Consider the following 134,141-nt stretch of genomic DNA (forward strand, 5'->3'; position numbering starts at 1 on the left):
CAGACATGACAACCTGACAGCCCTCTAAGATACTTTTGGTCCGAGGTCTAATCAGCCAGATTAACTGAAAATACCTGCGTGGGAGTTTAGGGCCTTTAAATCTTCTTTTTCCCCCACTTTTGTGTTTTGAAGACTCTCAGTGTTTCATATTCTAGCTTGTGAAGAATACCAAAGAGAAGTTCTATTCACAACACTGCTTTATAATAGTTGGAAAGGTAATTAGAAGTACTTTTCCCCCTCCCAAATAGCCTAACTGTTACTGCTTGTACCATTAGTGTCTTGAGAGCACTTAAAAAAAAAAAAAGAAAAACTTTCATAGCCATTATGGGATTGTTTTGAATAACTAATCTTAAAGCTGCACTAATCAATATTACATTAAAAATAACTCAATGATTTGTAAAGTGAAAGGTGACAAAGAACTAATTCTGCAGTTCGTCCACCTTAACGGAGCATTTTAGTATCTTTCAGCTCATTATTTTGGTTTTACGGATTGCAACTACTGTTTTGGTCACTGGTCTCATGAGTATGGTGGCCGACAGGGGCAAACGCACTGCAACTTTATGAAACACAAGAAAATAGACAAAACACAAGCAAATTAAGAAACTATGCAAAAAGAAAAGCACACAATCCCCGAAAACAAATGCAACAAATTCATCCAGAATACACAACGGAAGTTCTCCAGGCCCACAGAGAGAGAGAGAGAGAGAGAGAGAGAGAGAGAGAGAGAGAGAGAGGGAGAGAGAGAGAGAGAGGAGAGAGAGAGAGAGAGGGAGAGAGAGAGAGTGAGACGGGGCACGTTCAATCTCAGAACGGTGTGCAACAGTGTGCAATCATAGACTGTAAATATTAAGTCTATTTTTAAGATAGGCCTATGTTTTCTCTCGTTTTGTGGGTGTGTCTCTAGTTTATTGGCTCAGGTCACAGGTGATCAGTGACTCAATCAGCAGAGACGTGTCTGTAAACTCGTGGTAATAAAAAGGCAGAGCGCTCTCTCCCTGTGGGGCATTTTTTTTGTTGTATTTCTTTTCAGGGATTGTGTGCTTGTCTTTTGCATCGTTTCTGTTTTTTGGGTTGTGTGCTTTTCTTTCTGCATCGTTTCTGTATTTACAGCGCGTTTGTGTATTTGGTTGTGTTGTGTGTATTTGCAGCAGGTATGTTAAATGCTGCGCATGTGTTGTCAAATTAGTGAAGATGTTCTCTTAATTTGCTTGTGTTTTGTCTATGTGCGTGTGTTTCACTAAGTTGCAGTGCGTTTTCCCCTGTCGGCCACTATGCACGAGTCTTGTCTCAAGACGTACAGTAGCAGGCAGATGTTTTTAGAAAAAAAAGCTCTGATGAACCCATGGCACGCTAGTAGCCTAGCACCAGACAAGTTAGCGACAGGCTGGTGAACATAGTGGAGCATTTAGCAGCTTAACGCCGCCTTCCCACTGGCACTTGAAATCAGCTCTGATACAGCTGCGAAACGACCGGAAGTCATTCATTTCCTATGGAGATTCGCAGACCCCATGCAAATGGGGTCCGAACGAGTGCTGTGCGAAAGAAATCGTGTCAGTTGGTCATCCAGATGCGTTCAAAAAATGTAACTCTTGCGACAGGTGGTTCCTATCCGACAATTTCAGCGGAAGTTAGCGTTGCTATGGTACTGATAAACAAACCTGCTAATACTAATTGGTTAGCTAGCAACAGCCATCTAACTATTGACATCATACCGCTCTATATATATATATATATATATATATATCACATTTAACCGACCTGACATGTCAACGTCCTGGGCAACTTTTCTCCACGCAGTAGCCTTTCTATTTATATCTCTATAACCCTCATCAGAGAGGTCATAGAGAATTGTACACTCAGACACTTATCAGTCGTTCTAGTCTCTCCGCCATTTTTGTGAGTCGCTTCCAACGCTTTTCAACGGTGTAGTAAGACATCCGCTGGGGGCGTACTGTGTATTACGGAGCTGATTTCAAGTGCCAGTGGGAAGGCGGCATAAGAGCCAGATATTTAACTCAGGGGTTGACTGGAGGAGACCAAAAACAGAGCTAAAAGGAGAGTCAATATTGGACTAACATTTACCAGGTGGCCAAAACATTACTCCAAATGTCTGATAATGTGTCTATGGGCCCTATCTTGCACCCAGCGCAATTGACTTTGTACACCGATGCATGTATCATTCCTATTTTGCACCCGACGCACAGAGGACTTTTCCCTCCGCAGACTCATGTCGGTAAATTAGGGAATGGGGCGGTTCAGCAAAAAAAGAGGAGGCGTGTTCCGGCGCAAACGTTCCCTGGTGCTATTTTGCAGTTTGCAGAAAACAATTCTGCCACAGACCAGGAAAAACCTAGTCTGAAGTCAGTGGCGCGTTATTCAGATGCTATTTTAAGGGTGCATGCTTGGCCGTAATGTAGAGTGTGCACACCGTGCATACACTTTTCTTCTCTCATCTCACGGACCCAGCAGTTTCCATTTTTGCAAACCATACATAAATACAAGGAAAAATATGACCTTGTTTTACACAACATTTCCATGAATCATGGATGTGTTGGATGACATAAATGAGGAAATATTAGAGGACTTAAGGAGATGTGATGTTGAACTGCATGTGCCGATGCCACTTAACCCAAATGCCCCAGCAGCAGCACGGGAAAGGAGAGACAGAAGAGCTGCATCGTCTATAGTGAGGTTATCTCGGTCTAATGTTAGACTACATTGCAACCTCGTGATTCAGTGAGAGTGAGCCCAAAACATCGGAAAGTATGTTTTTGTGACATTTCTTTATTTACATTTTGTAATCTAAATCCTCTTCTCATCTGCCAATTATATTTTAACATATTCACTCTCTATTAAAGACACACTCATCAGCTTTCACCAACGACACAGCTTTCACAGTTCATTTCAGCTCTGTTGAAGCTTAACAATTCCCAACAGGACTCAGTACGTTCATCTTCACGGGAAATGCAACAGGAGTTGAGGCACGAAGTGCGATTGTGAATGAGGTTACAAATATTTCATCATGCAAAAACCCTTTTCTTTATAGTTTCAACTTGAATGATTCCACATGTTGCAATGCAGGAAGCAGATCAGTTTTCAGTCTCGTCACTCCACAGTCTGACTCCTTCATTAACACTATTAATCGAACCACTCAAATACACAGAATTGTTATATTTAACCCTGTAGCATTCCACCCCCCTTTTTTTAGAGGGGTAGAGATGGGGGACAGGAGATGTGAGGTACGAAAGTAGATTCCACAGAGAAGTGGTATATAGCATTTGAACGCTGGGAACCTGAGGATTAATTTGACATGCGGCGCACGTTTTTCTAGTCATATGTCAGTGTTCTCACCTAAAGTGAACCAAACTCTAATGCAATTGGAATCAAACCGAGATCCCTGTTTTTAAGCGGACCAGCGTTCGAGTGAGCTTTCACACCAGTCCAAACAAATCAGACTACCTGACGAAACGCTGGTTCAGTTAAAACGGGTGTAGTCTATGTCCACAACGTTCCACTTCCAGGATTGCTCCGTTGCCGCCAGAAATTTCGCCGTATGTCCTTCTTTTTGGCCGGATTTCCGTTACCTTCCGCTTTCTTTGTGTTGTAATTTTAAACTCCGGTCGATTTATGAGGAGCGACTTTGAGTCCATGAAAAGCGCTATATAAATTCAATTTATTATTATTATTATTACTATGGTTAACTGCACCTCAGATCGCTGCAGGGTAAATCCAGACAGCTAGCTAGACTCTAGCCAGAATCTGTCCAATCTGAGTTTTCTGTTGCACGACTAAAACAACCTTCGAACATATACGTTCCACCGCAACAAGTTCCTTCCCAAGGCTATTTTGCAGCGGTACCATGGCTCCGTCCGGCGCTTAGCACCTCCCAAGACAACTGGGATGGTTTCAAGAAATGCCAATAAACCAGAGTACCAGAGCATTTTTCTTCCATCCCGGAATGCTGTGTGGACTAGCCAGACCCTCCTCCGCAGCGCTGTGGAGGAAGGTCTGGCAATGCAAGACCAAAACGGATGAAACTGCATGGTCATTGCCCACACTCCATGGGATTAGCATATAGTAGGCATGCATGTCAAGGGGAGACTCGTCAGTACCCATACAACCCATTTTAATTCAGATATAATTAGGTGAGAGGTCAAGGAACCCCTTTAAAAATGGCCATGCTAGTTTTTCCTTTGCCAAAATTTATCCTAATTTTGTAGCATTATTAAGCCACCTTCCTGACAAGCTGGCATGACATGGTTGGTACCATGTGTTGAATACAGATGCTCTGCTGCATAACAAAAAATGAAGCATATTTTTGTGGTATTAGTATTATAACAATAAAGCAGTCCTATGTGGCAAAAGAGTGCTGCAGGAATCAGAAATATACCCGACACCAGGTTTAAAATGCATTTAAACTAATCACAATGTATTGATGACAACTTAAAAGGATGTATTTGCATAGGTTTACATGATGCTGTCACTAATACTGTACAGCACAATCCTCTGCAGGGATTTGTGCAGGGTGTTTTTCAACCTGTGTTGACATATTGTAAGTCATCTAACTTTTATTTTCCCTCTTGTTATGAGCCTGTTTAATCTAAACTGCGTACCTACAGCATGCTCACATTCACAGCCACTGTGTGATTGCTTGATACCGAAGCAAATAAAAGGGATTAGGGAGACAGCTAGATAGTTTAGGGGCCCAAATATATTTAATTTCCCTTTCCTGAACTCATTTCATGACTTGCTGTGAAGTGGGATGAGAGTCACAGTAGGGGGTGTGTCAGCAACTATCTTTGATGTTAAGAATTTGCACTTGTGTTGCCTGCTCCGACCATGCAACGTATCTGCCTTCTGTGCTATTTTTTGTGGGTATTAAAAACAGCTAATTTGACATTGATGTTTTTCTTGGGACGGTACAATGTTTTTTATTCTAGCAATCTATCCCCAGCACATGGTTGCCGTGTGAATGACATTCAACATACTGAATGACTGCCAGCATGCATCTTGACACATGAGGATGCATCCTATAGAGCAACGGCTGGTAATTACCAGCCAAACAGCATCTATGATTCACTGCCAGTTTCTGTTTGGTTCTTAGCTTATTACAGTATCACTGAACCAACTCTTACTTTTCTGATCATGGCGACTCCCTGGGTCTTCTCTGTAGGAGAAACTTTTATGGCAGAACCAGACTTTAGGCAAGTTATATTTGTGCAAATGGAAATCTTTGACTGCCAAAATAATAGGGATGGAGTGCTGTTCTTCAAGTAATGATTCAAGAGATGTATTAGCAGCACTAACTGCAAAACTTGACTAGGTAGTACACTTTTCAAAACCTTTCAGAATGATGCAGACGAAAGAGTGGAAGCGCTGCTGGATATTTCTTGTATTCAACCACAGGTGCTCTTTGGATATTGCGGGTGCATTGTGTTTATCCGTCATGTGAAGGGCTCACTGCATGAGTGGAAATGGATCTCAATTCCAATGCCTTTATTTTACATGGCAATATATTCAAAATGACCAACGCAGTTCGACTCACATATACATCAGGGTCATTGTCTGCATTGACTTACACACCTGTACTGTACTTCATTAATAACTTATTCTTTTAGAATGATAAATATAAACATTATCTTTATTAGCTAGCTAGCTTAAGCAGATAAAATCTGCCTGATTCAACTGACAAAATTGTCACGATGCCTGCGTTTGTTTACCTCTTTTTGTAATCAATAACCCATTGCTCCCGAATTTACTACAAAGTTTGAGTGTTAAATCTGCCCCAGTCATCATTGTAAACTGCATATAAGCTGTGTAATGGAAAGCTTAAGGGATAGCATGTTACTAAGGGGCTTACCAAACCGTAAAGTGCGACAATTGTATATCATATTGACTTAAATATACAACAATATTAATTAATGTATATGTAGTATATTGTCAATGTTCATTCTTACTCATTGTTATTAAACAAGGTCAACCACGTGTAAGCATTACATTGACAGCACAGAATATATCCCCAATAGAAATTAAAAGGAGCCCTCATGTTTATGTAAAGGTACACAACTGGTTTGGGCTGCACTGTCATGTCTTTAGTGTCATTTAAAAAATTTTTTTTCCAGATAGGTAATTTTCTAGGAACATTGACTTGTGTCAAAACACACTGTTCATGTCTTTAAAAGCCTAGATTCTTACTGTTAGCGTGTCATGGTAATTAGTTTCCCATCTTCAGCACTGGCACTAGAATAAAATTGTTTGTGATTCCAGTAGAATGATGGAGCTGAGCTTATTAAGAGCAAAATGAGGTTTGAAATTAGCAGGTAGCAACGCAGAAAATCACACAATACAGAGTGGGAAAAGCTTTTCTCTAACTGTTGAAAAAGGTGACATCATACTGAAGTTCCTTTGATGCTGTAATTTCTTGTCTTGAACTTTCAGTTCATAGCAGCAAACTCTCAAATCTGTGATTCTCTGCGACACATTTTCATTAGAGTTCTTCTGTTGATTTGACTTTTTAACTCCTTTATTGGGAACACCAAGTAACATATATGTAATGTGTGGTGTGAATACATTTTGCTTGGGAGACAAACCCATCTTTATTTTCCATTACAATAGTTTATTGTCTAACTACTAATTCAAGCTGAAAGAAATTTGCTGAAACATTTCCCCCAAACCACATCAATACAGCTGTAATGGTGATACTAAAAGGCTGTAAATGTTTTTATTTTTATTACTTTTCATATACATTTACAATATCTAGGGGCACTACCACTTAATGATATTGTTGCGGACTATACTGACTAACTCAAAAAATTAAAACCAAAGATCAATGGCAGTCATGCAGGTGGTGCATCCACTCAGTTATATAAAGGAACGTAGAGTGAAGGAAAGAAGTGTGAAATGGCACCCATCCTGAGTGAATGCCATCGTTGGCCAACATAAAACTGTTGGTGCACGTTACTACGTGCAGAAAACATTGTATCAAGGTGCCCCTGACTTCTACTGTATGTGAACTGTTTGGGAGGCCACTTCTGTTGGACCAGTGCCTGTGGACATGACATTAACAACAAATCTAGACAATATCAGCTAATATATGAACTGATACACTCACATTGTCTGGGCTTTTCTGGCGTAGACCCCATCGGAAAGAATGTTGCAGTATTCCCTACAGTATAAAGCATGAATACTGTGATAAAGTAATGACTTTAAGGACTTTGTGCCATTCTCTATCTCCATATTAACTCTCAACAGTCATTAATTTGGATTTCATTTTCATAATGACACTCATTTCTACTTAGCTGCCAAACTGACTGAAAATGATTACTTTTAAAAAAATAATGTAGAGCTGCATTTATCCACATGATGGATTTCCATGAATGTTCTCCCCTGTGATTTTCTTGGTAGAGAGTTAAACCGAGACATTGCTCGGTTTCTTTCACCTATTACAGTACAACATGTAACGTATTAGCATTAGATGTGTCAAAGAAAAATAAAATCACAAACGCTGACTACAAATGTTATAAAATAGTTTATTCGAGTTAACCTCTACAATCAGTGTGTGAACCAATATCGGGCACATCAGCACATAAAAAAGAGAATAATGACTTTCGCAATTTTTTAACTACACAGGAATAATTTGACATTTTGGAAAATGCATTTATTTCGCTTTCTTGTCAAGAGTTAGATGAGAAGATCAATAAGACTGTCATATCTGTTGTTAACCATGAAGCTAGTCAACTGGAGATTATCTTAGCGTAGCATAAAGACTGGAAACAGGCAAAGCGCACTAATTAACACGTTACATATTGTTTGTTTAAAGGTAATACTTGAAATACTGAAAAAGGGTCGCTCATTCAAGTCCCTGTATGGACCACGTTTGGAGTGTGTACTGGTTGCTGGAGAGGTCCCAGTTCACCCCATGTGCACTGCTGAGGTGCCACTGAGCAAGTCCATGGGCAGCACCCTGGCTCTGACATCTCTCCATTTATGCAGAGCTACTGTTTGCATGTGTGTATTTCGGGCCTGTGTAAACTATATAATAACAGAGTGAGAAAATTAAATTGTATAGTATTATAGTAGAATTCTTCATCTTTACCGAGATATAACACTAACCAAAAAGTGCTGTTGTTACGGTGAGAGGCCAGCTAATCAGTAACCCAACTTATTTTTAACAAATGAAACAATAAACATGTTTAGCGTACAGACATGACAGTATTGATCTTCTTAACCCCCAGGAAACAGCATTTTCTCCCTGTTGAGCTCAGGAAGAACGTACGGGACACAACAGGCCAGCACCGAGAGACTCAGGCCACTAGGATCCTAAACGAGGACACCCCCCTCCTACTTTTCATGCACAAGTTGAAGGAGCTGATGGGATTACATTTCACTGGAATTGTACTTTGTACGATTTTCATGTGACTGATAAAAGTTGATTGATTTGATTCTTGTTTAACTCGTGGAAAAAAAGCAAATATGTGTGTTTTCCCAAATGTCAAACTATTCCTTCCTTTACTATTCCCAAATCTTTCAGTGGGTGACAGTGCACTATTTTAGCACACAAGAGACAAATGTAATTGTTGTACTGCCAAATTCAGTTTTGAAAATTCACAGGCAGCAAAAATGTCCTCGAAGGATACTTACATTTTTGTTTTTGTTTGTGAGAATTCCTTGAACCATCACCTACAAATGTAAGCTTTTTATCAGCTGTGAGCAGCTCCATTGCGCATCGTACTGTTCCCTGTATGAAAATGGCCCTTTCAAGTATACTTTGTTGTGTATACTTTGTTGTGTAATGGTTTCTATGTGAAGGTCTTACGTTCTGATCTTGTTGGTAAAAAAAGAGAGTGGGAGAAAAAAAAATGAAGCAAAAAAAATAAAAAGTAAAAATAAAAAGGAAAGTTAGGTATAAATCATGGGAGACAGTGGAGAGCTATGTGGCTTTTGGTTGGAATGTGTGTGAGACAGTGTATCGAGATGGTAAAATAAAGTGTACCTTGGGGCAAAATGTGGGAGTAGGCAAGAATATGTAAGGATATAACTGAGCAGGAAAAAAAAATGACCACAGCCCCTTTCATTAACAAAATCCTCCCAGACATTTCTGATGTTCAGCTGTTTTATCAAATCCCTGTCATGAAGAGTATCTAGACCTTACCTGCTCCTGTGGCCTGGGGGCAGGACTGAGGCAGGTTTAAAGCAATGTCCCTGAGACTGTCTCTCTCCTCTATGATCTCCTGTAAGTCCTGTTCAATGAGGGACATCCGGCTGTGCTGTTCCTTAGCGGCTGAATGCAACTTCTGGATCTTCGTGCCCAGCGTCGGGCTCTCAACGCTCCCGCGGAGCATGCTAAGGCGGCGCGCTGTCTCATCTAAGATCCGGTCAAAGCGCTCCAGCGGCATGTTCTCATCTGGTCGGACATGCAAGAGGGAGGACAGAGGGAGAAAGGTAAAAACCACAGACGGAGGCGTCAGAAGTTTTGTAGATCGTGGTTTGTACATGGCAGTCTGACATCAGTGATTCAAGTGGTGGATAAGCCATGAAGACCTAACTACAGTGATTTGGTCATTATTCTCTCAAGCATGTGAACATATTCACCACAAACTGCAAGATCCCTGCCTTTCTAGTTCATTCTACAAATTGTACAATACATTATACAGGAAATTGGTTTGAATGAATAGGTCAGATAATCCTAGGTCAGAAATACACAGCTGAATTATTTTAACACACTGAAATTTACCCACAAAGAAAATGCTGCTGGGCCCCATGAACATCAATTATTCTTACTTTACCATGGGGATAAAAATCTGGGAAATATGTCCATGTTCAGTGAGGCAGTAAAAAGCACAGAGCTCTTTAGTCTGACATTTAAGGTATAATGAGGATTTATGAGTTTTATAGATATGGAAGACTAAAAAGGAGCCACACCGTACATTATCTATAAGAGAGTGACTTACCAATCTTGCTGATTAGCTCAGTTAGTGTAACAGAATAGGCCTTTAACTGAAGCTTGGCTGCTTCCATGTCTTCCTTAACACTGGTCAGGGACACCGCAGGCTGGAAATGAGAAGACATATTTTAGAAAGTAGTAGTAGTAGTAGTAGTTTCTTTCAAGCTGCAAACAGGAAGCACAGATCAATATGCATAGATTGTGCTGTTCAAAGGTGTATATGTCTGTGTTAAGTACCTCGGAAGTGATCTGGGAGTTGGCTGTGTCAGTTTGCATCTCCTGCTCAGCCAGCTGTTGTAAAGCAGAGTCTATATGGGAGCTAAGGTGAGCGGATGCAGTCCTGGTATGCTTGGCTTGGGTCAGAATGGCTTTGGATTCCTGCAAACAAAAAAAGGAGAAAAAAAATGGAGCGGAGGAAAGACAAAAGATAACTAGACTACTTAGGGCTGCACGATTTGAGAAAAATATCTAATTGTGATTATTGACTTTTTTTAGTATTTTTTGACTATATTACGATTGCGATATGATCCACGATATTAGAGGGAATTTTATTTTGTATCACTTATTTTCCTAGAAAAATATTAAAATATATATATTTTTTAAATGATTATAATGTGATTTTTTCCCCCAAGGATCTGTAAAAAACAAAGATTTCTTTCTTTAGTCTGTAGGATACAATTTGTAGGCTGGAGCACCACAATACTTAATTCAAAAGTGTTTGACACATGCTTTTGTACCTCGCGATTTGGATATTGCAGTAGTCCATATTGCGATTTCGATAAAATTGCGATTAATTGTGCAGCCCTAAGACTACTACCAAAGATATTTTGATTATTTACAGACTACAGCCATGCCAGCGGCTCCGTGAGGCTGTTTTTAGGCATAGTGGTGCTTTGAGCTAAATGCTAACATACTGTGGCACATACCTTTGCCACAGCATGTGCTGTTTGTTCTGCCTCCTTCGTGGTGTTGCTGGAGAGGCTGGAGTTTTCCAGAGCTGGTTTTAGCATCTTCCCAATCTGTGAGACTCTTTTCCTGACATCAGCGAGAACCTTTTCCTCCAAGGGTCTTTCCTTCTTCATTGCAGCCTTGGTCCGGGCCTGCTGACGGGGCCACTCCCTCACCATGTCTGAATGGAGGTTGGGAAGAAGGCAGGTAGAAGGATTAAAGGTCCTGAGAAGTTGGTTTTAAATGCCAGGTATTTTTCTATCAAATTAAATAGTCATGAATAAATATGCACATTTAAAGTTAGGGTGAAATGTTGCTAATTCCTGCATTGATTTATATGACATCACATATTTAAAACAGAGCCCCGCCCACTTCAACCCAGGTAGAAGAGCTCCGAGAACATCAGAAAAACAAAAACTTATCATGTTCATACCCTGTTTTTTCCCACTTTCTATTCTATATTTTATTCTGTATATACTCTGGACATTAATCTGCACTTGACTACTTTTTGCACTTCTGGTTAGATGCTAAACTGAACTATACTCTGTGCAATGACAATACAGTTGAATTTAATGCATCCATCATTCATCGTAAGAAAATAGGTTTTCAGGGCCTTTAAGTCGGATTTAAGGTTGTATTGAATTATAAAAACTTTTACTCAAATAGATCATTGTCTACTGGCTGAATTTTTTATCATCCTATAATTATTCATCCTCTGTTTATTCTGTGCTACTTTCAATGAAAGTCTGATAAGACAAAATCACTTAAGATTCTCTTCACATACCGCAAACAGCCAACATTTCATTCCTGAAGTTGACGCCGCAGAACGAAATTCTCAAAACATTCCACTTGATTCCATTTTCCACATAAGCCGCTGCCGCATTCAATACATTTGCAATTAAGTCAAAACGTTACAATGGTGATGTTTATAATAGTAATACTTCAATCTGTAGCTCTAATGTTTGTTTTCAGTCTCTGCACTTGACATTTCAATTTGGACGTTCAACAAAAACAACAATGCAAGACAGAGAGTGAGGGGAGTGAAAAAGAGAAGATAGATAGAAAGATAGAGAGAAAGATACTCACATTCTAGTTCCCTGTGCAGGGCGATGGCGTCAGATTCCACCTCTTTCCCTGTCACCACGGACGACAGAGCCATGACCTTTGCCCCTTGAGCGTGAGCATGCAGCTTGAAAAAGAGACACGTAAGAGGAAACATGACCTCGCTGGAGCCAAGTGTATTTAAAGCTTGCAACAACCGATATCAAGGCAAACTGGTGGGAGGACAGCATTAAAGTAGTCTACAGCCATTCTAGCAGCTCTGGGATGCCATACAGCGGTGCTCTGAACTAAATGCTTACATCAGAGTGCTAACATGCTCACAATGTTATTGCTCTTGAAATCCAATTCTAATGTTCAGCAGGTTTAATGTTTACCATGTTCACTATCTTACAGTAGTTTGCATGCTAACATTTGCTAATTAGCAATAAACAATAAGGAACTGCTGAAGCTGATGAGAATGTCATCAGTTTCGCAGGTATTTGGTTATAATGCAAAGTATTGCAAACATTTAAATTCTAGACTGATGACGAAGCTACATGAAAAGTTCAAAGTCTCACCACAGTTATTGCATGGTGGTGCTAGAGGAAAGGTCAGAATTCATCCTCTGGGTACATAGAATGTCTATACAAAATGCCATGTAATATCCATCTGACAGTTATTGAGATATTTCAGTATGGACCAAAGTGGTGGACCATTAGACTGACTGAGCCATCTATAGAGCTGCTAGCATAGCTAAAAAAAACAAAAAAAACAACAACTTTACATTAAGCTTTAAACAATCAAAGTATCTAGACAGTAAAATGTAGTCACCTCACTGATGTCATCAATCATCTCCAGTTTCTTATTGGCAGTCAGTTTTAGAGGCTCCATTTCCTCTCTGATCTTACTGATGAGATTGTCTTTGGTCTGAATTTGCCGGTCCAGCTCTTCTGTCTGTTTTAGAAGGTCCTCGCCCCACTGAACAGGAAGCAGAAATACACAACTTTAATGCTTTCATTAAAACAATCCCATTTTGCATCCGCAATCACTTTCGCGAAAAAAACATTCTGCCTTTAATCAGCCATTTACACGGGGCACATTAGCCTATTTCTGTGTCATTTTACACTCAAAGATGCTGCAGTGGTTAATAACCCTCCTCTGGAACAACATGTACCCCCATGAGCAGCAAATCTTGCCAGAAACCTCTCTCCTGTCCTCCTCTGCTTGCCAAATGTTAAATCAAGAAGAAAGAAAAATGATGTGGAGTTAACTGCCCACTCATCAAAATATGAGAAATACTTGTGTCTTTTATATGAGCCTCGTTAAATGTCCCAGAATGGTTTCTTATACAATATGTGCAGCTATCAAACCGGCTCTAATTAGACTAAATGATTCACTCATGGGTCTATAATGTAACATAATCAGTGTTGGGAGTAACGGCGTTTAAGTATAACGGCATTATTTTTTCAGTAACGGAGTAATCTAATGAATTACTTTTCCCATGGTTGCAACGCCGTTATCGTTACTGAGAATGTAAAGTGGCGCGTTACTACAATTTGGTTGAATGAAGCGCGAGGTGACATCAGCTGCCTGGAGAGAGCAGGGGTGGGGATGATGACACCGTTGCATATGACTGCACGCTCTGACTACTACTGAACACAAGACAGCGACGAGCCAGGGAAATTCAAAAGGTAGCGTTCTCGAACTGGAAGTACCGGCACTACTTCTCGCTCATTGAAATTAAAGTCAAGACCTGCACGCTATGCCCAGGAAAAAAGACTTTATCCACGTCTGCCTCAAGCAACTCGAATCTTATGAAGCCCCTCACATCAACACGTGCTAACACGACACTTGTTGCTGCTGCTAACCCAAGCCCAAGCCCAAATGCAGTTAGTGTGAGCTCCAGCGAAGGAGACGGAGCCGCTCTGTTAAAACAAGCAACGCTCCATTTTTCGGGTCAGCAACAGGTGACCAAGGCCGAGCTGAACACATCAGTTAATATAAACATCTTTGACGTTAAAGATGTTATAGAACGTAATAGCGTTATAGAACATAAAAAATAACGTCACAGTTACTTTGCTGAGTAACTAATTACTTTTACAATGTGGTAACTGAGTTACTAACTCAATTACTTTTTGGGAGAAGTAATTTGTAACTGTAACTAATTACTTTTTTAAAGTAAGATGACCAACACTGAACATAATAAAGCTTCAAATTCCATTTGTACCCTGCAGGTGCTGTCCAAACTGACCTTTGTTGTATGCTTGGTTGGATGTGTTTGGTTGAGCTGTGTTTGGTCAGGCTCTGGTGATGGGCTGGCATCTGTCAGAGCCAGCTGATGTAAGGATGATGTGATATTACCCAGGGCAAGCTTTAAACCAGCAACTTCCCCCTTCAGGGCCAGCTGTTTGGCTACAGTTTCATTCACCTGCGCTGTCAGGTTCTCCTTCTGCTGCTGCATTTGTGTTATTCTGAGATAAAAGAAGTAGAGAAAGACAGCAGAGAAAAAATGTAGTAAACTATAATATACTGCAATAGCCACTATTAAATACCAGGATGTCTTCTGTTCATTTGATTTATTATTGTTCAGATGATGAAAAGACATACTGCGCTGCAGATTTATTAGAGCCTCACATATTTTTTCACATGATTTGTTTCAAGAAATTTAAAAAGCATCATGTTGTGCCATATACAAATCAATATAAATCTGGGAACAAGAAAATGCCGCTTGTTATAACTGAGTAAAGAGGATTCAAAAGATAAGGCGACATTGTGCAAAGAAAGCATGATGAATTCATGAAAGGTGTTAGGCTCAGTGCAGTAGATGTTAAAGTGCTGTTTTTATAACCTACACAGCTGTAATGAAATCCAATCTGTTTTGCCTCAACAAAGCAGACACAAAAACATTCAATGTGTCACTTCAGCTTTTTTTCAAATCTCCTGTTTAGCAAGAAGCACGGCAGTAGTTAGAAAAAAAAGATTAATTTTTGCAATGAATTAACATGTTTGGTAGAACACTGGGATGCTGAGGTTATTTGAAAGTTCTTTCAAAACAACCCGTATGGCAAAAGTCGGTCAAAGTAAAAGTATCAATACAACAATGTTAAAATACTCCATTACAAGTAAAATAAGTATTAAACGAATGTACTTGAAGTATCAAAAGTAAAAGTGCTCGTTCTGCAGACAAATGGCACCTGTGACTAATATATTATTTTATACTATATTTATAGATTGTTAAGACTAATGCATCTATGCATAAGTAATATTTTATTGGTGTAGCTGGTCAAGGTAGAGCTAGTTTTAACTACTTTATATACAGTTAGGTAATTTAATCCAGATGTTCTCTGCCTAGGGGTCCAGCCCCACTTAAAGGGTCACACATTAAATTTGCAGGTTGGTGAGATAAATAATGGCGTGGAGAAGAAGAAAAAAACAGTTCTGCTACACTTCTTAATGTTTTCTTTTTGTTGGCGTTTCTTTTAGGATATTTTTTACCTCTTTAGGATTCGATCAGAGTTTAACAACATTGGCAGCTCAGACGAAATTGTTTACTGCCGTTAGCCATGTAGTTACATGCAACAATGTTAACACCGCAGTGGCTTAAAAAAATAAATAAAACACTCCAGTCTTGCCTGCTTGGAGCAGATGACCAATCACAGAAGTTCGGCTTAGAGTTGTGTAAGACTCAGCCGAGAGTAAAAAAAAACTGTTGAAACCGGAGCATTCAGAACAGTTGGAAATCTGAACATTTTAGCTCACAGGGATTTGTATTTGTATTATACAAATTATTTGTATTATAACATTGTAGATATGACAGAAAAACGGAAAAGCATAATGTCACCTTTAAGAACAGTACTTGAATAAAAATGCTAAGTTACTTTGGCTAATGTCTACATCTGCTGCTAATAAAAAAGGCTGAGGTTGATTGTAAAATTGTAACTACTGTTAAAGATAGTGTCATTATCTGAAGCCTTGTGATACTGGCCTAGTGTTAGTGTCTGGTTGAATACTTTTGTCATTTATCTCATAGATTGATAGCTGTCCTGCCTATAAAATGCATCTGAACTGCTTAAGTAAAAGCAATTGTATCCTGCCAATCTGTGCATTAAGTGCTCAATTCAGTAAAGTCACACACACACACACACACACACACACACACACACACACAACACACACACACACACACACACACACACACACACACACACACACACACACACACACACACACACACACACACACACACACACACACACACACACACAGCAGTGCCTCAAAGATTAACAGATCTCTCCTGAACCCTGCTGACTAGTTTTAGGGGGGGGGTAATCAATTTTGAGTTCCTCGCCTCTTACTCTCATCATGGCCACCCGAGGGCTTATTGCATCATTCTGTCTAGCATTCAGGATAATCCTCAGAACAATCACACGCTGGGAGATGCAGCCAGCATGCGGCAAATCCAAGAAAGCAATATGCTTACAGTGGAGAGAAGCTGTCCCCCTGTGGCTAAATGTCTTACTTTTAAACTCCAAAGTGCTTTGAAAGGCCGCTGGGAAGAAGAGGACCTTGAGCTGTAATACTGGGATAGGTGCACTTTGTTAGAAATATAGTGCAAAAGCAATAATGCAGGGATACGTGTTGGGACTTGTTGGGATTATGCAAAAGGTTTGTATGTGAATGGATCGTTGGTTTCCATGATGGCGCTACTCCTTTGTGGAGTTGTTCGTGACATAAAATCCAGCAGGATGGCATGGGCGACTATGAGTGCAAAAGAGGATGACAAGGAATATTAGTGAAAGTAACATAGAATAACAGACTATTACAACTGCCTGAGGAGAGATGAAATGGATTTCAGCACTCCCCACAAGAAGAGCATGCCGATAAACGGCCTAACACAGTGGACAGGCAAACGTGAGAAGGGACTGTGAGACATTGATCATCACTGTTGGGTCCTGAAATATGTTGGAACATGACAAGAGTTACCGACGGAAAGAAGATCGTGAGAGGAGACAGAGGGTAAAAGCTAAACTTGATATCGAAATTTTCAACTTGTGATAATATATCTGATAATTACACTAGAGCTGAGTGGATCTTCTCATGGGTTAAACCTAAAAATGGTGGTCTGAGGAATTAACGAAATAATGAACAATACATTTAAAAAAGTATTGCGAGTTCGCAAATAATGACGAATTCATATCTAATAAAACACTAAAAATAAAAAAGGAAAAAAAAAAAAAAAAAAAAAAAAAAAACCCTAAGTTTTTTTCCTGATAAATGTAATGTGTATACAGTCGAATGCAGAATCCTTCCCCGAGTGACATTTAATTTGAGAAGATGCAAATAAAAATGAGAAAACTGAATCCACAATTGACACTTTTTTTCCTTCATTTTGGGTGGCTGCTCTGCTTATTAATATGGAATTAAATTGCTGCCGCTTCAGGCTTACCCAAGTGATAAGGGCTACGGAGGTACACACAGACACACAATAAGAAATAGAGAGTTATATATTGGCAAAACAAGCCCTCTCTCATCTCCCAGAACCTAAATAACATGGCAGCAGTGTCCAAAATACATTCCTGCAAAGCATCGTGGTTAGACGGTGAAAAGTTGTTAATTTTAGCATCCATCAAACGTTCTTTGGATTTTCCTTTGAAGGCAGGAATTTGCCAGGCAGAGGGAGGAGGGTGGTGGAGGTGTGAGTGGTGGGTGAGAATATTGTTTTGCTTTGGGGGATCTTTGTGGATCTATCCAGAGGAGCTCCACCAAGAGTAAACAGCAGCAGCCCATAATAAGGACAAAAAAAATCAATCGTGTTACATGCAATATCAGCATGCCTGTGAACTGGGTGAACATTTACATTATAGCTACCCGGAGCATTTTATACAGTGAAATACCTGGAATATATACTTACTATATGGACCAATAAAACACCTACCATGTTGTCCAGGTCCAGTGTTGCCTGCTTTAGCTGTTTCTGAGACGCTTTGACCATGAACATAGTCTCTGTGAAGGTTTGACACACACCCCTGCTCCCTTCATCCTTCCTCCTATCCTTCCCCTCTTCCCCCGTCATGCTGATGCTGCAGTTCAAAGTAGATGTAATGCCATGCAGCTGGGCTAAGAGTGTGCCTGTGGAAGTTTCTAGCGAGGAAAATTGTTTTATGAAGGCCTCCCGTGCTTCTGAAAGAACAAAGAGCACAAAGCAAATAAAACCACATTAAGCCCTCCACAGATTATTTCGTCAAGAATATAATTCTTCCAACTCTTTGTTGCTAGAACTGCATATTTTAACACATCTCTCTCAGTTATTGTGTGACATCAGACTCTCGTCCTTCCTGTTTACTGTACTTGTAATCAGAAAAACCCAAACCAAAGGGAATTCTGTCCAGATGTTAACCCTTTTGTCACTCTCACTTTGTACTCAGTGGTGTTTGTAGTCTAACTGGCTGCCTAGTCTGTCTGGAGCTGAGTACAATCTGTCTGGATGTTTTGTTACTTCATTTTGTGATATACTTTGCTTGCTTCTTTGACTTTGTGTCATATAAAATGAGAGATAACAAGTGTGTGTTTTAGCCCCAGTGTGTGTCTGTTTGGCCTCTGTGTGCCCGCACAGTGAGCCTGTCGCTCCCACATACTCATTAAATCATTATTGGGCCACCCAGTGTCATAAAGAGCCTGGCTAGTAACTATATGTGTATGTGTGTGTAAGTATGTGGGTGTTGGGAGGGGGGTTGTTAGACCACTGAACTGTTATCATGATTGCAACTATAATCATAATAAATAAGGGATTAGAGATGCACCGCCTGTCATATAAATAGGGATTAAGTTGGTCACACGGCATCTTGTTCCATATTGTTATGATTTGTCTCCATTTGGCCTGTGCAGCTGAGCCTGTAAGCCCTTTCCTTTCCAAAGATAATGAGGATACATCAGCATTGTGTTAAAGTAATTGGGAGAGGTTTGTATTGTTTCCTGCTTTCTGATTTAATCGCTTTGTTGTATCGGTAACAGTGTCACACTGAGGAGACACACACAGAGCAACAGACCGTTTGCACAACGCTGTGGGCGGTTTCATGTCAAATTTCTCAGCCGTGCTTGCTGGTCTTGTATGTACTGATATGGCATGTTATCATCTCACAGCCAAAATGTGACACAATAGTTACAATGGCACACAAGCAAGCTTCTCAATTCACAAAGCAAAGGCTGCCAAGTGTCTCTTGCGTGACCACATAGGAAACATTAAAAGGAGTGACAGGCCAAGTGGAATGATCTTGGCTTCTGGCTGCAGTTACCTTGGAAGGCCAGAAAATCCTCCAGAGCATTCGGTAGGGTATCCTCCCTCTGGTGCTCATGCTCATAAAGCCTGGCCATGTGATACTTCAGCAGGTGGCGCTGCTCCCCAAATCTACCGCGGCAATCAAAGGGAGCCAGCAGCTTCTCCAAATCCTGCAGGCCAGTCCTCAGCTTTTCTGCCTGTAATAGCACAGAGATTTATCACTCACGGTGTAAATGAGAATACAGATTTTGCACAAACAAAAAAATTAAAACAAAATAAAACCCCGGGCTGGGACAACTACCACAACAAAATATATATCCAACCAGATCTGTATTTATTTATTCAGACACAGAGATTGAGATAGGACTTTGATTCTTGGTACACCATGACATCTAAATGTAGTATTTCAACGAAAGCAATGAATAAATGAATATAAACAACAGGATAAGGATAGAACATGGTTTTCATATCCGCATCCACTTACACTACTATAGCATGTGGCCAAAGAAAAGCATTTTAGGAGTTAACTGGATTAGACTTCTTAGAGAATGGAAGTCCAGGTCTGAAAATTGAATAAAGGTGCTGTGATTGGCAGCAATTTGCTGAACTCGGAAGCGAAATGGTCCGGACATATAAAAAGAGCCTGTAGATCTCGCTGTGGTCATACCTCTTTTTCACACCAGGAGGCATGTTGCACGTGTTGCACTTGCATGTGGTTAGGAATGCTGAGTGGATGTTCTCTGGTTGCAGAAATATCTGTGTTTGCTAATTGTTTTAGTTAGCAACCAACGTGTTTAAGATCAGCCATTTTAACACCAGGTACAACATATGCCTTCTAATACTGTGCTCATCTGCCTTTGAACAATAACCGTGTATCTTTTTCATTATTTAATTCCATTCTTTTTTGCTGTCATCTACTGTCTTTGTCATAGCTTTCTTGATCACAGATCACCCCTCTCTGTCTTTTCCAACCGTCCCTGTCTTTGCGCTTGTTAGTCTTCTCATTCCTGTGTGTAAAGCCAGAAGAAAATGTGAGCAGCAAGATAAAGGATGGGAGAGGCGGAGAAGGGAGAGCTGGGGGAGACTGAGGAGTAATTGCAAGTGTTCAGAGCAGACAAGGCTTGGGATGTTCACTGAGTTGCTAACACTGTGGAGATCCCAGCATGCATTCACACAGGTACAAGCTGGACACAGCCACTTTAGCTCGAACAAGAATATGTAAAGAGAAAAGACCACGTCAGTGGTATTGGATTGGCTTCAGGAAGTGAATCCAGGGACGCAGTACCTCAGCATACAGACGTGGGTTGCAACAAATCTATAGGGACAGCGAGAGGCTGCACAGGAGATCATTAGGGCAAATGTCTCCTTCTGTTTCACTGCACATCCACTGTTTACTTTACTACAAATACAAAGGAGCCATATGGCTGTCATGAGTGTCTAGAAGCAGGATGTGCTGGGGGGGGACTGTGCTATTTAAAGAACAAATTGCACCTCATAATAGCGAGAGCCAAGACAGCGTGCTAAATGTTTATATAATATGTGCAGCAAACACACATTAATAAATGTGAAAAGGAATAATGGAGAAATATGATCCAAATAAGGATTCAAGCAGGGGCATAAGTACATTTACTCGAGTAGTAGAGGTACTGACACTTAACTTGAATGTAGTATTTTGTAAAATGCTGCTTTACGCTTCCCATTACACCGCCACATTTTCTTTTAATTTTTATTTTTTTTAGTTGTAGCTACTTTGTTTGCATTCAAGACTTACATTATTACTAAACAAATAAATTTGATCAACAGAAAATGTATTGACAATTTAGCCAATGGATTGAACTTTAAAGCCATGTATCAAAACACACCAAACAATCACTTGTTCTGCCTTCTTTGATAGGAGGATTTGCTGCTTCTACCCCAGTTTCATATCATTTTGAACCTTCAGCTCTGGAGACTTGTGATGGGCATTTTTCAGTTCATGGCATTTTATAGGCTGTATGTTTATCAAATTTAGAAAATACTGAATAATCACTTTGTTTGTTGCAATACTAAAACATACCATAAGCTTAGAATATGATTAGGTGATAAGGTGGCTGTCACTGTATGCTAAAGACTTTTGAAACGCTGCTGTGGTCAGTCACCGAATAGTCTATATCCACGACGTTCCACTTTTGGGATTGCTCCTTTGCCGACGGAAATTTTGCCGGATTTCACTCTTTTCAGCCGGATGTCCGTTACCTTTCGTTTGTGTTGGAATTTTAAACTCTGGTGGATTTATGAGGACTATGGTCAACTGATCCTCACATCTCTGCAGGGTAAGTCCAGACAGCTAGCTAGACTATCTGTCCAATCTGAGTTTTCTGTTGCACGACTAAAACAACCTTTAAACATACACGTTCCACCAAAACAAGTTCCTTCCTGAGGCTATTTTGCAGCGGCACCGCGGCTTTTCCCAGTGCTTAGCGCCGCCCAAGACAATTGTGATTGTTTTAAAGAAATGACAATAAACCAGAGCACGTTTTTCTCCCATCCCGGAATGCTATGTGGACTAGCCAGACCCTCCTCCGCAGCGCTGCGGAGGAGGGTCTGGCAAAGCGAGACTAGTCACCGAAGAACCTCCAAACTGTGGACTTGTTAAAACACAATGTCTCCTTTTTAAAACTGTACACGTTAAAAACAAGATATGATTTGTGGAGGCTTTAAATTTCTTAAAGGCACCTTTGAAGAAGCTGAGCTGAGTACAGAGTAATGTAACAAGTAATGTAACTAATAATGTAACTAACTATTTTTGTTGTTGTGTAATTACTTAGTAACTTGCTGCTGTCCACATCTGCTCAATGTATAAATAGGCAATAGTTTTGTTTGGCGTATCAACTTAAATGGTATATTGATATGTAAATGCTGTATTCACAGCTTGTTTCTGTTGACCCATGTCCAGAAAAACAGTAATTGCAGGTTTAAAGCCACTATGGGTTGAATATGAAAATTCCTCCAAATGGTGGTTTTCACACAAACACGCAGAAAGAATCACAAACAACCATAAACTCACCTGTTTCTTGATAAGACCGTAGCAGACTGGGCATTCCTCGCACTGATGTGTGGCTCTGTTGTGGAAATAGTTCAACTCACATTTGTCACACTTATAACCCACGAAGCCCTGGCGACAGTGGCAGGTGCCGTTACTGTGACACTGCATGGAAATGGAGCCCATTGGGTCACAGTTACAGGCTGGGAGAGGACAGCAGGATGGGAGCACAAGAAGACAGGGGAGCAGAGGTGAACATTTGTAGAGTTGGAAATGCTTTCATGTGTGATCTGTGTTAGCACATGTATTAGAGGATTAGAGGATGGCACACAGTGCAGTTGTGCTGCCTGAAGTAAAGTCCTGTACCTCTGCAACCTCGTGACGAGAATCCAAAGAAGCCCACGCGGCAAGAATCACACAGTCTCCCCTCCACTCCTGCACGACACAGACACTGCCCTGTGATTGGATGACACGCGATGGACGATGAGCCAATCGGGTTACACTTGCACCTAAGGAAGGCAGGAAAATGTCTTATTAATAGATTCCGTTTGTAAGCTCTGTTAATATGTGTATTCCAAAAATCCACTTAGAATTGCACAGGTGATCTCTATACCTTTCACATCCTGCACCTGGTTGGAGGTTGAAGAAGCCTACTTCACAATAACTGCAATCCCGTCCGGTCACTTGAGCGAGGCACTGACAATTTCCTGTCTGAGGGTGGCATTCATTTACATGGCCAGAGGTTCCGCCAGGATTGCAGCTGCACGCTAGAGGAAACAAATAAAACAGTTTCATTTTTAAAACAAGGATAATATTACATTGTTAACTGCTGGTATTTTGGCAATGTATCACCTCAGCATGGTGGACTTTTTATTGATTTGATTCCAGAGCGCTTTAAGGAGAAATGGAAGAAAGTGACAGACAGCACCAGGGAGACTCGGGGATCTCTTTTTGACATTGTTTGGTAAAAAAAAAGTTCAAGTCTGGGCATCCAGGTAGAACTGAATTATTATAAGGAAATCAGAAGATGAACACATGACAGCTATTATTCTTTGGGTGTCTGTCTACTGTTGTAGCTTTTTTTTCAATGTTTCATTCAATTAGACCTTTTTGAAATTCTCCCAAACCAAAGACTCTTCAACCCCTTTGTTAAAGGAATCTTTTTGATTCACCATTTGTCCACCCCCCCTTTCAGATTTTGCCTTTCATGATTCAAGGATTCAAACTTCTGAATTGATTAGTGAAATCCATTTGAATGCATCACATTCTGCATTCCTTCAAAAACACGAAGGCCATGTAGTCTTTAATGGAATTTGTCTATTTGACTATTACTTGACTCCACCAATTCTGTGGTGAACCGAACAGTCCGAATCCTAAAAGGCATATTGATGGCATGTCATGCGTGTCTTGAGTGAGGACTCAAGGATTTGTAAAGATCCCCTCAAAAAATGTTTCAAGATTAAAAAAAGAATAACAAATACTGTTTTCCCCTCCATAATAGTTCAGTTAGAATGTAGAAAATTCTTAAAATTACATTTTACATTACATATTTCTTTTCCCTCATTGTAAAATTGTGAATATGCAAACATTGTCCATACTCCGGGTCTGGGTAAGTGTACTGGTGGCTTCAAGCTTCCACATCACACTTGTAAGTTGCACATTGGACCGTGATTGGCTTCCAAACTAATTGTAATGTCACATAGTCATGCTTCATGAACATGTTTAAAGTCAGACTGAAGGTGAGTGCAAATAAACTTCCCCTTTAGCAGATGGATGTGTAAACAGCCTTCTAGTGTCAAACTTTGCACATACATCATTCGGACAGTGAATATCAAACATGCAGGTGAAGTAAGCACATTTGTTGAGAGGATGGGGACATATTCTTACAGGAATACAATATATCTCTTTCTCCATCTTTCTCAACAAATAATGAATTCATTGAGAAATGTTCCATTGCACTCCCTTCTCAGTTACTCACGCTTGCACTTCTGGCCTGCTGTCTGGTTCAGGGCATCGCCGTAGAAACCTCGCTGGCAGCGTTGGCAGTGCTCGCCCTCTGTGTGTCTCAGGCACTTCAAACATCGCCCAGTGATGTGGTCACATATTCCCAACGCGTTGAAGTCCACGTTGCCATTGCAGTCGCATCTCACACACGGTCGAGCTGCCCCAGATTGTCCCAGGGGGTCACCATAGTAACCATCTTCACACATCTGACAGCGCATCCCTACACGGGGGCAAAGGTGAAAGTAGTGGGGAGGAATAAGATAGATGACTGATAGCTAGAACACTGTTGGAGGTCATCCCCACGTCACCTCTCGACTCTGTTATAACTACATTTAAAAACTCATTTCGGATGTACTTGAATCACAGGTGGCATTGTTGAATGGCAGTCCCTGCAGATGAGCTGCTTCAAAGCCACAGTCTTTTCAGTATCAAGCTGCGTGGCGGAAATGTCCTCATTTTGTTCTTGACATAAAGCCCATTATTAACTGCGTGGTGCCAGAAACAAATATTTTACATTATTGTTGGTTCATCTCACCCGTCTGTCGCGTAGGGCAGTTGGTACAGACCACCTGTCCCGTCTCCGCAATTTCTGCACAGCTGGTACGGTCCGGGCAAGGGCAAGGCTGACAATCACCACGGGTGCCAATCAAAGCGTTGCCATAGTAACCATCCAGGCAGTGCTCACAGGTCATCCCAGTGGTGAAGTCTGAGCACTCACACACACCTGAAACAGAAAGAGGAGTGTGACATGTACGCACTCCTACTACACACACGCACACCTGATTATACGCGTCATTGTTTTTGCACACTTTGGATTCGACAACAACTAGACAGAGGGGGATGTTTTCTTCATCGTCAGCAGAGTGCGCTGTGTCTCTGACCATAACTGCAACCAGTCCATACGAACACTCCACTCCACAGACCAATCCGGTAGAAAAACATTCCCCACAGCCCACCATGGAGAGCGGAAGACAACTAAATTCACCCTGACTATAATTGCTTTGGGAAATATAAGAGCCAAATTCAGTCCGAAAGACCTTCAAGAAGTAAAGCAATTCCCCCACCAAGTGGGAGAGATTACCAATTGTATGACGTCCTTAAAAACAAACTGTTCTTTCGAAAGCCATACAAAAACATCTCGCAGCTTGAAATCACTTTCAAGGATTTGTTCAAGTGCAACACATGTCGATATACACGTACAGTATATGCACCAAATCTTTGGTTACTTCTCTTCAGTTTATCAAGCAGATTTTCAGCCGAAGAGCTGAATGATATAATATAATAACCAGAGAAAATATCCAAAGTAGTGAATAAACTGACATACATGTCTCAGCGGACTGTATGACTGTAAAATAACTAAAGGATTCAGATTAAAACAACCCAGTCTCCTGCAGTTCTAACGTCACAGACTAAAATGATAGGACCCACATACACCCTCAAAACCCTGAATTTGTGCAACAGCTACTTCTGGAAATGAAACAGTGAAAATTTGACATAATACAATGTGGCATTCTAATTTAATAACTGACTGACTAAAGCTTACAGAGGATCCCAAAGTAATAAGTGTAAAACCACAAAGAAAAAAGCAACTGCTAAGATGCTTACAGAGTTTAATTTATCATAAGATCACAACGCGCAGACATTCATTACATTTTAATCCACATCTTTGCAGTTTAAAATGTAACAATTTTTTTTTTGCTGCAAGAAGATACTTAGCATTCCTGCTGCACTGCATGGTGTTAGGCTTTTAGAATTCACTGGGCGTCTGTATATCAGAGAGCTTACAATAATTTGAATCATTTTTTAAATTTCAAAGTAAATTCTCAAACGAAATCAGCATGGGTTGACAACAATTACTGCGCTGATCTTCTAGAGAACACCAATAACATCTCGATGCATAGCAAATAATCCACTGGCATTGCGGTTTTACAGTCCTCATTAAAATTTCCCATCCCTCCCTCATAGCCTACGGTGTGATTCAGTGAGGAGCTCTCCGCTGTTTCACAACACTGAATATTGGAGTAAAGAAATTCTTGCCTCTAGTTATGGGGTCACTGCAACCAATGTCTGCCATCACAAAATAAAGCCCTGTTTAACTTTAGACCTGTAAGACAAGTATATGAGATAGAAAAACAGCTAAATTGATCACACTGCCATTTGGGGGGAACAATTATCCCGTTGTCCGGTGAAGTGTAGACTTCTGGGTAGAGCGTGGATAATACACGACTTCCAACGTCATTTAAACAGAGTATTTAGTAATAATGATTGTTCCTAGCATTAAGAAGTGAATCTTTTGTGAATTTCACAAGGCATTACAATGACACTGATAGTGTTCAGTGTCAATCCCCAATGAGCCATAGTCAATTTAATGGCAGCAGAAATGTGCTGACTTTACTGCGTGTGAAGATGACTGAGCGTGATATGAGGCAGTAGAGCCACCGAGGGCCTCCTCGACACTATTATCATGCCATCGCCGCCTCGGAAAAGCTAACGGTATGCATCACAAACTGTCGCTGAATAGCAGGCTCGCTCTTCACGTGATATTCCTCATCGTCATGCTAATCATCATTACTTTACAACATCCCCGCAGAATCGTTTTTATCAATGAGCGAAATGATTTGGGATTTCAGTAAAGCTCCTTGTGGAGCTGCACACTTTGAATCCTTTGACAAATCCACACAATCCCGCTATTCTGCTCTCGCCCTCTCGTACTCCTCCCCTTTCAGCTATGGAGCACTGCACTTCAGCTCTGCTCTCCGCCTAAAGTCTGCCTGTCTGTTCTGTGATGGCAAAGCAATATTTCTGTATAGGAAACAAGCAGTCTGGAGTTTCTATATATTTTTTTTTTTTCAAGAGGAGCCCTCCATCACACACACACACACACATTACTCTTCAAATAGCTCCTTTCTACCAGTGCTCATTCTACCTGTACCTCATCCCTCCACCCTACTCATCATTGTACTCTCCACACACACACACACACACACACACACACACACACACACACACACACACACACACACACACACACACACACACACACACACACACACACACACACACACACACACACACACACACATCCAGGACTAATGCACTTCATTAAGGAAGCCACTTGTGGAAAATAGGAATACATTGGAATACATCACTGTATTATAGCTGCCGGGGCACCGTCAGGCACTACAGAACAGATGAAAGACTGGCAGCTTTGCCATCAACCTTTTTCCACATTTCCCTTGTTGAGTGTGTTTATACTTGTGCGTCATTCATTGTTCCTCTCAAACAAAGTGTGAGGAGTAGCTCTTCCGAAGATAGTGGTTGCCATTGTTTGCAGTAGCTTGTAATAGCTGGAACTCCAGATGGAGATAGAAAAGTGGGAAAGAAAATCCGAAGAGAAATGGGTTTGAAATAAGTACGTTTTTGTTTAGGGAAAGACAATGGCGAACCCCTCTCCTGTTATTACATTCTTGCCCTCAAAATCTCATTTATTTACTGACTAAATTGAGTTTTTGAAAATCATTGCCATGTCATTCAGCACCATCTTGGGAGGTCTCTCTGAAGAACAAGGGCAATGTGTGGGGTCTTTGGTGATGTGTGAGCCCAGAAACACAAGTAAAACAAATCACAAGTTCTGTGACTGTTTAGGCTACTTTTTGCTTTTGCTCCAAAGCGACAAATGCCTTTCAAGTGATTATGAAATAAATTCAGCAAAATCGTTCTAAAATAGAACCTAATTTTTTTTTCTTCTATTTCTTTTCCGCTTTACTTTACATAAGCACAACATGGAAGTGATGTCAAAGACATGAGCTTTTAAAGACCTCCATATTTTCCAGGAGGCTTGTCTACTTAGCCCAGTGGAACATTAAAAAGCTTTGGGCCAGGGAAATGTATTTACTAATGCATGTGGACTCCCTGATTTAATGAAGGAGAGACGGAAACAAAACAGAAAGAGAGAGACAATTTTGTCTGCAGCTCTGAGGCCTTGTGGGTAGAAGTTGGGGTATATATGCTGAGGGACTTTTTGATGGGGATGTTGCTCTCTAATTTAACACAGATATGCTGCCAGCGCCTGCTGCTGCAAATGTGGCTCGTCAGTGGGGTCTGAATGGGTGGACTGCTGCAGAGGAGAGAGGACGTTGAAGGAAAGGAGGAGAGGTTGTATATTCTGTCCACCCCCATACATAATGTGCACAATATGGATGACTGGGGATATATGTTTTGTCATACTGTGACTGTGGAAAATAAATGCATCAATTCCTGTCTTGTGTATAGAGGCTGTCAGACAAATTGTTATGTCCAAGGCCCGGGGGTATCAGGCATGGGGACTCTAACAGTAGTGGTTGTAGCTCACGTTGTCTTGCTCTGGGTTAGCTAGTTGTTATAGAGGAGCTGGATACCCCATTTACTGTGTATTTAACACTGATCAAATGTCAGTGTTTGAATTTCTTCTACTTTTGTTCATCTGATTTAACAACAATACTTTCTCTGGCCTTCTGAATGACAATCCAGTCAGCCTCGGATTTACAAATGTTAGCATGCTAACACGCTAAACTAAGAGGGTGAACATGATAAACATTATACGTGCTAAACATCAGCATGTTTAGCAGGTGCCTAAGCACAGCCTCAAGCTGCAAGCATGGCTGTAGACTCTTGCACATCCCACGACATTGAGGAAGTGCAATACTAAATTGTGTGAGAGTCCGGGTCCGTTTAATTGTATCACATCTCTTGAATTCCTTTACATTTTATATCACCAGCCCAACAAGTTGGAATAGTTCTATGCTTTTCTGTGGCTTCTCTGTAAGATACAGTGTGTCGTTTTGTTCTTTTCTAGAGGTTTTTGTTTCGTATCTGCTGTTTTTAGGCAAGATAAACTTCCTCATTTTCATTAATTTTGGTGATGCACCAGGTTGGTTTTCCTTGTCTAAACTAATTTCATCAAGGGAAAGGTTGAAACCTTTTCAAATCAGCGATCTCTGACAGTGTGACTGGAAACCAAGGCAGGCAGACAGAGTGTGCACATTGTTTATCTTTCTGTTTATTTTGGTGTAAAATAAATACGCTGGTTGTGAAGAGATAAGTAAAGCGTGCTGAATAGGATCAGCAGGAGAAATTACACGCCAAGATTCATTCTAACTGACTACATCGGTCTTTTTTTCTCTTTCTCACTTCCTTCTCCCCACCCTGTCGCTCCTCATATCCCATCATGCTGATACTGGCCAGGCATCTCAGGGCTTAGCCTGCAACTAACGCAGCCCACCAGAGAGATTAGGGGGCAGAATAAGCCAGCGCTACAGCCGGCTTCACTCTATCAGTTTGTCTGCCTCAACTTTCTCCCATAGATTTTTCTAAATAATGACCTTAGAGAGCGGAAGCTGGCATTTAAGCAGGCTTTCGGGAAATGCACGCCCTGGCTTACTCTGTCTCTTTCTAAAGCAGACCTTTGTTGGTAAACACTGACTCACAGTATCCTCCATTCTGACCTAGCATTCAAATATGCAATGAGCAGCATGTTTGGTAATTTCTTTATCTGTACCCTAATGGACGCAATGAGACAGGTACTCTAGGTGATGGCCTTTATTAGGACCACTTCAATGTTTTTCACTGCAGGAGCCCCTGGTGGTCCATTCCCCTTCTCAGACCAAGAGCAACAACAAAAAAAAAAAAGCTTCCCCATCCTCCTCCACTAGACTGCAGTGGACGTGACATTTAGCTATGCAAAACCACTGTGCATATTCAAAAATGTTGGCCCCGCACAAATGTCATTGTGAGAAACAAGCATATGCTGTTATGAAACAGAACAAGGGACAGAAAGACCTTGTTATTCCGGGGTTTGCAGAGCAGATGCACATGCTGCATTCAGGTAATTGTGGTCGTCAGAATGCAGCTAACTATAGCTGGCCTTCTTAATAGCTGCAAGATTTTAGCTAGATCCAAAGTAAGTGGTAAAGACATGCTTAACTTGAAGTCTATGCATTGGGCAAATGATCCCACAGCAGTGTGTCTGTGGATGCACAGCGTTGATGTACAGATGCAAATAAAGATCACTTAGATCTTTGCAATGTAATACAAGAATGTATGCTTAACTTCTCTCCTCTGTGAGTTTATAACCACGCCCCTTTATGTAAAAAAAAAAGACAATCACTTAGTGCTATTTCGTACAGGCTTCGCCCTCTAAGAGCGGTCGCTATTGGGTTTATCCCTCGCACATGCGCAGTTGTGAAGATTTCTTTTGCGCCCTTGTGCCCTGCACGGGCCTCTTTTATGTTTGCAGTCACTGTATATAACAGCTGCGAAACCTTAGATCTGCTCCCATTTTTTCTCCAGCATCAAGACGAGCAGGGTTTGCCTTTTTATCGTCCGATTTTCACCCCAGCTGCGAAGCGGGCCTCAGCTGGGCTGGCACTCACTCCGCAGGCCGTCTGCCAGTTCTGTGCGCTTTTAACCTAATTAATATGTGATTTCTCATTAATAATGTGTAATTCATAAGGAGAAAAGGAAATGAATAAAATTATAGCCTCGGTTTAGTTGCCTGGGAACCAGCCGGCTCTGCGAGCTCATGTTTTATATACTCTGGCTGATGCATCTTTGCAAACATCCAAGATGGCTGCAGCTGATGTGGAGCTTTATGTTAAACCGCTATCGTGGCAGTATTTAACAAACTGGACGGTATATTTTCAAATATAAAGCATTTTAGCCCCAAAAACACTTAGACTTACCTTTATGCGACTAGATAGCATCTTTTCATCAGACCCTCCCAGCTTGGTAAAAACCCACATCTTTTAAACTCCATGCCCCAGGTTTGTAACACAGACCTTCTGCTAAACATGTGTAGTCCCCTCTCGAGTTTGAGTAAATGTCTCAGACTTTAAAAAACTGCCTTTAGATCCACAAAAAGCATTGTACAACTATTTTCACATATTAGCAGTTCTCCTCGTGACATGACTTTGCCCTATACATACATTTTAGTCTTTTTTCTTCAGGCAGAAAACATCTTCAGATGACGTTTTTCTTCGGAGATGTAAGCGTGGTTCACTGTGGAGGACTAACAGGTCTATTAGGTAGCAGAGCGAACAGAGGAGCTCTAATACAGCACCCTCATGCTCAATACCCAACAGAGACTACAGTGTCAGGAGCATCATGTGTTTAATTTTGTTTAGGTGATTAATGAGCGCTCCCTTACAGTGTGGGCTGCAGAGAAAATTGAGTGTCTCCATTTAACCTGCATAACAATCATCTCTCCTTCCTCAACACTCACTCAAGCTTACAAATCATGGCCTCTGCCTAATTGTGTGGATGGTGTGTATGCAATTAACACAGTCTACATACTGTATAAATGCATGTCCAGGCCAGTGGTACACCAAAATGAAAGTCCAAAATAAATGTCCAAAACTGTGGAAACACATGCACTACACACACATTTTTTTTTTTTGTATCTGAAGGACATATATTTGACTTCATCAGCCCCGCAGCACAAGTGCTTTACAGAAATCGCAATTTGCTCGTTCCACCACAAATATTAACATTTCCAATCTGTTGTGTTGCACTACAGCAAATAGAACCGACACGACTCAGAGACTGTTAATAAATCATGATTATGAAGCACCATTGGCTGCAGCTTCCCTCGGCAGCCAGTGAATAAACTCCATCCCAATTCTGTCTGTGGGCACACCCTGCATGATGATACAAGTCGTTAGGTAATTATACAGCAATTAAGATTCTGATAGGAGAAACAGCAGGTTGGTCCGCCCTCCTGGTGACAATTGATGAACACGGCCTCTCTAATCAACTTACTTTGATAGTTCCCCTTGACCTGAACTTATAGATTTATGGAGAACATCTGCTGTTTGTTTGCTCCCTTATATAAAATATAAAAAAGAATTAAAGACAAGCCAACCGGCTGTCAGAAGATGACATGCCATCATCATCTATTGGAAAAAGACAGGCTAATTTTAACTGGCTTCCTTTCCTTAACCCAAGAGCGTCATGCCAAAGGACACAACACACTGGGGATTTTGATCCATGACTCAGAGGACACATCGTTATCTATACTGAAACACTCAATTCATCATATGCATGGCACTGTAAATATTTTAAAGGAACCCTGCCACACATATTTCATTACTTTGTGGTAATGTCTGAAGTTCTACCATGGACTCTGTAACATTTTTTTGTGGAAAAAATGCCTTGGTTACCTTGTTTCAAGCCATTCTAGCGTGGTATAGAAAGCCTGCAGGAAGACTTGATTTGTGCCAGTTCTCATTAATATTCAAAGAGCTAAGCTGCTTGACTCTGATTGGCTAACAGCTAGCCAATGAGAGCCTGGCTATCAGCATCCTTTACCCAGCGCAACTGGGTGAGCTCATGAATAGTAATGAGCTCAGGCAACATGATGTCAGACTGACCAGCTTTTGTAATTGGTCTGATTTCTCTGCTTATTTCTTTTCAGTGGCTAGAGCTGACAGAGGAGGTAGCAGTTCATTTTCACATTCACGACATAACACAAAAACATATGGAAGTAAAACGGTTTTGTGTGGCAGGGCACTTTTAAAGACATTCTATAAAGCATGTGTGTATACATAATCCTTACAGTCTGTGGGTACTTGTTAGGTTTGAACTCTAAACGCTGCTAAGCTCAACCTGATGAGTTTAAACCAAACCTGCTTTTATGCTAAACAGTTAAACAGGTTCATTAATAAACAATGGCGGTTTTCCCTCCAACAACTCCGAACACAAGTTCATTTGTGTTCAGACCGCCCTAAAAACTCTCTCCTGTCTTGTCTCTCCTATCTTCTGACTCTTTTCAAAGAAAAACAAAAACCTTTCAGTTTTAATTGCCCAACTTTTTTCTCTCACATCTGCTCCCTGATTCTGGTTCAAGTTATTGTTGGCACTACATCCTGTTCTAAATTAAAGCACCTACAAATGTTACAGCGTATGATCATACGCTGTAACATTTGTGTAAAGACCTGAATGTTGGATACTATATTAATACAGAGGAAATACAGTATATCTATAAAAGATGGGAAAATATACAGGGGAATTTACAGGGGGTGGAAACTTGACAGAAGGGAGTCGAGGACGCTAAAAACAAAGTCAAGGTGACTGGCGAGAGCAGGTGCAATCCTAGCTGAGAGGAAGAAGGAAGTCAGCAAGAGGCTGACTAGGGAGTCTGGGGAACAAGAAAAGGCAGAGAGAACAAGTGTGTCTGCGTGAGAGAGAGAGAGAGAGAGAGAGAGAGAGAGAGAGAGAGAGAGAGAGAGAGAGACATCCAGATTGAGAAGAGACATGAGAGACACAGGAAATCTGCAAGCAAATTAGACATCATTAGCCAAGGGGCGGGTAACAAGCCTAATTAGGAAGGAGGCAGGCAGGCAGTGATACCAGACTTGCTTCCAGACCTCAGACACACAAACAAACAAACACACACACACACACACACACACAAACATAACACACACTCACAGCCAAAGCTTCAGGCATCTCCTAACTAGGTCAGATCTCTGATACTTTAAGTCTGAGGGTAGGAGGGAGAGATAGAGAGGAAGAGAGAGATTGAGGAAAGATAAAAGATGGAGGGTGGGAACTTGGATGGGAAAGTTGTCTGTTCTTGGTGAGATGGAGAGACTTGTTTAAAGCTGTGAGAGTGAGATAGTGTGGAAAAGAAAGAGTGCATATAGTAAACACTCACAGACACATGAACATAAATAACTGCGTATTGGTTCACTTGTTTACACACCCAACAGCTGCTGTATTACTTCGGTCATTTATGGGACGTTGCGTTTAGGATATGAATCTGAAAGAAAACTGCAGTTGCTGTTATTATATCCCATAAAAATGCCAGGTGTGTTAAATTCACACTCCTAGTTTAGCTTTTATTATAAAGATTAGTTGTGTAAAATGAGGGTATTGCTGTATTAGCACAGCCATCCAGTTCTTAGTTTGAGTGATAGTTTGCCAATACACCTGAGGGATGACTGAGTTACATTCTCTTGAAGCGATGATGACTGAATGTCAGCTCCGGGAAGACACAGAAAAATGCTTCAGTTGAACAGTCTGCATCTCCTTCTGTTCCCTCTGCTCTCTCAGAGGCACAGTGACAGAAAATATTGTCTCAACAACCTCTGATGATCCCTCATATTGTGAAACGCTGACGGAATGCTTCGGAAGAAGGGATCAGTTTAATGTTGTATAATAATACACCAACATGCTGTTCTATTTAACATTGAACAGAGCGTGTTGCCATGGACAATACTAGTTGTGGTAATAGTTTTGAGCACCAGGGTTTTTAAATCACTTTACTCAAGCTGAGTGACTGGAAGATTATGGTTATGGAAAGTATTTTTTTTACAACCTGTATGGTAAGACTTTAAATGCACTAAAGACAAGGAAACACAATGATGGCTCTGATTTTCTTTCCTTCTTAAAAGAGTACTCCAGTAACAGTATACGGTTGTGTTGTACATAAAGTTAGGGGACTTTCAAGAGACAGATTTAAAAAAGAATGGTCAAAGTTAGGGGTGCACGATTCAGAAAATGTCACGATTTGATTTGATATCGATTTTTAGGCTCAAGATTCGATTCAAAATCGATTTTTGATTCAAAAACGATTCTCGATAAAAAGAATTTAAAAAAACGATTCACATATGTAAATGTAGTTACTTTTCCCATGTGATTGCAGTAGACAATTTAAAAGAAAAGAAACACAATTAATTAAATGTAGTTTGATATTACGTTATATGTCTTCATACAAAAATATAAACTTTTGCAACTATAAACTGTTAAATAAAAAGAGCTTTTCGTTCAGAGTTTGGTGGGAGTTTAGAGCATTGAAAGAGTTGGTTGACTGGCATGTTAGGTACTTTAGGTTGTTGTTCGTCCACGTCTTTAATGTTAATTAAATTTAAATTTAAAAAAATATGAATTGATTTTTGGAATTCTATGAATCGATTTTGAATCGGTAGAGCTTGAATCGCGATACGAATGTGAATCGATTTTTTTGCCCCTAGTCAAAGTTAATGCAGCAGATTGATCAAGTTCCAAATATGGCGGATCCTACACACTTAATAGCACTATTATGCCACATTCATGTCATATGGGACGGATGGCAGATATTCGGATATATTTCCATATTTATGCGTGGAGTCGCTAATTTTTTTTTACATCAATAAACTGCAGAGCATTGCATTGTGGGATCCTTCATAAAGTAGTCTACTTGCCATGGACACTGCTTCTTTTTGTGATTTTTTCAATCACACATTAAAAAGTGCTATAAAAATATTTTATATTCTGAATACAATGTTATCAGTGTGTCAATGTGGGAGTCCCGACCCAAATCTTAGCAAACAAGTGATTGCGCCTGCTTTAGAAAGTTAAATAGTTGCAAGTTTGTGGTAAAATGCAGTTGGGTTGTCGAGGACAAAAAACACTATATGTATCAGCTGTGAATCAAATAAACTTAAATTATAAATAATGTTATGTCATTTTTTTACTCTTACACTGAATGTTTGCTGCTTCAATCCAGATGAGTACTGAAAAGTATTTTCCGCGACTGAGAAAGGCACGTGTTGAGGATGAGGACCAGGCTGAACCGGAGGTATCAGTCTGAAACAGAGCTCAACAGTCCGACCAGTGTAATTAGTTATGTTATTAATTTGTTTTACAGTATTTTCAGGCTTCAACCAATGCTGCTCACGCAAAAAGACACACTGGGAGAGAAAGAGATAGATTTGTTAGGCATGAAGAAAGAGTAGGAGAGGAGGACAGCATCCAACACCGTGTCCTGCCCCCCCGCCACAAATTGCTTTCTAATCTGTGGGAAACACTGATTCCAATACTTGTATACAATGGCAGACAGTAAATGTAGTGCACTGTATAATTAATAAGGAGTGATTTTGGACACAGCACATCATTCAAACTTTTCACAAAGTATTTGTAGTCTGAACCTCAAGTCGATATACTTAAGTAATATTACTTGAGTTATTTTCTTAAACCTCCTCCAAAGCCATAGAAGACACTGTACAGCTGTTTTCACGGGCTGTGGAGCGCTCTTGGTAAATTGACTTTGGCATCTAACACTGGTGGAGTTCTCCTTCAAATATTAAACGTTCTGCAGTTGATTTATGAATTCACTTGTTCAGGCTTTTTCAGATGTTTCCACATGTGCAGGTGTCACTGAAATGGAACAATAGTCGATTGGTTGTCAGTGCGGTGGCACCAAAGTCATCATGCTTACGTGTATTTATCATTTCAATACAGTTGTGTACATACCAAATATACTGTAAATGTTTCACTTATTACCTGTCTCTGGATGACAGGTTCCATGCTGGTGGCAGTTGCATGGCACGCATGTTGAGAGAGACCCTCTGCTGGGGTCTTCCCGGGTGAATCCTGGGGCGCACTGCTCACAAAACTGGCCTGCAAAGCCCGGGGGACAGGAACAAGATTCCACCCATGGGGCAGGAGGATTGGCTGGACCAGAGGAGATGAAGGCTGAGGTCAGGGTTACCCCTGCAAGCTGTGATGTGTCTGGAGAGGAAGGAAGAGAAAAGACAGGAAGAGCGCTTTGTTATAAAAGTGATGCTTACAAAGGACAGTAGTAAAATGATAATTGTTGCCTCAGAAGCCTGCTGAATTGTTGGGGCACCTGCTTTCCTCTGGAATTATGGGTATGTGTAGTGTGTGTGTGTGTGTGTGTGTGTGTGTGTGTGTGTGTGTGTGTGTGTGTGTGTGTGTCTCTGTATCTCGTTAAGCTTTAGGTCATTAGCATTTGTTGCAGTGTTGTCCCTTCCACCCTGTCTCATTACAGGTTCTGGCCTGTGTTTACAGTTTACATTCTGACACACACCTACATACCCCAAACACACACACACACACACACACACACACACACACGCACGCATGCACACACACAATAACAGATTCATCCACCCACACTACCGTAAATTCCACACTTAATGCTCACTTGCACACACACGTACGCATGCATGCGCCCACACACGTACACTCATCACCCAGGGAATCTTTGATATAGCAAATGAATAAATCACTGCAGCAGAGCAAGACAATAAGAAAAGGAGACAGGAGACGTGGTGGAGGTATGTCAGACGTGCAGTTCCTGTGGGGTTTCAAGATCCCTCTCTCCTTTCATGAATAGTGATGGGGGCAGGCCATCCTGAACCGAATCCCTTTCACCCTATACTCTCCAAACCACAGCCGCAGAACACCAAATTACTTTTGTTCCTGGTCCAATACTGTTTCTACTCTCACTGAAGAAAACACAAGATGGATGGATGGATGAAATATGCAGTGCATGTTTGCCTATGTAGCTTTCTCAGATAAGAAATAAACCATGTGTGAATAGGTGGCTGCATAATGAGGGAAATCTGAGTGGAAGAACCCGAGGAGAGGATGGATATCCCCTCCAAAAAAAATCACGATCCAGCCATTTCTTCTTTGAAACCCAGTTCATTTACACCTCTGAGGGATAATCAGTAGGCAAACCTGTCCTCTTCCCTCTACATGACTCGCCTTAGCCTCTACCCTTTACTCTCCTACTACCTCCTGAACTCTATTAGCTCATTCAACAGGGGAAAAATGTGCAATTAAAAAATATTCAGACACGGAACCCTATATTTCAGTTATTTACAAACATTTCATTTTAAGTTATGCTGTACCAGTTCTCTCCATCAATCCTTTCTACAAGAAATCTTGTCAGACAAGTCAAGATTTTAATTCCCTTGAATCTTGAATGGCTCACTGCAGCCCTGCGCACTATGACAGTTTTGGTCTCTTTAGGTACCTGTACATTAAGCCATCAATTTATCATAAACTTCCTTTAAGGCTATGCTCACTGTTCAAAACTCATTTCTTCGGGCGGGGAAAATGAAAGGTCTTTTGACTGCTGTCAAAGCCTGCCTTTCTAAAGACAATACTCTCATTAAAATAATACTGTTCTGTTAGAAGAGACTATCTGTGGTGCAGAGATACATTTTTAAGAATAAAGGAGAATGTGAGAGAAGAAAGATGAGAGGACAGCTTTATGGGATTTTGAAATTAAAGTAAGCCGCGCAGCCGGCAGCGATAAAGCACTTCTAACACAGTTTGAGAATGTGTTTGAGACCTAACACAAATCATTAACAGAGTTTCTCCCCTGTGATGTGCAATAGATGCAGTGTAAACTGTGTGCTTGACTTTGTTTGCACATTCACGTGGGTGGGTGGTTACAGGAAACAGTTTGATAGAATATGCATGACTGGGCTTCTGTGTGCACAAACTTCTGTGCCGGTATTTTTGCATGTGCAAATGCACGTGGAACTACACAAGAGTGTGTGTCACAACGCCTTCACTGAGCAACTAATTAAAATGGTGTGAGGGAGCTGGTGATTTTGGCCAGATGTTCTGTCTTGGTGCTCTAATCCAACGTAATGCCTCTCAAATCCTGCCTGTACTTTACAATACAGACAGATCAGATAGAGAGGGAGGAAGGGCAGGATTTCGAGAACTAGTTACTAACATCTGGGAATAAATATCCCATTTTTTGCTGAGCCAGATTTGGAACAGTTGAAATATTCCCTAAATACAAGCAGTGACATTGTTAAAGCAACTATCTTTGGTGCAGCTGTAGCTACTTTGTGATGAAAATGTATTTTTAATTAACAAAAATGTGAAGTTTTTGGAATCCTTCTGTGGCACCATATATTTTGCTGGTATTATTTGTAAATGGCCATGCATTCAGCAATTATATTACATGATGTTTATTCTTCTACACTAATGCCTAAACGCTCTCACATACATAATCATGCTGACAAGGTATGGAAAAAGTCAATAATAATGCATTAGATATGTTTAATTGCAGTGCAACATATAAATGATGCAGTAGTTAAGTTAAAAGACAAAGTAGCCAAGCAAAATAGAGCCTAAACTAAATTGGTTATTCGACACACAAACACACTCTTACAGTTCTGTCCTCCAGCGTTGCTGATTCTGAGAGTTGTCAGGTTGTTCAGAAGTTGTTGGAACTTAAAGGCAGACAGTGGAGGTTCAAATCTCATCTCATTTTCATGAAGCCTGTAAAATGAGAAGACACAAAACACATAATTTATAGTCTGTTTTTCCATTCAAATGGTAACAAGCTGTGATTAAACACCCAAAATATCAAATTTTTAAAAAGGTACAAAAACCTAAACGGTGTAAATTTGTTTGTCTGGCTGACTTTTCAACAACTGCAGTGTTTTTTTTAGGGCAATTTATTGCGTGGAATTTTTATGGTAGCCTATCTACAACGCTAACAGCCGACACACAGTGTGTAAAAAAATGTAGATGTGCTGACTCTAACATATTCAGGGTCTTGATCACTGAGCTTTGCCATCTGCTGAAGGATGTTCTGCAAAGCCGGGCTACACAGCTGACATCTGCCTGTTTTACTCCAGGAATCATGCACTCTTTCCATTGTGATGAAAGGTGCAGTGTCAGCTCCACACAGGTGATATAGTGCTACATAATTTTCTCCCAGTATTGTGTGAAGGTCCCAAAGGCAAGGAGCAGCAGCATAAAAGAGCACATTCACAAAATCCCCACGTACAGGTGTAGGAAACACAATGAAAGGTAACATTTTCTAATTTGTAGCACCTAACCATTAAGAAGTATTATAGTTAATATAATAAGTTCTATAAGCCATTATGTCTGTAGTTACAAATACAGGTGGTAATGAATGGATTTGGTCCAGGTGCTCTGCTCTGCAGCTCAAGGAAGAAGACCAGCCATAAGGAACTTTTCACAATCAGGGAATGCAAGAGATTTTTGGCAAGCCAAAGGTTATATATTATACATACTGGAATATATATTACTTTAAGCATTACTTTGTTGTTTTGAGTGAAACATTGCAACTACTATTTTATGAATTGCAAGGTAATTTGGTACAGAAGTTTCCCTCAGGATGAAATGTGACAACTTTGGTGATCCCTTAACTTCTCATCTGGCGCAATTGTCAGGTTGAAAATTGTATCTGTCCAATACTTTGGTTTATGACCAAATACCTGAAAAACTAATGACATTTCCCATCAGCATCAGCTGTTTTTGTGTCTAGTGATAATTTACATGATAGCATTGTCATTGAGGGCATGCTGAAGTTAGCATTTTTAGTTTAAAGCATTGCAGTGCCTAGGGGCCGGGGTATACTCAGTCAGAACTAGTTCTTATGATGTGTTGTCGGTATCGTCGGTTTCAGAAAGTTAAAGAAAAGGTCAGACATAAGCCTCCGCTCCCCCCCCCCCCCATGTTGGCAGAGGGGGTTTCCAAAACTATTTGACCTTCGACAAGCAGTTCTGACGGAGTATACTGGCCCTTTAACTAACTATTAATAAAGTAATTTGTTACAACTTATTAGCCACACTTATAAAGGGCACCTTATTTGAAAGTGGTACCCAATTATAATTTATGAACCCTGTAACCATAGGCAAGAACCATAAAAGAATAAAGTGCAAAACCTTTCGTTTGTTGACCACATCAGCCTAAGTCAGGCCTTTCATTGTGTGTGTTCCATGGTGTATTTTATTAGGTCAACTGTTCTCAGCATGACACTAACTCACTTTCAAAATGCTTTTTCTTTTGCGCATGGCCTCTGTGTCAGCATTCACATTTACACTGTGCCCAAGAGTGTGTGTGTGTGTGTGTGTGTGTGTGTGTGTGTGTGTGTGTGTGTGTGTGTGTGTGTGTGTGTGTGTGTGTGTGCGCGCATTCCTGGCTTGCAACACAGACTCTCCATTGATGCGGCGGGTCCTTGTTCCTTGGCCTGACATGTAGGCACAGTAATAAAGAGAGGCAATTACAAACTGGGCCTCATAGCCATGGTAATGGAGCTGGTCAGACAGAGATAAGCAGAGTGTGCATGAAAGTGAACAAACTCCTAGTCATGCTTTCCCTAGCGTCAGTGTCCCTTTTAATCAGCACCAAGCAGAGTGCGGAGAGCCACACTGTAATTAAGCCTGCTCTGCTGAGGATGAGAGGAGATCATCGGAGAGAAAAGCCCAAAAGAATACTGGAAGCGCGCCACACACACACACACACACACACACACACACACACACACACACACACACACACACACACACACACACACACACACACACACACACACACACACACACACACACACACACACAGAACAGAGATAGAGATACAAGGTGTGCAAGACAGCAAGACATGGTGTGTTAAGGATGGAGAAAGAGAAACAGAGAAATGATGAGGTACTGGAAAGATAAGCTTGTAAGTGTCTGTAAAAAAAATGACAAATAAGTTACTGAAATAGAATGTGTATAGGGACAAGTTATTAGCATATACCAATAGCATATTCTAATTGTGCCAATCTACTAAAAACATTTTAATTAGATCTGTCTATTAATTTCACCACTGTTTTAAGTGATATAGTGAGTATCTCACTATAAGTTAAGTTATCAATGGCTCTAATCCTTATATAAGCACATTTAGCAACCATGCTTGGTTGGAACCCATTTTTACATCTTTGCACCGTTCCAAGCAACATGCACACATCAAAGTTTGAGACCCAGTCCGCGGAAGAGACTGTAATGGTTCACTGTTTGATTTAGTGATCAAACTATTCAGCTTCTAGGTTTTGACCCTTAACCTTTATCAAGCCAGATTAGTGACATGGTTTGTCAAACAGAGTCAAAGTTACTTTGAGTAAAGCTCTTTTTATTGTCCATTATCAATTTTCCCTGATTTTATTTATTGGTTATAAGGCTGGTGAAAGCCCAAAGTTGCTGCCAGATATACCAAAACTTCCCAGATTTTAATAATTAGATGGATTAATGTTCTGGAATGAGTTATCACATGATTTGACACCATCAGAATTCAAAATAAATGCATTTTGTAACAGAAACATTTGAGGCGAATCTAAAGTCTACATATCCACTATATAATCCATATAATGTATCTGGAATGCAATTATTCACTTCAAATATTCAAACAGCTCTGGTTAGCCTGGAAAAGTTCATGTAAATTCAAATAATACTAGAGCTGAGTTTTTGGTTTGGGACTGTAGGGGATAATAAATAACATTTGAATCATAGGCACATAGTACAGGAATTCCATGTTTCTTTTTGCTTTGCTCTGTCACCTTTAGCATTTCTTTTCATTTTGGCAGCAATAAGCCTGCTTTCTGTTATATACTTAGCTGGCCCTGATCTATGATCAAAGTCAGTGAATTTTGAAAACATGACAGAAATGAGATCAGTGCCAGATGGACCACACGCCTGCACTACTACTAGATCTCTGCTGACTTCTGTAAATTGGCTCATACCTTTTAAAGGCGTTTGTATGAGCAGTTTCTTGAAATACTTCCTCTGCCAGTGAAAACAGTGAACAGCTGATCACCGTGTGTTGAACCTTTATCAGTTGATTGCAAAAAGTGACTGAGCATCTGAGGGGTTCCTTATGGCATAAATAGTATGCTTACTGTACACATGCAGCTATAAAACAAACAATAAAACCTCCCCGCCTACTGCGTTCAAGGGAACAGAAAGTGAACAGAGGGAACATCAGAGAGAAGAGTGGATGCTACCTTATATAAGCCATTCACCTCCTCTCATCAATCCCCTGCGCTTGAATCCACACGCTTCCATATATTATTCCTTCATCTGATTTCAAAATGATCTTTGCACCAGGTGGGAACACATAACCACTTAACAGGTTAACATATTTACCAGCTATGAACGCAGATGCTGTCAGTCAACAGAAATGTGGAGTGCGTGTGAGAGAGGCAGAGGAAGTGAGGGAATAATGCAGAGCATGTCGTGAAGTACATCTGTGCATGTATCTGAGAAGTTTAATGAGATCTGTGGAGAATGTCTCCAGAGAGGAACACTTAATGGCAGTCTCTGTGCCCCAAGCTCCAATGCATTTCAGAAGAGGAACCAAAGAGCTTCTTTAGCCAGGGCTCTTGGTGCTAAGGGGAAACTCATTACTAGCGCGCATACACCAGAGAGAGAAATGGAAATATTGGAGGGGACAGAACTATACAAGCTGTGTCCCAGTTCAGGGGCTGGATCCTGGAGCAAGCAAAGATGTGTCTCTGAATTCAAACTGCATTTGTATGAAACGTTTTGAGAAGCGGTTGAAATCAGACAGTCCTTGTCAGCAGTCATGCAGCAAAGTATCTACATAAATATCAAATACAGCAGCTTAATGTACATAGTCCAAGCGATATATTCCACACTAAGCCCAGTCTTCTGCAAAAAACACTCAAAACTGGACAATTTTATCCCCAAGTCAGCTTTCAATGACTTTATAATGGACATTCTCACTGATACATGCAGCTGTTTACCTTTGTCTGTCTGCTGCTTACTTTTGTCCAAGGCAGATTCTTATAATCTTGCTGCTGCTGTTTTTATTTGCCTGTTAAGTCCTACTGCTTGTGTATGCTACTCTGGTTTATTGTTCTGTTGTACTGCCTGATGGCTGACGCTGTTGTCTGCTGATACCTGCCCAATGCTTGTGTGCTAGACCGCATGTCATTTATATAATGCTTTCTGTCACATGTAATGCTTGTTGTGATTTTATGTTAGTGTTAGTTGTGTTGGGAATGTTTGGATGTGTGCTGCAGTCTTATTTTTTGTTTCTGTTTTAGTCCACTACCCCCTTCCTTCAAAAGGCTTTGCATTTTGCCAGGCCGTCGTTGTAAATAACAATCTGTTCTTCCTGGTTAAATAAAGGTTAATTTATTCCATCATACTACCATCACTTTGCCAGTAACACTCTCTGCCTCTCTATCCCATTACCTGATACTCCATTTGAAGTGGCCATCTCTTCTAAAGAACCCACCACACTAAAACCAATTTCAACAAGACTGACCTGTCCTTTGTCAAATGTTGTTTTCCCACCACCACAGCCAACAGCACAAGTATATTGACTCCTGCTCAAACTGCCAACAATCGCAGTGATTCTAGACAACCAACTGCTGTGTGAGCCCGTCATTGCAACCACAACACGATCCTGCAGGTTTACACTTTACAACAGCCATCAAATCAGACCTCTCCTCGACGATGATTCTGGACAGCTCTCTGCGCGTGCTTTAATCATCTCCAATCTGATCTAGTGCGGCTCCCCACCTAGAAAAGTACAACTTACTCAGAATACTGTAGCCTTCTATACCTTCTCTTCAGCTTTTTTTTTTTTTAATTTTACATATTACTGTTTTTTTAGAATCCTTTCAGCAGCAGCCAACAGCCAGCTGCCCATTGTTATCAAGACTGAGAGAGTGTGATCCCAGAAGTATGTGGAGGCTCTACAGGACTGTTTTGAGCTAATGGACTGGAACATACCCTGTGGAGCACACAGAGAGGACAATGCAGGGCTCCCCGTCTGCATAACATGTCAATTTCCACGTGGAGCCTTTAATGCCTTTAAACAGTTTGCGGTTTACTGCAGTTCTCTCTAAACAAACCCTGGAAAACAAAAAATATGAAATCCCTTCTAAGGGAGGAAGATGGCTTCCAGGGCTGGCTACAGGGAGGAAGTTGCTCTGCTGGTGCTGAGGAGGAGAATTAAAGATAGAACAGAGGCAGAACTGAAGACAAATTGCAACAAAACAGTGTGAAGAAGGGGTTGAGTGGGATGAGAAGGATTAGTGGCTCCAAGACACCAGGCCAAGTGGGGGAAGAGAACAAAAATAGAGTGAATGACTTAAGTCTGTTTTTAACAGGTTGAACGTGGAGACCGGGCCAGCCAACCCACCCACTCCCCCAAGTTGACGGGCCTAATGAGATCTCTTCAAAACAATATGACTGATTACACTCCCGCTTCTCAACAGGCTGGCACACCAGGAATCATCTCTTCAGCCTGCCCCTCCACCTCCGGATTGACCACTTTACCGGGAAGGGCAAGAAAGAAAAAGGCATGCGGGAGTCTTAAAGAGCAAATTGTTTCAAGGATAAGCAAGTGAAGTGAAATATGAGATGAAAGAGCTGGTAGAGGATTTTAAGCAAAGAAAGTGGTAATGGAACAATATCAACAGCAAATTGGACAACTCAATCTGCTTTAGTCTCAGTTTCCAAATAGAGATGCTAATTAAGTCAATTTATTTGATTTATTTAATCAACTGTCTACAACACAAACAAACTATTACAACTGACACACGCACAAGTTAATATAATCCAACAGTAGACACCAAGAAAACAAAACAGCAGACTGACAGCAACAAGTAATGTAAACACCATCAGCTGTGTGACAGGAACTGTGTCACAGCTTGATTTTGATTGCTGCTATCTTCACAATCGTTACAATATCCAAACCTCTGATTGCTGCAGTATTCAAAGAGATACTGTAGCCGTTTACCTACCTGAAGGCTCTAAACAATAGTAAGTATTGTAAGGTCTCGTCACAAGGTACTGGTAAAAAAAAAACAACAAAAAAAAAACATTCAGAGGAAATTGCTATGAGTTTACATATTTATGTATATTTTTCTGTACATATGCTACCGTAGTATGAATGTGATCTGATTACTATAAGAACACGTGGCTGGTGTGGGAGGCTTCAGTATGCATTATACCAGAGTGAGTGAAACCACTCATTTAAAACTGCAACTGTTAACAGCAAAGTGCTGTGGTAGGTCACAGATGTTTCACTCAGATATTGCAGGATACAAAACATGGACAAAATATTTAATTCAAACTTAACTTTGCCATTAAATTAGCAAATGCCTGAGCCAAATCCTGGCAAGTGGGATGCAGCCATGCATGCAAAGCACGTGTATGCAGAGGTAAATGTAACCGGACTGTATTTATATAGCGCTTTTCTAGTCTTAACGACTACTCAAAGCACTTTTATATAGTACAGCAACCATTCACACACATGCACTGTGGCCCAGGCTGCCGTACAAGGCGCCACCTGCTCATCAGATAAACATTCACACTAGGGCTGTCAGCATCGCGTTAATCACGATGCGATTAAAGGCCGAGCATAACGCGTTAATTTTTTTTTTATCGCATGCCGCCATTTATTAATTTATTTTCACTTCACGTGGCTTCGCGTCGTGCCTAACAGGCTACTATTTTGACCCTTTGCCGCACTTTGCCATACTCCCTCGTAACACATCCTACTGCTGCAGGCTGCAGGCATGATGGAGAAAGACAGCAGCAAGACAATTCTGAATGGTGCTTTTTATTTTCCAAAACTCCCGCACGGGTTGACAGGGTTGGGTACCGAAATCCGGTGTTTATACGGCACCGGTGCCTTAACAACCGGTATCTACCGGACCAAATAGCAACGCGGATTTCAGTGCCTCATTCCAGCGCCTCTGATATGCCTGCACTTCTCTGATGCTCTGAAACAGACGTTACACTAGTTAACACTACACTCGACAGCAGCTAATGTGAGCATACCGCTAGCTAGTAGCTGGATTAAACATAGTTAGAATGCTGACAGCTAAAGCTAAACGGTGTAAAGTTTGTCTGTATTTTACTGTAGAGGATTCCAACACCGGGATGTAACAGTGTGTAGCGTTCAACCAACAGGTGCGTTCAATGAAACTGGTAACCAACAGCCTCGTGGTGCATTCAAAGTTATTGTTAAATGCCTTTTTCCCATCTGGTGGTTGTTTTTGTCGTTCAACAGCTATTTACTAGTGAAATAAGTTATTGTTATAGTTATTATATTATATTATTATTAAATCATTTAATTTTGACCATATGGTCTTAGCAATAAACAAGTCGTTCTTTAATGTCACCAACTGTTGTTTAGTACCAGTGTTGGTCATCTTACTTTAAAAAAGTAATTAGTTACAGTTACAAATTACTTCTCCCAATAAGTAATTGAGTTAGTAACTCAGTTTCCACATTGTAAAAGTAATTAGTTACAGTTACAAATTACTTCTCCCAATAAGTAATTGAGTTAGTAACTCAGTTTCCACATTGTAAAAGTAATTAGTTACTCAGCAAAGTAACTGACGTTATTTTTTTATATTCTATAACTCTATTACGTTCTATAACATCTTTAACGTCAAAGATGTTTATATTAACTGATGTGTTCAGCTCGGCCTTGGTCACCTGTTGCTGACCCGAAAAATGGAGCGTTGCTTGTTTTAACAGAGCGCTCCGTCTCCTTCGCTGGAGCTCACACTAACTGCATTTGGGCTTGGGCTTGGGTTAGCAGCAGCAACAAGTGTCGTGTTAGCACGTGTTGATGTGAGGGGCTTCATAAGATTCGAGTTGCTTGAGGCAGACGTGGATAAAGTCTTTTTTCCTGGGCATAGCGTGCAGGTCTTGACTTTAATTTCAATGAGCGAGAAGTAGTGCCGGTACTTCCAGTTCGAGAACGCTACCTTTTGAATTTCCCTGGCTCGTCGCTGTCTTGTGTTCAGTAGTAGTCAGAGCGTGCAGTCATATGCAACGGTGTCATCATCCCCACCCCTGCTCTCTCCAGGCAGCTGATGTCACCTCGCGCTTCATTCAACCAAATTGTAGTAACGCGCCACTTTACATTCTCAGTAACGATAACGGCGTTGCAACCATGGGAAAAGTAATTAATTAGATTACTCCGTTATTGAAAAAATAACGCCGTTATACTTAAACGCCGTTACTCCCAACACTGTTTAGTACCCTTCTTTTTTTTTACTTTCTTAAAAAGTATCGGTTCAGGCACCGTTAAGGCACCGGTACCGTTTTAAAAGTACAGCTTTAGCGCTGGTATCCAAACCAAACAATACCCAACCCTAATATTGACTCTAGATTCAAATGTGTGACTAGATTCACACATTTTTGTTTTGTTTACAGTAAATAAATATAAAAATAATAAACAAATACAAATCTTAAAATCAAGTTCATAAAGTAACTTTCTTTACATTCATTTTATTCCCAATCAAGATACACTGGTAAGAATTGCTTTCCATTGTTAATATGTACTTAAAAACAGTTCTGAAATGCAAAATAATAGAATTTGAATCATGTGATAAAACATGCGATTAATCGCGATTAACAATAGAAATTCAGCGATTAAGAAAAAATAATCGTTTGACAGCCCTAATTCACACACATTTACACTCCGATGGCACAGCATCGGGAGTGTCTTGCCCAGGGGAACTTGGACATAGGACTGCAGAGCCAGGGATCGATCCACCAACCTTCTGATTGGTAGGATACCACTCTACCACCTGAGCCACAGCCGCCCCATGATGTCTGTACAGCCCGAAGAGCACACAGATACACACTATTTCCTTGATGAGACTGACATTTTTCTGTTCCTACATGTGCACTTTCAAAACTGAAAATGATGTTACATTTTATAAGGTGTACATCAGCTTTTTAATGCAATATTGTACTAGAAATATACTGTGTACATACCCAGATACTATATGGACAGGGTGACATATATTGCATTGATATTTCATTAGTTCTACTCACGCTCATACTTTCTCCATAATTATTCTCACCTATTTGGCTATTTAAAGAAAATTTATTTGAAGTTGACAGTGCCTTTGCCCAAAGTGTGTAGAGAGTGTTAAAAAAATGTTTTATCCTCCTTATATATACTGTATATGTTTATAAATCAAGTTATCAAGTTAAACTGTCAATAAAAAATATAAAAACAACATATTTTAACCATGAACCTAAACTAATCAATTAATAAAGCATGAACTGTATTTGAACTTCAACCTCAAGTATAATAAATCAATTTTGTTAGTTCTGTTCACATCCCTAATGTTTAAATGCCCCCCTTTTCATATAATATTATTTATTTTCTACTTGTTCTTTGTACTTCAGTGCCCGTGTTGTCATCATCCAGATCAATACTGTTACATTTCATACGCTGCCTGTCTGTGGCTGCTTGTATCCAATTTGAAGCCCTGTGTTGGCATATCAGGCTGCAAAGGGACCACTGCCCACATAACTGTACCCCCAGGCCATGGACCAACCCTATAGTCCATCAAGTGCTCTGCATGCTATCGCTATAATCCATTTAGTTCTCCTTTTCCTGCCAAGACCTGGTCAACCTTCCATCCGGACCCCCTTATCTGGCTAGGGGAGTGACCTCCCCACTCCAGTCAAAACTTCAGACTCCCACTAGCTTTATCTGTTGAAGTGCCTCATATACCCCTCTCTTCACTCGCTATATTAGAGAAGCTTTCCTATATTTGTGGTTTGATGTGATCTTTCAAACAGGAACCCCTTCTTTTTTATATTTACACGTTTTCAGCAATGCCAGCACCCTAGCTCTAGGGATGGTCGTCATATCGGTCGACCTCTTCTGGTACAGATTGAAATATTTCAACAGCAATCTGATGGATGGCCATAAAATTTGGTAATCGAAGGATGAGTCCTGCAGGCTTTGGTGATTTGCGCCACAAGCAGCTGCAGGTCAAAGTCTTCTCTTATCCATTAAAAATTCTGTGAGTGAAATGTCCCAAAAACTATTGGATTTGATTGACTTTTGCTAGAGTATAATTAATTAATAATAGAGTATAATTTTTTTGGTATGTTTGTGTCATTCCACTGCTGCACACATTTCAAGTCACTCTAGGTGAGACCATTTGCTAAATGTATAAAATATAAAAATGGAAATGTAATGTGGCTCCTCTGTACCTGCCAGCATACACGACAGCCAGCGCATGGGGGAGCTAGCTCATTACTACATTCATATCCCAAAATTCTGCTGGGACCATGACAGCACAGTCAACGTAGGTGAGCTGTAGTCAGTACACGTGTGTCCTGGATAGCCTGCACTCTGCGGACTCATATATATGTATATATGTATATGTATATGTATATATATATATATATATATATATATATATATATATATATAGCAACAAGGAACAAGTCAGGCAACAGGGAGATGCATAGATGTAGAGAAAAACAAACATCCTGACATCCACGCTTTGGTATTTTCCAGAGAGACTCAGGTATAACAGTAAAAAAAATACAAAATAAAGAAGCATGTGCACAGACTAAACAAACAAACTGCATCCTTGTACCTGACAATGAAGGAGCGCCGCGATGAGAGGCCGGGGTCATGGTCAAGCACTGGTTGGGGTGAAAGGTCAGCAGACAGGGTGACTCCAGAGCCTTGGAGTAGCAAGGTGACGTGGTCAGGAAGCAGCTCGGCGGTCTCAGAGGTGAAGGTGATGGAGAGGAGCTGGCCGTAGCTGTAGACTTGATGACCCAGGAATTTCTCTAGTGGGTGGGCAGAGGTTGGATGTTAGAGAGGTGAGGGGAGTCAGCTTTATTAGTAATGTCTCAGCCATCAATGTTGTAAACACAGGGATGGATTTCTGTTTGTGCAAGTGTGTTTTGATGGAAGCTGAATTAGTATTTATTTTTATGCATATTAAGAAATATTCTGCCCGTTTCCTGCTGTGTGTGTGTGTGTATGTGTGTGTGTGTGTATGTGTGTGTGTGTGTGTGTGTGTGTGTGTAAGGCAAGGCAAAGGGGTAGAGGCTTGTTGAGCCCACATGGAGCGCTGCAGGAGGCTGTGTGTAATTACCCACCCTCTCATCTCTGGCTCATTACAGCACATTAACAGGACTTCAAAGATCTTAGCCACCAGGAGACATACTACCCTCCCAACCTCCAAAACGGGCTAAAAGAAAAAGTGGTACTTTGGACATTTAAAAATAGGCAATCTTGGCATGACCCTTAATATGAAAATATGAAAAATGTAAACAACAAATGCCATTGTAGAACACTTAGCACCAGTTTTACTCTTAAAAATCATAACAATTTGTTTTCAGAAAAAAAAACACTATGCTGCCATTCTCTACCAGCTCTGGGTGAGTGAGTGGGCAAAACTGACAGGTTGCACGCTTGGTTGCCACCTTGTTTTTGAGCGTAATCGTGTGTGAAGTACATCCTGAGCCCTTCTGGGGGTTGGGAGGGCTAAGGACTTGAGTGGATGATTTTGCTTGCGAGGGGCCTCTGGCGTCATTCGGAGCATTTCAACTGTCTGATCGTCTGATAACTACTCAACCTCTCTTATCATCTCTGCAGGGCCCTTCTGTACATCTACAGCGCACTCTCACTGTGACATCTACGGTCAGATTAGTCAGTCTTTTTGTCTGACCTGCAACAATTTGTTATGGCACTACAGTACATTTTGACACCCGAATATTATGTTTTTGGCTGCTGTCTGTAATGTATTACTCAGTGATGTGTTAAAGTATTCAGTTAAAGTTATTACTTTTTTCAAGAAAAAGCAATGTAATTATTATTTCAATTAAGTCTAAACTGTGTTTTCTTCTTATATCATCTCATATATTTCATGGTCCAATAAATAATGCTATTTGCTTTACCAATCACTTAATTTGGTTTAAATTATATTGTTATATTATTATTCTTGCTGTGTTTTTCCAGCTACTTTTCTAGCTGCAGCCACACTTACTTTTGTTCCATTCCAGTGTAAGTAGTTACATTTAAATAGTTATTTTCTGTGTTCAAGGGACACCTTGTTGTGTCTCTTTTCTTTTTAATAGACTGCAAGCTTTCACAAATTAGAAACCAAACTCAAAAAAAGTTTTTGCAGGTTTTGTTTCTTCTTCATATTCTCACTTGAAACAACACATCATGCCTCCATCCTCGCTGTTAGCTTTTAAACAATTCAATTTTAATGAGAGGATACGAGAATGAAGGAAGCGCAACCCACTGTTATTTATATTTATCCTTCAACACTGTTGGAGCAGTTATTTGTAGGAAATGAAAAACAGGCAGTGATGGAAGGGGAACGGCTTCAATTACACGACCAATCAATAGCACTTTCTGTTGTTAGTCCAATAAGGCATCGGTCATGTCAATGTGACTTCAGAATCAATAGAAATAGATAATTACAGCCAATCACGAGCAGGGGGAGCGGCTTAACAACCACCAATCATCACCAGTGAAGACAAAACACTTTCTCAAATTAAACTGGTTTCCACACATCTCAGTGTAGTTTCAGAATCAATACATATTGATGACAAGGAATAAGAAAAAATCAGCCAGTCGGGGAAAAAAAAAAGAGGCTAAGATTAAATTCATCACCAATGAGACAGGAATGCCTTGGATGAGCCCTCTCACATTTAAACATCTTAACCAGTGGAAAAACAAATAATATGGGAGCGAGGTCTAATGAAATAACCGATCAATACTCACTTCTGAGTCCAACAAGCCACCACTCATGCCAGTTTGAATTTAGAACAAAACACATAAAATATATTTTCATCGGCACTATTTCAAATTAGCTCTTAAAATGCTTTCTAACATTATTGTTACAATAGTTTGTACTGTGTCCCTTCAGCAGTGCACTGCATATGGATTACATTAACATTTATTCATTGGCACAAAACGATTAAGGAAGATGATCAACATGAGCTGCTCTGGCTGGGGTAGTTTTATAATGAAAGTTAGTACAGTACAGTAAATGTTGCGTGGGGTAAATAGGCAACTGATAAATATCAATAAAGTGTGCACAAATTAAACAGCTGAAAATAAAATGGGAAAGTGACAGATAAATAGATAATAGAAGTGTAAAAAAAAAATGTATATGCTGCAAATAGACAAAAGTGGATAAAGAAATATATGTAAAGCTTTATTTTTCTTCTTCCATTTTTATTGTTTAACTAACTGAATGTTATATTTTTCACTTGTCTGATAACATTTAACTGCCTTTTGTCAGTTTTCTGAGCTCCATACCTGTGGACATTTTTATAAAACTTGGATATAACTTCTGAAACCCTCCTTTATGAGGTGCTGTATATTTACCATTTTACAAAACTTTGGTCTCTCCAGTCAGTCACTCAGACACACCACACTCAGTGCCCTCAACAGAATAGAATCAGCCAGCAGATGATTGTTGCATTGCCATGTTGAGTGAGAGTCTCAGCAGTGACACAGAGGAGTGGCAATTACCTATATTTGGGGAGTGGCACACTATAATGATGAGTAACAAAAGAAACTCCTATTCACAGAAAATAAAAGTCAACAGATATTACTTTTAAAGTGATTAATAGGAAATATGTGCTGCACATTCCTTGCATAACGGTGCGTAATGAGCCCAGTAATACTGTTGTGTGACAAAGCTAAAATTCTCTCCTAAAGTGCTCCCTTATGGTTGTGAGTGGTTTCCGATGTAACTTGCTGGCCATTATTCTGCTGGGGTCTGATTCGCGGAGAGATTCGACAGAGGTACCACAGCATAATTACTCAAAACCGTAATAGACCATCCAGGAATGGCCCCACTGCCGGGCCCCTCTCCAAAGTAATGAATCTCTATAAAAAAACAATGAAAGGAGTATCCATGTGTAAGTGTGATCTGCTGTCTGTGTATTGCCATGAATTTATATTCATTATTTTATCTCACATAATAAATTGGAGAGAATTAAAAAGTTTAGCAGTCTCTAAATACCACAGTGTGCTGGCTGCACATGTAAGAGGATGTTTCTCTTCTCATAATACTGAGATTCATATTTTCTTTGTAACATTCAGTGTAGTACTTTATACCATTAGGTGATAACTTAATTAGTCAATCAATTCTTCATCAAATTATTGATTGAAGAAATATTTCACGTAATACGCTTTCTTTTGCGGAGGAGATCGATACCACTCTCAGGATTGGTATCGATCTCCTCATTTTAAAGCTTTAGTGCGTAACTTTTTGATATTAATGAACGTCCGTTACATTCAAGCCATCGCCAAATGAGTTGATACAAAGCTAATTAAGACTATCATCTCTCTGTATTTCTCAGTATGGCTATGTTCAGAAGGTTGTGGCGTCCGGTGACTTTCCCGCACTGAAACTCAAGTGAAGATAATTACCTCTTCTGAAGAGTCCATCATGTTTTTTTTAATCCTCCGTGTCCTCCTTGGTTACAAGCAACTGCGTGGAGGAGGGCGGTGGGCGGTGCGCGATTACGGAAGCTTGTATCATGTGGACGTGCCGACAGTTTTGTTGTCATTACTTAGAATTCCTCACGGGGGCAGCAGAAACTACACACTATAGCTTTAATTCTCGCCAACAAAGCAAATTTGTGTATTACCCAAAATGTGAAAGTATTCCTTTTTCCTACTCTTTTAATCAGTGTATCTTTGGGTTGGTCAGACAAAACAAGCTATTTTAAGATGTCAACTTGAGCTCTAGGAACTGATATACAAAACTATAATATACATAAAGTAAATATTATATAATAGAAAAATATCAACATAATAAATGTTGCTAATACTAATAAAAAATAAGCATTGCAGCTCTGGGTCAGTCCAAATAAATGATGCATGTATTTCAATCAACAATTTCAAGAAAACAGAATGGAAAAACCAAAGCTGCAACCTGTGCCACTCTATTTCCATTTTGTCTCTATGAGTCTGTCAGAATGATCTGAAGTCCTCTGACTGTGCTGCTGTTGACACTCGGCCAGAAACACATAAAGCCGCCATCACAACAAGTGATAGATTCCCCTATAACTTTTGGGGAATGGCAGAGCAGCTCACGATCAATCAGGAGGTTTAGACTTTGCTCCAACCAAATTAAGTCAACTCTATTTCAATTAAATCACAGCTGCCTTGCACAAACACAATTCCCACCGCGGCTCTAACATCGACCACCATGCAGACAGTCTGAGGGCAAAGGTTGGGTGGACAAACTTTTAATTTCTGTCAGGACACAGAGTCTGACTGCACTGGCTGCAGGCACAATATATGTGACCTGAAATCCAAGTAAATTTTTTTAAAGCAAAATACACCACATACTGTATGCATATGTAGACTGGTACGCATTCAAAGTGAATAACCGTATGCAACCAAAAGTGATGATTTATCTTACAGTGCCTTGCGAAAGTATTCGGCCCCCTTGAACTTTTCGACCTTTTGCCACATTTCAGGCCTCAAACATAAAGATATAAAACTGTAATTTTTTGTGAAGAATCAACAACAAGTGGGACACAATCATGAAGTGGAACGAAATTTATTGGATATTTCAAACCTTTTAAACAAATAAAAAACTGAAATATTGGGGGCCGCAAAATTATTCAGCCCCCTTAAGTTAATACTTTGTAGCGCCACCTTTTGCTGCGATTACAGCTGTAAGTCGCTTGGGGTATGTCTCTATCAGTTTTGCACATCGAGACTGACATGTTTTTTTGCCCATTCCTCCTTGCAAAACAGCTCGAGCTCAGTGAGGTTGGATGGAGAGCGTTTGTAGAACAGCAGTTTTTCGTTCTTTCCACAGATTCTCCGATTGGATTCAGGTCTGGACTTTGACTTGGCCATTCTAACACCTGGATATGTTTATTTGTGAACCATTCCATTGTAGATTTTGCTTTATGTTTTGGATCATTGTCTTGTTGGAAGACAAAGCTCCGTCCCAGTCTCAGGTCTTTTGCAGACTCCATCAGGTTTTCTTCCAGAATGGTCCTGTATTTGGCTCCATCCATCTTCCCATCAATTTTAACCCATCTTCCCTGTCCCTGCTGAAGAAAAGCAGGCCCAAACCATGATGCTGCCACCACCATGTTTGACAGTGGGGATGGTGTGTTCAGGGTGATGAGCTGTGTTGCTTTTACGCGAAACATAACGTTTTGCATTGTTGCCAAAAAGTTCGATTTTGGTTTCATCTGACCACAGCACCTTCTTCCACATGTTTGGTGTGTCTCCCAGGTGGCTTTTGGCAAACTTTACGCTAACGCCACTTTTTATGGATATCTTTAAGAAATGGCTTTCTTCTTGCCACTCTTCCATAAAGGCCAGATTTGTGCAGTATACGACTGATTGTTGTCCTATGGACAGAGTCTCCCACCTCAGCTGTAGATCTCTGCAGTTCATCCAGAGTGATCATGGGCCTCTTGGCTGCATCTCTGATCAGTCTTCTCATTGTATGAGCTGAAAGTTTAGAGGGACGGCCGGGTCTTCGTAGATTTGTAGTGGTCTGATACTCCTTCCATTTCAATATTATCGCTTGCACAGTGCTCCTTGGGATGTTTAAAGCTTGGGAAATCTTTTTGTATCCAAATCCGGCTTTAAACTTCTCCACAACAGTATCTCGGACCTGCCTGGTGTGTTCCTTGTTCTTCATGATGCTCTCTGCGCTTTACACGGACCTCTGACACTATCACAGAGCAGGTGCATTTATACGGAGACTTGATTACACACAGCTGGATTCTATTTATCATCATTAGTCATTTAGGTCAACATTGGATCATTCAGAGATCCTCACTGAACTTCTGGAGAGAGTTTGCTGCACTGAAAGTAAAGGGGCTGAATAATTTTGCACGCCCACTTTTTCAGTTTTTTATTTGTTAAAAAAGTTTGAAATAGCCAATGAATTTCGTTCCACTTCATAATTGGGACCCACTTGTTGTTGATTCTTCACAAAAAATTACAGTTTTATATCTTTATGTTTGAGGCCTGAAATGTGGCAAAAGGTCGAAACGTTCAAGGGGGCCGAATACTTTCGCAAGGCACTGTAGATATAAATCTAATAGAAATAAAATGTACTATTTTAAGAAACAAATCAACATATTCAAATACATTTTGGCATCTGCACCATTGTGCCAATGCTGGAAATGAAAAGGAATGCTATAAGTTTTTGACAAAGTGCTGCTGTCGGTCTGAACAGCCCTAAGGCCTCAGTATGCTCAAACAAAGTGCTCAACAGATTGTCTGACAGTGTCTGAAATCCCCTCATCCCACATCTCAACGTTGAAAATGGACGGGACTGTGTTTGACCATTTTTGTAACTTTCTAAAACAGACACTCTCCCCACCCACGCACTGATTGTTCAAGTTTTTGGAAGAAAGCAGGCAGGGTTTGAGTTTCTCTCAAGCTCTCTTTTTACTACTTCCATTTATTTTGTGTGTGCAACGAATTGCAATATTATAAATGAGAATGAGCAGACTTCGCAAGAGACACAGAGCTCTTGGACAGAGATTGGGGAGGCAGTGGGATGCAACCAGGAGGAGGCTATGATGGCAGGCTTTTCACCAGGCCTTTGAGTGTGGCCATTTGGAATGGGTATCAACTGGGGTTTGTTTCAAGCGTACTCAACTCTTTACTCTTCCACTCCAGCCTCACTCAAGCACTCCTTCACCTTCTCGGTTGGTTGACTTTCCCTCTGCTTCTCTTTCTCCGTACCCCTTTATTCTCTGTTTTTGTTCTATTGTTCTACTTCCTCTTTCTATCTCTCCTCTCAATTTTCTCATCTCCCTTTTGCTATACCTCCTTTCTGTTTTGCTTATGTTTTTCCAGAAGAAAAGGCCACCAGACTGGGTGCAGGTAGCACTCAGGTTGTGTGAGGCTCTTAGCTGCAATTGTTTCTTGAATCAGAGCGACAGGTAGCCTGGAGCTGCTCTCATAAATCTTTGCTCTTCTTACTCTCTCTTCCACTCCACAACAGAACACTTTTGCCTTCTACTAGAGGGTTATTTTATTAAATTCTGTGGGTTTTTTCCCCTTCTTTCTTTTCCTTTTCTTGTCTCCCTGCTGCTTCAGGCTTAGCAGGTTGGCCTTTGCTGCATATATGAAAAGGATCAACAATGCAAGCTTCTCAACAGATGGCTGTAAGGGCTTATGTTAGATGATGTCCATTCAGCATGAAACGCTGCTCGGCCAAGAGAGCCACGGTTACTGTCCAGCAGAATCAAGTGGTGACCACAGTTGTTGGAGGCAGGTCAAAGCAACTGTTTAGGGAGGTACTTCATGTTTGTCTATGATAGTTCCTGGCAGCTGCGCTCAAGTGTTCAGTCTGTTGAGTACCAGAGGGACATGAACTCCGCCTGTGTCAACTGTCAAGCAGATGTCCAGAATCAGGAGGAGGAAAAGTGGCATTGCACATGCTTTAGAGAAAAGCCTGTGTCCCCCAAGTGCCCACATGCATACACATTCACATGTGTCTACCTACATACGTACATTTATGATTTGGGCACTTGACGTTATGGTAATGAAAGGTCAATTTAAGGTGTTTATAGAAATGAAACGTTTCTATGCAGTGGGAAAAAAGGAGTAATTCTGATGTCCTGACTAAAAGTGCATGTTGGCCAGATTGTCATGGGAAATTCAGGAAACTCAAATGAAATTATTTTTGCTCTTTCACGCTATCTCAAACTCTCCCTCTCTGGTCCAACAGCTCCTTACAGGCACTATTGAGAGAATATTTGTGATGTCTTGTCCTTGGTATTTCTAGAGCTGGGTAAGCTACGCAGATCCCAAACAATCGTTCTTTTTAACAGAAAAAGAAGAAGAAAAAAAAAAAGCCTATGATTGAATCCTGTCCCTTGTGTGACAGCGGACGCCAAAAGCCACTACGGTGACATATACATTCTTAGGAATCACAGAAATTGCATTTTGTATGTTCGACGGGAAGTTGTCAGTCAGAATTATCTCGTACTTTGGTGAAGGACACAGCTGAGGGATTTCAGCACAAATACATATTAAAAGTAAAAAAGAGCAGAGACATTAAAAAAGAGAGAGAATTATTTTAGAGCTGCTTCCAAAGCCGCTGCCACTCTGGTCTAATCTTTAAAGTAACTGTACACATGCACCACGATGAAAAAAAGGCGAGAGCAAATGAGATCATTAATAGGGATGGCAAGGCAATAGATTTGTGCATTTATTATGTGGAGAAACAACATAAACAAGCACTGCACAAAGTAGATAAGCAGGCTGCCACAAAGCTGCTCTCGGCCAGTTGGGCCACTAATCTGTGAGTTGTGGCCTGTAGAGACGTCACTATAGACCATGTGAAGAAGAAAGCAACTTTAAAAGACACTTTTAACTATGTTAATTTCTAATTACACATACAGTATGTATAGCAAAGCATGCAAGCATTCACTGTGGACTTACAGTATGCACACACACACACACACCACACACACACACACACACACACACACACACACACACACACACACACACACACACACACACACACACACCAGAAAAACTTGCACATCCATGACTTATGAACGCATTCATAATGACATTTTATAAATTATGCCTGACCACCAGGCTTTGTCACATCCTGCTGTAAGCAATTCATCTTTCTAAAAAAAGATGCCTCCAAATGGAGTCGTTCTCTGTGATCGTGCGTTTTGGGCATTAAACCTCCAGGATGCGGAGTTAATGGGATTGCTCCCGTTTTGCCTCTGGCTGTGGGCTGCATGGTGGCTGGAGGGGCTGTGAGTTGATGCCTAGAACCGACTTAGTGGAGACAAGAAGAACCCAAGCCAATTTTCACTTTGTTGCTTCTCCAGCATGGCCAAGACATCCAATTCCATCAGGCCTCTGCTGCTGGGGCGGCTGATAGAAATGGGCCCTAAGTCCTGTAGTTGGGCCAGCTTAATCCCTTATCGTCTAATGGCTCTGATAACGGATTGGGGGAAACGGTGTCAGAATAACTGCCGCATGACCCGCTGCCATAGACCCTGATTAATCTCACTAAGGAACAACAGGAACAAGCTATGGGTATTAAAGATGCACTACTAACACTAATACCATTTACATATTTGCTAGAAGAGTAACAACTGGAGGTTTGACGATCTAATAACATAAATGTCAACAATACTAGAACAGCTTCCTGGGGACTGCAACCCACCCATTTGACCCAGTCTAAGTTAACTATCTGTCCTCATGGATGAACTCAAATCTCTATTATTTTCCGTTCTGACTCACCGGGGGCTTTGTAGAAGCCGATGTCTTCCTCGGTAAGAGGCAGCAGGTAGACTTCACCTTCCTTCCACAGCAGGGGGTACTCCTGGCCTGCAGAGAACTCTCCCAACCAGCCATCCTGATCTGGAGATAAAAGAAAACATTTCAAAACATGAATAATGGCTATTATCTGCATCACAGACATTCTGGATATATACGGTGCATAATAGTGTTCACAAAGAGTTTAAACGTTTGAGTTGATACACGAGATGTGTTCAGATTATTTTTCTATTAGTTTTATTATATCTGTGATCAACAGAGAAAAAACAAAAACTGTACACAGGACTGCATCTAATAATACTAATACAGAAATGTGTTGCAAATACAATAAACACCACCAAAAAGAGAAAACACAAATATTTTAAAATAATATTTCTTTTAATAAATAAGCTTTAGCATATTATCTGCAATAATATCTGAATCATGCAATCAGAATGTTAAAACTTAAACTTAAATCGCAGGTCATTTTCCAACACCATTGGCAGGTAGTTGACTTCAGTACATTTCTGTACTTTGCTGTATTTTCTTCATTGGTTGTTTTTTTCTACGTTTGCAGCTTGTTTCGTTATGCTGCATACAGTATGTGATTGGCAGTTTGCCCATGTTTTATTTCCTTGCAGGGTTTTAGATTCTCTTCATGTGTTGTCAAATTGGTGAAGATGATTTTTTTAATTAGTTTTTGTTTTGTCACTGCGTTGAGCTTGAGCACATTTTTATCCGTTATCCCTGGCCACACTTAAAAAGGCGCTCTAAAAATACAATAAAACAAAACACATCCAATAAATCTGATATTAGAAAGAAATAAAAATAAATAAATAGAAAAACATAGCAACATGCACAAGACCGTACAGTAGCACAATAAAATATACAGTAGTCAGGGAAAATTCTCTCTGAGAATTCAGAGAGAACAAAGTAAACATTGCTGGTCTTGTTCATTTTAGCTGGGTAGTAACAATCCCACAGTAACAAGGAAACCTAATTAATGGTTAGTGTGTCTTAGACAATACCTTCAATGAAGTCAGAAGAGATGTTGATAGCCAAATAGTGATTGGAAGAAGAGCAGGCTAGTGAGTGGCCAAAGCAAAAACACGCTTGGCAGCCTGCTGGGTTCACTTGTTGTAGGTTGAAAAAGCCTGGCTTGCATCTGTAGGTACACACACACACACACACACACACACACACACACACACACACACACACACACACACACACACGCATAAAAAGTTATTAACATCCACATGTTGTGCACGTGCCTCACTGCAGCTATTTAACACATCCTTGCTGTAGTGTTCTTTTTTCTCTTCTTTTTAAGTTGTTCTCAGTGCAGCAGTTGGGGTGCTGGTTGCTGCAGACCGCACTGTTATGGAAGAAGGGACCAAATGGAGCTCGGCTGCGAGGACCCTGAGCTCTGACCTACAGACACTAGCTGGCATATGGGTGGGACAGGAACACCGCTTAAAATCAGCCACTACACTAGTCACATTACACAGGAGAGGGGCCTGCTCAACGAGCCGTGAAATCAGCAGAAAAGTCAACAAACAGGGAGCACAGAATTATTCAATAGTTTGAGACCTAGGGCTGTGTGTATTGCTTATCTCACAGTGACTTTATCGGTTGGATCCTGTATCCCAGAGGAACAAGATGGAAACAGACAGGGGGAAGCAGAGACTTAGTTAGTGACATGTTGTAACAGTCAGATTCACTGTCAAAGTAGTCAAAATGCCAGACAGCCCCAAAGCTTTGGCCAATTTTTAGATGCATTATTAAACCTTTAGTATACTTCTGCACTTGCAGGGTGTGCTGACCTGTCTGCTGGATGTAAGCACTTATGTGTTTTTTCATTACTTTTAAATCTAGGAGTGATAATGTAAATATTTTGTCCTTAAAACAAGACTTTAAAGGTCAGATATAATCAAAAGTACTATATTCTGTACAAAGCGATGAATGGTTAGTAAGGGCTTCAGTTGTTCTATTGTGAGAACTTTTGAAGAGAACAGTTGCCTTGGTAACCACAGGTCATGTGCACACGTGTGTGACGTAAGCGACATGCTTATAACACACCTGTCACAGCTCTGTCCCTCCACGTTTGGCTTACAGTGACAGCGTCCATCCAGAGGAGAGCAATCGTCCACAGTCCCGCTGGGGTCACACTCACAAGGCCTACAGACAACAAGATACGTGAAGATGAAAAGTATGAATCCACTGCACTTAACGGACATGTGTATATTGAGCAACATGGATATTTTTCTTGGGCCTTGGACCTGGGTCTCCCTATGAATGTGTTTTTGTCATCACTACTCTCATTCAAAAAGCACAAGTGTCCTTCATCAATCCCGAATCATCAAAACTAAGATGCTTAATATAGTACACAATCTATCAAAAAATGTAAAGGCTGTGTAAACAACCTCGATAAAAGCTAGTGAGGTGTGTGTGTGTGTGTGTGTGTGTGTGTGTGTGTGTGTGTGTGTGTGTGTGTGTGTGTGTGTGTGTCAGCTTGGGTAATGTCAAAATGTGTTGATCACCTTTATTGATTGATTACTTTTTTCTGAAACTGTAACAGAGAATCATTTTTTTTAATGAGGTGCTATTACAAATAATTCAATTATCCCAAGGCGAGCCGTCTCTACTGGTTTCTGCTCCAGTGGTCTGAGTAATTCACACCTCAACTCAACAGCCTGATTTTGCTGCATTAATGAGAGAAAGAAGTGTGTGTGTGTGTGTGTGTGTGTGTGTGTGTGTGTGTGTGTGTGTGTGTGTGTGTGTGTGTGTGTGTGTGTGTGTGTGCATGTTGGCATCTATGTGTATTAATACAATTTTGTCTGTGAGAATAATCCAAACTAAGGGTCAACTAAGGTTGTTAATCAGTAATGGTTTTCCATAAAGCCTCTTTTATCTCAAGCCTCACTTTAAACCTGCATTAAATTATGTTTTTGGCTGTTTTGGGGGAGCGGAAACGAGCTAAAAACACCAAACTGGGTTCATATAACTTCTTAATTATATGGCAAACATGTTAGCGAACAGTTCCCTTACGCATCCACCAGATATGGAGGAACATTAGCATTAATTTGAAGTTGTGTCCAAGTCCAACATTTACTCCCATTTTAGCTCTAGTTTGGTCTCCACCAGCTCCTGAGAAAAATACTGTATCTGGCTCTTTATCTTAAGCCAATGTCTTCTTTAGCTGCTGAATGTCCGATTAATATACCAATTGGTCGCTAACTTTTTTCTGTCTGCTCTTTGGTGCTGAACAGGAAGCATACAATTAGGCCTGTCGCGATAGTCAATAAATCAATTAATCACACGATAAAAAAAATTTGCTTGATAATTTTTCCAGCCGAAATAATTTTCATTTGCATGCTTGTTTGTTTTCCTTCTCTCTCTCTCTCTCTCTCTCTCTCTCTCTCTCTCTCTCTCTACCAAAGAGACTGGAGGACCACTCTTGGTTCCTTAGCGTAACGAGGAGTGAACCCTCTTGTCAGTCGCATGGTCTTTGTGTTGGGAGGTGGGACTCCTGGCGGAGAGAGAGACAGAGACAGAAAACACTAGTTGAGATTTGGAGCAGGGTTTCCCGCAGCACTTTGCATAAGGCGCCGTCAAAAAAATAAATAAATAAAATAAAAATAAAAATATCCAAGCAAGCGGTTTCAGGAAAGTGGCTGCATGTGTCCGACAATGCACAGAACATCATCACTGGTACAAGCCTACAGCTGTCCGCAGACACGGTGTGCGGAAAGTGTGTCAGTTGCGCAAGTGTTTGTGTGTGTGTGTCGGCCCGCCCCCGCGAAGCTCCGACCTGCTGACAGCAGAAGAAAGTAGCTGCACCTTCGCCAAAATGAAGACTGAAAAACAGAACTATTTTGGTACAAACATTTACTCGCCATGTGGCAGATAGCCACATAGAAATAGATGATATCATTTATTAATTAAACATTATTATTTAAATGTAATATTTGTGTAAGTTAAATTTGATTTCTAAAGTTAGTCAACTGTCTGTTGTCACGGCATCCACATTTAGGTGTTGAGAAATAATGTTAACACCAAACAGTCATTGAAATGCGGTTCAACGCCATCACAACTTAGCATTCCCTCGGCAGGTAGAGGGGGTCAAGGAGAGCTAGGATTGACTTCTTATGAATATAAATACTACAACATACTTCTCATAAGTATGCACACACACACACACACACACATATGCACCATCATATACATTTACATGCAGGCTTATATGCATAGGATAGGAGAGCTCTCAGGTCAGAGAAAGTTTAAATGTGCATTTCATCATCAAAATGTATGCAAGCGGGTCAGTGCATCTTCAAGCTGCAACAAAGGATGGTAAAAAACCATGTGTGCCTCAACCTCTGTGTGCATAGCCACAGAGGTAAATCTGTCTCATGTCTTCCGGATGAAAGCAACTCTGCTTCTTCTGCCATCTTAAAATCAATTAAACCCGCTGAGCTCATTCTTGTAGCATATGAAACAATCAAAATCAGAGCTAAGTACAAATATAGAAAAACAATACATCAATAGACATGTTAATTTTGTTCTTATTCAGGGCGCCACCTCAATCAATAAAGAACAATTTGAATCAGCTATCAATCTTACAACTATAAGTCAGTGATTAGTTTGTCTCTGCAAGAAAACACCAAACAATCTCTCTTTAACTAAATAAAAGCATTTTTTGAATACAAACTCAATATTTCAATGTCATAACTAAAGCAAAAGACTGGAATTAGCTACTGTGACTAACACTAGTTGGTGACAGTACGTAGAGATTATGGATGTTTGGGTCAATACAACGATATTGACATGGGATAAATGTAATGCAAAACTAAACACTAACCTTTCCTAACTAAAGCATTATGCATTAGACTGTCTTTGGAGGAAAGCAGGGACATTTTTGAGGCTAACTTTGTCCTTGGGGTTGGTTGCGGCTAAAGCTGTTCTCTGAAGTTTCTGAAGGCAGCAAGGCAGGATCTGGTCACCATGGTAACAGATGGAGGAGACCACATGGCTCTGGTGTTTGACCTGGTGTTTGGCTTGATTCTTCAAACACCAGGTCTTTTTTTCTCCTGGTCAGGACGACTGGCTGACCAACCAAAATACTGTCCAAGTGCAGGGAATTTTGTAATTTCTGAGCTTGGGTCACCATGACACTGGATATGTGCCATTATGTTTTCAGCTGGCATGTTTTTGAACATTGATTCGGGAAGGGAAAACATTGCTTTGTTGAAAGGGAGATTCTTGATTTGGATCCGATCAAGAAGAGTTAAATCAGTCAGGCCACAAGGTCGATTTCACTTTAGGCTCTTTATTCAATGTGTTGGTCTAACACAAGATGAACAGAAGTAGAAGACCCAACATGGAAAATACATGTGTCACAATACAATATATAATGTCTTGATTTCAAGTGAAAAACAAGTTTAAGTGTTTAGTCACATGTAGTTTTGCTCATCTCTGTGTCAACTCACATATCAATGTAAGGACCTAGGGTTCAACTACTTCTTCAACTTCCCTTAAGCTAGGATACCTGCTAGACCTCTATTATGTTAAAGAGACATCACTTAGTGACAAAGTTACACAAACAAAAAAATATTTAAAATATATCAATGTTTATATAAAATAATTATAATAATACAAGAGCATCTGAATTACCTGCTATTACAATAACTATAATGCACCCTTGACTTTTCCTCCAATTATTTATGAATTATTTCTTAAACCTGCAATAGCTGACTTGTTTGGCCACTTGGGGGAAGCTGTAAACAGCTGATATTGCAAGCTTGTTAGAAAACCGCTGCTTACTTACACATCAACCAGACACGCAACTAGCGTTGGGAACCGAAACCAGGTGCCAATATGGCTTTTGTTCCTATACAGTACGACTGGTATCTACCGGACCAAATGATTTCGGTGCCACTTAAATGCTTGTGTTGATCTCTGGTGCTCCACAACAGACATTAAAGGCAACAGAAGCATCCCTGCATGTGACGCTGGTTAACATTACACTTGGCAGCACGTAATGGTAGCCTACAGTTAGCTAGTAGCTGTCTTAAGCACTGTGTGGCTGTTTTTCACCAGGACGTGCAACAGTCTGCAGCTAAAATTAGGATTGAAATGGGATTGAAATGGGTTGGGTACCCATTTCCCACTAGCCAACCCTACATTCGATACCCAATCGGTACCCACGCAACCCTATATGCAACATTAGCATTGATTTGGAGTTGTGTGTCAGGTAACCTGATGACTGCAAGTCCAATATTCACTTTTCACTGAGCTTTAGTTTTGGTCTCAAACTATCGAGGGAAACATCTGGCTCTTTAGCTGCTAAGTGTTCAAGAATGTTCACCAGGTAGTTCCTAACTTTCATTTAGATCAGATTGTTTTGTGTGATCCAAGAATGAAAGGATATGCAGACAAACACTTTAGGTAAGGATGGAGCGGATTGTGATAAACATCAACATTGTCCTACTGTCTTTTTAGATAAGATGGATGAAACGGACATTTATTACAGTAAAGCAATGATATTTATATTACAATTCAAGATGTGTATGAAGACCAAAAGAGGCAGAAGGCAGTGAAACGTTGGAATGATTGAAATATCTGTTGAAATCTTGATAAAATTGAATGTTTGAAATTTGAAATTGAACATGCTTCCATGTGGAAAATCACAGCGCTCTGGGTTAACTTGCTTTTTTATAATGGTTGTTAGCAGTTTTGTATTGTACGGCACATCCTGGTACTCACTGATAAGAAGGTCACTAATTCACAGTGGTGTCACATACGAGAAGTAAGAATCCTCTTGTTTACGACTGCTTTGTAGTACGACTGCTTTGTAGTTTGATAAATTCAGGCTTGGGGAAGTTAGATGGTATAACTGCAAAAGAGGGAAGATTTATGAAAAAGTCTGTGTCTGTGGTACCTGTTTATCACTTTTAACCCCTACTCTCTTTTACAGGCATGTTTCTTACCATTTGTTTGGTTATCCTTTTAATATTTGCTTTGTTTTTGTGTCTCTCTTGTGTGCATGCGTGTTGCTCACCTGCAGCCACCAGGGCCAAGCGAGTGAAAGCCAGCCCGACATGTGTCACACTTCTCCCCGGTCACGCCAACTCGGCACGCACACCTTCCCTCTACATCACACTGCAGACTCACTGAACCTGGGAAGGACAGCAAATGGATCAGCAGAAGGAAAAAAATGAAAAGAGAATAAAAAGGGTACAGAATAGTTTTAAGAAAATGGGGGGGGAGGGGGGGGGGGGTGGACGACTTCCAAATCCATAAAAGGATATTGGTGAATTACATGAAATGGATCAATGTATCATTAATAATTTGTCATGACGGGGACAACTTAATACCTGTTATTGAATTCTGTTCAAAAACCCAAGAGATGTGCTTGAAAGAGCAGGATATAACCTTGCAACCACACTGTTGCTGACATACTGTAGCTTTAGTTAATGGAGAAAAAAGACCAGCTGGGGTATTATGGACAGGACAGAAAAGGAAGCCTGATGCGAGTCTGCTATAACCTTTGATCAATATAATGGAATCCAACAACTCTGTGCAATCACCTAACACTATCTACAAAATGTACAGGAAAGGATCGCTAATGTATTTGTCCATTTATTTGTTTTTTTATCCATATATCTGGTTCTCTCTCTTTACCCTGATGATGGTGTAATTAGGAGCCCAAAAACATAAAATCCCCCCCCCCTAAAATTAGACTGTGTTTAATGAGCACTGAGTCTCTTCATTGAAAACGTCCAGTGAGTCAACTGGATCAATTTACAACAGCAGGGCTGAGTCAAGTCATGAATTTATTTAATGGTCATTTGGGAAGCTGAGGCGAGGATAAGTCTGATGAGATGTGCAAGACATGAGAAGAACAAGATTGTATAAATTATGAATCAGAAAAAACTCTTCTCTTAGGTAATGTTTGGCAACTGAGTAGTGGATGTTGTTAATGATTTAAAAGACATTTGGCCATAACATTTGCAACAATAAATCCTATGAGTCCTCTTTGTCTGTAGCTTAATCTGGTGCCTTATTGTGCCAATACAGCATTCCAATTTAACCATAATTACATTTTCTCATGCCAGAGAAAACAAAAATAGTGAGTAATGATATTTGCATGGATTATAATTAGGGATTTTGAATTATTATCAAAACAATTAAGGGTTTTGTATCGGCAGTTTACCATTAATATTGCAGTTGCAGGGTAGGCAGGGCTCTTCAGCAGATTCCCTGTAGTGGTTCTCTCTGCAGCGTTCACAATGGGGCCCATCAGTGTTGTCTCTGCAGCTCACGCAGCGCCCCCCACTGCCCGTGCTTCGGTACTGCTCCATGTCAAACACGCACTCGTCTGACCTCCCACTGCAGTTACACTCTGCGGACGAGGGAAAGAAAGCAAGAAAGAGAAAGAGCAAGAGGTCAGGTGAGGAGAAACGTGAAGAACGAGAAAGGAGCAATCATAGGGGAAGAAGCGAGCAAAGGAGGCAACGAGGTAAAAAGAGAGAAGACAGAAATAGACGGAGGAAAGAGACAGAGGGAGGGTATATATGTGAGAGATTATGTGTTCTGGGATTGGATCATAATTTAGAGGCTCGCTGCTAATCTCATTTCACACAGGCCTAATGAGAAGCCAATCGGCTGTCAGGGGGCACTTAGATAACAGTAATTCATGTTTATACAAGAGCAAATTACTCAGTTGATAACACACTATCACAGCTTTCATACCCCTTAGATCAAATCCCTCCTTAGTTTACCAGTTACCCTTAGGGGGGATTTAGGTGAAATTGCCCATTTTATTATGAATCACGCTCTCTGTTGTGCTGGTAATAACCATATGATTATTCCATCCTGTTAATAAGGAGTCTCAGCAGTGTTCAATTTATTTCAAAGATAAAAAAATTATCACCAGTTGCTTTTAAACCCAACACGTAACGGTTACAAATTTGGGATTGATGGTGAAAAACTTTAAAAAGGGATTTAATAAAGAGTTTAATTTGGGTCAAAGTAATGTTGATTTATAATTTATAATAAGTAATTTATGAAATCATTATGAGTAAATGAGGGTTCATCATTACTGTTTAAACCTGTGTTAATTGCTTTGTTTGGCAACTACAAGCTGTAAACACACCATTGACATTTTATCACGTCAGGCAGTTAATAAGGGGAAATATTTATATATTTATTCATTCATTCATTCATTCATTCATTCATAACATGCATGAATGAAAAAAAAAGGAACAGGAAGAAGAAAAAATCTTATGGTACCTGTCACTTATTTGTGCACATCAAAAAAACAAAAACAAAAAAGCTAGCGTTTTAGCTGCTAAATGCTCCACTATGTTCACTAGCTAGTCGCTAACTTTGTCTGTTTGGTGCTCTGCAGCAGTGTTGGGCACGCTTACAATAATTTGAAATGTTATTACAATTGCTAATTCAAGTAACGCCATGTTAATACTGTAACAGAATTACTGTGAGAGTTTTGGGGTCAGTTTGTATTTATTGGTCCAGGATGTGTTAGCATGGCGCTGGCGGTGCGATTAGGAGGTTAACTTCTAGAAGAGGAATAAATCCTGTGAACAAGAAATGTGCCTCCCAGTTAGGGCTGGGCGAGATGGAGTAAGCCTACATGGAATCATCTGGTTTTTTAGAGTTAGAGGGTGTGTGAAACACACATCTTCATAGAAGGGAAGGGACTTGTGAAGTGCTGCGTGCAGTCAGCAGAGCTAAGCTTTAAGGGGTGTACGATTCAGAAAATGTCACGATTCAATATTGATTTTTGGTCTCAAGATTCGATTCAAAATCGATTTTCGATTAAAAAACGATTCACAATATTTAATGTAGTGACTTTTCCCATGTAATTGCAGTAGACATAAAATTTAAATAATTAAAAAAAATTAGAAAATATGAATTGATTTTGAATCGGTAGAGCTTGAATCGCGATTCGAATCGATTTTTTTGCACATCCCTACTAAGCTTTTCATAGTAAGTAAATATTGTAACTTCAAACTGTAGGCCGGTTGTTTGAACCACAATGTCTCATTTTCTATTCCTCCATGTGTTATCCAGATGAGACGTGTGGCTGTGGTGGAGTTGTTTAAACGCACCTTTGATGGAGCTGTGAGTCAAGAAAGTAACGTAACAAATAATAAAACAAATTAATTTTGCTGTGTTGAGTATAGTAAAGTGATGTATTTATTTTTTTCAATATGGTGATAAGTTATTCATTAGTTTGTCAAGGAACTTTTTCAAGGAAACAGCTGCCTTCTGCATCTGTAAACTGTAAAGTTGTGGCCGTGAAACCAAAGAGCTGAGGGGAAATACAGTCAATGATAATTCTCTGTAGGTTCTTCACTACAAGCTCCTCCTTTTTTACAACTCCTTTTACATCTCACATTGACACAGTGTTAGTACGAAATTGTTATAAACTGGTGCAGCTTTAAGGATCGGTCCTGAAATTGTAGTTCTGATGGATGAAATTGAAATGATACTGATGGAACCAGGAGCCTTTGCGCTGCTAGGAGTGGCCCGAACACAACCTCTTGACTAATGCTGAGTTTCTTGTTATCACATCTGCAGTCCCTCTGCTCAGTGGGCAAACAAAATCTGACACTCCACATAGAAAGTCGCTGCAGCATGACTCAGTTCTGATTGGCACTGGTGGGCAACTAGAGCACAAATACAACCAGCCGGCTCTTCCTGTCAACTCCCATTCACGTCTTTATCGTGCCAGTTTGTGGTGCTGCCACTGCTGGTCAGGCTAGCTGATAGCAAGGTGGCACTACTGTCAACAGCCTTCACCTCGGTCGCATTTCCTTTAGCGGTACATTCATGTTGACTCTGAAAGCATCTCATAAAATATGATGTAATTCTGTTATACCGGGATAACATTAGATGCTCCCAGGCTTTTTCTCAAAAACTTAATAATTATCTCAAAATGATGTTTAACTCACATAACTTCAGGTCTATCGATAAGTTATGTCAGAAGTTACTTCATGTGTGAACAGAAGCGAGGGCAATATGTTTGTTGAACTGTGGTCCTTCATCCTGAAATGAGCTTCAGGGCAAATTGAACATCTGGCTTTCCATCCCTCTCAGCAAGTTCAAAATAATTTTTATTATTTACTGCTCCTGGTTATTAAGGTTTTGTTCTTGCTGTTTGGATTTGGTTATTTGTTTTGGTAACCTGAACTGAAAAAAAAAAGTTTTGTGACTAGAATTATTTTGGATCATTCTCAACTGTGTTTAATGACTCTATGTGTATTTTTTTTAAATAATAATGTATATTAAAAGCCTTTAATGTTAATGTCATATTAGCCTAGTCGACCTCTTATATTGAATGAAAAGAACATGGTTAACATTAACATTAAACACATTATAATAATCATGTTAAAATCCATGTTTCCCATCAAGGTAAAGAGGTGAACAATGGCAGAACAGTTTAATGGTGGTGTATGTGGGATGACGATTGCTATAAGCAGTGCACACACAGTATGGCAGAGGGAAACTGAGACAGAGCAAATCACTTAAAGCTGTTTTTCAACAGCACACAACACAACAACCTCTACAGAACATTCCAAAGAACTGTGTTTGACCAGCTTGACCACATTTAGGTCTGTCCGCCCACATACACCTCTTCCACATGCTTTCCTCAATCCTGTCCGGGCGACCACACAGCCTCTGCATCACAGCTACTGTAGAGGCTCCACACAAGTAAGGAGGCATACCTACTGTGGCTCCACACATGAACACAATAATGCACAAAGGACTTTATCCTGTGATTGATGAAGCCACCTCCTCAAACATTTTGCCTCACACATTTTTGGATAGGAAATCTAGAGGATTAAAATAGAAATACTTTAGAATGCACCACTGTTGGGTATTTGGGTGCTGGCCTGCAGCCTTCTCAGCCATACATTCTATTTCCCTCAATTACATAGACACAGAGACCTGTGGTAGTTGCATTTACAGCTAAGGTGACAAATAAACTGAAATGTGACTTTAGCACATAGCTTTACACAAGGTCTGGTATAGTTTAAGGTTGACTTGCATGTATGGTTGTTGTGAGAAAAACCCTGTCTCCTAGAAACTATGTTTATATACTACTCATTTGCAAAGGTGGCCCTTCGTCCACTCGAATGGTCACATATTCATCATCATGTGTCATATGTGTAGTTTGTTTAGTAACAGTGGTCAGTAAGTCAGGATACCAAGATGATAAACTCGCTGAATCACCATTCTCTACAGATCCTGTACAACTTAACTGTAAGTGGATGTCTACATTACGAAAAAAAAAAAAAAACTTCCTTCATTGTCTCTGTGTAGAAAAAGGGACGGCCCAGTGCCTTCAGTGACTATGAGCCAGAGGCACTAACCTCTCTTGACAGGCCGGTCCGGCAGCACTTCAGACTCCTACTGAGGGCTTTCAAGGACTCTTTAATTTGCATATCAAGCCTATATAGGCGTGGACTTTGCCATAATATTGCTCCTTGGGGCTTTGTTTCATACAGATTAGCCTGGACACAGAGTGAAAGCCACGTTCTTCTATATCTCCAGTGCTTTTAACAGCACACAGTGCCTTACAGCCTACAATAAACTCTTATTGCGAGTATGGTGTAGTAGCACTATGCAAACTCATTACAATCAAGTACAGAGATGCAATGTTGTAATATCATCCTATGTTGATTGCATCGTTTTGATAATCAAAATGATGACGGTTAACTCTTGTCAGCATCAATCTGAGTGCTACTGGAAGTTTGATCAAAAGGTAGTCTGTGCTCTATAAAGAACATCAGAAATCAGCTACTGTGATGCAAATACCTCCTGAATTACCCACCAAATATCATACACAATGCCATACACAAAAACATATATAAATTATTAAAATAATGAAATACAGTAATAACAACAAAATATTGTACCCAGGTTATATATAAACTGGAATTTTGAGACCAATCTATGAATGTTTCATTTTGTTATGGGTGATAAATCAAAAAGGCTTGAATTATGGAAGTGTAGTGGTCGATGAAATCAGTTAGAATGAAAAATAAAAGTCAGGGACAAACAAGCTACAATAACCTTTCCTGATTGGAATACAAAATTCAGCACTGTGCATCAGCTGTCTTTCAGCAGCAAGGCATGTTTTTGGAAGGACCTGCATGGGAGGGGGATGCAATTCACCATCTTATTGTCTTCTGCCCTTTATATGAAAAATTTCTTAGTATTGTTGCAGAACACACGGAGGGACCACAATCCCTGCAGGCACAATAATTTCTCATTTTTATATCTAATTTTCTGGACAAATGAGATGTCGGACTAGCCAAGAAAGCAGAACACCAGCAGTGATAAGACCACAGTGTATGAGGGATCACGCTGAATACATATCTGTACAACATTTAGTGTTACAGACAAATCAGACCTCTACCTAACCCACACACTATTGCGCCTGTTACCGTTGTGCGTAGCTTAAGATATACATTTTTAATAAGAGGTCTTCCAAAAAATGCAGCATTTGCAAACAAGAGCAGTCCAGTTGTCCATCCACATTATTTACCACACCGGAGTAGTGCTAATGTCTCTGGACCTTGGAATCCTCATAATTTCCTCTGCCAAAGGAATTTGTAATGGCAGTGTCTGCAGTGATACACAAAATGAATCCATTCACAAAAATGAGTACACCTCACATTTTAGTAAATATTTCATTATATCTTTTAATGGGACAACACATCAAATAGTGCCACATCATCACATACCCTTCACCATACCTAGAGATTTGCATGGGGTACTTTCCATAAAATCATCTCTCAATGCAAATCAAACCAGCTATTAGGCTAACTGAAATAAAACCATGTCAATCTCTAGGTATGGTGAAGGGTATGTGATGATGGGGGGCTATTTTAATTCCAAAGTCCAAGGGAACTTTATCAGGATGCATAGTATCCTGGAGCCATGAAATAACTACTACCAGGAGGCTTAGATGACAAGCCTCGGCAGTACTATGAGTGTACTATTGATATTCCAAACAAATGATCACAGTCTCCCAGCTACAACTGCAGCCTTCAACCTTAAATCAGTGGCAAGAAAGGATTTAAAGTTTCTTACTGGAACAGCCGCAGGCCAAGCTGATGACACCATACAAACAACGGAAATCGTGAAGGCCGTGAGCAATCTGCTCGAGCTATAAATGATTTCAGTCTCAGAGGGGGAGAATCTTGATGATAATGACATTCCATTTCACCCCCGATACAAACACATAAACCCACAAACAATCAATCCATTGCATATTTCTCCACACCTATTTTAAGGCCACAAAGTAAACAGCAAGCAGAACAATCAGCAGTCCAATATAAAGTGAATGAACAACCTAGACTGGTAGTGAAATTCCCAATAAAGGAACATGTATGTGAGCACATGCTCACATACAATGAAACACTCGCATAACAAGCCCCCCTGAAGCTTCCATTTACCACCTGCTACTATTGTTCACACACTAAAAACAGCACAGATAGCTGTAATCATCACGCATGATTGCCACTGCTGTTCATCTCTTTGCTCTTTAAAATAATTTCTACTGGAAATCTGAAGCAGTCTGCCTGATAAATATCTTAAAATACAATAACCACAATTGACATGGGGCTGTATACAGTGAGCAGAATATATACTACTATGATATTAGAGATGCCTTTTATCTTGGAAGACAGAATAAATAGATACTGAATAGAAATATAAAGAAACCATACTGTATCACTAAAGTACGTTGGTGTGTCTTAGTGTGTGGGAGGACTAATTTGTCTAACTGACCAAAGCATTATACTCACACACTCCATCGAGGGTCCCCAATGGGGTTACTGTAACGTGTTTGCATTATGGTGCTTGTTTACTACCATCAGGCATTCTGGTTGATGTATATTGTCGGTCACCTAACACCACATTATTATATCTTGTTCTGACATGCAGAACCTTTGAGAAATGTGATGCTTGATTGATGATGATTTGCATACATGTATAAACACATACTGCACTGACTGAGATAAACAATTGGATTTTCCAGGATATCTGTATGTGATATGAGGCTGCAAGTTTATTATTTAAAATGAGATAACTACAAATTTGAGTAGTACGTTTCAAATCCTTGCAGTTAGGTTTAGTGCATGCACTGCCACAAAAATGCGATAAGAGGAGGATTTACAGTTGAAGAGTTAAAGAGGCAAAAAGACACCAATGCAGAAAGTAGTTTTTTTTCCTGCCACTTTGTGTTTATTTTGTAAAGTTCAGGTTTAATCATAATTATTTTATTTATTCTTGGGTTACATGTTTTTTTAAGTCCCAAAAGGTCATGAGTTTGTTATAGTTTAGTATCCCTGCTAGAGGATTATTTGTTAAAATATTGCTTGAAAGAGACACTTGACATTTTTGCCAGATTTGTAAGAAATTGTCGGCTTCTATCAGCAGCTAAAGCAGTCATTGTAAATAGCCAACATAATTGCACTGCACGTGTTTTGACTTACCACCACCTTTCAAAATGTATTTTCTGTGCCACAATAATTGGAGTCGATGTTGCAAAGTGCTTGTGAATTAGGTGCTGCCTCGTATTTTAATCAGTGCGTCATATACATAACTATCTATGTGAGGTTCTGTTGTTGTTGTGTTGTAAATTGTTGCTGCACTGTGCTTGACTGAAATGTTTTGAAGAATTGCTATTATAACAATTATAACACTTATTTACATTCTTTGATACATTCATTACAGTTTTGACCATTTTAGTGTTTCTGTGTACAGTACTGTATTAGTATGTACATTTTTTTTTTACATCCACACTATTGAAGATGTATAAAATATGCAAATTAGCTTTACATTATTTTTAACTGACACTGCTGTTTTTCTTGGAAGCAAAGATTAGCATAATAAAGTAAATAAAACTATCAAGCTCCCAACTTTATTCTAATCACTGCTAGGTTATAGATTTAATAATTATATACACAAGGAATGTGACATACAAGATCTTGACCGTGACTTTGCTTTATGCTTTTTCTCTCAATTCCTGCAAAATCAAAGATCATGTTCCTTTTATTCGATTCAGCCGGGTACATTCTGACAATTCACCTCATCCCTTTTACCTTATTTCAGAGTAGTCTAAAATGACATGCAGCCAACGCAGTCTCACACTACAAATGGTGCTGAGGCTGCTCCCCAGACTTAATATCAGGTATAACAAATGGTCTCAGCCCCCTCAAGCCCACAAATGTTTCACACCTTATACCTCTGACAGCTCAGCCTGCAATTGTTAGTATGAAGACATCTCTCCCATTACTAGCAAGTACAGGGGCTGGAACATCTTGACATTGTTTCACCTCTTGGTTGTAACAAACGTGGACATTATAACAGCATGTGTACACTGTATGCAGTTTCTAATTGTACAATAACAGCGCAGCAACATACATGAGATAAATGATATAATTGTATGAAGCAGTTTCTATCAAAACTGTATTCAAACTTTTCATTTCATACCCAGTCTTGTTTCTTTTGTGGTTTAAGTGAGACTTTGTTTAAAAGGCAGTTATCCTTAAAGCCTTTTATGATGAAAGATTTATCAAAAAACAAACAAAAACTACAGAATCTCATTGAGATTGTACTCCTCATGTGGTGATCGAGACCTTTCCAACGTTGAGATGGGCAGTCAAAAACCTGTGTTGACTGCCTATGTTGACATTATGACATTGAAGATTATGATCTCATTCTGTCTTTAAACATAAAAACAACTGCATTTCTACTGTTTATAAGTTCTTGAAAGTTTATTTAACTACCTTGATGCAAATGTATCACCAGCATATAAAACTATGTCACGGAGAGAATGTTATATAAGGGAAATATAAAAAGGTTGGTGGAAAATGAGTTTTGTGCAAGATAGAGATGTGTAATTATACTGAGCATTCATTATTATGTTTCCACATTCTGGGTGCAGTACTGTATTTAAGACGCTATCTGTTTGGAACCAAGAGTAAGAGTAATTAAAACAAGCTTGCTGCTTAATAGAATTCGGCAAAAAACAAATACAATTTGTGAGTCACTCTCCTTTATGGGTTTTATCCCTCAGCCAATTATAATTCATCCTCAACAGCATTCAGTAAACGTGCACAGGGTGATGGGCCAAAGCTGATAATACTCATGCTAATTCATACACAAACACTCCAATGAGGGGGGGGGGGGGGGGGGGGGTGGGGTATGTGCAAACATATGTGCATACGAACAAAGCACGTATATTCCCACACACAGATATCCACAGAAAACAGAAACTGAAGAAGCGGAACCCACATCTTCCAGGGAGCCAATACTTATAGACTTTACAATGCAGGCATTTTTAAATCAATTATTTAAATTAACAATTATTGCTGAAAAAGTGATAACGGAGATGTGGTGGCAGACAATTAAATGCTGAAAGAAGCTGGGTTCAACATAATAACATACCATTCAATTTACAGCATAATAAGAATCAGTGAGTTTCAATTTCTATGAACACTTAATTGCCATACTGATTGTCATTATCTACTCGCTCACGCAGCAAATGCAAAAGCTGCACGAGAGGAAATCATTTTAAGATATATTGGGGGTTGATGTGAGGTGGTGCACTGATGGATTTTATGGGACCTCTGACAGCCTGAACTTGTCACCTTTATTCAACACGTCCCTGTGGATTCTACACGAGGCTGCACCCGGTGGGCTTGTGACAGAGGAAGAGAAGCAGGCTACTCACTCAAACACTCATTGGCAGAGTCCCCAGTGGCCCTGGCCCAGGGTCTGTCCTGGTAAAAGGGGTGACATCTCTGGCAGTCATCTCCCACCGTGTGATGTTGGCAGGAACAGACCAGGCCCAGATGTTCCACCTCAACACACTCGCTGGCGTGACCGTTACACTTACATCTGAGGGAAACACAGAAAGATAGTTTTGTAAAGGAAGGACTCAAGTGTAGACATACGTATGCACACAGTGAACGGAGTAGAAGGCAGAGGAAGAGGGGAAAGTGAGAGGGTATTTCCACCGTGAGGAGTTGTCACTTCCTATTATCTTTCACAGGCATAAACATGGCTTGAGATGAGGTGGGGTTTTAATATCCCTTCAGCAACTGCTCTGTTCAACTGTGCACTCATTGCTAATACACTCACACTGTCCAAGAGTAACAGCAAAAAGCATGTATCTCTGCGAGTATTAGTGTGTGCGTTTGTGTTAAATGTTTACCTACGCGCAGGCATATTTGCCTTTTATCTTTATTTGTGCACCAAATAAGTGTTTTATATTTCTTTAAGTAGATAGTAGAACTAAATAATCAAGAGATAAATGGGATTTATTAAGTCAATTTTCATAACAAGATAGCTAATATCTGCTAATTTCCTTTCTCCCTGCATTGCGAAAGCCTATCAATTCCTCTGAAGCACGGTGGCAGCTAAGCCCTCCTGTGCGTAATATTTCCTGGCAGTGTCGGCGGGTTTTGTCAAGTGGCTGTGATAGGGGACAGGGACTTGTCGCTGAGTGGCAGGCTCTGTCAAATTTAGCCAGCTGTCCCGGATCCAGACGTATGCTTGCCTGAGGCTAGACCCAGTTATTTCTGTTGTCGCTGAGATGACAACAACCTAGTAACTCCAAAGTGCTTCCAATCCAGATATCAGATCTTTCTGCTAGAGGAAACGTGAGCTGCTGATAATTCTAACTGAATATGTCAAGAGGGAGGTGACCTGAACTGTACAGGCAGCAAATGTGCAGTACAAAATAATTAGGGAAATAGAGTCCTCATGTAAAAGTGCTCATATTATGCATTTTTGCTTTTTCCCTTTCCTTTATTGTGTTATATATCTTTTGTGTGCATGTAATAGGTTTACTAAGTGAAAAAGCCCAAAGTCCACCCCAAAGGGACTTACCATCTCCAACAGAAAACACTGTTCCCAAACTGCTCCAAACAGCTCTGTTGTAGTCCAGCTTTTACTTCCGTGACGAATGTGCGTCACTTTGTAACACGCACGCCCTCATACTCTGCTTTTGACTAGCTAGCGATGCTTACCTGGGTACTGTGCATGTGCGACTTCCAACAAAGATGGAACAGAAGTGAGATGTCTGACTCTGTAGCTAAAACAGAGACTCAACACACAGGGTGAAAAGAGGAGCTGCAGCAATGTGCAGTACAACAAAAATATGGTGTTTTTTGAAAATTAAACCATGTTAGCCTATTCTGGTACAACCTCTAAATAAAAAATATTCACATGAAAATGAGCATAATATGAGCACTTTAAAACAGAATGAAAAGATGCATGAACAGCATTTTTCATATATGTGGATTGCTGTCACCACAATTCTAGCACTTTTATTTTCGTAGCAGTGTACCTTTGGTTATGGTTGCATTGATATTCTGTATAAATCACGAGGACTCCTTCACAGCATCTGTAAGTAGGACTGGCCGACTTGGCGAGGTGTAGCGTGGAGGTGTAAAGGCATGTGTACTCATACAGAAAGCACAAGGCTAACATGTTGTCATGTGGGTCTCTCCCCCAGGTGTTGTGGCATTGGCGGGTAATTTGTCCTGTCGCTGCGGTGATCCAAAGTGTTTATGACATGTGTCAGATCAAATTTATATTCTGTCTGAAGGCTTCATCTCAACTACTTAATCGTCTACTTCTATCTGAGCCTGGTCCTTGGCACCACGTCCTCTTTCATTACTTTGAGTAATAAACCAAAAGAAGTGGAAGGAGGATGGAGGATTATCTTGGTTTATTCTCACCCGATGGCAACTTGACAGACAGCAAGATGTTTTTGTTATTAGTTTAGCAAACAGCTTTTTAGGATGAGGTATTGATTGCTCGTCTTGCTATTGGAAACGTAAGGATGCATGTGTTACACAACATCCCTGTCCCAATGTTCATATACAACATGTGCATATTCAATTGTGTTTTGAAGGAAAGTTAACACTGAAGGGACAATGGGCCTCATTCACCAATATCTTCCTAAGTTTTCTCTTAAATATGTTCTTAAGAAGGTTCCTAAGAAAAGTCTACGCCGGATTTATGACGTGTTCTTAAACAGCAGAATTGTTCGCACCTGTGTTCTTAGGATTGATGAATCCCACGTCTTCGTAACTGAAAGCGCGTGCCAGTTGTTCCTAATTAGCATAAGAAAACGCCCCGCAAATTCCCATATAAGGACATGACACTTCCTGTGCACCTCCTGGGAGACAGGTTTTCGGAGATTTTCGGAGCCGCGGTGGAGGAAGTACTGAATCTCAGTACTTAAATAAAAGTACAAATAACCAGAGACATATTTACTTTAGTAAAAGTAGAAGGTGTCCACTACCACAAACAAGGCCTGGCTTTTAAAAAAAGTTCCTATCCTAACCAGCATAAAACGGAAATGTGTCGTTAGAATCGGAATGCGGTTGTTTTTTTTTCATGGATGTATTTTATTTTCTTTAACCATGCAAGTAAGAAAATAAAGTGTGTGAAGCAGCGCAAATGGGGAGATGTGAAGAGGTCCAGCCAAATAAATAAGATATGAACGCGTCTTACGCAGCCTGGCAGAGGAGTAAACGACGCTGTGGAGAGAAAAAGATATAGCAACTTTGATTTAAAAACGGGAATAATAAAAACAAACGTTTTCATTTTCACTTTTACCGGGGGCTGTATTACCGAGGGTCAGCGGCGCTGCGCCCGGGCTCTGAAGCACCGGAGCCAGCTTGGATCAGCGGTGCCCCATATATACAGTATCTATGGCAACCAAACTTTACTGGTGAGACAAATGTGTGCGGTCAGGAAGACGTTTTGGCAGGGGGGAAACTGATCAGAAAATGTAACGGAACATTGTAGAAATGTAGTGGAGTAGAAAGTATAGATAATTACTGCAAAATGTAACAAAGTAAAAGTCAAAAGTAGGCTATGCACTATTGAGTCTACTTAAGTAAAGTACAGATACGTGAAAAATTTACTTAAGTACAATTAGGACGAATTTGTACTTTGTTACATTCTACCACTGCATTTTGGCCCTATAAATAGCGATCAATCACCAAATAACGCAGGATTTAATCAGTTTAATTGCTGATGTAAATTGCAGTGTTAGTGTTTTTTTTGCATACTATGATATTTTTTTCAACAAATGATCAGAAATACATTACAGTACAATACTATCATTGTAAACGACTGTAGAATTAAATAAAATGCAGTAAGCAATCATTTGGAGCAAATTGTCATCACTCAAATGTGCGTAAGAGTGCTTTTCAGTGTTCGTAGATTTTGTTCTTAGCTAAGAACAAATCCAAGTTAAGAAAACATTAGTGAATGCCAGAATCTTCGTAAAAAGTTCCTAAGAAGGGTTTAAGGACACATTTCTTCGTAAGAACGGTTGGTGAATGAGGCCCAATGTTATTTATAAACACAAGAAGGACATTTTATTTGAAGCGTGACTGCAAACTGTTCACTGCAAATGCAAAATGTTGACACTAAATGTATCTGAAAAGATTGTTGTATTGGGTAAATAGTTAAAAAAGTAAAATAAAAGCTAACTTGAAGCAACAGATGGTGACAGACATGGTGAATTCAATACCTAACCAAAACCATAATTTTTACCGAACCTTAACCAATTGTTTTACAAGCCTAATTCTAACAATATATAGATATAGAATAAAAAACCCTGGGCTCTGGCTTCAAAACATGTGCTCTGTATGCCCAACCACCCACCCCTACCTCCTCAAGCTTTTGAGTTTTCATTTGGTTTTTGGTTCAACCACTGTAAAGTGACAAACAACATTTGACATTTCAGAAAGAGTGTTGACTATGCAGGGTGACATTATCCTGGATGGCACATGTGCTGGTGTCTCTTACCTGCCACCCACAGAGAAATCAGAGATGGCATAGAAGTACGAGCGCAACACTTTAGCGTCCTTGAAGAACTCATCTCCAAAGGTGTTAAGCCTGTCCAAAGAGACGAGCAGGTCAGTGGCGGTCACCCATTCCTGGAAAAGAAAAGAAGGTAGGGAAGAAGAAAGGTCCAACAGGGTGAAAGAGAGGTTACATTTTTTTGTTTGTTTATGTCATCCACTTTTGTCAAGTGTCTTGGCTGCTGCCACTCTTGGTAGGTATAAGGAAGCACACGGGAAGCAAGAAGGTGAAGAACACAAACTGGGGTTTAGGTGACAGAGCGAAGAAAATTCAAAATGGAGAGTTGGTGGATAAAGGAAAGGAGAAGAGGTGAGGGTGTAATGCTCAATGGTGTTTTTTGCCCCCAACTGCTCCTTCCAGGCACACTGCAACCGCTGCCTTCAAGGCACCTAACCCTAACCTTAACCTTTACCCTAACCCTAACCATAACCAGTGCCTCCCAACGGCAGCGCTGCGTGGAAGGCGCCGTTGGGGGCAAAAAACAATGATAAACGGGTGTAATGGCAGAGGACAGAGCAGAAGTAATGGGGAAATAATGAGTATGGTGCAGGGAAATTGAGTTGATGACAGAAAGAGGGGTGAAGAAAGAAGGGGATTAATGGAGACAAAAGCTAAAATAGGGAGAAAAAAAAACATGCAGTTTAATGGATGACATGTGGCAAAGCTCCCATCCCTGATATGATTTAAGCTCCTCTGTTTGAGCTCACTGCAAAGGTAAAGGCAGGATGAAGCAAGAGTGGGAGAAGAAAGTGAAGAGGGATAACCCAAACAGAGAAAAAAGCAAACGGGAAGTGCAATAGTGGGGTGGAAGATAAAAGTGAGGCCAGGTAAAGGGAGAACAAATGACATGAGAAATCCCTCACTCGCTAACAGAACCAACTTTAAAACAAATAGCTGAAGAGAAACTTTCTGTCTGTTTCTTGGCTGGTTTGGGACTCTGTGGCAGTCCTGAAAAAGCCTGTTATGCTGTACATTTTGAAGCATTCTCCCCAGAGGTGTCTTTGAAGTGTGGCAATGGGAGAGAACGAGATTGGAACGGATGGGCCTCAGACTAAAAACACGTTTGATAAGTTCATTCATTCATGCTTTTCTCAGACACTACAGCTTACCTTTGTAGTGCTAAAACCCATCAGACACCACATATTGGATAGGGCTCAGGCTAGGCCTATTTTAGCCTATTAAGTAGTACAAATTGTGTACTTTACTAATCATATACTGTATACTGTACCTTGTTATCATCTTGTAAAGTGTACCATATACACCATACCAGCTTTACCATGCCTGTAGCATTGCCCTAAGTGATTTTGTACAGACACTGAGGTTTCCCAGAGGATGAATCCTACTGACTTTGGTGATCCCCTGACTTTACATCTATTGCCACCAGCATGTTGACATCTTTAGTTTAGTTATGTTGACAACTACTACATGTATTTTCATGAAATTTGGTATAGGCACATGTATCCATGGAGCCCAAAGGATGAATCCTAATCACTTTGGTGATCCCCTGATTTTTTAATCTAGCGCCACTATCAGGTCAAAAGCACACTAACAGACTAAACTACAATGGCAAACCTGGTAAATATGACCTTCTTTACATCCATATCATGGCTGTTGCAAACAGTGCAGCCTCACAGAACCGCTATAGAATCTTAGTCTTGATACAGACTGATTTCCTAAGTCCTGTTTATATTTTTGTGCTATTCATTCTGAAAATGAATAGCACATTAAGGGATACTTCAACATTGCAATAAGCAAACATGGCTCTTTTGGCAGCCTACTCTGATCTTGAATATTCTGTTTGAGCCATTTGGAGCATAGCAGAAATCAACAATACAGAGAAAAGAACAGAGAAGATAATAGAAACCAATGTACAGTAGCTCTCTGTAAGTTTTGAAGACATTAAAGTTTACAGGATAGTAATTAATAGACTAATAAGCATGTGGATAGCTGGTAGTCCTTAAAGCTGCCTCAGCAGAATCTGTATAGTACCTAATGAGCATTAAGATAATGTAACAACAATTTAATTAACAATTACCATGTAAAAAAAAAAAAAGCATAACTCTTGTGAAGAAAGTGGCCTAATTTGTAACTAGCAAGAAATATAACAAAGATGACACTACTGAGCCCTCTGAGGCTCTCTTCACAGGTAGGCTACCTAATCTGATCTCTCTCATCTTAAAATAGCCTGAGCAGCACTGCAGTAAAAGTTTAGAACTAAGTTCTCTTTAAAAGAGCTGCTTCTTAGGGGCTTTCTTCTTCTGTCAGCACGACCACCATCCTCCTGTTTCAAAGAAAAAGGATCCTGGGATTCAGACCACCTGCTTGGCCCATGCCTGCAGTCCCAAGAGACATCCTGCTGGGGCATCAAGAGGTCATAGCCCCTTATTGGAACATCTGGTGTGAATATACTACACACGTGTTCCTGATTGATTTAACCCTTGCATGGATGGTGTCAGAATTACTACTGGACTTTAGTACCACCTGTGTGTTAGCTTTGTCGGTAAACTTACTTTGTCAGTATAAAGAATATTTTTTAGAGTGGAGTTTTACTCAGTCATGTGCAATCAGTGGCACAGCATGTACAAATCTCAAATTAACAGATCATTTTAAAGCGAGTAGACATTTTTTGTTATTTAAACTAGGCCAGCTGGTGGCTCCATTTCAGCAAAATTCTAACTATTCTGCAGTCATAACTCATCTCACCTTTAGTGTTATTACCTAAAATGCCCTCTCACTTTAGCCTATACCTTGTCTCTTTATTTTTCCTTCTCTCCCTCTGCCAGCCTTATCTCTGCACTCCTCCGCCAGCTGGAGTGCACTTCAGGATTTCCAGACAGTTCTTTGCCTTAGCAGTCATTTTTTATTTTGCAGTAACCGTAACTACAGTGGTTCAGTATTGAGTGCAGTTGGCTGGCGTGCTATTGTTCCGGCCCTTGCTTATCGACTTTGCCCTGCTTGACATGTCTTCACTGGCTAATGGGGTTTGGAAGACACTGAATAACCCCTGATGCACTGCAGTTTCTAGGGAAAATAGATGCTCATTCTTCATTTTGTTTTACACTACCTGGACATGACATGATTTTCATTTATGGTTTATGAGAGGTGAGCTGTGGGGTTTAACATGGGAAACCTAGCTGCCAGGTAACAAATGAAGGTAAAACGAGGGGCTGTAAGGTTAAGAAAATGGAGAGGAAAATTATAAAATAAACTATAGTTTAACTTTCCAATAGAAACAAGTGGCCAGAACAAAGCTAGAGAATACACATGGAAAAGGGAATGATTCTTGAGGCGTAAGGCGACATGCTTACAAAATACAAATTATCTTTAAATGCTTATCTTTTCTACCTTTTCATCCATGGTCTACTTGTCTAGTATCAGTATGGGAAAATTAAAGGGATATTTCACTGCTGGAAAGATGAATATGCATTAAATTGGGTCATTTATGTAGTAGAAATGTGACATTTTTCTCGAAGTTGGTGCCTTCTAGACCGAGAAAAGCTAGAAAATTTATTTTTGGCTCATGTGGATGACAGACAACTCCCAGAATGCACTTGCTTCACTTCCCTACGAGTCCACTCCCAAGCCACACCTACCGGTTACAGACATAATAGACAGTGAGGCAGTCAAGTCAACTCAAATGGGTTTTATTGTCATTTCCACCATACACGAAATAACGTTTCACCGTGGCTCAAGTGGTGTTACACATTTAAAATATATAAAAATGACATTATATAAAAACGACATACGAAACAGGCTATATGTAGTGCACACACATTATATGTTCCGTAAAGTTCAGCTAACGCATTGGTAGCATTAGCACTTGGTGTGATGTAAATACCGAGTATAAACAACACAGCCGTGAATTTGCGTGTAATGTAGAATGGTCGGCATTTAACAGTCACAAACTCCACCAGCGGTTAGCAGTAGTTGGATAAAAGCACCCCATTTTTTGCTCCAGTCCGTGTCCGTGTTAACACAGTCCACCTCCACGAGTCTCCATCTCCTCTGAAGGCTAGCAGGCCTGGTAGCTGGATAGCTGAGTCTGGTACACTGTTGTTCAGCCATGTTTCCACAAAATAAAAACACAGCAGTCTCTGAACTCGTGTTGGGAGTTTCTTTGAAGTTGGATGTAGTCCAGCTTGTTGTCTAATGAACAGACACTTGCAAGCAGGATGGATGGGACAGGTGGCCAGCTAGCGTTAGCTTTCCACCTAGCTCGAACTCCTGCCCTCGGTCCGCGTTTCTGCTTTCACACACACCGCTTTCGATGTCCCCTTACCCGGCTAGCGGCCTCGAGTGACACCGCATGCTGAGGTGCTGGTCTCCGTAGCAGGCGAAGCTCGCGTAGGGTGTCGAGTATTCCATCTGTAATAAAGTTTCCTGCCTATTCTCCGATCTGTACCGACGTATCCCGGTGGCGATGTGCGGTAGTTTGAATGCACATAATTGTAAAATTGTAAAAGTTTGCTGCTGAAAAGAGAGAGCCTGTTTAGCTTAGCTTCAAGATGACACTCGTCTCGCATCCGATAGTGACAGTCCCACCCCCTATGGGCGGGTTGAAAACATGCGGAACTAGCTGGCTGTAGTCCATAGCCTCTGGGCAAAAAAGCCTCCGATGATGTTAGATGACGATTTTTGCGTCATCAGAGGCTTTTTTCAAGACCCACAATACAGAAAAATTTTGTCTCAGGGGGACATGAGGGAGGGAAGCACAGTCATTCAAAAATACTACAAAAAAATAAAAATATGATCAAATCGCAACTGAAGCTCAATGTTTCCTATAAATAACAAGAGAAGGACGTAATGAACATGACCTGCCCTTTTGTTAAATTATTAAATAAATAAGTAGCGCAAACTGATGATCATCAATGTTAAAATACAGCCGATTCACGCCTCTTTTAATGAGGGGCCATTCTGAACACTGGTACTGCATTGATATTGTGTCCAACATGCAGCTCTCGTGCTAAAGCACGCACATAGATGATAACGTGTTATAAATGCATTGTTAGCATTTTAAAGTTCTTACACACCATAAAAGCAAATACTCTCTTCCATTTATCATAGAGTCCGAGACCATTATCATATGGAAGAGTTATTAGTTATGCTCGGACAAACAGTGCTTACTGTGTAAGGATAAGCAGACATAGTTCCAAATATCACTCACTGAAAGAAAGCAGTTTCTTAGGGTTAATTAGTAGTCAGCCCATTACGGATTATTTGTGCAAACTACAGCAAAAGCTTAATTAACTTTGATTCTCACTCCCATGGAATTTGGGCTCACAATGCTACAATTATGCTGACTTAGGGATAGGCTATGGCGTTGAGAGTGGCAATGAGCCAGTCCTTTTGCTTAAGACAATAACGGTCTAATGATCAAGTGAGCAGGTGCACAAGCAGATAGACAGGGCTGCACACAACAAAGCTTTTGACGATATCAAACATGGTTTCTGGAGGCCATCTCTGCTCAGGGGCTCATAACCTTCACCCTCACCTCTAAAATATATCTTGTCTCTTCCCCCTGTCTGTCTCTAGGTCTTTTTTCCCTACATGTCTGTCTCCGTCCCCTCTCCCCTCTTTCTGTCTCAGTCCATTTCCTTGAACTCGGAAACCTCTGGCTGCAGGCAGTGACGGGAAGGAGAGCAGTGTCCCTCTTTCTAAAGTTAATAACTTTTTTAATTTAATTGCTTAAGTTCACTGTGGCCTCAATATGTATTTTCCCCCCCTTTTACTCATTGTCATTCAATGCTGGAGCTCCAATTTGCCACACAGCTTTCTGGAGAGAGAGAGAGAGAGAGAGAGAGAGAGAGAGAGTGGGGGGGAAGTTGGACTGGTTGCAGGAGAGACAAACCGTTTTAATGGATGACTGAACAAATTAAATTAGAATTCAAAAAGCAGCTTTCATCTTCTGCGTGATTATTGAAAAAAAGAGCTTTACAAACTTGACAACAGAGCCCTCTTTGAAGTAAGCCATTACTTGAGAGAAAACATCTAAAATGCTGTGTTACAAGGTGAGTGTTGTTTATTCCAAATTAAAATAATTTGGGAATTAAAACAAACCACATTAGATCACTGGTATAACACAGCACTATATTTATGCTGAAACATACGCAAAATAAAAACACCTGTTTGTTTAAGTGTCACCAGATGTTCGCTTTTTTTCAATGTAATTTTGCTTCGACCTCTCAAAATGACATGGAGATATATTTTAAAAGCAGCAGTTGAAGTGTGTGAAGTCTCTATATTGAAACTACGCGCTCCTCAGACTGAGGCACAAGCGGTAAATCTGCAAAGGGATTAAAATGCTAATAAAACAGGCAGGATGCAATTCCTGTTTTAAGCCTCATGAAATATGCATGGTTCTGTGTGAGCCATATGCAGAGGAAACGGCACGCTGACATGCCACAGAGAAGACCAAAGATCATTTTATGCTCTGTTGACAATCTGTATCTAAAGACTGTAATTTTAACCCCTGATACAAATGCCTGATCTCACTGCAAGAAAAGACAATTGATTAATTTAAAGTGCTGATATTATGATCATTTTCAGGTGAATAATTGTATTTAGAGGTTATATCAGAATAGGTTAACATGGTTTAATAAAAAAAAACAAAACTCCATATTTTTGTTGTACTGCACATTGCTGCAGCTCCTCTTTTCACCCTGTGTGTTGAGCTCTCTGTTTTAGCTACAGAGTGACGCATCTCACTTCTGTTCCAGCTTTTTTGGGAGTCGCACATGCACAGTAACTAGTTAAGTACTGCTAGCTAGTCAGAAGCAGAGTATGAGGGTGTGCCACGCTAGCAGCTAGGCGAGCATTATAACGTGTGTTACAAAGTGACGCACATTCGTCACGGAAGTAAAGGCTGGACTACAATAGAGCTGTTTGGAGCAGTTTGGGAACAGTGTTTTCTCTGGAAGATGGTAAGTCCCTTTGGGGTGGACTTTGGGCTTTTTCACTTTGTAAACCTATAACATGCACAAAAAAGATATATAACACAATAAAGGAAAGGGAAAAAGGTAAAAAGCATAATATGAGCACTTTAAAATTTCTATGAAGAGAAATTCCTTAAGTGATCTGTCCACACTAATAAAAAGCACTTTGAAAATATATGTTTATCAGAGAAGTGGCTTTTTCAGTCTAGATTTAATGTCCCTCTGTGCAACTGCACACTGGAATTTAAAATGCATCCCTTTTTTATGGTCTACAGTGTCAGTCAGATGCACAAAATACAGTAGGCTATGGCCTCTTTTGTACCTCCGGGGTATGATTTTACTACATTAGCTGGCTCACTGCTCATTTCTATAGAAACGAAATATTGCTACAAACAACGCAGAAAAACTGCATAATAAGTGCTTGGGGCATTTACTCTGATTACATCAACTTCATGTAAAAACACATTCAGCCTGAGCAACCGCATTCACAAAATCAGAGGCTTGTTTTATAGATGTGTTTTTCATAGAGGCTAATCAGTGTACAATCACAACACTGACATTTTTCCTACTTCTCTTCCGTTTGCGTGAGACTTCTTCGGGGTTTGCTTTCTGAGGAAAAATAAAAGAGTTCAATCCCAGACACCTAACCGCAGGGTATTAAGAGTGTTCTCTAGCTCTTTTTCCTCAATATAACGTGAGAAAAGCTCAAGTCATAACCGCTACAATGTGTGATCATCACATGTGGCTCATTGAAAGTAGAAAAGATGCATAAAATGGTGCCAAAAATCTGACACTTATCTGATGTTTTTTTTTTTTTTTAACCATTAAACTATATTAGCCATACAAAAATCTCGCAGTCAGCCAATGTCACCTGCTAATGGAAATATAATCATATTCACACAATGTTTGAAATAATGAAGAGGTATCTGAGGCTGAAGGACTTTTTCAGGGAGCGTGATAGATTGCTGCCAGTGTTCTATTTAGCAAGATTGCCAGACCTATAGGCAACAGATGTGCACTTGATATGTGGACTAACATAATAATAAGATTCACAAGAACATGTTGATACTGTGACATAATTAAAGTATCATATTGTTTTCTTGGAGTTCTGGATTCAGAAGACTAAGTAATGGTTAGGCATAGCAGTGCTTTGAGCTAAATGCTAACATCAGCATGCTGACAATGCTATCATGCTGATCTAGTCTATCTATATATCCACGACGTTCCACTTCCGGGATTGGTCCGTTGCCACCTGAAATTCCGCCGGATGTCACTCTTTACGGCCGGATGTACGTTACCTTACGCTTTCTTTGTGTTGCAATTTTAAACTCCGGTCAATGTATGAGGACTATGGTTAACTGCTCCTCAGATCTCTGCAGGGTAAATCCAGACAGCTAGCTAGACTATCTGTCCAATCTGAGATTTCTGTTGCACGACTAAAACAACCTTTGAACGTACACATGTTCTATCAAGTTCCTTCCCGAGGCTATTATGCAGCGGCACCAGGGCTCTGTCAGGTGCTTAGCGCCACCCAAGACGATGGTGATTGGTTTAAAGAAATGCCAATAAACCAGGGCACATTTTGCTCCCATTCCGTAATGCTGTGTGGACTAGCCAGGCCCTCCTCCACAGCGCTGTGGAGATAGGTCTGGCAATGTGAGACTATGCTGATGTAAAGCAGGACACATTTACCAGGTTCGCCAGTGTAGTTTATAGCCAGTTATTGTGCTAACATTTGCTGCTAATTCTTACTAAACACATCAGCTGAGGCTGATGGCAATGTCAATATTTTAGGAAAATATTTGTTCCACGTAAACCAAAGTATTGGATAAATTAGAAATTTGATTTTTGAACATGTGCATCACATTGCCCCCCCATACCTGACAGAACTGTTTAGGTGGGCTTCACCACCGGCCCCTAATGGTCGCACGAGGTCAGCAGCAAAGGCTCTGGAGAGGGCAGCACCAACATGTCCTGGAAATCCCTGCAGCCACAAATGCTGCATTCGAGAGCAGCCTGCAGTGCTGTGGTGGTGACACTATCTATGATCAGCTGGACAGGTCTACAAGGGCTCAAACATAGCCTACAGGCTTTCAAAGGGAAAATAAAATATATATATATTTTTGTCTTATTGTTTCCAATATACAGTATGCACTAACAAGCATGCAACCGAGAGAATTACTCTGGTAAAATAATGTAATATTTATTGTTTACACTACAGAAAAAAAACCTTTTTGAATTTGTGTAAGGGGTTATATTTATTGTTAAACACCAATAGCTATTATAACCTTGCATGCACTTCCCTCCCTGTTTCCCTCTCCTCCATCCTCTTATATTCAAGAAATAGTGCTGTTGTGGGAATTATATTTTCAGAGTGCTTCTCTCAATCCCAACCCTTGTATTGACTTGCTCATTTTCATCTTGCTTTTCTAGTATTTGTAGCTCAAGTGGGAACCAGTATGTCACCATTAAAGTAGAGTATGCCCCACCGTCCTTTTTTTGATGATTCACTGCGTGGAAAAGAATATTCTTTTACATTCCACCGGCTTTGTTTTTGCATCAAAGAGGATGGCCGATGCGTTTTTGTCTTAGCTCACTACACCCGTTTGTCCCATCACCCTTAAAATAGAGGGGGAATGAGAGATTAAATGAAAGAAATGGTGCAATTGATCCACCTTTTATTCTAATGGGAGAACAGATCACAGTCAATTATGGGTCTTCTCATCTTGTTGTTTAAGAAGAAGGCAGAGAGGGAGAGGTGGAGTGAAGGAGAAGGGGTGTTTGGCAGGTCTGTTGAGAGATTTGCCACCCAATCTATGTATTCTTGGCTTATATTGATCCCCCACAGCTTTATAATCAGTGGGTCGATCCAAATACTGAAAATACAGCCAACAACACCATCGGTAGCCAGGTTTTAATGTAACTAAGGCCTCCTCACTGATCACCCACCCACCCTTATGTCTTTCTTTCTTTACATGGCCTCACCATGAAAATAATATCATCTAGTTGTTAAAATGAAAGTTGCACACCTGCAGTAATAGCAACTATTTGATGTAATTAAAGCAAGATTATATAACAACCTGCCTAAATGGTAATTTATGTTGTTTTGTGTAAATGTTTTACCATTGCTAAGTTTCCACAACAGCGGCCATTAATTCAATAATATTGTGTATTCAGTAATAATAAACCATTCAGTAATATTAATGTTTTATGTTTACTTCAGTAGTTCTTAAATCTGATGCATTAAACACATTAAGTTGTTAAAAAATGAAATATTTTTATTTTATGAGTGACAGCAGCTTCCACATCTGAATATATAAAATCTGATATGGCGTTTTGATAGTGATCTTAATTACTTTGTAGACAGAAAATAAACTATTAAAGACTTTATGGTAGTGATTTATGTCATTTTACCTCAGGAAAGATTTCATGTCCTGGGATGGATAATATTACATGATGTTTAGTGTATAGAATTATTTCTATACTACCACCTGTAGAATTGAATTAGCTTCAGGCAGGCATGTGCATTTAAACCTAGTTATTTTTATACAGAATACAGTACTGTTGAGCTTTCCCCCCAATTTTCCCCCCAATTCATAGATTTGTTTCCATCCAGCTGTTCACAGTGGTTCCACATACACAGAACAACAGGAATGATCACATTCACAGAGATGTTGACTGGGTGAGGAACAGACACCAAAATCAGAAGCTGCTGTTGCTGTTCCTCATTCAGAGAGTGAAATCTGTGATGCTGCTGACCTGGACAAGGAGACACAGGGACAAGCTGGAGCTTTGGACGGAGGGACCAACACACCTGGGAATCAAACTGTCCTAGATAAACAAACTTTTTGGATGAGTCCTCTGAAGTGTAAAAAGCAAAACCAGTTCAAAAGCCCGAGTCATAAGGGTGATTATTGGAACAGCATTCCCCCTCTCTGAAGCCAGAAAAAGAAGAGGTGTTGTGTTGCTACCATTTAAGTGCTTTTAGATCCACTGAAAACTCTAATTTGAAGTCACTGAAGTCTATCAAAGGTTCAACCGGTATAAGGTGCGCATCCATGTCAACGTTGATGAGATATTTCAGTCTGAACAAAAGTTTTGCACCGACCAGACGACATTGCCATGCCCAAAGCAACAGCACTGCTGGGCTAAGATATTTTGATAATCTGTTGTGTAGAACATTAACAGCATATTCCTTCATTAATATAAAAACATATTTATCATTTACCTTCAAAATCCACATGAACCACTCTTCACATCAGCATTAGGATCCACTGCGGTGTGCAGTGGATCCTAATGCTGATGTAATTTCAAAAGTGACATTATGTCACTTTTGAAATTGGTTAGCCTGTTACACTAGTAATTTCCTCACAAGCAATGTAGCATTTAGAAGGCAATTTTTTTTAAAAGGAGTCCAGTGCAGTGCTCACTCCACATACAACGCTACACTAAATCACTTCCAGCAAATTTCCCGGAGCACAATGAGGGCAAAACAGCATCACCGATCTCTTTTAACCGAATATCTGGTCCAGCTCAGCTATAAACACAAAAACACTGAAACCGTCAGCATGCCATTCACCACCGAGCCTGTTTGTAACCGTATCGACGGCTATCGACGTTATCTTCACTGTGATAAATTCTGTGTTTGGAGAATTGCATGCCACCTCGTGAATTATGTGACAGCAACACAAACTGAACATTGTTTCTGTGGAAAGGTAAAAAAAATTAACAAACCACTTAGCGTAAACAAGTAAAACGACTTCAGTTATATTTGCCATCAATAGTAACCCAGTCCAGTTAGTTTGGGCAAGTTTTCTTTTTCTTTCTAGACTTGTAACTGCACCCAGGTCATTACAGATTAAGGCAAGTGTCCACCACCCTGACCACAATGCCCTTTCTTCCTATCACGCTATTGCTGACTACTCTCAGACTACCTGTTTCTGCCCATGCCTAATCCTTAATCCCACATAATCCTTTCATAGTGAGAAGATGTATTTATTTCTCGCTCTGTCCATGCATGGAGCATGCATTTCCAACTGAAAACATAATGCTCACTTCACAAAATGTTAGCAGAGCAGACTCAATCCTGTATGTCCTACAAACCTAGACTCCAGTTTGCTATTGTCCCAGTCTGCCAGAGTCCAGAATTGTATAACAGATATATAGAGAGGCCAAAATAGCACAGTGGTAGAAGACTGGTGGGAAGAGATTAATCAGAAAAGGACAGTTTAATAATCTCTGAACTAGAAAACCAGGCTGCTGCTACCTTTCCTTGTAAGCATTTTATAACTCTTTTGCACACACACAAAAAAAAAGTAAAAATACCAGCACAGGAGGTGAAGGAAGCAAAGTAATACACACATGCAGAGAATAATGGGATGGAGGGAGAACATCCTTCTGCTCGTGGAAACTTCTAGAGAGGTCTTTTTTCTTTAGAGTGGGTTAAGTGGCTTTTGCTAAGACATATTTTCATTAACTCTCCTTTCTTTGTTGTTCTAGCAAGACAGATGAGTAGATCCTGTCCTGCGTGCTCTTTCATGCGGCCGTACTGATGTCGCCTTACTGACAGTAGCCTGCCCCACAATGTGCACAACCCATAGCAACACTAAAGCTAATCTAATGGTGCATTTCGGTTCTATTTTCACCCGTAGACGCAAGGGAATGTCTCATAGCAGAGATGAGGAGAAAATGTCTTTATCCTGTTCCTCAGTGCAGCTTAGCGTATGCTTGAGAGTTGATGTGGCTTCAACCACTGCTGTCTTTCCATCCTCCATGTTTTCCCAGTTTAAAATGGGATCACACTTAAGGAAAGCTGTCTCTTTCTACTCAGTAGGAGGTTGCAGAGATCTTACCCATTCAAAGTGCCCTGGTTAATGGGAGGGAAGGTTTTATGAGAAGACAGCATCCTCCACAGAAAGTATTTGTTTGTGTTAGGGTGGCGAGGGTGGGGTAAAAGTATGTGTGCAAGCAGAGATACCATATGTAGCCCTAACAGCTTGTCAGCTGCATCACACTGCTTTTGAAATCATTGTCACAACAAATCAGTTACAAACTATTAGAATCAGCTGATGTGCTGTGTGTTTCTGTAAGATTAAGTAGCTTTTATTCATCATGCCACAATTTAATTTCAAATCTAACCTCCATATATATATACACACACATACACATACATATACATATATATATATATATATATATATATATATATATATATATATATATATATATATATATATATATATTTAAAAACTGCTTTTTATTCACAAACTAAATATAATTTTTTAAAGAGAATGACAAAATATCCAAGTACACTAGCGATGGCAGACAAAAAGCTATTTATCTGCTCTGAGACAGGCTCCAGTTTGCTTCAGCAGTTTTTCATTGAACATTGCTTTTAGAGATTTGAAACACCATACAACATATTTCATAGTTGAGTTTAAAAAAAAAAAAAAAGAGAGAAATATTGGGATTTGGGTGTGCTAGAGCTAAATCATCTTTAAATTGACTAATATACCGTAAACCGCAAATATACTGAGAGGCAGAGCAATACACATCCTCCAAAAATCCCCTCATTGTTAATTAATTAAGTTTTGGAAGATGGTTACTTTCTTTGGGAGTGGGTTATGGTTATGCAGGGTTACACTGCATATCCTCCACACATCCTCCAAAAGACACCCTTACTCTTCTTATTTAATGATGTTGAGGAGGACAGCTTCCTTTACAGGGGTGGTAGTCTTGTATTGCCAGACCTATTTCCTCACAACATTTCAGGAGAAAGGTCAAACAGAAGAAGATGTTATCATTAGCTAACATGAGGGGGGCATGACTGTGGACTGATATAGGATATAGTTCCTGAAATAAATGTGGTGGGGTTGTTGTTTTTTGTTGTTTTTGTTGTAGAGACGGGAAATAAAAATAGTAACATGCAGATACCACTGTAAGGGACAGTGGAGAGAAGCTAAATGCAGAATGAAAACACGCAGGCAGTGGGAGCCCTACAGTATACTGTATGTCCACATCCTGTGAAACAGGTTTTGGAGGTGGTTTTGGGACTTTTACTAAGAAACTATAACTTTGATTTTGAATGAGGGGTCATTCAGCTCCTGCTGGGGTCATTTACATTGTCTTATTGCTGTTGCCTCCAGTCTACTAGAAATTACTTTAATATTTAGCTACTTATTTGCAACAGCAAAAACTTGAATCACATTTTTCGCAAACATATTTTTGAATGAACGTATATAAACTGCTCGTCATCCAGAATCGTGTTCTTGGTCCAATATTGAAAAACTCCACAGTGAATTGAAGTAGAAAACAGGATGTTGAAAGAGAATGTTTGCCTTCCTTATCTCTTTTTATCTATTTTCTTTATACTTCATACTGTGAACATTTTCGCATTCCCTGGTCAATATTTTGTACATTCCTGTACAAAACAGTACAGCGCTTTCATTAAAAACAGATTGTAGTCTATATATATAATTCATCAATTTAGATAGAGATTTGCCTGCTTACAACATCACTTTTCTTTGAAGATGGACCATCTTCATTTCATATCCTGATCTATATTTCTGGCCATACATACACGTTTCATCTGCTTCCAATTGGAGGTATTATTACTGCATGTATCGTCATAATATATCCTCCATCAGTGGATGGTAAGTCTGCTCTAATAAGCTAACTTACTTAATTTGTTGTGACAAAGTTACTTTTACAGTACATTGTGGATGATTATAACTTACTGTAAGCAATGCTGAGACCTAAAAATAAACACATATTCACGCATATGACAGCTATAGGTCCTATAAGTGTGTATATATATATATATATATATATATATATATGTATATATATATATATATATATATATATATATATCATCAATGTTGTTATGAGCTAACATTAGATTCCCCTCAGCTGTTTTGAAAAAAGGCTTGAAGGCATGTATGTAAATGTGTATAGCTACAGTATGTTTGTTTGTGTAAAAGTGTACGTTTAAAGTAGTGGTCAGGAAACATTAGTTGTATGGCACTGTTACAACATGTTGTCTATGTGATGAGAGCAGCCCTTGTTACTACAGGTAAATAATAACCCTTTTTTTGAAGAGGTTGTTCACATTGTAAAACTGATTTTTTTATATTGGAAAGGTCAAGACTAACATAACATCCATTATGGATTGGCATTAAGTTTTAGAAATGTAGGTGCTACATTAAAGAGATGCGAAAACAGTTGTCTTTTTTTTTAAGAATAATTTTTTGTGCTTTTTTTTTGCCTTTGTTGGATAGGACAGCTGAAAATGTGAAAAAGGAAGAGAGAGAGGGGGATGACATACAGCCAAGGGCCCCAGGTTGGAATCGAACCCGGACCACTGCGTTAAAGGACTGTGCCTTAGTACATGGGTCTCTTATTCAACTAGGTGAGCTACCAGGGCACCTTAGCTGTCTCTTAGAAATGTTTATTTTGCATGAATTACTTTTTCAAATGTGTTTGTACCTGATTTTCTTTCCCTTGCTATTTATATATATTGTGTTAGTTGTGAGTGATCTTATTGCAAAATCACTTTGAGTGGAGCTAATATTAGCCATATAAATGAAAATATGTGAAAAAAGAACCATAGCTATAACATGCATATAAATATACACGACACAATGTGCCCTCACCTTCAACACCACGCTTTGGTCAAAGTTGTATGCACTGGGCCTTCCCTCCAGGGTGGAAAAAGCCACGTTTCCTCCAGTGAGGGGAGAGATATCACTGAACTCATCTGTACATAAAGCAGTCCTCTCATCATCTCCTGGGCGTATGTAACCCTTAGCATCCTTCCCATAGGTCTTCCTACAAGAGGCGCTGTAATACTGGTAAGGCAACCAGGGTCCATCCTCTTCCGTGCGCTTGTAGATGGCGAAGCTCTCTGGCCGACTGGTGTAGAATTTCAATCGTATATAGGTTATCTCAAAAGCCTTCCCTGTGGAAAAACAGATATGATTAGCTTTGAATGGAATCATTGAAGGAATTACTGCTGGAACTACATCTATTGTAGTTACACAGTTAGATCAGGGCTGGTTATGTAAGAGACAAATACTGTAGGGTGATAGTGTAGGGCCCAAGAGCAATGAAGAAAAAAACATAATTGCATTATAGAAAGAAGGAAAACAATGGGGGATTGGCTTAATTTCCCGTGGCTCTATGTAGGGTAAATGAATGTCATTCCTGCAGGAGTAGAAGAATACCCAGGATTATTTTCTCATTATCCAGATCATAGCGGGCCCCAGTAGTAAAACATAGGTCAAAGGGATAACTGTATGATAACTGTAGGACAGAATGATGTGCAAAATCACAGGGGAAAGTGCATGCAAGTGTATTGTCAAATCCCCGGTAAGAATGTAAGTCTGGTGCAACATCTGAGGTGCAATGACAGAAAGGGGACTGATCTAATCAATAGAGGAGTGCATAAAATTAAACACATCATTCATTGACTGAGTAATAATATCTAATGCAAGGTTTTAGTGGTACATCAGCCATTTAGTGGCATGGGAGAAACAGAGAGAAAGAGAGGTGAGACTTTCACAGATTTGTATTCCCCCTAAAACTGTGATTCCACTTTCAATCTGTGAAAAAGGAAAATGGGTTTCAGAGCACAATCTCATCTAGAAGAAGATCCGCAGCGAACGGGGAGATATACCGTACCCAGATTTCCATTTGAGTTGGTGTTGGGGGATTTAGCAGATCCGACTAAGTTGCGCTGTAATTGGTGTTGCATTGTAACTGAAGAAATGTCTGTAAAGTAATTTTTGAAGGTGCATAATAAGTGGAGGGATGAGACTCCGAGGTACGTGTTTAATTAAATGAGAGGAAAGGTTAGGAAAGAATGCTATTTGGCATCTTTTGTGCATATTGCATATTCATATGTCTTGAATTAATGATGGTGACTTTTTTTAAGATGAGTTTTTTGGGGCTTTTATGGCCTTTAATTGATAGGATAGCTTGAAGACAGGGATTGGGAGAGGGAGGGGGGACGACATGCAGCAAGGGTCCACGGGTCGGATTCGAACCCGGGCCATGGCCAAGGACTAAGCCTACATGGAGCGCATACTTTACTGGGTGAGCTCAAGGTCGCCCCAATGGGTGATTTTTTTGATAATGTTTCCTGTAAGGAAACTAAGGTGGGAAAGTCATGGATTTTTCTAACATAGCTGTTGTCCTTATTTGGTTGTGTAGGAAAGACACCTGCTTCTCTAATCTCAGAGCAAACAGAGAATCAATGCTTCTTTTTGATTGAGTGGTGTCATTTCCTCCTATTGTTTACTCACTTTGGACACTTACAATAATCTTGGAGCGATATCAGGGAGGCTTGCAGAGTTATACTTCGTGGATATACTGTACACACACATTCAGAATCTGCCAAATGTTGTGCAGCTTTACAGGGGATTAACTGGGCAGACACAAACTGAAGTCATAATGAGACCAGAATGAGAAGTAACATGTAGAAACTCTTAACAGGCTTCTTCATTGCACTCGGTTTTGTTTTTTTCTTTCTACATCATTAGATACTAAGTTGCAGCCGCTCTGCACATTCATAGAAGGATGCCATCCGTTGGTACAGCCATAATGACATCTGTTGCTTTTCTCTGCTGAGTCATATGTAGGCCTTTCTGTCTCTTGTCTCTGCAGCAATCTCTAATGGTATCTTTCCTTTAGGAGCCCTAAGATCATTTAGCTTTCATTTACTCCCTGCATGAGGTGAGCTCAGCCCTGCAGGGACTGAGGCGAACACATAAAAGAGGCAGAAGATGAAACATTTGTTGGATATCCCGTGATGAAATGCAGACTAATTGCAAAGGATATTTGTACGTTGTTTTGCATCATGTTTAATGATTCGCGAGTCATCCTCTTTCAAGAGTGCATACTTTGTATTCATTAGAGTTTATGTGGGCACAACAGAGGAGGATTTTAGCTTTTCAATCTTAACCAAGCAAAGTAACATATAACACAAAATAGATCAAATACACCCTAAGATAGTATTCACACATCTATTTTCAGTTTGGAAAGCTCAGTTTGAAGCAGAAGTATCTCTTTGTTTGCCAAGCAAAAGGTCATTGGGCACTGAAAATGAAGACGTTTGGAAACCTAGTAACAGCCTGGTGGGACTTTACAGGGCTGATCCAGAATCTTGTGGCATCACAAATCCAACCAAAGTTGTTCATGTTGCGCACAAGCATATAAATGAAATGACTATTTGGACACAGACTTTAAGAGTAAAGGCTGGGAGCTGCACAGTATAGTATCTGACCTTACTCTGAGTCATGTCAATTTAACACAGCTGCTCTCGTCTGCCCAGACTGAGACTAAACTCACCACAAGTGCTGTAGGCTCAATATTTACAATCTGTTTACTCCAAGCTGAGATTTTTGTGATCAGCAAATACACGGATGAGTGGATTTATCTTCCGATCATGCTGCGTCTCACAGTTTACGAATGAAATTAGAATAGAATAGCCTCTTACAGAGAACTGGGTCTCATATGCACGCCAATATTCTGGCTGTGAGAGCGTCATGCCATGCCAACTGTGGCAGACTTTTATCATTGTTTTACATCTGAGACAGGATGTTGCTGGTCTTTGACAGCACTGAATGAGAACCAGCTGCATACTTCAATGTGTGTGTATCTCACAAAGTCTTTGTCTGTGGGAAAAACCTGACCCCAATTCCTTACCAGCAAACCGCCCAGCATTTTCTTTTTTTTTCCCCCTTCTTCCTCATTATGTTTTGTTTACTCCCCTTGAAGCGGCCCAACTCCCCATCTTTCTACTCTTCCACAGACCCACTCTGACCTGGCTGCAATGTGTCTCTACATCCTACTGCCGGTGTTTATCATCCCAGCATTGGCCTGGATTTCCTTCAGAGAGAGCTTGTTTGGTTTGGAAAGGCAAAAGACACCCCCCACTAGCATCCCAGATGGGTCACAAAGCTTTTATATGGACCAAAGGGATGCCACACATCCCAAATTTAGGGATATTCAGTTTCATGAAATGGTGTTATGAAAACATAATCATCCTTCTTTTAAGATTGCTAGAATAATTCAAAGGCAACAGGTCTAGAAAAACACATTGGGAGTAGTGCAGAAAGGAGCAAAGGTCAATTTAGTCTGAGGGAGACAGACATGTGGGTGTTTGGATTGTTTAAAGAATAACAACCCATCCAGACAACGCAGAACATACTTCTGTAGCAGCAACACTGCTGCCTTTCTCCAGGAAAAGAACTAAAACTACACAACAAAGCCTAAAAACACACAGAGACATCTACTTGCTATTGGAAATCAATATTCTCCATTTGGTGGAGGCACTTCTTGCTTTCAGAGCACGTGATATAACAGTTCATCTACGGTCAAGCTCTGACATTTTAAACTTCTGTCATCATTTTGTCCCTGTCTCTTGTTCCATTGAAGCTGAGCCTTTTCATGGGGAGCGCCCACTCCACCTACAGAGGCGGAGGGAGGAAATCTGACCTGTCAAGGAAATTTCTAGCGTTTGAACAGGAACTGTCTTCACTGACTGATTGCTCGAAGTCCAAATACACATACCGGTAGTTCTGTGATTCTCAGTGCTGACACACAGCGCTGTGGGTACTGTCTATGCTGTGGAGCTAGCTAGGTCTGGCAATACGAGACAGAAGTGGTGATTCTAACCTTAGCTAATAGCGGCTGTAACGTTAGCTAATCAAAAGTGACACAGCAGAATTATCACCTGACTCTGAAGTCCCCCCTGCTTAGCTATAGCATCTTTAAGCTCCTACAGTTTTTAACTTGCAACAATTAGCTAGCTAGTAGCTAACTGTGTTGGTTCACTCACAGCGGCCACAAATAGCAGCTGTTTTTTAGCTAAAACCCACCGTTTGCAAGTTAAACCGCAGCTGCGGATTGACAGAGCAGATTTGGCTAACGTTACTAACTTTAGCTAGTTAACGTCGTGGTGTTTTGTTAGCATTGGGCCGCTAATAAAGAACCATTTCCTTCAGGAGTTGGTGGAGATACAACAAAAAAAGTTAAAAGAGAGTTAATATTGGACTTACATTCGCTAAAAACAAGTCTCCAAACGAATGATAATGTCGCTCCGTAAACGTTGTGTGTGTAAATTGTCAACTGTTTGCTAACAAACTCGCCGTATCAGCTTGCAAGGTAATATGTGCGTGTAGTTTACAGACTTATAACAGTTACTCTACTTACTTGTAGGCTATAGTCGTAGCTGGAGAGGGTCCACAGACATGAATTTCCATCCATCCCCCAGTTACCGCACACACTCACACAAATTTGAGTTGTCAATCAAAAATTGGGCAGGAATTCCTGTATTCTTTTTCTAGTTTTCCATCTATAGGCCTACAGGAACATACCTGTTAGCTATAAACCGTCTATGGTCTTCTTACCACACAATAACTTGAGAAAAATTAAAGACTTAACAATGCTCACTAATAGATTACCTCCTTTATTCAGCAAGTGTATAGGCTACTTTCTGGAAGTTGATTTTCATACTGTGAGTATATGTTTTTCAAGCACATGGTAGGCTACAGCTTTATGAACACTGCTGAGTTCTATTGATTTTGTTAAAATATTTAGAATTTTGGACATCATCCATTTTGGCATTTGCAAAGCCAGAGGAGATTAATACCGAAGAGAGAACAGATTTAACAGCACAAGAATGCTGCTTTCCACCTCTAACTGAGAATAAATTAAATGTATTAAATGTAGGCCTACTCTTAGGCAGAAATACTATGTTCCATTAGTATTTAATTAGTATACATTTAGTTAAATAAAAAGGGGGCCCAGAGCTATACTCTTCGGGGGGCCCAACTACCTATGTTCGCCCTTGCTGAGACCCTCTATTACATACACACACACACACACACACACAGACACACATAGCTCAGCAAATAAATGGAAGTGGGAAAGGTAATTTCATAGAAAGATTTGTATTAATGCTTTGTAACATAATTCGCCACAATTTAATTCAGTTAAAGTGACAAATGTGGTCTGATGCTTTATTTCAGCAGTTTCGCACAGCATGGTAATGGGATAATGATGCTAATGGCTCTAGCTGGTCTCATACAATTTTGTGAAATGAGAAATGTGTTCAAATGCAAATATGTACGCAGTGTACAAAAAGTGAGTCAAATGCATTCGCTCAAAGGAAAAGAGTGCATGAAGGAGGCAATCCCAAACACTTGTATTACTAACAGGAATAATGCAGTGTGATGAAAAAAAAATTAAAAAAGGTGCATGGTTACATTATGGTAGTTGCTTTAAACTGTGAAGATCCAGGTTCAGTTCCAAGTAAAATGACGTTTAATTATTTGAGCTGATGGTTTTCACATTTTACCATGACTAAATCCTAACACCAAACATTTATCTTAACTGATCTTACCATAACCAACCATTTACCCAGCCTAAACCTATCAAATTCCACAACCAGCAAAGTACAAACCTTCATAAACGGATGCATGAGAAAAATTCTGAAAATCCATTGGCCAGACAAGATCTCAAATGAAGACCTGTGGACGAGGACAAAGCAAACACCAGCTAGAGAAGAAATTGGACAAAGAAGATGGCGATGGATTGGGCACACCCTTCGTAAACCAATGTTGAATACCACCAGACAGGCTCTGATGTGGAACCCCCAGGGGAAGAGAAAGAGAGGTCGGCCTAGAAACACCTGGCAAAGGGAGTTTCAGACAGACATCAAAAAGATGGGATATACCTGGTCACAGATAGAAAAGAAAGCCAGCGGCCAAGTTCTCTGGAGGTCATTTGTTGACAGCCTATACCCCCCCAAGGGGTGTCAGGCATAAGTAAGTAAACCTATCCTTATCCTAACCACTGGATAGAAATTATTCTAATTGAATGATTCTTCCACATAATCTACCTCATGCTGGAAAAACATTATGTTTCCATAATTTGTACAAACAACAAGTTAATTTGTCTTTAAGAGTGGGGCTAATTTTACAAACTATCATAACATATTGCAATTATGAGCCACAAATTTTTCACAAATCATTAAGCTCTCCTTTTTTCCACACTTAATCAACAATGCATTTGTGCCTTCTGTATAAGTTGTATCAATTAAAACCACTGCAAATGGAAAAGGCAAAACAATAAGTCTTTCTCAATTGGTACAATAGTTGTATATTTTCCTGAAAAGTTCTACCATTGATGTTGCTGGTTTAATCTGATCCAGCTAAGACAAGTTGTTTGTTGTTTAGATACTGTAATTTATTGGTTACATTGTGTTTTGATAGTAACAGCAAGTGTTACCTATAGGCATCTGACTACGTTTCAAAAACTCCAAATCCTGTTTAAAATGCACTTCTGAGGGATGTCTCTCCAAAAGTTTCACCAAAGTGAAGGGAAAATTTGTATGATTTCAAGTGACAGTAGACCTGCTGACCAAGTCTCCGGCTATGCAAAAATGACTCTGGCTTGGGGGGGTTAATTAAATGTACCTCTCTGGAAAGTAAGTGTATCTTTTGAATTCCAAATGCATTTTATACACTGTAAAATATTACAGACCCATTTAGTTATGTCCACGTATTTCTTATTTTTAACTGAACGAGCTTATACAAGTTGTCGATTTTGAACTCAACATTATGAGTTTTTGAAAGTTAAACTTGCATTTATTCGTTGGGTTGACTATTTAAAAAACTGTATGTGTTGATTCAACTTAGGTATGTAAGTTAAGTTATCAACCAATTGCAGTCAGGACTGCAACTGGCTGGCCAATTCCCATGATGCAAGGCGGTAAATAGAGTTTTGTTAAAATTGGCTGAAAAGTTTGCAGTTTGTTCGAAATACAAATGTAACTTTATGAATTACGTTTATTAAACGTGTGTTTAGAATGTAGTGTTTTGTTTCCTGGTAATTGTCATTGTTGTGCTGGTTTAAATTTCTAACCATGAGTTAAGTGACTGTTACGTTTGGTAAGAAGAGCTGGAGTATAACGGTGTTAGATGTTGAGCAGTAATAGGCTTTCTTCAGCCATTAATCTGTGGTGTGTCACTTCACTAGCGGCCATTTTATGTCAAGTGACACAAGATCAGCACAGAGGCCGCTATTTTGCACAGGGCCCTGGGGTGGCCCCACTCACGGTATCTCCGCTATAAATGTGGTTATGTTGTTTTAACTTGAAAGTTTGAGTTGAAATAAAGAAGAAAGGTATGTCTGTTATACTAGGCAAGGAAGGTTTCTTGCATTATTAAAGAAAATAAATGATTTGTTTGAACTTAAAGTATGAAGTTAAACCAAGTAATACAATGTTAAATCAACTAAAAGAACAACTTTAACAAAACTAGAACACTGTAGTTACATCAACCTCATTAACTTTAATTTCTAAGTTAAAACAAAGGCAGTCTTTAAGTTGAGTGAACTTCGATTTTCAAGGCAGCAAGAGAACTTGCATTTCCAAGTTAAACTAACATGAAATTTGTTACAGTGTATAAATGCCTGGCTAACTTCAGTTGGTCCTCCTTTTCTTATCGTAGTTTTATTTCCACCAAACTTTTGGCTTTTCGGCAGGTTATCAGCTGCCTATTTCCTGGAATTTCTCTATAAAAAATAGTAAGTGGCTTCTCTTTCATTGACAGTCAGTTGTACAGTATGCTTGTCGTGGTAAGGATTGCTGAGACGAAAACACTGAATTGAGCCTATAGCAGAAGATTCATTTTGAATTTGCAATGTGAAATGTGGATATCAATCTAAAATGGTTACATAAGTAAAGGTTGATTTCTGGACATGGTTCTGGTTCAAGTCATGCTGGAAACATGTTTCTATGTAGACTGTCATGGCTGTATTTCAGTTGAGCTCTGGATTAAGTCATACATACAAAAAAAAGCCTAATCAGCTTGAGTTGGGACAGTATTTATGCAGACAGATCTGGATGGGTTCATCACTAATACCCCATGGTGGTATGTGGGCTGAATGAAAGCAAACTTGGGCCAACACTAAATCATGACTCAGATACTATCCAGGCATGTCAGATGCAAGTGTGTGTCCTCCTTATCCACTTTAAATCCAACAAAATTTTCAGACATGCCCTAGTGGCTATGTGCTCACAAACACTTTAAGTCTAAGCCAAGTCTGGGCCAAAGTGTTTTTCATGAAGATAGCTCAGAGCCACAACAGAGTAATACAAACCATGTGTTGTTAAGCACAGCTGTTTTGTATTAAAGATGTCCCCATCAATGGACTTGCAGTACACAAAATAATGCATCAAGACACATGTGAGAACATGCATTCATCTGAAATCCTATCACTAGACTCTCACCGCTGGAAACCATGTGCATTCAGTAGAGAGCTAAATCTATTACTGATATTCATATTCTATTCCGGCACACAGCAAATGCAGTGCACATGAATAGCTTTCAAGCACTTTAAAATGAAATAGGACATTATATACAACATTATAGAAACAGAGACCATAATCGAACCCTGAGGACACACATGCTTGACCTAGATCACTCAGCCTGGCCACAAACTACAAGTTGAGGAAAGTCAATCTGAAGAATTCTGGGGGTCAGACTGAACTAAGGATGTGCTGCTGTGCTCTTACCCAGGTGGAGGGTGAGGTTGACAGAATTGGGGTGCTGGATACCATAGTACATGGATTGGCTCTGCCACCACGTGGACTCCTCATTCCTGTTGAAGTCTGTCAGGAGGCTGGCATTGTGGCTCAGCTCAGGATCTGATGCGTCACAGTGGTGGCATGAGCGCGTTGAGCCAGTCTGCATGCAGTAGTCCTCAGGTGGGGAGCCGCACACATTTGATGTCACCACAGTGCGATTGAAGGCAATGTTCTCAAACTTGGGCATGCAGCGGCTTGGGGCACCCTGCTCATCATAGCAGGAGTCCATTGCGGCCCAAGCAAGGAGGTGGCTGTGTAGATGAAGGGAGAATAAAAGGGCCAGGGGAAGAGAGCTCAGAGCAAAGGATGAATCCATCTTTAAAAACAATTCAAATTACATTTACACTATGCACACAAACTTTCACACTCAAGCACTCTGATGCAAAGACGCAAACGCATAAAGGCCCTGACGTGAGAGAAGTAATCCAACAACAAAAAATAGGTCCAGTCCGTGAGAGCTTTGTTTGTCTACTCTCTCCGCTCCGTCTCTGTTGAGTCTCCAACATATGTTCTCCCTCTGTGGAGTGGAATGAAGTTTGTGCAGGAACTCCTTTGATCAGGGGCGGCGTGAGACAGACAGAGGAGGGACAGGGGTGGAGGGGCTGGAGGGTAGAAAAAAGTCCATGAAAACTTCTCCACCTGCTGGTCATCACAAGCACCACACCACTATTAGCTTTAAATGTACAGCAGACTTTGGGTAAAATAATCTCATTTGACAGTAAAAACACATTCTATAACATCTTTAAATAATGCTGCAGCTAGGTTGCTCTGGGCATTGAGGCAGTGAGTACCAAAGCACCTGCATTTGCCACTTACAGGAACGCACAATATCATCGATATGATGATAAATGTACTTGGCAGTTGGCCCCACAGCAGGACATTCTGGTAAATGCTGACTGTAGTGATTCACAGTGGAAGACTAGAGGTGCTAAAACTGTCTGGAATATTTCAGCAGGCATGGGTCATCTCCATAAAGGGATGTCGCTCAGGGGAGTTCTGTGACCTAAAGGGACGTATTATTTATATAAATAAAGCAGTAGAGAACTGCACTGCTTTTTCAGCAAGGCCCAGTCACCAAGAAAAGTGAGAACTAGTTTTCATATGCCTGTAATTCATACGGACTGCTCGCGGTCCTATGTAACACATTCACCAGTGTTTGATTCGACTTAGCCATGAATTAAAACTAAAGGTAGGGAAACTATGAGAAGTAATTGTGAATCATCAGCGATTTAAACAGATTGCCTATTGGTGGGATGCTAGGGTGTTAAATATTCCAACAGTTTACAGTGGAAAGTAGAAGCATTTCAGACCATGGTCACCACTCCTGTGCACATCTCATAGTTGATGATTGGATCCTGGTCTGTGTGTTTTAATCAGCTGGTGGTTGCCCCAAACAATTTTGGCCAATCTCAATTCTTTATCCGCATATTGTCCGTAAGTGACAATATGTCTATGCAGGACATACATTATGTAATTGTCACATTGTTCCAACGCTGGGAATTTTTTTTTGCTGAAAAGATATGTGTACGTTTCAAAATAAACATTCATTCCACACTCACCATTGTGCAGAGAAATATGAAGGTGTGTACCTTTTATACTTCAACTATCCAGGTGGCTTCCTGAGTGTCCTTGCTCTACAATTCTGTACACAGTAACAACTACAGTGTCAAAGTGGAATGACAAATCCCACAAGTGACACGTCCAACAAGTGGTTGTGAAGAGCAACAACCAATGATGTGTAATGATGTGCACTCTAATCCTCTTTCTATGAATGTTTTTTCTGTTGCTGAAATTTGGCACAATCACCCCGAAAACCAGCAATTCAAAGCGACAAGCACAAATCAGCACTAGTACAATTTAAGTAATGATTGGATCAATGTCGACACGGGAGTGTTTGAAATGAAGAAGATGGAGAAAAGGAAGACAACAAAAGAAAGTAATATAAACATAGATGGCAAGAGACAGAGAGAGACAGGTGGTGTGGACAGACGCATTTAGATGCTGTACATTTATGATCCCTGTGGGATTTACGGCAAAGTCTTTTCCATATCTCCTTGTGATTGCCTTGATTTACTGCGGCTCTATCAGTACTCAGGCAGGGACATTGTAAAAAGGACCACATCAATTTGCAGTGAAATCCTCTGCTGGGTTTGGATGAGAGCAGGCTTGGCTTCAAATCTGTTTGGCTGTATGTGAGTCAGCCATTATAATGAAGAATTTAATGCCTCTGCAAACAGATTTTTATTCATCAAGCAGGTTCATTATTACACCACTTGTATGCCATGTGCAGTATGTGAGAACACAACTGTTGCATGGGATGACGACGTGTTTGAACAATATGCAAATAGAGAATTGTATGCACCGAGCAAGGATGGGAGATGTGGGAAAAATTTTATTATACATCAAAAACTGGCGGCGCGGTTTTTCTTGAGGGCAGCGTCAGATGAGTTGGCCTGTCTAGGTCTGTTGAATCAGGATGACACTGCAGAATTCGGCACGGCAAGCTGGAGAATCAAATTCTTTAAAAAGAAAAATTCAGACAAAGTCGTATTCTTGACATCAAAATTTTGGCCAGTATTTGAGTTGAGTGAATGAGCTTAGCATGGGGCCTGCACAAACTAGGGGGAAAGTCTGCAAAGCACCCAAAGGTATACTTTTTCCTGGGACCCCCTAATGTTTTTTCAGTCTAGTCAACCATACGCTTTCCTGTGACACAGGAAAATAAGATAGACCACACACTAAGAGTACGGAACTCTTGTCAAAAATCACTCTGCTGACTTCATACAAACTAGTTATCTTTGAAAGCCTCATGTCAAATCCCAGCTGTAGGATACAAAGGCAGAAACTTACATCTTCTCTACACATTACATACTTATTCCAATATGCATCTTGCACACTACTTTGCACTATTAATTTTTGCAATCTACATCCCACTCCATGTGTACTTGTCTTGATATGTCTTATTTGTATATTATGTTGATATCCGATATGTATATTGTTGTCTCTATTGTACAGTATGTGTCTATATTACTATGTGTCTATGTATAGAGAGTTAACACCTACCGAAGTCAAATTCCTTGTGTATGTAAATATACTTGGCCAATAAATCTGATTGTGATTCTGATTCTATGTGTACATATAGTTGCACTTTTTCCGGATCAGTATCACAATTGTATTACCAAGGAGTTCATGGTTTTGCTATAGAAAACACTCTCTTGTCATTTTGTTTTCAGTACAGAAAAAGTAGTCATCACGATGTAAATTGACGCATCTCTGTTGTTTAGGGCATTTAAGAAAGCAAAATGCATTTGCAGGCGTCCGGCTGGCTTGGGTCAGATTTGGCTATGATTTATGTTTACCAGAGCTAAGCCAGCTCGTTTTTGAATCCCTGCCTAAGCCAGTTATCAGACAAAGTGTTTGACTTATGCTGGTCCCAGCCTTTCTGCAACTCAGCGTGAATACGGGCAGAATGTTAATTTCCAATGGAGTTTGTTATATATGAGATTATTGTCATTCTGTTCAAAATGTAGACAGATTTATTATCATCCATCATTTTTTTTCGGCTTTAACTTTTCCATCCTTTGTTATGCCTTGCACTCACATCTTCCTAACCCAGCACCATGTAATACTTCAAACTCCACATCCCACATTCTCTACTGCTTTTCCCTATGCGTCTTACCTCTCATTTTTCTCTCCTCCTCTCTCAATGCCACAGATCCGTTAGCCTCCACAAGCCACCTACCCCTTTCATGCTGCAGTCTGGTGCCTGTCACCATGTGAAACTTGTTTCACCGAGACTAGCAGCAATGGCCTCCTTTTCATAATGACACAATGTCGTAGCGATGAGTTACGCTTTCAAACAGTGATTTGATGTCACAGCTGTCAGCGCTTCACTTAGCAATGCAGGAGGCGGCTGCCAAATCCCCGCAGGGAAAGCCTTATCTGACAAACTAATGAGCGCTTCACAACCGCCACGTCGTCACAAAACACACCTTTATGAAAGCCTTCTCTAGCCTGACTAAATAGTATTGGATTTATGTATAACAATGTTTATACTGTATGATGTTTTGGTCACAACATACACAAAGCTAAAATGTTCACATTGCAGGTGTGCCTTTTGATTAGCTGAATGTTATGAATGGAATAGGAACATAATACACAGTTATTAAACGATAAGTCTGGGTATTCTTAAGTATTGCTCATTATGATTGACTGTGTTCACAAATGAAGTCATCAGTGTAGGTTTCAGCCTGTATGTTAATTTCAACACGTTAAAAAGTGTCTAAGTCAGCACCAGTGTGTTAAAATAATGTTTTTTTGTATGTGTTTTGCATTATAATTGGATCAATACTGACTCTTTGTGTAGTTGAAATTTGACAGCCAGTATTACTGTAGTTTTTCTCAACTCTTTGTGTTCAGTATTGGAGATGAACTCTTTGTTAAATGTGTTAAATATATACTGTAAGTGTTGCCTCCATGCCATAGACTGTAAGAAGTAAATATGGCAACGAAGATCAGACTGAAGCTGCAGAAATGTCCCGTTTGTCATCCTGCAGTTTATAGACTAAAATCTGTTCACATTGAAACACATTCACACTGAAATCTGTTTGCAGCTACAGTCCGCATATCTCAGCTGGTAGAGAATTATTTTTTTCTGTTTGAAGGTTGCGGGTTCAAATCCCCTTGTTACCCTATAAAAATATATATTAGTCACATACATTCTTTTGTAGTCACTCAACAGTGATATTTTCTCTTATGATATGAATATAAATTTAGATGATATGGACTCTCAATCTGTGCATGCTGCCCAAAGTCTCTTCAGATAATGGGGAAGAGATTTATCTGCCTGTCACGGATGCTGCTGCAGCGGCCAAAGCTTAACAGGGTGGCAGAATATTCATAAAAGACCCACATCAGGGTCACCACACTTAGCCCAATGTTACTGGCCTTCACCACCAGTTTACCACCATGGAACTAGAAGCAATGCAAATTTATAATCCACACAGTAATGTACCAAACGGCAACAACATCAACATCCCTGAGGAGAGAGCATGCAACGGGTCTGAATTTATCAATAAACAAGATTTACTCGCAACCCAAAAAAAAAAAACATCCTCACTGTCAACAATTTGTCTACAGTATGTGTAAACTAAGATGGGCAAAACAGTTTTGCAGCCACAAATCCACCGCACTAAACTATTTTTTGTCACTCTGGCAAACAGAGAAACTTTTCTTCTTCTTCTTATCCAGCTCTGTGTTTCTCAAAGATGCCTGTCTCAACTCCAAGACGATAAATACTCCATACAACAAACTAAATACAAGTTAATGTCCAGTTGTAGATGTCCATCCTTCTCTGTTTCATACCAGCAAACATGCCGATCAACAAATTAGACAGAATCATAGCATAACACATGAGAAGATGAATCCAGAAAAAGCTTATTTTCCTTATTGTTTGTGCACTTGATTTTTTTTTCTATAAGTGCAGTAGTTAGCCCGTGCAGACTGTAGAGCAGGGGAACACGCTATCACTGAAAAAACTGTCCCCCCATAAAACTTGCTATTTGTACTCTAAGAAAATGTGATAATGAACCAAAAAGAGGGTCTAGAGTCCCATTGAATCTAGCATGCTGATTATTCAATTTGTCACAAAATTGAACATACTGTACCATCAGGCCTGTCATTTCAAAGACGATGTGACCATTACTAAGTATGGAGTGATAATAGCAGTCCAGAGTCACTGACTTTTAACAATGACCTTATGTACAAGCCAGTCAGATTGATAATGGCCAATCATCTGTTATCTCAAGTCTAGACTACCCTCTTCCAGTACAGAACTTGCCAAATGGAGCATTACATCATGAGCAGAGAAGAAGTGTATGTTGAACAACACAGACAAAACCACCTGTTCCCATGTAGGTGTCAGAGAAACTCAAATACGTTAATGACTAAAGCCATAACTAATGGATGAATAAACATGGATTATGAGAATGGTGTTGTTTTGCCATAAAAAAAAAATAGATGTCTGTTACCAAGAGTACAGGGAATAAAAAAAAAACAGTTGGCAGTATAAGCACAGTCGCAGTCATTTGGGATGTTCAAAATAAAAAATTAGACTTGAGTTTACGGAAAATGTATGTTTTTTGACGTGGGTGGAGTAAAACTCAGGAATGCTTTCAAGCTGTCACAATGAGAAGTCTGTGCTTCTGCTTCTTCTGATATGATGTGAATGTGAAAAAGACCAGCTGCAAATAAACAAGTGTGGGCAATGCTAAGAATAGCTTACAATGGACCATTATAACTGAGACTTCATAGTACAGTCACTGCTATTTAAAGAACCATAACAGCAGTATTGAAATTACTTGTTTTTTGGCTTTTAGTCTATACAGTTAATAATCCCAGTGACGCTCTGGTACTTCAACAATTTGGGGTTTGACTTGCTTGCAGTCGTACCGAGAGTTTGATGGGCTGGGAAGATGGTAAGCCTCCACCAAAAGAGAAATGTAGCTCCAAAGTCATTGTATTTACATGTTGTCCCTTAGTTAGCCTACTAATGCTAAAGCAACAGGTAAGCCTGCATTCAAGAATCACCTAGTTTTGTTCAGAGTTGGAGGGTGGGTGAACCCAGTAGCTTCACTGTGAGAACAAGACTTCTCTGGAGAAGTGCTGTGGTTACTGGGGGCTAAAGTTAAGATAGCTGTTGATAATCAACAAATTCCCCCTGAAACCTAGGCTTTGTTAGGACAATAGGTGGGCAGATGAGTGAAGCACGGTCTGAAATGTCAGGAGAAGATTGCATGAAAATAACCAGAATTATTAATTTGAAGTACACTATACATCCTATATATTTAGTGTGCCTGGAAATTTCTCGTCCTTTCTGACTCAAACAGAGCCTGTCTACGGATGAATGTATTGATATGAGCTCCAGCTTCAACTTCCGATTGTAAACCTTCTGTTAGTGGAGCAGAGGGCAGCATTTTAGCTGGATCATTGCATGCAGTGCTCAGTGAGAAAAGCATTTAACTTATTTACTAAAGTTTTGATTCACACATTTTTGTACCTTCTTTGTACCTTCAAAAAGCAAGCTCTGCTTCTAATTACACTCATAATTTAAAAGGACCATGTTGTGGCCATCCAAATGCTGCTGAGAGGGCATTGCAGAGGCCTCCTGCCTAATATAACTCACCCAACTTTGCTGCTCTATAGTGTTAGTTCACACTGTATCTACCTTCCAGAGTGTTTTGTCAGCTTCCGAGGCTGATATGAAAATATTTTGCCATTACAGTGTTGGGAACACTGAACAGAATAAACAGATCCAAGAGTTTCCAAGTTTCATAAGACCTGCAAACATGGTAATATGGTTCTTTTGCACAGTGGTGCCATTGAGGGGAGAAATCACTTGAATGATTTAGGAGGCCCAGAGCTGGACAGAGGCCCTGCAACAAACCATGGATTGTAGATATTTAGTGTGTCTGAGCGGTTGTTAAACTGTTGTCAGAGGCCCAGAATTTGCAGCTTCGCCCCTGCTCTTGCTTCAGAGCAGAGATTCCTTCTGTTTTCTTTTCTTTTTTTAAATGGACAATACGGAAGGCCACATTTTCTTCTCTCTCTGTCCACTCATCTTCTTGAAACCACCAGCTTATTATTTGTAACATCCCTGGGTTTAGTAATTAGTTGACTGTTGATTAAAAAAGGGCTTTAGAGAGAATGGAGAGATCCGGCAATTACCCAGCATATTAATCCCCTTCAATGGCTTCATTAGAATGCTCTACGCACCCTGGTTTCAAGTTTTACATTTAAATTTGACTCAGAGATTTTTACGCTGCAATTTGCACTTTTAATTTGTGCCTCCCATAATTGGACATAGCTGGTTTGTGCTTGAGTTGGTTTCTAAGTGGAGCCCATGTTCTGCCCTCCTATTTGTGTGTGACTGACTGTGGGGCACCACAGGTTTGGAAAAGACGCAGACAAACAACTTTTATGCGGCATACCAAAGCTCATTTTCCATATTCTTTGTTTCCTTCCCTGCATCACCATCACTTTTCTAGGAAGTAGCCCATCATGGAGGGGATAAAGGAGTGGAGCAAAGGAAAGGGTGGGGTAAGGAGGGAACTGAATGTTCCATCATTAAAAAAAACTGCTTGGAACATTGATTTGTGTCTTATATAGTTTTTCCACAAAAGAATCTTAAAAGTAGATTTATTCCTACTCCCTCACTAAAAAGAACCCAGAACAAATGAATATGCAAACATGTGTTCATTCACTGCACATTAAGCTCAATACAATACACACAAATGTGTCCTCATATAAAACACTTGACTTGAAGTTATCAACATAATCGTGACATGACACTGTCATAACTATGACATGACACTGTCATGAATGTGTCATAAACGTTATAAACAAGTCATAAACGTTTATGACTTCTGTCATTAAGTGTCATTCGTTTTTTGTCATGACAAGTTGACATTGTTTGGGTTGTCTTGATTATGACAACTTGACATTAATCAAAGTGACATTACCAGAAGTTGTCTTGGTCATGACAACATTACATAATGTCATCCTGTTTAATGTCAAGTTGTCATAATCAAGACAACCCAAACAATGTCAACTTGTCATGACAAATACCGAATGACACTTAATGACAGAAATCATAAACGTTTATGACTTGTTTATAACGTTTATGACACGTTCATGACAGTGCCATGTCATAGTTATGTCAGTGCCATGTCACGATTATGTCGATACCTTCAAGTAAAGTGTTACCAAAAAAGACAACAAACAGGGTAAAAGCAAACGCATTTCCTCTAGTTTTGTTTTTACCAGGACACTTTGAAAGTGCATCAGCACTCTCACTTAGGCTACTTTGGGCACTGACAACGGTCTTTGGTGTTTTTTGCCCCTAACGTCTCCTCCCAGGCAGCGTGGCAATGGTTATGTTTAGGGTTAAGGCTAGGGTTAGCTGCCTGGAAGGCGCCGTTGGAGGCAAAAAACACCATCGAGCGCTGACAACAGGAACATAAGAAAATCATCATCCATGTTTTAGAAAGTTTGTTGAGTCTTTAAATGACTTTCTGGCAAAGATACACCAAGAGAAGAAGAGGAATCCTTTGGCTGCCCTGGAGGTGTGGCTATAAGGGACAACAAATGTACTTCACATCACACATGCACATTATCTAACACAATAATAATGCCAGATGATGTCCACACTTTCCTTATTGCATTCTACCACAATCGCTTCACACTATACTGAACACCTCAAGAACTGAAGCTAGTTCAGTTCCACTGATTAACTCAACCCATAGACCATCACCCCATCTCTCTAAAGCATAGACAGTTGGATAACTCCTACGCATCCAATTACTGTAATGTAACACTTCCACGTTACACACTTCCTACCCAGAGTTCCTCCATCAATTCAGACTCCACAATGACAAGTAGGGTGGCGGCACCAATATTGATTTGTGACACATGGAGGAATATTGTGTCTTTTTGACGTTGTTGCTGCAGATCCATATTGTTAAAGCTTCTTCAGGTATCTACAGGCAGTCGATACGTTCTAGGAATTCTCAGGAGGTAAAGCAAAGACACATGAAGCTCATTATCATCCAGTCCTGCACCCATAACCAATGGGGTATGTCTATTGTGACAGCTAAATATGATTCATTCATGCTTAAAAGCTAGACCTAGGGCTGTTTTGAGGCATTCCATAAATCATATGTTGCACTTTTTTTTTCCAAATGGGCTTAACACGGTCTGGTCTTCTTTATCCCTACTCATCCTTCATATAATAATTTACATCATTTGAGCTTCTCGTTTGTGTTTCTATCTACCCACATGCATTATTTACACACAAAAAGGCTCATAAACAAATGCATTTAATGGCTATTCCACTTTAGATGAATGAAAAAGGGGACTGTGGGTGCTTATGTTTCATATTTGCAAATTTGACCTCAGTGGTATGTGACTGCAGCCCACCCACACATGCAGTTAATCCACACACACCATTGCACACGCCATTTTTTTTTTGGCCCCTTTTCCTCATTCTCTCCCCTTCTCTCACTATATGCACATACTGTATACATCCACATACACAAGCATGTAAACACACAAGGCAGCACCTTAAGGCTAAGAGTGTCTGCTTAATGGAGTTCGTGATATATCCATTGGGTGCTCTGCTCATTTAAAAGTCAGTGGAGGGAGGAAAGGAAGCCGGCTGGGAGGAGGTGAGGATGGTGAAAGGCTGTAGGCTACAGAAGAACTGCAACACAAGGGGACAGGACATATGGATGGAGAGGAAGAGGCGGGGGTAGTGTGAACAATAGGTGCGAATGACAACATTAATCCCAAATCAGGGCTATCACCGAAGGGTGAGAATGTGCATGTGTAAACAAGGCCATGAATGTTCCCTGAATAATGTGAAGATCTCACTGGACCAGTCCTGCCCAGTGTTATTTTTCAGTATTCTATGTGTCTCATTGGGGGTTTATTATGAAACAAGCCAGAGATGAAAAGACACAGGAAGTGAGAGGAAAATGATTTTCCCTGGTATTGACCTCATTCAAATGGCCAACCTTCCTTTAAGTGATACTGCCTGAGCTTCTTAGCCTGAACAGTATGGAGGATTAGAGCTTAGAAGCATGAATTAAAGCAATGTAATGACTGAAATGTCCCATTTACATCCGAGTGGTGCAACGTAATGATCATTTCAAAGTAAGAAGTTAGGGATTATCACTAGGAAGCATTAGTCTTAATGTCCAGGCTGTTGTTATTCCCTTCCATGTGTTGATATACACCCTCTGATTCCCGTAGGCCTAGTTTATAATGACATTACAGTGGAGGGCATTTATCAGCTAATGGTTTTCCTTATTGACCTCTCCAAGGCTTATCTCAGTGTGGTTGCGGTGATCACTCCCGAAGCTAAGGAGCTGTGGTGTCCACCTGCTAATTTTCCTCTTTTCCTCACATAACTGTCCTATTTTCCTCACTTCATTCTCGTGAAATTCTGTTCTGCGTGGTTGACCTGACACGGTTTGGTCTGGGCACATGTCCAACATCTCCTTCTGTCCCTCTCTGCTTAGGTGTGTGTATTTATGTGTGCAGTGAGTCTACTGTACATCTGTGTGTGCACATGTGCTACAGATACAGGGTTATTTGGAAGTGCCCTGAGTGTGATGAATAGCTCCAAGATGATAATTTCTGTTCCTGCATGCTGGTGTAATCAAACCACACGTCTACTCTCTTCTTTTGCAGTTGAACTAATGTGTGTGTTTATTGGAACATGCAGGTACATACTTCATGTACTTCAATTGTTTTTTTTGCATGTCTGTAATAATCAGAATCACTCTGCTGCATTCAACTTAAATACCTTTTACATTAACTTGAATATATCTGAATATATTTCCACCTTTATCCAATGGCAACTGACAGAAATAAGCACAGCCAAGCCTCTACATGTAAAAAAAAGAAATACGTAATTTTAAAAACACAGTAGAAACGTGACACAATCACAGTGAAAATTGACTTATTCTATGAATTGCTAGCTATGCATTTCAGTTTGACACAGGGAACTTTGTACTGCACTGTATGCAGTTAGATGTCACCTCTTCTGTGTACTGCACATGACTTTACCCTGCACTCTGTGCTGGTGTTGTTGATGCTGAAGGGAAAATAAATACGACTACTAAGGGACTCCACGTGATTGTACATTACTTTTTAAACTTTAAAAAAAAAAAAGAAGATATTTTGTACATGTGTTGACGTGAAACTGTTTTAATTCTCACAGAAACCTGGCTCAATGCCCATGCTCCAGCTGAAGACATAACTATTTCTGGATATACCTTGTTTATATGTAACAGGAAGTTAGAGGAGGTGGTATATTGATTTATGTAAATAACTGCTTCACTGCATGTCTACTTAACTCTTCTTCAGTGCCTAATAAATGTGACTATATGCTCTGGATGCATGTGTGTGTTTGTGTGTGAATGCTCACATCATTGCTGTTGGTATAGTATTTACCCCTTCCCAAGCTCTGCAATTAGTGATTCTCTGGAGGAGATTAGGACTTTATAGTAAACGTATACATCTCAGAGCTGCTTATCATGGGTGACATTAACTGGCTCTCCACCATCTCAGACAAGCTTATAGAGCTCAGTTTTGAAATAAATAAATGTACACTCAGCTGATATCTAAACCAACCAGACCAAATATGAAAAATGTTGCATGTTAAAAAGCTCAAACCGTTGATTCTGTGACTCCTTTCTATGCCATTGTATGCATAAATACATATGTTGCCATTACATTATACATTATTAACAACTTTATTATAACAGAACCAAGGTTGTTTCTCCATGATATTCTGAAAAAAACTTTACAAACCTTACTACTGGAATGAAAAGCAAAGTATCTTGAAGTTAAGGGCGCTCATTGCTCTGAACATTTCTTAAATTGTACTTGCTGTTATTTTTATAGTATTTGTGAATTTATTTAGTATTGGTATGTGTGATAATTGCTGGGTGTGTGTAAATTGTTCTGAGATCTCTCATGTTAATCTCGGGGAGACTTCCAGAATAAATAAAGCTTAATGAAAAATCTACAAGGAGGAACCTTTAACCTGGCAATCCTCACTGAAACAGAATTTAAATATGCTCTATGGTGACCTCTGAGCTCTATAAACAAGCATAGCTATCTCCCACAATTAAAATACTATAAACATTGATTAAGAAAAAAAAACTCTCTGGAGTGGCTCAACTGGAAAGGAGCTGGTTTAGTACATCTTAATGCAATTGTACATCTATGGCAGATTTTTGATGTGTTCTCCACAGCCATAATTTATATACCAATTGAGAGATTATCATTTGGAAAATTGGTGTTTGTCCAACATTTAGAGTAGAATCTATGCCGAAGTGCTTTGAAGGTGTTCTGGTGGCATGCAGTGTTTGTACTTAGACACTTTATTTAGCCCAACACCCCCCCCCCCATAATTTATACTTAACAACCTACATGAATTCCATAATTTATAGGAAAAACTGTGAGATTATCTTTATAACCATTTCTCCGTTTCATGGATGCAACTACACTGTCTTGTGTCTGGCATTAGAGAGACCTGCGGTAAGCCTAATGTAATTTAAGAAGTACAAGTTGATATTTTAGATATTTGCTGTAGGGTAAACTATTTCATATCCTGACATTTCACAGCCCAGCCTAAAGAGGAACTTTTTATAAACCTGTATGTCACTGTTATGTCGACTCATGTAGCTGTGGGTGTCGTGGGTGTTTTTCGCTGGTGCAAACTTTGGATGAGTGTATTGTGTAAAAAAACACTTGTGATGATCTCAGCACTTTGGTGCTTTGAATCATTAAGGATGCTGCAGTGTACCATAGGAAAAAGTCATCCTAAACTCAACTGGAGGACAGTACATGCCTCAGCATATATCGGTGTACATCCTTGTACTTGGCAATCTACAGTAATTCATTATTATTCCACCCCACTGTACTCCCCATTCCTTTATGTTGTCAGTCTCTAATCAGGTTGTCCCCCCCTCACCTTTTTTTCATTCAGAACATAACTTCTTTAGTAAATTATGCATTTTCTGTGTGTATTATACTCATCCAAATGTAACATACTAAGAACCCTGGCCTTGGTAAACACACCTCTAATGTTTATGGGGCGAAAAGATGATCGAAACGATGATCGTGTCACTGATTTTTTAAATGCCCTTGTAGTCAAAAAAGTATAAAGCCACACATGTTTGTGATAGTAACAGTAAAATTAAGTCATTGAAAATATGCCAATAGGGGGTTTTAATTCAGTTTGCGTAGACAGATGCACTCAGGCCCCAATCAGGTGTTATTGTACCATATTTTAGGAGGTATTTTCGATATGTTCTTATGCCTAGTTGACAGTAGAAAGATAACAGAAAATGAAGGGCGAGTGAGATGTGGATGGGCCCTTTGTGGGGGATTATTGGGAGCCCCCTGGCATTGTACTGTACCAATTCTGCAATCTTCAGAAATGTCCTCATCCGCCACCACCACCTTCATCAAAGACTCTCCTGTTTCCCCACCCCACACACACACACAAAGGTAAAAACAGCATCCAATGTTATGTGAATAGAATGCACCAAAATGGATTATGGATTATGGAATGTTACTTTCTTGACCTCATCCTTTCAAAGAAGCAAAAGTGGTGCCAGTGCTTCACTGATACAGTCTCTTCACAAAATAATTTTTTTCAGCTTTGATGTTTTGGTGGCAGCAGCCCAGCAAGATTTTGCCATGGCATGATGAAGAGAACATCTGTACCTACTGAAATGTATGCTGAGACAACCGTTGCCTTTAAGCCCAGACTTAAATGAGCTCAACTTCACAAGGCATAATAGGTAGCCTTCAATGCCAAGTTCAATGGTAAGAAATCTGCTTTCACAGATTGAAGTTTTGTACTGAGGCAGCACTGCATTTCAAGGGTGAGGGTAAAGGGAAAGATTTAGCTCTACAGCTCTACAATAGGGATTGAAGTAGTCATACTAACTGTTACTCACTCTAACTACGTACACGATGAGTCAACTGATAGCGTACAACACTCTGGAGGAGGTAGCAGAACAAAGGACACGAACAAGTTGAATCAGAGTTTTAAGAGTAAAGCCGATTGTAAAGCACAGCTTGTTAAATGGCCCCAGCAAACAGGATACAAAGTATACCATGTTCTGATATTGATGTCATACTTTACATCAAATATGAAGGCAGAGCAAGGCTGTAGTCAAGAACAACTTAATAGAGTCCAAGTCAAGTCCAAGTTGAGACCAAGTCCAAAGGTAGTCAAGAGCAAACTGAGTCCTGTTCAAGAGACCATAATAAGCAATGTTGTATTTTCAATGATAATATAGGGATTAAGGAATTAGGATGCTCTATAAACAAAAATAATCTTTCTTCTAATATCAAACTAATAAATGGATACAATTTGGGCAATGTTTTGTACTAATAACATGACAAGTTTTCAATTGGCAAGTCCAAGACAATTCCGAGTCCAACAAGGCACAGGACCAAGAAAAGTGCTGGACTTCAAAAAAGTTGACTCAAGACCGGTCAATTATCTAATATGTTCAAGCAATACATAGACTTAGTCAGAAATAAACTCATTGTGCTGTGGGAGGCAGCTTTGTTGTGCAACTTCAGAAGTATGAAAGATTGTTAGTGTGGAGCTTGTTGAGTTTGAGCATAGAGGTGATCTGGGAGAGCCATCCACAATTTTTCTTTCCCTCACTGTGGTTTGCCAGCGCCATGGATGACTTAGCTTAAGACACACATCTCAAGCAGGCAGAACAAGAGATAATTGGCATTTCTCTCCTTCACTCCATCATCAACAATGAACCCTTCCTACACTTGATTGGACAAATACACCACTCACTGTGCTGTCGCTGGTCTTTGCCTGCAGTTTTCAAACTACATAAAGATGGCGGCTGTTCTGGACACATTAGAATTCTCCCTCAATCTTTTTTTGAATAATGTCAGGTGAGAAATATGCCATGCTGTTCGCAGTTGTGCTTACAAGTGTCATCTACAATGGCTAAAAACAAGTTGAGTAATTCCATTGATGTTGTAACTCTAGAGGAGGTACACAGTGAACGTGGCTACCTGTCTCATGGTCTTTATATTTTAAATGGTACAAATATGCATGGTATCATATTATTTGTTTCAGTTCTGAACTGGGCCCTTATATAACTGATGGCTTAAAGAATATAAAAGTACTGTGTATTTATCAAATTTGTCTTTTTTTCAAATTTAGTTCTATCCCTTGGCTAAAGTTGCAACTTTCAGCCATTTCGCTTTAAAAGCACAGTTGTACATTTTGATAAACATGCATATTCGCTTTCTTGATCGAGAGTTAGATGAGAATAGATGAGAAGATCAATACCACTCTCATATCTGTATGGTAAATATGAGGTTAAAGCCAGCAGGAAATTAGCTTAACATAAAAAATGGAAATAGAGGGAAACAGTTAGCCTGGCTCTTTTCAAAGTTAATAGTCAGTAGTATAACTAAGCTTTAGATGTGCTGTTATGCAGATTTCCTCAAGCTTTGGACAAGCCAAGACTAGTTCTCCCTGCTTCCAGTCTTTATGCTAAGTTATCCCATACTTTTTATTCATTTTCTTAAATGGATTGATGGTACCACCAAACTCTAAAAGGCTTTAAATTAGCCTTAACATGCAAAATGTGAAAATCTGTGCAGTTTTCCACGCTGTCTGCATTCCAATTGCAGCCAATGTATTATGCATTTAAATGCAGACCATGTGGACTCTACCACATTAGCTGCAATTGGAATGCAGGTCACATGGACATTCACAGTTGGGCAGAAACAGCACTGTACATTAATCGCGTATTGGGGCTTTAAAATGAAGTGCATTATTATGGTGTTGAATAGTTCAACTGTTGTAAAGTTCGAGTGAGACAATTAAGCGCCATGTGTTCCTGAATGATATATTGCTGGATAATGATAATATATTCATTCCTATCCCTCTTTTTTCTTTTTCCATCCCCACTGAGTATGAGCTGGTAAAGGAGTGGAAGGCCAGCACACTTACCCGGGATTAAAGAAGCTCTGTGTGTCCTCACTGATATTGCTCTCTTTCACACACTGAGGCTTTATAGCATATTTTCTCTCCTGCCCTGCTCTACCTCTAATGATTCCAATCCTATCATCTCTCTTTCTTTCTCTCTCTCTCTCTCTCTCTCTCTCTCTCTCTCTCTCTCTCTCTCTCTCTCTCTCTCTCTCTCTCTCTCTCTCTCTCTCTCTGTGTCCCTCCACCAAGGCCTTACTGTTTCAGTTCAACAATCTTTGCCTTCCTTTTAGTACACTATCTCCCTGTGTCAGCCTTAATGTTTTCCTTTCCTCCTTTTCCTTTTTTCCTTCCTTTCTTCCTTCCCTATTCAATTCTCTTCTCTCATCTCCCGCTGTAGCCCCCTACTGCTCCTCTGCTCTCAGGTTGTCAGATAAAGGTAAGGATCCCCTTTAGAGTGCTTGGCTCTGCTTTTCTCCTTCTTTCATTTTTTTTTCCATTATTTTTTCACCCCCATCTTCTCTTAACTTTTCTTTTTGAGCTCTGGTGGTGGCATTTCTGATTGGGCTGGAGCGAGGAGGGAGATCTTTGCAGTGAGTGACCTTTGTGGATTTCTAAAGCTCATTATTCCTTATTGGACTCAGTTGTGGCACTGTTGGGAGTGGCACAAGTGTAGTGGCAGCTGCTGCTGAGCCAGTGCAAATCCTGGTGGTTCTTTTTTCTTTTTAGTTTTCCTCATTGTCCTTTCCTCTTCTGCTTCTCCTTCTGACCTTTTTCTGTCATTGCCCCAACTTTCTCTTTATTTCCATCCCATTAAACCCTTTCTGTCATTGTTTTGTTCTTTCCTGCCTCTAAGCTTGGCTAACTCCTAATCAATAATTCCACTTTACTCATTTACATTAGCTATAACAATTTGTATGTAGTGCATCTTGATTGCACCTGGAAAGCTCACATTAGTAGACTAAACATGTCTTAGAACATGGTGTTTTGAAACCTATATAAATAAATATACATTTCACATGTGAGTGAGGGCTGGAGAGAGTTTACACTGTAGAGCAGGAAACCATATTTCAGACGCTAATGTTATGATTCAGTTCCCTTAAGTAACACAAGCAACTATAACTAACGAATAGTTTACATTCCCAGGCATGAGTTTGTTTGCATCAAAGTGCTTGTGTGTGGGTGAGAGGACAGCATTGATACATGTCATTCTAGAAGAATATCTCAAAGTTAAAGCTTAGGAATGGCTGGTAAGATGCAGACAACGGGATGGCAGTAGCTTAGTCTGTAGGATTGGGAACCGGAGGGTCGCTGGTTCAAGTCCCCATATGCAACGAAGTACGAAGGTAAACTGGTAGCTGGAGAGGTGTCAGTTCACCTCCTTTGCACTGCCAAGGTGCTCTTGCACCACCCCCCCTCCCCCTCCAACCGCTCAGCAGTCGCAGCCCACTCCACTCACTCTGTCATCTTTCCATTGGTACATGTAAAGGATGTGTGTGTGTGTGTATTTCAGGCCTGTGTGTAGTGTGTAAAAACAACAGAGTGTAAATTGTAATTTACCCATTGGGAATCAGAGTATAAATTATAAAAAAATTACATTCTGTTTCAGGTTTACAAAGGAGAAAAAGACATAGGGCAGAAAATGAGGAAGCATTTAGAAGATAATGGCCTGTACTTGGTCCATCAGAACTAATTCATGTCTGTCACAACAACCTTGATGATATATAATGCAGATGGCAACATTTGATTTGGCAATGTGGTTTCAGTGTTGTGGATGCTCTTTGCGTGCAGGCCTACAGCATACAGTATCAACAAGGAATGTATGATGAATAATGTTTGCATCGGAAATCGGTCCCCAATCCTCCAACAGAGGAGCTGTACCATTTGTCAAGTCACTAAGTGTGTGTTTTGAATCATGATTTAACATGTAGATATGCATGATGAGTGCATGCGACATACCCTTGGCTGCCCTTCTAGTCTGTATTGACTCACTGATAGACTTAATAGGAGGTGTGCTTTCTCTGAAAAAATAGATAATTGCTGCCACAGTAGCCTGAAGCACATACTATTTTATCAAACTTGACTAAACTAGGTTGAGCACATTTTATTACCAAGATTTTAAAGACACCCTCATTTCAATTTTAGCGGCATTTACCAAACCACATGTTGATGTATTGAGATTTGAAAATAATACAAGTACTTGCTCTAGGCCAGTTGGTCTTTTGTCTTTTAGTTTATTTTCATTTTACTACGTAACAGTTTTTGAGATCTTTGTTCTTGTGAATACCTCATGTGTCTCTGTAGTCCTTACCTGCTTGTCTCACCCCCGTCCACCTGTCTTTGTGTTATCAGTCCTTGTTGTATTGTTCCCACTGTTATGTCATTTAGTTTCCTGTTTTATGTTGTCATTCATTCCCTGTGTTAATGTTTCCCTTATTTGCTCTTAGTTATGTTTTATCCGTGTTCTCTGTGTGGTTTTCCCAGTTTCTTCCTTGTGTATGTTTCATGCTTCAGTTTCCTGTTTTATTTTGTAGTCTCTCTGTTTCTCCTGTGTCATGTCTTGTTTTACTTTCTGCCTTGTGTTTTCCTGCCATTGTGATTGTCTGCCCCGCCCTGATGTGTTCCACCTGTCCCTCAGCCTTCATGTCACCTGTCCCTCGTTACTACCCTCGTTACTTTGTGCATTTAGTCTGTTTGCTTTCTGTGCCTGTTGTTGGTTCGTTGTCGTTCCTTTGTTGAGAGATCTCTGCCTGTGCTAGCTGTATTTCTGTGTTCCTGGATTTCTCTGGGCTTCTGGGCTTTTCCTGTGTTTGGATTATTCCTCAGTTTACGTGGATTGTAAATCCTAGTTGTGTTTCATTACATTATTCATAAAAACTGCTGCTCCCTCTTCGCCATTCAGCATTTGGGTCCAAGCCTGAAACAAGTTTTAACATTTTTGGGCAATCAAGAAATTGAACAGTACAGCCTTTCAACAACAGATGAGTCACAGGTGATACATCTTCATCTTTTTATTTTATTTTTTACACCTGTGTTCAGCAATTTAATGTAAGTAGATTTTGTATTCATATTTAATCTGATCTACAGGAGACATTGAATAAAAAACTCACTAGTTCATAGTGTTGACTTCAGGGATGTGCTGTGCAAACAATATGACAAAGAAAAATCTAACAATGGCAAAATTAAGTTAAATCAATGGTGCTCATTATGCAATCCATTAAGTACATTAAAAGCATTAAAAAGCATTCAAAAACCCTAATTTTGCCTTTAGGCTACTGTGATATTGCTTAGCCTGCAGCTTAGCTTGCAGATATTTTATTAGCAAAGACAATTTGGCTTCACTCTAATCCATGGCAACAAACTGGTTTAATGAATCTACCTTATCATAGGTGCATATATCTTGAAGATGAAATAGAATTTATGTGCAAGAGTGTTCACTCACTTTCAGTCTTTGTCAAATGGCAAGTTTCTGGCCTCATTACTGATATAACCTGGGTTTGGGTGTTTTATACACAGTGGACATTAATGAGCAATAAAACTATTAGGATGATGACATTCTTTTGTATGAGCATGTGCTCATTGTAGCATTGACAACGTAGTTAGTCCAGGTGCTGTTCACTGATGTTATGACATAATTTACAACCCTTATTTAAACCCCATCCAGTGGACAGTATACACTTGAATCTTCCGCATGTGAATGCTAGTGAACATGCACATATCGTATGTGCACGTCTTAGGCTGTTTAAATCACAATGTAGTTGGACCATGACATATTAAGTATGGGAATGTCTGTGAAAATAATGTATGAAGTGCATTAAAGCAACATGGCACTTTTTAAATGTCCTTAGTAAGCACCCTCTATATATTCAGTGCTATATAAGGTCAACAGTATTGTGTGATGCTATATCATATTTCCAATGTCAGTGTTATCTATTTACATGAAGTGTTCAAGGGGCTAGTGACTCAAAGGTCAACACGATGGGCGTCGGGGAGCATGCACGAGTAAATAATATATGTTGTATTCAGAGGGTAAGCGCAGTCACTTTAGACAAGCCCTGCTGATTAAATTTTCATTTAGTTTGTACAGACACCTCTAGACACCCCATACCAGACGGTTGAGATGCAGGTTTTAATAAAGATGCTGTTTCCAGTGGAATCAATAACAGCCTCATTCTCCACACAACACAGCACAGCACCTGGGGAAGGAGTCCCACTGCAGTCAACAGCAGCTTGCCTCTCTCCTTGACATGCTCGGCAGATTCTGGCATGTAAGTACAGCAGCTGTAATTGCAAGTCATTGAGATTCACTAGCCAGCTTCCTTCCACAACCGCACAAAATCCATACACAGATGTGCCCCTTTGATGATTGTGCCCCCCCAAATGACTTTGATAAATATGTTTTTGGATAGAGTTCACACATGAAGTGTTTCCCACAGTCCTGTTGCATGAAACTTTCTTGAATGTATTGTCAGCATTGATTGCGACGAGAGCGCCCATAGGATTTGTTGGACATAACTGTGGTAAACGCAACACAATGAACAGGGAGGCACCATTGAGTTAAATGGGTGATGATACTTAGGGTCACTTATTCCTTTTGCCACCTATAGTAATTTGTCCCAAGTACAACCAAGCTGCACGTGTAATCGATGTGGATAAAGCACTTGGTGCAGGTATAAGACTCCCAAACTATTCAGAGTGTCAAAGGTGTGGTCAGTGGGCTTTAAAGGCGTGAATGATCATGGCTGTCTGGAAGTACTTAGGTGGAAGTTGATGTTTTAGGGTGAAGAAGACTGTGAGATACATTGCTTCAAAAAACACAACCATAGAAGAATTAGATCTCAGAGAGATGTAATTGCTCTACTTGACAAAAGCAGTTAAAGCAACACTATGTAACTTTTCCCGCTTCGGTCCCCCTGCAGGTTGTCTCATTGGAACTGCAGCTAAAAGTTACATAGTTTTACTTTAACAGTATGCTTACTTTTTACCATTTTTCTTTAGACATTGTGTCATGAATATTAGACAAATTATGTCCATTTCTTCCTGGAAAATCCAATTTTGTTTCTCAAAATTTGACCTTTTAGGACTGACTTTCCACACTGTAATTTGCAAGCAGTCAAGTTGATTTGTGTGTCAAGCCATCTTCTGCATGTCTTGCTGTGGTAACAAGAGAGGCAAATGTATGTACTCTGTGTCAAATGCATGATGGGGAAAAATGAAAACTGCAGGCAAAAAGTAGAATGCAGATGTGTTCTTTTGCACATCGCTCTGTAGAAATATTCACAGCTAACTGCACTCTGGATGTTATGTAGAATTTTAGCGTCCAAGTTTAGACATTTTTATAAGCTCAAAGTGAATTAATTTCTTTATACATTTATTTATTTTTTTTCAAAAATCCAAATTTCATTTTCATTTAAATGGTTGCCAGTTGGAACATGGGCTAAGATATGTTGAAAGGGATTTTAGTTTTTATTCAAGGCCAAATTAATTATCCACACACACACACACACACACACACACACACACACACACACACACACACACACAATCCCATTATGAATTCTTGCTTATTTGTATTTTGAAATTCCCCTTTTTCAGAAGGTTTTTTTAAGTGCTATGGGGATGGCAATGTTCATTGGTTGGTCAATCCACCACTTTGTTCCAGACTGAAAAATCTAAACAACTAATGAATGGATTGCCATGATATTTTGACATTCTTGGTCCCCAGACCATGAATCCTGTTGACTTTGGTGATGCCCTGACTTTCCCTATCTTGACATTTTTGTTTTATGGAAAAATGTCTTAACTATTGGATGGATTGCCATTAAACCTGATTCATTTATGGTGGGCAGAAGAAGAATCTCAATGACTTTGGTGATCCCGTGACATTTTATCCAGCGGCATCATCAGGTCTAAATTTATGAGGCTGGCTGAAACACGTCGGCAACGATATTTCAATAAAACTTGAAGCCAAACAAATTACCCATCTGCCTCACTTTGTATTAAGCGCTAATGAGCAAATATTAGCATGCTAAACTAAGATTGTGACCATGGTACACATTACCTGCTAAACATCATCATGTTATTATACTTTGGGCATGTTAGCATGCTGACATTTAACACGTAGGGCCCTGTCTTGCACTCAGCACAATTGCCTTTGTACACCGACGCATGTATCATTCCTATTTTGCACCCGACGCACAGCGGACTTTTCCCTCCACAGACGCACGTCGGTAAATTAGGGAATGTATTTGTGCTCCCGGGGGCGGTTGAGCGAAAAGAGGAGGCGTGTTCCGGTGCAAAGGTTACTTGGTGCTATTTTGCAGATTTAGAAAACAATTCCGCCACAGACCAGGAAAAACCTGTTCTAAAGTCAGTGGCGCGTTATTCAGATGCTATTTTAGGGGCGCATGCTTGGCCATAATATTATGGCCAAGCATGCGCCCCTAAAATGTAGCATCCGCACAACGCGCATACACTTTGCTTCTCTCATCTACACGGAAGCAGCAATTCCCATTTTTGCAAACCATACATAATTACAAGGAAAAATATTTTGTTTAGTTTGGATAGGTCAGGAGGCACTTTACAGTACAGTCCTCAAAAAGTCGCAGCATTCTTTGTGGCTTGTTGTGTTTTACACAACATTTCCATGAATGATGGATGTGTTGACATAAATGAGGAAATATTAGCGGACTTAACCCTCCTGTTATCCTCAAATTTACTAACATCCGTTATCCTTGGGGTCAATTTGACCCCAGGATTTTAAACCTCCAGAAAATGTTGGTAATTAAAAAACTTTTACCAAATTTTTATGTTGATAGCCTAAACTGGCAACTAGAAAATGTGCCCCCACCTCCCCCACTCCCCCTCCCACACACACACACACATGCACACACACATCCAGAATACCTATTACGTGACTATTGAAACATATGAAAATCACTACAAAATCTCCCTGATTCAACTTAAATTGAAATGAAATGCAACCAGACCTTCATCCACAGTCACGTGGGGGCCTGGATTGTAGAGAAAGGGTAATCGCTGCACCCACTTGTCCCATACATCCCGTATTGCTGCCAATTTGTCACGAAAACATTGAATGTTTTCAGAGACATAGTGGCTGGAAATATTGCCCTTCCAGTTTCAGCATTCCAAAGGCTTGCTGTTGCTTCACTTTTTGACTTGTATCCTCCTGCCAAAATGAGCAACCCAATGTAGGCATGGAAGTCTGTCACATCCACATCTTTCCAACTGTCCACATACACAGGACTTCCCTCTAAATTTGTCATCTCAAGTATATCTTTTTCAACTGATGGTGTCATGTAAAGCTCAAATGCTGATTTTATATCGTGGACATGGCTGACAGCATATCTGGTGGGGCCTGGAATCATTTTTATCACATTAGCAGCACTAAGTCCACCATGTCGTTCAAGTGGGGAGAGGGACAATAATAATTTTTCCCGTTTTTGGAGGGTAACGTGTCTACTGGTGGTTGAGAGACAACAGAAGGGTCAACCCCAAGAGTCTCATCGTCTTCAGAGGAGGATGCCTCATAATCAGGGTCCTCCTCAACATTAACCTCATTCTCGGACACATTCTCCTCTATGTCACTTTCAGTGTCAAAGAGCTGTGACAAAACTTTGCTGACAGAAAACCTTTTCTTGCAGGCCATTTTCAAATGAAAGTGAGTGTAGAGAGAGGGCACATCGAGCACCAAGAGAAATGGTTTAGAAGGCCGCGGAGCCTGCGTGTGAGCTTTTATATGTTCGCCCCTCCCCTGTGTATCATGTGATACAAACCATCCCTGCGAGAACCATATTTTCCCTCCCTCAGAGTGTGGGAACAATATCTTCCCTCTCTCAGAGTGCAGGAACAATATTTTCCCTCTCTCAGAGTGCGGGAACAATATTTTTCCTCCCTTACAAAGGGTGGGTGCGTGTGTGCGTGTATTGGGTGGGGGTAGGGGAATTGAAGATTGTGAAATTGCAACAACCTGCATGTGAAAGTGACCTCAATATCAGCTAAAACAATCTCAGCAAATTTGTGTAAAATTTTCATATTTTCTATGTTTTTTACAGCTAAAACAGCCTGGGGTCAAATTGACCCCAAGGAACACCGATGCGTACAAAATGCATACAGGACATTGAAAATATATCATCATGTTAATTTTATGTTTACCCAGTTGTCCCCATTAAATTAGGAAAAGTCATTCAATATGAAGCAAAAAAAATTATGTAAAGCACTTTTTTAGAGATTTGTTAAACATTGAATGGGGTCAAATTGACCCCAAGGATAACAGGAGGGTCAAGGAGACGTGATGTTGAACTACGGTGGGATTGGACACTCCGGCGGAATCTGGTCCAGGAGTGGCAATGCGCTCCTGGTGGAGCGGGTGGACGGAGATGGAGTGGGGGGAGGAGGAAGCGGCACAACAGGTGCAGGTGGTGCGTTTGGAGGCCCACGCTCCATGGCTGCAGCAATCCTCTCCAGACTTGAGGAGATGGGACTGAGAGGCCGCAGCAACATCACCACCCGGTCAAGACGGACATTTATTACTTTACCGCATCCCGGACTGCTCCCGCTGGCGTGCGGCAGGCAAATTGGCATCATAATAGCAATCCGCCACGGAACAAGCGCGCCTGTTCTTAAAGAGAATGTGAGATGACGCTCTGATTGGTTATTTTCACATTACGCCCAAACCACACCTAGCTACTTAAGACCACCCCATTTTAGATTTCCGAGATCCGCCCACAAAGTTACTTGCGTTTCACGTTTGATACTTGCGTTTCAGATCGTTAAAATAGGGCCCGTAGACTCTTGGTATACTTCATTGTGACATTTTTAATTTTTGACTTTCACCCCTTTTGTCTTTCAACCACTCACATACTCTCTTTTTTGCAGACTTGACAAATGCAACCAAATACTCCATATGGTATTTTTCATACAAGGCACGGCCTGGTTCACATTTGATAGGGGGTTATTTTGGTGAGAGTGGGGAGAATATGGACACATTGTACATGCGAGCAATAAAGCACACGGGGGCTACAGTAAACACACTTGCACTTGGTCTTTTGTCTACATGTGTTTTGTAGCAGCGCAGACGGTGGATGAAAAGAAATATAGATAGGAGATGACTCAGAAGGTAAGTAAGACAGGGAAGGCCAGGGAAAGGAAACAGGGAGATGAAGAGATAAAGAAGAATTGAGTGTGAAAGAGAGAGAGAGAGACAGGTGACAAAGTAAATGGCAAATACGAGAGAGAAAGACAGAGCTTGGATTTATGCACGTGTGTCTATAGTTCTTTATTGTACATGTACACCCCTGCACATTTCTCTAATGGTCCAGTCATTTTGAGATGCGGTATAACAAACAGAAATTACATGGTGCTGTCACTGATTACCTTTAGTAGTCGGGTCCATTCAGGAGGCTGTTTGGACTGTACTTTCTGTGCCTTACTCCTGTTTGTCTCTAACTCTGATAAATTGCACTGTTAGGGTCTTTCTCTGCACACCGGATCATATTTCATGCCACACAGCCCAGGAGGGAGAGAGGGAGGGCTAGAAGGTGAGAAGGTCTAAGAGGAATATCAGGAGAAGAAGAAAAGTAGGTAGAACAGAAGAAAGGGGAGGAATGAGATTCATCTTGTGGTGTTGATCAGTTGTGTCTCTGGAGTGAGAACTTCAGGGCTAAATCCAATGATGGAGTAGCAGCTCCCCGCCTCACGGGTCATTAGCTTACCCTGACATTCTTCCTAATCCAGGAAGTCCGACCTGTTGCCATGCACATCCCAAAATACCCCAAATGTAAACCTAATGAATACGGGGTCCTGGACATAACTTTTGGCTGTGGCTTCCTCTGCCTTTCATTTGCAAGATGGCTTCATTTGGTGTTGGATGATAGAATCACGTCTGCCATGAACTGCTATTTATAATCGCCAATAAAACCATCTAATTTATGTGACTGGGACTACAGCCACCAATTTTATTTTCATTAGCAACCCAAATGTGCTTGTGTTGGTGAAAACTATCACAGGATGTCTAAAAAAAAAAAAAGCTAACTCCTGATTGCTTGAAAGCTCCAGCCTCAATCATGATGGTTTGATGGTAGTCAGCAGAGTTTACTTTATAGTTAAACGTCAGTCACCTAAAGGCACAATGAGTAGGATTTTCCTAAACAATGTGTATATATAAACGTGTAGACTAAATAATCCCTCACAATTATCTCTTATGGCCCACTAGACGTGTGGGGCGGTGTCTGTATCTGCACAGACCCTGCCCGCTGCCTGCATTTCTTATTTTGCTGTGTTCGGAGGGCCTTTTCTGGGTGTTTCACTGGCCCTCCCTCTGCCTCCAGCTGTCACTACTTGGCCTCTTCTCATCCAGGGCTTTGTTCTGCCTTTGTGGATTTTAAGTCGGAAGCTTGGGAGGCTCTTCTAAATTCTCCTGTTTGTACACAACTATTATGCCCATTAGCTAGCTAGACTGAAGATCGCCGAACTTGCTGGCTATTGTCATTGAGCCAGGGAGGAGGGGATAACTTTGAATGTTGTGTTTATATTCTGCAACGGACAAATCCTATTCTGCCTTTTAATGCAGAGTTCTGCTACAAATAAGCTGACTGAGCATAGATACTAGCACTCAAACCCATACTTTGACTTGAGTTTAGAATGACCTGAGGAGATAAGGCTCGCAGAACAAGTGAACTCTTATAAATCACTTCTTAAATCCCATTTTTATAGACTTGCTTTTAATTACTTTTTTGTGATGTTTTTATTCCTTTTTATTGTATTGCTTTTATCCTTTTATTTGCACATCTTTGTCTTCTCTCTAATGTTTGCATCTTTTGTCTTTTATTTAACCAAATCGTGTCTTGCTTTTGTTTGGCCCGACTGTTTAGCTCTCTGTCTATTGACTTGTGGGTATCCTGCTTTTGCTTTGTCTGTCAAAGCACTTTTGTAAACTGCTGTCAAAGTGCTATATAAATAGTTTTAACCCTTGTGTTGCCCTTCGGGTCCCAGTGACCCGAAGGACAACACAAGGATTATGTACTTCCGTTTACTTTGTTGAGAATTGCTCTCTAAACAAGGGTTAATACAGCACCTTAGTTCTTGTTTGTACAGCATTTTGGTCAGCTTAAACTGTGTTTAAATGTGTTCTAGAAATAAACTTTACTTACTTACT

The 134,141-nt window shown here is 40.2% G+C and overlaps 1 protein-coding gene across 1 annotated transcript; it reads right to left on the bottom strand.

Moving 5' to 3' along the window:
• Window positions 1–8,278: 8,278 nt before the first annotated feature.
• lamc3 (laminin, gamma 3) lies at window positions 8,279–106,959 on the bottom strand. Its single transcript, XM_039780503.1, has 27 exons — window positions 106,339–106,959; window positions 97,409–97,713; window positions 81,766–81,896; window positions 77,663–77,829; window positions 68,102–68,290; window positions 66,947–67,064; window positions 61,969–62,067; window positions 60,915–61,051; window positions 59,872–59,991; window positions 50,219–50,417; window positions 39,194–39,303; window positions 36,535–36,762; window positions 24,770–24,958; window positions 24,209–24,454; window positions 22,844–22,997; window positions 22,597–22,739; window positions 22,255–22,433; window positions 19,225–19,405; window positions 17,813–18,112; window positions 17,379–17,392; window positions 14,184–14,567; window positions 12,764–12,910; window positions 11,978–12,080; window positions 10,870–11,072; window positions 10,181–10,321; window positions 9,951–10,050; window positions 8,279–9,403 (listed from the first exon to the last, which is right to left on the bottom strand). The coding sequence occupies exons 1-27, from the start codon at window positions 106,724–106,726 to the stop codon at window positions 9,141–9,143; spliced, it is 4,938 nt and encodes a 1,645-aa protein (XP_039636437.1). The 5' UTR covers window positions 106,727–106,959; the 3' UTR covers window positions 8,279–9,140.
• Between the last annotated feature and the right edge of the window lie 27,182 nt (window positions 106,960–134,141).

The sequence above is a fragment of the Perca fluviatilis genome, chromosome 17, assembly GCF_010015445.1.
Source record: "Perca fluviatilis chromosome 17, GENO_Pfluv_1.0, whole genome shotgun sequence".
Classification (NCBI taxonomy): Eukaryota; Metazoa; Chordata; class Actinopteri; order Perciformes; family Percidae; genus Perca; species Perca fluviatilis.

What these genes read in the sequence shown, in the direction of transcription:
- lamc3 (XM_039780503.1), bottom strand. Translation starts at nt 106,726, where the DNA reads ATGGATTCATCCTTTGCTCTGAGCTCTCTTCCCCTGGCCCTTTTATTC. An exon ending in CAACGCTGGAGGACAGAACT is followed by an intron (nt 36,763 to 39,193) that starts GTAAGAGTGTGT and finishes CTTCCTCTCCAG; the next exon opens with ACACATCACAGCTTGCAGGG. An exon ending in ACGGTCTTATCAAGAAACAG is followed by an intron (nt 19,406 to 22,254) that starts GTGAGTTTATGG and finishes GTGCTATTACAG; the next exon opens with GCAGAAAAGCTGAGGACTGG.